Source organism: Sus scrofa, chromosome 12 (genome assembly GCF_000003025.6).
Source record: "Sus scrofa isolate TJ Tabasco breed Duroc chromosome 12, Sscrofa11.1, whole genome shotgun sequence".
NCBI lineage: Eukaryota > Metazoa > Chordata > Mammalia > Artiodactyla > Suidae > Sus > Sus scrofa.
In genome coordinates this window covers 20,579,847-20,716,963 of record NC_010454.4, presented here as the reverse complement: position 1 = coordinate 20,716,963, position 137,117 = coordinate 20,579,847, and the positions used below count along the sequence as shown (strand labels likewise).

At 56.0% G+C, this 137,117-nt stretch overlaps 7 protein-coding genes across 20 annotated transcripts in view; 1 reads left to right on the top strand and 6 right to left on the bottom strand.

The window, feature by feature from the left end:
- ZNF385C (zinc finger protein 385C) overlaps positions 1–28,087 on the bottom strand; it is a 28,732-nt gene extending 645 nt beyond the window's left edge. Inside the window, 12 exon segments of the mRNA XM_021066984.1 lie at positions 1–780; positions 1,294–1,404; positions 1,683–1,765; positions 1,768–1,878; positions 2,219–2,506; positions 5,530–5,695; positions 7,608–7,718; positions 10,297–10,445; positions 12,560–13,352; positions 14,927–15,666; positions 22,281–22,382; positions 23,060–28,087. The exon segment at positions 1–780 is cut by the window's left edge and continues 645 nt beyond it. Coding sequence (XP_020922643.1) covers positions 547–780; positions 1,294–1,404; positions 1,683–1,765; positions 1,768–1,878; positions 2,219–2,506; positions 5,530–5,695; positions 7,608–7,718; positions 10,297–10,445; positions 12,560–13,352; positions 14,927–15,469 — 2,589 coding nt within the window. The 5' untranslated portion in view covers positions 15,470–15,666; positions 22,281–22,382; positions 23,060–28,087 and the 3' untranslated portion in view covers positions 1–546.
- DHX58 (DExH-box helicase 58) lies at positions 60,273–69,266 on the bottom strand. Of its 3 annotated transcripts, none has more exons than XM_005668814.3 (13): positions 69,020–69,259; positions 68,668–68,836; positions 68,258–68,459; positions 67,676–67,866; positions 66,850–66,966; positions 66,318–66,444; positions 65,974–66,165; positions 64,945–65,207; positions 64,297–64,446; positions 64,043–64,204; positions 62,758–62,948; positions 61,078–61,174; positions 60,273–60,830 (listed from the first exon to the last, which is right to left on the bottom strand). In XM_005668814.3, exons 2-13 carry the CDS (start codon positions 68,833–68,835, stop codon positions 60,645–60,647), a joined length of 2,046 nt encoding a protein of 681 aa, XP_005668871.1. In that variant the 5' UTR covers position 68,836; positions 69,020–69,259; the 3' UTR covers positions 60,273–60,644.
- KAT2A (lysine acetyltransferase 2A) lies at positions 69,500–78,471 on the bottom strand. Of its 4 annotated transcripts, none has more exons than XM_013980959.2 (18): positions 78,058–78,471; positions 77,795–77,918; positions 77,334–77,479; positions 77,135–77,224; positions 76,663–76,844; positions 76,389–76,580; positions 75,153–75,259; positions 74,849–74,959; positions 74,624–74,763; positions 74,331–74,539; positions 73,968–74,094; positions 71,570–71,680; positions 71,178–71,381; positions 70,811–70,925; positions 70,681–70,717; positions 70,527–70,590; positions 70,323–70,407; positions 69,500–70,198 (listed from the first exon to the last, which is right to left on the bottom strand). In XM_013980959.2, exons 1-18 carry the CDS (start codon positions 78,394–78,396, stop codon positions 70,005–70,007), a joined length of 2,577 nt encoding a protein of 858 aa, XP_013836413.1. In that variant the 5' UTR covers positions 78,397–78,471; the 3' UTR covers positions 69,500–70,004. The 4 variants fall into 4 exon arrangements, with proteins under 4 accessions (XP_013836413.1, XP_013836414.1, XP_005668887.1 ...); XM_013980960.2 differs by having other exon boundaries at positions 74,624–74,760; XM_005668830.3 differs by having other exon boundaries at positions 71,178–71,321; positions 78,058–78,470.
- HSPB9 (heat shock protein family B (small) member 9) lies at positions 78,569–80,225 on the top strand. The gene has a single exon (XM_003131404.4). It carries the CDS (start codon positions 79,520–79,522, stop codon positions 80,195–80,197), a length of 678 nt encoding a protein of 225 aa, XP_003131452.4. The 5' UTR covers positions 78,569–79,519; the 3' UTR covers positions 80,198–80,225.
- RAB5C (RAB5C, member RAS oncogene family) lies at positions 81,012–102,973 on the bottom strand. Its single transcript, NM_001244254.1, is given in 6 exon segments — positions 81,012–81,931; positions 82,818–82,911; positions 83,997–84,119; positions 84,289–84,440; positions 85,887–86,140; positions 102,849–102,973. Coding segments are annotated over 5 exon segments (651 nt in total). The 5' UTR covers positions 86,053–86,140; positions 102,849–102,973; the 3' UTR covers positions 81,012–81,815.
- On the bottom strand, positions 126,973–128,367 carry HCRT (hypocretin neuropeptide precursor). Of its 2 annotated transcripts, none has more exons than NM_214156.2 (2): positions 128,262–128,367; positions 126,973–127,456 (listed from the first exon to the last, which is right to left on the bottom strand). In NM_214156.2, the coding sequence occupies exons 1-2, from the start codon at positions 128,280–128,282 to the stop codon at positions 127,082–127,084; spliced, it is 396 nt and encodes a 131-aa protein (NP_999321.1). In that variant the 5' UTR covers positions 128,283–128,367; the 3' UTR covers positions 126,973–127,081. The 2 variants fall into 2 exon arrangements, with proteins under 2 accessions (NP_999321.1, XP_020921884.1); XM_021066225.1 differs by lacking the exon at positions 128,262–128,367 and adding an exon at positions 127,917–128,080 and having other exon boundaries at positions 126,976–127,456.
- Positions 128,302–136,027, bottom strand: GHDC (GH3 domain containing). 8 transcript variants are annotated; one of them, XM_021066129.1, is made up of 10 exons: positions 135,870–136,027; positions 135,587–135,675; positions 135,128–135,406; positions 134,707–134,828; positions 133,805–134,306; positions 133,220–133,412; positions 133,035–133,106; positions 132,825–132,958; positions 128,828–128,937; positions 128,302–128,440 (listed from the first exon to the last, which is right to left on the bottom strand). In XM_021066129.1, the coding sequence occupies exons 3-10, from the start codon at positions 135,390–135,392 to the stop codon at positions 128,393–128,395; spliced, it is 1,446 nt and encodes a 481-aa protein (XP_020921788.1). In that variant the 5' UTR covers positions 135,393–135,406; positions 135,587–135,675; positions 135,870–136,027; the 3' UTR covers positions 128,302–128,392. The 8 variants fall into 8 exon arrangements, 7 of the variants coding, with proteins under 7 accessions (XP_020921788.1, XP_020921787.1, XP_020921786.1 ...); XM_021066128.1 differs by having other exon boundaries at positions 128,318–128,435; XM_021066127.1 differs by having other exon boundaries at positions 128,397–128,641.

The following is a 137,117-nucleotide window of genomic DNA, read 5'->3' as shown; positions in this document are numbered from 1 at the left end:
CTGACTCATCCCAGCTTGAGACCCCTTCCCTCACCTCTGTGATTCTCTGGAGAATCCAGTGAGTGGGGAGGGCCTCCCCGCCCAAGACACGGGAATAGAGGTCACGGTCTTGTCCTCGGGCTAGGAGAAGATTCCTTGGGGCGATGGCCACGTGGGTATAGGTCTTGAGTGGGGGAATGAGAGCACCATGGGGCTGGGGCTAGGATTTTGCATAGATCTTTGGGTTTCCCAGTTTGCACCCCATAAGTCAGGATGGAAATGTAGGGTTGCCCAGGACTAGCCCTAGAAGCCTGGGGGGAGGGAGGGTGCAGATGGATGGTCCTTGGGCTCTGGGCAGGTGGGAGGGCGGGCTAGAGTGGAGTCCCCTGTGCAGACTGAGTGAAGGGCAGCAGCTCTTGGCATGACCCCAGCCCTTCCCAGAATGGGCAGGACCCCCAGGCTGTAAAAGGTGGCTTCCTGTGGGGTGTCAGGAACTGAGGCCTCTCAGGAAGAGGAGGAGGGGAAGAGCAACTCCTGGGAGGTCGGCCCCGGGGCTCCCCAGGAGGGCTAATAGGGAGTGAAGACGATGGGTGCCGTGGCTGGGCGAACAGCTCCCGCTGGGGTGCGAAACAGGGCTGGGCCCAGGATGGGGGCGGGGAAGACAGTGGTGGCCGCTGTGGGGGCAGGCCGGAGGGCCAGGGGCCCTGGCAGGGCACAGATGGCCGCTGTGGTGGGGATCGGGCTGGGCAGGAAGCGGGCTGCCAGCGTCTTGGTGAGTTGCTTCTGCAAGGCCAGTTTAGACTGCAGAGAAGAGAGAGGAGTGGACACAGTCTCTGACCCCAGGAAAATCCCCTCCCTTCCCTGGGCCCCACCCTTGGGCTTTCTGCTGCAGGAAAAACGTGACTTTCAGGATTCCAAACCTAAATCCTCCCCCCTTGCCACCCCCAAACATTCATTCTGAAAGGCTTTCTCCACCACCTGTCTTCCTGAGGGGAGGGAGGGGCTCTGAGGATGGAGAGCCGGGGAGGAGGCCGCGGGGCGCGGGGGAGAGATGGTCTCTCGGACATGCACACCCACCCCCTCGCCCTTGCCCCTGAGATTTCCACCCCCGAGCCCACCTCCCTGGAAATTTTCGGGGCAGATCCCAAGAGGCCAAAAACCTAACAACTCCGGTTCTTTCTCTGCCCAGGCAGCCTCGAAGGGGAGGCGGCTTCCTTCCTGCCCCCACTCCCAGCCCCCCAGCTGGCCCTCCCTTCCGGCCTCCCCTCTCCCCTCTGGACCTGGGTGCCAGCTCTGTTGCCTGGAGACAGATACCTTGAGGATACTCACAGCCAGCGCTGCGTGCTTCTGCAGCTTGCTGTGCTGGCTGGAGGGCTTGGGGGGCTTCCCTGCCAGGCGGTCTTTGTGCCTCCTGCTGCTCAGGTGCTGATGGACAGACAGACAGACTGGGAACAAGATGAGGCACCCGAGGCCCCCCAGAACCACCCTACCATCCTCGGCTAACTCACACTGCCTCTGCCGACAAGTCACTCGCCTACTGCGCGTGGCCCTGGGAAGGGGACGTGAGGACCGGCCTGTGCCCTCCCAGAGCCCACTGTCCTAGCCTGGCGCCTCCTCCTCCACCTGCTCCCCTCAGGCTCCCTCCTGGCCTGGCGCTGGGCTCACCCCTGCTCCAACCCCAGCTCCGGCCTCACTTGGCCCACCTGCTTGAGCTGGGTCTCTGAATTGACCTGGAGCTGACAGAGAGCACAGTGGAAAGGGGGGCTGGGCCCCTGTCGGCCCCCCGGGCCCCGGTCACTCTCTTGGCCTTGTGTCCAGCGCCTCCACGGGGCATAGCGCGGCCCCGGCCTCTGTGGGGAACACCTCGCTGACCTTCCACCATCCACCGGTGCTTGGCTCCTGGGGGGTGGGAAAGACGACAGCTTGTCAGCAGCAAAGAGGGGCTGCAGGGACCACCAGGGAGACCCCCTCCAGAAAGGTCAGTGTGGCTGTCCCTTTAGGCCTCCAGACTGTGCTGCATGAGCGCCCCCCTCCGGCCACTCGAGATTCCTCTCTCTCTCCAAAAGGTCCCCCCAGCCGCTCTCCTTTCCCGCCAGGCTCCCCCGAGGGACTCAAAGGCCCACCCAATCAGGCCTGTCACCTAGCCCACGAGCAAAGTGCCCAGAGGCTCTGGCCTGCCCACAGCTGGTGGGGGCATCTCCCTGGGACTCCAGCTGGGGTGGGGGTGGGGCGTGCTGACCTGTGTTGTGAGCCTGAAGCTGGGAGGCGGAGTTCACGGTCACCTTACACGTGGGGCAGTAGAGGCGCCCCTTCTCGCTCCCTCCTTCCCCACTCACACCGCTTCCCACAGCGGCGGCCGCCGGTTCAGGCCCTGGCGCCTCCCTCCCAGGTTCTGGGGAGCAGGGTGGGCAGGAGGAAGAGGAGGAGGCAGCATCCAGGAGGTCTGAGTGGGCCGGCTCCCTGGGTGTGGGTTCCGGACTCAGGGGGGCCTGGAGTTCGGGGCCAGGAGGAGGTGCCGCAGGAACAGCTGGGGAGATGGAAAGCATTGGGTAAAGGGTGTGAGGGCCGAGACGATTTGCAAGACCATGATTTTTCTTCTTTTCTTTTTAGGGCCGCACCCGCAGCATATGGAGGTTCCCCGGCTAGGGGTCGAATAGGAGCTACGACTGTTGGCCTACACCACAGCCACAGCCACAGCCACAGCCACGTGGCATCTAAGCCGCATCTGCAACCTACACCACAGCTCACAGCAATGCCAGATCCCCGACCCACTGAGTGAGGCCAGGGAGCAAACCTGCATCCTCATGGATACTAGTGGGATTTGTCTCCACTGAACCACAATGGGAATTCCCTCAAGACCATGATTTTAAACAAAGACATACTGGGAGTGGCATAATCACTCTGAGTGCAGGCTCCCCACCAAATCACTGGGCAGACTTGCCCCCCTGTGGGCCTCAATTTTCCCACCTGAAATCATAATGTTGGACACACTGTGGTCTCAGAGAGCCCACCCAGCCCTGATAATCTACTGTCATAAGTGAACTGTTAAATAAGTGGAAGTCACCAAAAAGACACATGAGAAGAGTCACAGAGCACGATTCATAGTAGCAGAAAACTGCAGCTATCATCAAATGTTCATCAACAGGAGAAGAGTGCAATGAGTTGGCGGGTCATGCAAAGGAGTAATACATGGCAATGAAAAAGGACAAAGTACAGCTACCCACAACAAAGAAGAAGCCAGATGCGAAACCCGCATATTACATGGAGTTCCCTTCTTGGCTCAGTGGTTAATGAACCTGGCTAGCATCCACGACAATCCGGGTTTAATCCCTGGCTTCGCTCAGTGGATTAAAGATGTGGTGTTGCCGTGAGCTGTGGTGTAGGTTGCAGATGCAGCTCGGATCCCGAGTTGCTATGGCTGTGGTGTAGGCTGGCAGCTATAGCTCCAATTCAACTCCTAGTCTGGGAACTTCCATATGCTGCAGGTGCGGCCCTAAAAAGCAAAAACAAAAAACAAAAAAACCCCTTACATATTATAGATTTTCCTCAAATTATAATGGGGTTACATCCTGATAACCCCACTGTAAGTTGAAAATATCATAAGTTGAAAATGCATTTAAGATAGCTAACTTAGCCTACTGTAAACATGCTCAGAACACCTATATTAGCCTACAGTGGAGCAAAATCACCTAACACAAAGCTTGCTTTATAATAAAGTGTTGAATATCTCATGTCATTTATTGAACACTGCTGAATGTGAAAAACAGATGGGTTACAAGCGCACAGGATGGTTGTGTGTCTGTTGTTTATCCTCCTGGTCATGTGACTGCCACTGCCCAGTATCATAAAAGAGTAGGTACCATATATCACTAGCTCAGAAAAGATCAAAACTCAAAATTGAGGAGTTCCCATGTGGCTCAGTGGGTTAAGGATCTGGCGTTGTCACGGCTGTGGCTCAGATTCAATCCCTGGATCGGGGACTTGCATGTGCCGCCAGCACAGCCAACAAAACCAAGAAACAAAAAGCAACGATGAGATCCTAATGGACCAGGGTGCCCTAGTTCAACGCCTGGTGTCTTTGTGAGAAGAGCATATGAAGACAGAGATGCCGGGGAGACCGTGGTTGAAGGAGGAAGCAGAGCTTGGAACCACGCATCCATAAACCGAGAAACACCAAGGCTCGCCAGCAACCACCAGAAGCTGGAGGAGTGGAATGAAACAGACTCTCCCCATGTGCCGCCAGGAGGAACCAGTCCTGTGGATGCCTTGTTCTCAGCTTCTGACCTCCAGAGCTGTGAGTAAATAGATTTCTCACAAATGACCAGTCTGTGGTCATTTGCTGTCCCCACCCTAGGATGCTAACACAAAGGCAATGACTGGGAAGGGGTCCTAGGAGGGGCTTCTGGGGTACTTGTGACATGTGTCTTCATCTTGGCCGATTGACACAGGAAAATCCATGGAGCTCTATGCCTTTTTTTTTCAGGGCCACACCTGTGGCACATGGAGGTTCCCAGGCTGGGGATCAAATGGGAGCTGTAGCTGTTGGTCTCCACCACAGCCACAGCAACACCGGATCCTTAACCCACTGAGTGAGGCCAGGGATCAAACCCGTGTCCTCATGGATACTAGTCTGGTCCATTACTGCTCAGCCACAGTGGGAACTCCAACCTCTACACTTCTGATATGTGACTTTTTCTGTATGTAAGAAAGCAGAGAGTTCCTGTCGTGGCTCAGCAGCTAACGAAGCTGACTAGCATCCATGAGGATGCAGGTTTGATCCCTGGCCTCGCTCAGTGGGTTATGTATCTGGCATTGCCATCAGCTGTGGTGAGGTCACAGACATGGCTCAGATCCTGTGTTGCTGTGGCTGTGGTGTAGGTCAGAGGCTATAGCTCCAATTCCATCCCTAGCCTGGGAACCTCCATATGCCACCTGGTGTGGCCCTAAAGGACAAAAAAAAAAAAAAAAAAAAAAAAAGGAAGCAGAGTTCCCGTCATGGCTCTTCGGTTAAGGAATCTGAGTAGCATCCATGAGGACACAGGTTCGATCCCTGGCCTTGCTCAGTGGGTTAAGGATCTAGCATTGCCATGAGCTGTGGCGTAGGTCACAGACAAGGCTAGGATCCTGTGTTGCTGTGGCTGTGGTGTAAGCTGGCAGCTACAGCTCCAATTTGACCCCCAGCCTGGGAACCTCCATATGCTGTGGGTGCCGCCCTAAATAAAAGCAAAAAAAAAAAAAAAAAAAAAAAGGAAGCAACACAATAAGGAACCAATACAAGCAAGACCAATAGTAAACAGAAATGGCTCAAACCCTTGTCAGAAAGCAGATTTGGAGTTCCCACTGTGGCACAATGGGATGGTGGCATCTCTGCAGCGTCAGGGTGCAGGTTCAATCCCCAGCCTGGCACAGTGTGTTAAGTTGCAGCTGTGACTCAGATCTGATCCCTGGCTTGGAAAAACCCATATGCCATGGGGGAGCCAAAGAAGAAAAAAGGAAAGAAAGAAAAAGCAGATTTGGAGTGAGGAGTGGGGAGAAAGGTTCAGGACTGACCTTTGCTCCACGGCTCTTCAGGGGCTCCACTGGCTGGAGTTGGGGTTGGGGACACCAGCGTCCCATCCTGGGCCAGGGTTTGTGGCCTCTGCTTGCTCTTGGCGGCTTCGACAGCCTTGAGTTTTCTGGCATGTTTGTGGCCTTTGTAATGTGCTTCGGCCTGGTTCTGGGGAGGGGAGGGCAGAGGGTCACCGTTCATTCACTGAATGCACCTGCCCTATCCTTGAGCTGCGCTGGGCAGGGCAGGCCTGAGGGAGGCAGGGTTCTGGCTGCTCAGGGTGAATCCTTATCTTGTCACCGCCGGTGTGTAGCCCAGAGGTTTACAGAATACATTCTCATACATGAGCTCCCAGGCAAGGAGCCTCTGGCTTCAAATTCTGCCTCAGCCACTTATTAGCTGTGCATCTTTGGGCAAGTCACCTCACTTCTCTGAGCTTTAGTTTGCTCACTCACAAACCCTGATAATAATACTGACTTTAGAGGGTTGTGAGAATTAAAATGAGAACATGAATGACAAAGGCCTGGGACAAACAGTAGGTGCTCAATGAATGTTCGTTACCAGGTTTATAAATAAGCAAGTGGAAAAATAGCAGTCCTCACACTTCAGGGGCTGTGCACCCCAGATCACTCATCCTTTCTTACATTCTTATTCAACAAATAGTTATTGTGGGAGTTCCCATCGTGGCTCAGTGGTTAATGAATCCGACTAGGAACCATGAGGTTGTGGGTTCGATCCCTGGCCTTGCTCAGTGGGTTGAGGATTCCGAGTTGCCGTGAGCTGTGGTGTAGGCTGCAGACACGGCTCGGATCCCGCACTGCTATGGCTCTGGCGTAGGCCGGCGGCTACAGTTCCGATTCGACCCCTAGCCTGGGAACCCCCATATGCTGTGAGAGTGGCCCTAGAAAAGGCAAAAAGACAAAAACAAAAACAAAACAACAACAACAACAACAACCAAAACCCAAATAGTTATTGAGCATTTGCTCTTTGCTGGGGACTGTACTAGGCCTGGCACGAAGAAGATAAAGTTCCTCCTTTGGCATGAAGTCTCTCCATCCAGCTACCACTCGCCTAACTTTTATAACCTCAAAGCCAGGAGGGACCCCCCAAATCTGACCTGGACACTAGGAGTCCCTGCTTGTTGCTTGCAAACGTAGGAAACACAGGCCCCCGTGGCCCCTCCCAGACCCTTTTGCCAGAGTAGGTCTGTTGTTTGTTTCTGTTTTGGTTTGGGGTTTTTTTTGCTTTTTAGGGCCACACTCATGGCATATGGAGGTTCCCAGGCTAGGGGTCGAATCGGAGCTATAGATGCCGGCCCACGACACAGTCACAGCCACAGCCACAGCCATGCCAGATCCAAGCTGCATCTGGGACCTACAGACCAGAGCTCATGGCAACCTCCTGAATGCTAGTTGGGTTCATTACCACTGAGCCACAATGGGAACTCCTAGAGCAGGTCTGCTGAGAGCATCTCCCCAAGCTGCTGTGTTGTCTGGACAGAAGGTAAACCTTCCCTGGGAGGCCAGCATGAGGCCCCTCCACTCTCTCGGGGCAGGCCGGAGTAGAAAGTATGCAGACCATGGGGTCAGCCAGGCCTGGGTTCAAATCCCAGCCCCTCTACTTACCAGCTGTGTGGCCCCAGGCAAGTCCCTTAACCTCTCTGAGGCTCAGTTTCCCCATCTGAAAAGTGGGGATGAGGAGAGCGCCTCTATCTGTCCCCTAGATGTCTTGTGAGACTCAAGAGGATGGGCGTGAACGCATCCTGTGAACTCTCAGGGGTGTTAAGAACTCAGCTCCAGACCAGGAGCTAATGGTGGCCCCTGGGGCTCAGAGTAGGGAAGTGAAGTCTTCCCTCTTGCAGAAGGGTCCAGAACACAGAGGAATCCCCAGGGGATGGGACGGGAAGGGGCAGAGGAATCTTGAGAGAGGAGAGGATGGGACCAGTAAAGGACCAGGAGCGACTGTTCTGCAACGAGGGACAGAAAATACGGACCAGGGTCCCTTTGCCACCCCTATTCCTCCAGGAAAGACCCCAGAAGTCCAGCCCCCTCCCCAGCCTGTTTCCCCTGCTCCCTCTCACCGCTGAGTTGAACCTCAGGTGGCAGATGTTACAGGATATGAAGAGCTTCTTCTTCAGAGGGGAGGGGACCCCGAATGTGTGGCTGATGACAGCTTTCTGGACTGGGTCCATCTGTGAAGGGGGTGGGAGGGCACAAGAACTTTGGGGTCAGCACAGTAAGGCGGGGGGTGGGGGGGCAGTCAGTGCCAAATGCCCCAAACCAAAGACAGTGGAGGAGGGCAGAGGGTGGCCCGTAGGGAGAACGTTCCCGTGCCTGTGGAGTTTAAAAAAAAGCAACAGCCTCTTCCCTGGCTGACTGTCCCTGCCAGCCTAGGCCGGACTGGAGGCAGGGGGATGGCCAGGGTGACCTCCATGGTCTTGAGAAACCAGAGGCTGCTTGTCCCGGCATCTCTGCCGCCCCGCTAGTCCCTCTTGGCCTCATTCGGGAGAATCACCACTATTGGAACAGAGCTGGGGACAGAGAGGAGCAGAGAAGGGAATGTGGAACCTCCTTCCCCGGAACCCAGTCTCGTGCTGGCCCTGTGGGCTGGGGGAGGTAGAGGCTTATCTTACCAGCTCTGCCACTGTCGCAGGGCCTGGGAGGGAGGGGGGAGCCACGGCCCAGGGGCAGTGGGGGGGGCCAGAGGGTTCCTTGAGTAGAAGGGTCATTTCTCTGGAATATTGTGTTTTTTATTTTTTTTTGCTTTTTAGGGCTGCACCCATGACATATGGAGGTTCCCAGGCTAGGGGTTAAATCGGAGCTGCCGCTGCCGGCCTACACCACAGCCGCAGCAACACGGGATCCAAGCTGTGTCTGCAACCTACATCCCAGCTCATAGCAACACCAGATCTTTAACCCACTGAGAGAGGCCAGGGATCAAACCCGAATCCTCACGGATACTAGTCAGGTTCTTATCCTGCTGAGCCACAGTGGGAACTCCAATTGTGTGTTTTTTCTTTCCCTTATTTAATTTTTTTTTCTTCTAGCAAACCACAATTTTATGTTCCCTTTCTTCAGGGGCTAGGTTGTTGGGCCAAAAACAGAAGTTGTCTGGGCTTGCTTGTCAAGAGGAACTTTCCAAACCTTCCTGAGAGAAGAGAACAGAGGCTTTGAGAGAAAAGCATAGTTTCAGAAACTTCCCTGAGAACAGAAAGCACCTGGGGCTGGAGGTTGGGATGGGCCGGGGGTGCTGAGAGCAGGACTTCCGAGGACAATGGCCTGTAGGGCCCCAGGGATGAGGACAATGGCGTGTTGACCCCTTCGTAGGGACTCTGTGCCTAAACAGTCAGCATGTCAGCAAGTGACAGTGGAGATCAAAGACCAGAGGACCCTCCCTAAATGTCTCAGGCTCTTAGGACCTTTGTCCAACCCTGGAGGATGGGAAGGGAAGGCTCCCAAGGGGACCTGGGAGGGAATTTCCCACCGTCTTGTCTGGATGGGGTGGGGCTCGTCATGAGTACATTTCACTTTTCAGAATTTTTACAAAGGGGGACGTACCTCATGGCTCGTGTAGTGAAGTAAAGTTCACGCTTATTACACTTGTCATTCACACACAGACACACGTGGAGTTGCACGTTTCCATGTATACAGACCAGCAGGCAGACACACAGCACATAAGCTTGCAGGCGGTTACAAATCACAGAGATGGAGTTCCTGTCGGGGCGTGGTGGTTAACGAACCCGACTAGTATCCGTGAGGATGCGGGTTCGATCTCTGGCCCCGCTCAGTGGGTTAAGGATCCGGCATTGCCATGAGCTGTGGTGTAGGTCGCAGACACGGCTTGGATCCTGCATTGCTGTGGCTGTGGTGTAGGCTGGCAGTTACAGCTTGGATTCAACCCCTCGCCTGGGAACCTCCATGTGCCGTGGGTGCAGCCTTAAAAAGACAATAAGAAAATAAATAAACAACAAATCACAGAGACAAGCAGAAAGATACAACTCTCATTCTGGCAAATAGCACATAGCCACAGGCAAACTTATAATCACCCCAACCACACAAAAACACACACTCGGGGGGAGTTCCTATTGTAGCACAATGGAAACGAATCCAACTAGTATCCATGAGAATGTGGGTTCAATCTCTGGCTTCGCTCAGTGGATTAGGGACCCCGTGTCGCCGTGAGCTGTGGTGTAGGTCACAGATGCGGCTCGGATCCCTTGTTGCTATGGCTGTGGTGTCAGCCGGCAGCTGCAACTCCGACTCGACCTCCAGCTTGGGAACTTCTATATGCCACAGATGTGGCCCTAAAAAGCAAACACACACACACACAGAGGCCAGACACACACCAAACACTTACACACAAGGACATAAGAAAACTCTCAGACACACAGGCACATATTAATTACACACTAATTACAGACAACTACCAAGGCACGAAGAGTTTACACACACACACACAAACTCACACTCACGAATAACACACAAAGTCCTATAGAGATACACACTAAATCAGAAAGGCCTGCCTCAAGTGCACACACACATACACAGATCATCAGCTGTCCCTGCACAAAAGCCCGAGTGAAACTGCAGCACACAGCAGGCCCTCGGGGCCCAACAGTTGTTGATGGGAGGGGGTGATACCAACCCCCTGGTGGCTCCGTTTGGGGAGCACCTGGTCACTCTGGGGGCTGTTCCTCCTCGTTGTACCCCCCTTCCCAGCCCCCGCCCCAACCTCGGCTGCATGCCCCCACCCGCCAGCCCAGCCCGTACCGTGCTGAAGTTGGGGAAGAGAGTGAGCGGGGCGGCGCCGTTGAAGTGGAAGGCCAGCAAGTGCTTGAAGTCCAGCGGGGGCTGCAGAGGCCTGGTGGGCAGGGGCAGGGAGGCCAGCAGGGGGCTGGGGACGCCGGAGGCCGGGCCTGCTGCAGGAGGAAGAAGGGCAGGGTCTGAAACGAGGGCTCCCTCCTCCCTCTGCAGCCAGAACAAGAGGCTGACGGGCGTCTTGGGTGTGGATGGAGCCAGGCCAGAAGGTCCTGTCTTCCTCTTCACAAAGTAGCACTGGCCAGGCCCATGGCGATTACAGCCCATTTCTATGCTTCTCCTCTCCACAACCGGGGAGAACAGAAGCAGAGAATCCACAGTTCCAGGCTCCCAGCCCAGAAGGATGATGGTCCCTCTCCCCATAGAAGCAGCTGAAGGACCCAAATGAACCCCGAACGGGAGTCAGGCCAAGCCCCTGACACACACACCACCATGGAGACTGCACAATGCACTGGGTTTCCACTTTATTGCAAATTAAACCCAGACCCAGGAGGCCTGGGGAAAGGCCAGCCCCCGCGCCTCTCACTACCTACTGGCTACAGATCCCCAGGTCGTTCACAGCAAGGGCTGACAGCGGTGACAGGAAACCCATTAGAGTCTGAAGGGCTGCATCCCCCAGCTCAGGTCAGGCCCCCTGCCACTTCCCCCAGGAGGCAAAGAGCCCTCCAACATCCCTGGGTCAGGCCTGAGGCTGGACCCTGAGGCAGCCGGTCCAGCACTGTGGTTTTTATAGTCTTTGGTCTCAAGGGTCTGAAGCGAGGGCAGGACAAGTCTAGGAACTTGGAGAGCAACCAGACTTCGAGGAAGAAAAAATGAGAAATAAATTCAGACCATTCGGGACTTTCGGGGACCCTGTCACTGCAACACAAAAGAAGTCCTTTTAGATTTTGTGTGTTAACACTCTGAAAGATGGGATGGATGTATTTTACATTTATAGATACATATGTCTACATACAGGGCCATCTACAGAAAAGCCTCAGGCAGCCTATTGGTGGGGAAGGCACCGCTACCTCCCTTGACCTGTTAGCTTGTGCACAGAGAGGGTGCTGTGCTGTGTGTCCAAAACAAGGACAGTCATCTGCTCTCCAGTCATCTCGGAAGAGGAGAGATGCTGTTAGGAATGGGGCCAACAGGCAGGGGTCCATTCTCCTTTCTTCAACCCCTCAACTGCCGAGACCCAGCCTTCCTCTCTCTAACCAAGACCCCTCAGCTTTTCGAGGGCCAAAACTTGGGCTGCATTCAGAGGGGAAAGGGTGAGATACTCTCCACCAAACTCTGGGAAGGTCAGGAGCGGTATTTAGGGTGCCTCAGACCCTGGCACCTCTGCCCACAGGCCCTAGCTCCCTGACCCAGCCCCTCCTCCACAGCGGTTGGAGTGGGTGCTCAGCCTGGAGCAGAAGCAGCACAGGGAAGGTGAGTGGGAGGCCACAGTTAGCAGGTCAGCCAGGGTGCAGCACGGTCAGGTCCAGCTGGGCCCTTGCCCAGGGCCCCAGGCTGGCTGGACGGAGGAGAGGAGGCCGCCCTCACGGGAGCTGCGAGCCCAGGAGCCCCTCATCCCACCCACTCTCTAGGAACTCCACCGCCAGCGCAAAGTCAAACTCCTGCAGCGGCGGCCCATCCACCGCGATCTTCACCGCGGGGCCGCCCCGGCCTTCTCCAGCCCCGCCTGGGCCCCACCACCGCAGCTCCCGGCTGCGGCCGACCTTGTCCAGGAGGCCCGCGCCCGCCGGCAGCGCTAAGGCCAGGGCGGCGAGGGCGGCGAAGTCGGGGAAGAGCTCGTGCAGTTCTGAGCTCGCACAAGCCAGCTTGGCGCACAGGGCCCGCGGGCCCAGCCTCCCCAGGCTGCATACCACGCGCTTGAACAGCTCGAAGTCGCCCAGCGCCCGCTGGCGCACCACTGCGGGGGCGAAAGCGCGCAGCAGGACCCGCAGCGCCCCCTCGCCGTGCGTGCCCAGCTCCTCGGGGGCCTGTGGGTAGCGGCGGGGGTCGAAGATCGCTGCGAAGGCGGCCACGGCGTCCAGCGAGGACCCAGGGTAGGAGTCCCGCAGCCCCCTCCGCATGGAGTCCAGGAAGGCTCCCCGCAGCCTCTCCAAGCCCTGGACCGCAACCTCCGAGTAGCCGATCAGCTCCACGCCACGGTACGTGCAGTGCCCGTGGCTTGAGTCGGGACTAGAGGAAGCCAGTTCCCGCAGGAAGCCCTGGAGGCGAGCCCCACCTGAGCTGCGCTGTGCTTGGAGCGAGGCTGCGGCTGCCATCACCAGAGGCTGCAGCAAGGCCAAGTCTGGCTCTTCTGCCTGCAGGACAAGGGTGAGCTTCTGCACAGAGGGCAGGGCATCCAGCAGGAGGTGGGTGAAGGCCACGAAGGTGAACTGGCGCAGGGCAAGGGCCAGTGCCCTGGCTGTAGGTGAGGCTGGAGCAGAGGCCTCCAATGTGAGTACCAGGCAAGGCCACGCCTCAGCCACTGCTTCCACCACAGGCAGCAGGGAAGCCCAGGGCACTGGCCGTGGTCCTGCCAAGTCAATAGCTGCAAGGTCCAATGCCGCCCGGAGCTCGGGGACCACGTGGGAAGTGGGGCCACCGTGGAGGCGGAATAGGGCATCCAGTACGCTTTCATATTCACCCAGGTAGGCAGGGGGCTTGGGATCTGTCCGGCCTGGGAGGCAGTGTAGCTCAGTGAGCAGCGGGCAGGCGGCCCGGAGCTGTGGGCCCACACTCCCCAGGCGGTCACTGGAGAGGCTTGAGCTGAGCCAGGCCAGCTTGGATGCACACACGCCAAAAGCCTGCAGGATGTCCAGGAGTTGGCCAGCAGTGGCTTCGCCTTCCTGCAGCTCCACACTGCCCAGGAAGGTGGTGGCAGGCTGGCCATCGCAGGGGGACACTGAAGTGGCGAACAAGGCCAGACTGTGGGACTCGGGCCAGTCCCTGGTCTCATCCAACACCAGCCCCACGTACGGGGATGCCTTCAGGCGCTGGCAGGCCTCTGTGTGCAAGACACTGGCAATGGCCACCTGGGAGAGCCAGGGGGAGAAACGGAGGGAGGACAGAGTTAGGCTTGTCCAGAGAAGGGGAGGCAGGCAGGACAGGGTGACAGAAAGAGCATCGGCCTTGGGGTCAGATAGACTTTAGGGGCCAGTCTTAACTTTGCCATGTACAGACCGTGTGATCTTGGGCAAATGATTTCAGTTTCCTCGGCTCTAAAACCAGGCTAATACCTGTCTCCAATCTCCCTAAAAGGATATTTGTGGGAGTTGCCATTGTGGTGCAGCAGAAATGAATCCAAGTAGTAACCATGAGGGTGTGGATTCGAACCCTGTCCTCGCTCAGTGAGTTAAGGATCCGGTGTTGCCGTGAGCTGTGGTGTAGGTCACAGACGCAGCTTGGATCCCGCATTGCCATGGCTGTGGTGTAGGCCAGCAGCTGTAGCTCCAGTTCAACCCCTAGCCTGGGAACTTCCACATACCTTGGGTACGGGCTTAAAATAAAAATTTTTTTAAAAAAGTATGTTTGTGCTTATAAATATAAACATGCTTTGGGAACCATAAAGATTCTGCAGCATTTTGTCTGAGTGTGTTCCTGTGGCATCGCCCCGGTCTGCCTTATTCCTCGGAATCTCCCTCTGCTCTGCCACTCAGGGATTAACTAAGAGACACATTCACTCCTGACTCCCGACTAGTTACACAGGGCCCCAGCTGGATGCTGTGTGTCTGTCATCTCTCTGCAGGATGAGATTCAACTCCCTGAACCCCTACACTGGCACCAGTAGCTAGGGCAGAGCTGCAGAATGCATACCCTCAGGGGCCATGTGGGTGATACTGAGCTTGAAATGGGCCAGGGATTAAACCAAAGTGAAATCCCCTGTCCTGCTCTCCAACTCCAGCACTCCATGCCCTGACTGCACGGGATCTAGCTTTTCAGTAGAAGTCACAAAGCCACATTTTTATGTGTAATCTCTTGGTGTTTTGTTTTTGTTTTCTCATTTTAGGGCCATACCCTTGGCATATGGAACTTCCCAGGCTAGGGGTTGTATCAGAGCCGCAGTCACCAGCCTACGCCACAGCAACACTGGGTCTGATCCCCATCTATGACCTATACCACAGCTTGAGGCAATCCTGGATCCTTAACCCACTGATCGAGGCCAGGGGTCAAACCCGCATCCTCATGGATACTAGTCAGACTCTTAACCCACTGAGCCACAAGGGGAATTCCCTGTCTCTTTTTTTTTGCTTTTTTTTTTCATACTTGGAGATTAAGTTTTTCAAAGACACCGTGAAAACCACCCAAACACATCTGCGGGCCAATCAAGCCCCCGGGCCACCGATTTGCAACCTCTGGCCTAGGTGGTGAGGGGAGAGGCCCTGAGTCCTCAAGGACAGGGCCTGGTCTGGCCTCTTCACTGTCGTGCACTCAGCAGCTGGCCCAGGGCCTGGCACCCAGTATGCCCTCAGTGACGGCTCTGATGGGCCAAGGTGTGAATGAAGTGCTTTGGCCGCTGCCCCGGGGGCCTGGCATGCTGGTGGTGTGCCCAGACTGCTCCATGTCCTCCCTCCTCCGTCCCTCCCCCACAGCCCTGGCTGCCACGCACCTGCATATCCCTCACCCTCCTGGGGCTGTAGTAATTGCTGTGCTCCGTGCCCAGCAGCGCCTGGCACAGGTTGAACCTCTGCAGCTCGAGCAGGGCAGCGCAGCGGTCGTCCGGCACGTCCTCCTTGGCCATGCAGTACACCGTGGTCAGCACCGCCACTTTGGCGGGGTCCGCTTCCACCTTGACGCCCCTGGGGGTGGGGGTGGCCGCCCGGCCCGGGCAGGCCCCGCCCCCCTCTGCCGGGCCCTCAAAAGGGGGCTGGCCCCGGTTGACGGCCAGAGCCTGGCGGTGGGCTCCCGAGGTCACGTGACGCAGCAGGGCGTGGCGCTGGAAGTTGTCGGTGCCCACGGTGAAGGCGTTCTCCGCTTTGCCATGCTTGTTCCGCACCAGGGCCTGGCGGCACTCGAGGCAAAACATCAGTTTCCGCTCGTAGTCGAAGTCCAGCCAGGTGAACTCCTCTTTCCAGTGCTCGTTGAAGTACCGCTTGCACTTCTTGTTGGAGTTGGAAGCCTCTCCGGCTGGTTTCTTCCCGGGGGGCACCATTCCAGCTCCAGGGGCAGGGCGCTCCCAACCCCCACCCAAGTGCTCTCGCTCCCCAGCCTCCCCCCGCACACCGAGGCCCCTCCCTTGACGAGGGGAATGGGTGGGGAGGCAGGAAGAGGGGCCCCGCCTTCCGGGCTAATGGGGACCATCCATCTAACTTAGCCAGGAAAGTTTATTTCTGCTCTGCCGGTGGGAGACTGGAGATGAAAGAGACAAGGGAGAGGTGTTAGGGGGTCCATTGGGGGTTCATGTGGCCACACAGCACTCCCTGGTCCCTGGGTGGACTGGCCCCAGTGGGGAAGGGCTCCTGGGAATAGGCCATAGAGTGTTATCCAGAGGGGGGTGGTGTGGGAGCCTCAGCCCCTTCTAAGTCTCCCTCTGCCCAGGACAAAGCACTGAATGCTTTGACTGAAGGACTCAGAGCTGGAGAGAGGGGCATCATCTATGCAACCACATTTGATGTGGGTAGGTGGGGGCTGGGTCCTGGAGACAGTGGTTCTCAAGGCTCCTCAATACTCAGGTCGACTAATACTCAGACCTCCTGGCTCCTCACTCAAAGGATGACTGGTGCCATCAGGCCACAGTCATTTATGTCATCAGAAGGAAGTGAGAACCAAGCTGAGCTCCCAGCAGCACAGGACAGAGGGATGGGATTGGTTTTTTCTGGAGCACCCCCCTTCCCAAACACACACAAGAGCACACTCACATACACACACCAGTAGTGCGGGTCTGGGAAGGGCTGCCCAGAAGTGGGGGCTGGGTCCCAGACCCGCTGGCTGCTTTTACCTCCCTCCCTCCCTCTCCACCAGCCCAAGGCACAAGGCAAGGATGAGCAGTTCAGGACCAGAAGGTCATATCCAGCTGATGGCCAAGTCCAGCCAACTCTGCCTCCTAATGGTCTCTCACACCTGAACCCTTATCTCCACGTTTCCTGATACCAGCAGCAGTAACTACCATTCAAGGAGTGTGGCCTGAGTCAGGCCCCACACTAGGTGCTTTGTGGTGGCTCCATCAGGAGATCGGGATTAGACTCGCAAGTACCCTCTGAGGATGGTATGGTCCTTGCTTAGGACCAGAGGGAACGGAAGCTCAGGGCCTTTGACTTGCCCAAGGCTTCCCAAGCAGTAAGTGGCTGAGGCAGAATTAGAACCCAAGTCCTCATGGCCCTACCAGCCACACTGAGACCCTGGTCTGCACCATCTCACCTGGATTATGCAGTGGCCTCTGCCTCTGCAGTCATTCCCCAAAATCCATCCCTCACATAGCAGCCACGGAAGACCACACACAGATCCAGCTATGTCACTCCCTCGCTTCCCGCCCCCTATCAGTGGCGTCCCATAGCCTAAGTCTACACACCTCACCAGGAGCCAGCAAGGCACTCCCTCCCCCACCTCTGGACACCTTCAGAGCTTCCCCCACTCTGGTCTGCTCAACGAAATCCAAAGGCTTACCATGCCCCCCCCATTACTGTTATTTTTGCTCTTGCTCCATCCTCTGTGCCTGGAATTCTCAATCCTCTTTCCCTGGCTATTTCCCATTCTCAGGTATCCCCTCTGCCGCTCTGATCCCCCTTCCCCTCACGTGCACTGGTACCTGTCCTCTAGTCTCCCATAATTCCCTACGCATGAGTCTCCCTATCACGATGTGGTGAATGCCAGAGATGCTCTGTTTGTCTATGCACTTGGTTCCTGGAAGGCCAAGACCACATCTGTTCATTTTTGTACCTTTAAGAGAATGGAGTTGTTTAAAAGAATGGAGTTCCCGTTGTGGCTCAGTGGGTTACAAACCTGACTAGTATCCTTGAGGTTGCGGGTTCAATCCCACTCAGTGGGTTAGGGGTCTGGCATTGCTGTGAGCTGCGGTGTTGGTCCCTGTGCTCTCCATCCAACTGCCTTCCTGGCTTTTCTAAACAGATCTCACCTGGATCCGTCCCTCCCTACAAAGTATTCTTCTCTTGAAGGCTCCCCTGCTCAGGAAATGGCCTATCTTACTAGCCAGGTGCTCTGGCCAGAACCCTGCCAACACACCCCCACACTCTCCTGAAACACACCACCACCATGAGCCCATTGCTCTGAGGCCAACACCAGAATCCCCTTCTTCCTTTCTCTCTCTCTCTTCCTTCCTTCCTTTTTTTGCTTTTTAAGGCCATACCCATGGCATATGGAAGTTCTCAGGCTAGAGGTCAAATCAGAGCTGTAGCTGCTGCCCTACACCACAGCCACAGCAACTCAGGATTCAAGCAGCACCTGCGACCTGCACCACAGCTCACGGCAATGCCGGATCCTTAACCCCACTGAACGAGGCCAGGGATGGAACCCGAATCCTCATGGATCCTAGCTGGGATCATTAACCACGGAGCCACAAGGGAATTCTCCAGAATCCTTTTCAAGATCTGCTGAGTGCCCAGGCACCTGTGACCTCTCTGGGGGCCACTTGTGCATCCCTCCCCTTCTAGCTTTCCCTGGCCTTCTCTCAGTTCCACCGGAGTGCCAGGTTCCCATCCCCAGGACCTTTGCACATGCTGTGCCTTATTCCAGAGTGCTCCCACCCTGGTTCCCAACGCTTTGCCTATTCCACTTCCCCTCTGGTCTTCGTATAACAGTCCCGTCCTCAGGGGAGGCTTCTCTCATCATCCTTTCCCAGCAAGTCCCCTTCTCTTCTGTCACCACCATTTGTTCGATCCTACTCCCCAAAGTTTGCAGATCTGCTTATTTCTGTGCAGTTACTGGCACTCCTGCTGTCCACCCCTCCCCACCCCACTCCCCACAATTTCCCTGAGGGCGGGAAAGGTAATTAACTTGTTCCTATCTGGACCCCAGAGAAGAACCATGCCTGGCGGATGCTCCACAAGATTTGAGGAGTAAACGAGTGAGGAAGCATGAGCTTTCAGGCAGAGAGAGCAAGGGGGGGGAGGGTGCTTAGGCGCTGCTGGGTGGCCAAACAGCTGCCTTTGACATCTTTTCCTCCCAAGATCCCATGATTCTTTGACCTGGTCCAGCCCACCACCCAAAGGATCTTAGAATGGGGAGGAGGTGCAAAGCCAAGGTGATACATTTCTGGAAGTTTGTCAGTCTTTCCTGCACCCAGAAGCCATCCCATTCTGCAGAGGGGTAAAACTACTGAGACCTAGGATGTTTTTGAGAAAAAAAAAAAAAAAAAAAAAAAAAGGCAGGGAGGAGGCATGAGAAGATGGAAATTCTGAAAGTGCACTCTCTGATAGGGTTGCCACATGTGGCAATTTGATATTAATTTAAATTTATTATTAGAGAGTTTCAATTTCCTCTCCTTTTTTCTCCACTCCCACCCCCACCCCCCCAGCATATGGAAGTTCCCAGGCTAGGGGTTGAACCAGAGCTGCAGCTGCCGGCCTACTCCACAGCCACATCAGCGTGGGATCCAAGCCACATCTGTGACCTACACCATGGCTCATGGCAAGGCCAGATCCTTAACCTACTGAGTGAGGCCAGGGATCAAACCTGCATCCTCATGGATGCTAGTTGGATTCTTAACCCGCTGAGCTAAGACAGGAACTCCTAGAGTTTAAAATTTTTAAATTCAGTTCCTCTGTTGCGCTAGCCACATTTCAAGTTCTCAATAACCACGTGTGTCTAGTGGCTGTTCTATCAGACGGCCCAGAGAGAGAACACATACATCATTCCAGAAAGGTCTACTGAACAGCGATGCTCTACAAGGCACAAAAGCCATCGACATTCCCACTTCAACCTGAGGGAACCAGGCTGGGGGGGTGGAAATAAGACATGACTATGTGATCAAGGCTGACCAGGAGGGTGTACCTGTCACAAACTCGGGAGCCTCATACCCCTCCACACCCTGGCCAGCTGGATGGGAGGCAGGACAACTTGAGGGGCCCCTTGGGGCCATTCATATTTTGGTCCCTGGCCCCCCACTCCACCCCTGCACGTAAGCCTCAAACAGAATATTTATTTGGTCCCAGGATGATGGTCCCCAGTCCCCTCTCCAAGCTTGTTTGGGTTCCTTCCTTTTGGGACCTCATTAAAAGGAGTCCACGCTGCCGGGAGAGGAGGGGCGGGCTGCCCCGCCCCTGGCAGCCGGGTGAGATCGGGGCTCCCTGCCCCACACCCCGGCCCATCCTCCTGAGGCCGGGATGCAGAGGACTGGGGAACTTCCTCTGGGGGGCGCGTGGTGGAGGAGCCCTCCGATGGGTCCTTCCTGCCCACCCTCTGCCGCCTCGCCTGCAGGGCCCACAGCCCCCTCGCCACCCCCTGCCCGGCAGCTCCGGGAGGGGGCGCCCCGCCCGGCCGGGAGTTACCGCCCCGCCCGCACACTCACGGAGACTCGGGAGCCACCATCTTGCCCAGTGGACGCTCTGGCCGCGGTCTCCTTGGGCTCCACTGAGCGACAGCAGCCACTAGCGGTAACCGGGGCGAAGAGGCGCCAGCAGCAGCGCGGGCCGGGGGTCGCGGGCGGGGCGGTGGCGCCCCCGCCCACGCCGGGGCTCCGGCAGCCGGGCGCACCTGCCGGCCGCTCTGGCCCTGCGTGCACTTAGCTTAGCCGGGCATCAGTCACACCCTCCCCCGCCACGTGCGCAGCAGCAGGAAGGAATCAGGTTAGACGGCGGGGAAGCAAGGCGGATGGGAGTCATTCATTCATTCATTACAAGGATCCGTGGGTTCTTCGAGGAACTCACAGGTGAGAGCTCGAAGGTGAGAGAAGGGTGGAGCGCTAGGGAGGCTACACGCTGGAAGTCCTCCCGCAAGTGTACCGAAAATGATGAGCAGAATGCTTTGGGATCACAGGGGAGCAGGTGGTTAGCTGAAGGTCATCAGCCTGGAGAGGCAATTATGTTTCATGAACGGCTCAGTGAAGTTTTTACCAGGGAAAGGGCATTCCAGCAGTGGGAATGGCAGAGCCATGGGGAACCATCTCAAGTTCAAAGTTCAGTGCAAGTTCTCATAGGTCAAGGTAGAGTGGAGGTACGGAAGGTTCTACAGTGAATACTGGGGGTTTTGGCTTTGCAGCTTCGTGGGGAATCTTAGGAGAGAGCTGAGCTGGGAAATCAGTGTTTTCATCTAATGAGTTGTTTGTAATGGGGGTGACAGAAATGGGGTGGGTGTAGGGGTGACCTCTGCCTAGAACTCTCAGATGCACAGGAGACCCTCACCCCTGTGTGGGTTCCCTGCAGGAGGAATGTGGGGTTGTGGCACCCCCACCCTCCCAGACCTGGAGGCCCACCATGGAGCTCCAGTAACATTGAACTCTGACGCCTTGGCAGCCCAACACTTAGCCTCAGTTTCCTCACCTGTGAAGTGGGAATTACAGCCAGGAGAGGAGGAAAGGCCAGGGCAGGAATGAGTGTGGGGATCAAATGAGCAGCTGAGTGTGGAGGCCACTTGCAGAGGGGATGCCAGGGCACTTGGTGACCCTGTCTCCCCTTCCAGTCAGCAGAGAGTCACCCAGAAATGCCTTCCAGCTCCTATGTAATTGGGGACACTCCTCACTCACTCAAGGCCTAGGGCACATGTTGAAATCAGGGCCTCCTGGGGGCTGCTAGAAGCTCCCCCCACTCCAGCACCCTTCCCACAGCACTGCTCTGTGCCGCCCACCATCTGCCTCTGACACTCACCGTGAACCCTGGCCCCAGGGCCTCTGGGATGACGCATGAATCACGGCACATGCACACACACGTGGGGCTGCCTGGCTTGTGGGTACACTCAAATGAAGGGAGATACTGCAGCCCCCGCACCTGTCCCAGGATGGCACCCCACCACCTGACAGGTCTAGAATTCTGCACCCCCAAAGGGTCAGGCTATTCTGTTTCAGAGCAGTCCCCCTTCCCCTGGCCAGAGGTCCGCAGCCAGGACCCACAGCTCATTGGTTGGCCGCCTTGAGAAGGTGGGTTGTTGCTCAGATTAAACAGGAACAAACCAGACTGACTGTTGGAGAAGACGCCACCCACAGGGGGTCCAAGCGAGACAGGGGCAGGGGTGCAGGGCAGGTGTCTCATGAAATAACCACCTTGCCTACCACCCACAGGAGAGAATCTGGGGAAACTGCATGCTGCTTTTTTGCCATCACTGGGAAAGACATGCACTAAAGAGCACAGGGACACGCATCCTGAGGTCCACAGGCTCCCACACAGATAGTGACAGGCACAGACGCCAAGGCACACACTTACACACATTTCCCCATGGTGAGTCTGTCTGCACACACCGATGTGTGCACGTACCTAGGTGGTACCCATGCAGAGACAGGTAGATACCCCTGCTGGCCAAGGGCCGGGCACAGAGGCCACGCATGAGCAAGGCGCATGTACACATAGACATGCAAGATCAACAAAGACACACTCAGATCATGTATCTCCAGAGAGACAGACACGCCAGGACATGCGAACCCCTAGATATTCACATACAGACAGTGCAATCCAACAGCCACACAGTGGCAACGGTATCACAAAGAGAGGTGCATATACACAAAGATGCACATACAGAAACACACACACCTCTCATAAAATTAAATGCATCTGACATACATACAAGCTCATGTAGCCAAACCCAGAGTCCCCCTTTGATTCCCACCCACCACGGGTGGAGGTGGGGGCAGATGGTAGAGTCCACCCCGAGGCGGGTGTGTGTGCGCGTGTGTGCACACACCTCGGATAGTAAAGTTGCCATTTCTATCACGAATAAAACCAAAATTCCATGAGGAAAATGGGAGTTGAGGAGGGAGAGAGCCAAAGGCAGGGGATGAGAGGTTGAGCCGAGACCCCAGCTTGCCCACTCCCCAGCAGACTAGGATCCCCCCCCCACCTCCTCCAGCACCTGAAACCCACCTCTGGGCTGGTCAGCATTGTGGAGGCCTTGGTATTCCAGATGCTTCCCCCCAAGCCCAGTCACGAGAGGAACTCTGCTCCCAGTCCCAGGGCCTCCAGCCCCTGTGGAAGGGGACCTCAATCAAAATACTTAAAAGGTAATGATTGTTTTCCTCCAAAAGGACCAAGCAGCCTCTGTGTGGGGAGGTGAGCCAGGAGACCACGGATAAACACATCAGAGTGCGGGGGGGCACCGACGTTGACCCCAGTGCAGTGGCCGGACCTCAGAGGGCGTCCCCTCCCATCTGCCGAGCTCTCTCTCTCCTGTAGCAGTTTACCAAGGGTTTCTTCAGCCCCCTCCCCTGCTCCCGCAGGCAGCCCCTTAGACGCAGTTAAAGGTGTGATTAGATACAAGGCGCCTGTGCTCAGGCGCCTTGTATCTAACCACACGGGTGTATCTAATCACACAGGTGTAGCAGGCTCCTGGGATGCCCGGCCCCAAAGGGCAGCTGCTCCTTTCCTGCAGGGGGGGACCTTCAGCTCCCCAACCATTCCTGCTACTCCTGCCCCACTTTTGCTCCCGGCCAGAGTAGGGGTTCCTCTGCCCATCCTTGGACTTGGGCATAGGTACCAAGAGTCAGCTGCATACTGGAGCCTCTAAACAGACAACTTTGCTGGGTGTGTGTGGGGGGGTCACCAGGAGGAGGACAACGATGGGGCAGGGGAGAGGCCCACCCCCGGCTCTAAGTCCCCCCCGCCCCGACCCCTGCCCCACCGGCTTAGGTATCCTCAGCACTCACCTAAGAGCATTCTCTGTCTTTGGAAGCACCACTGAGCGATGAGCAGAGGAGCGCGGAGTGAGGAGCAAATGAAACCCAGGCAGAGTGACAAGAGGGGAGGGGTGGGGATGCGAGGGACAGGAGGGGAGGGCACGAGGGAGGGACTCCTGCTTCTGCTGGAAAGCCAGGCTCTAGCTCGCCTCACCAGGAAGGAGCTGCCGCTTCCCAGGTTTCCCATCCCAGCCACCAGTGGTAGTCGGTGGCCAGCACCGGGCGCCTCCCTCCCCACAGGGCTGGGGACAGGGGAGGGTGTCAGGGGGCCCAGCGCCTTTTACACTGAAGTGAAGAGTTGACCCTGCTCACAGAGGCCTCCAGGAAGGGAGGTGCTGCCGGCCCCTTCTCTGCCTGCTGACCTCCGAAGCCCTGCCCCGGGCTGGCTGCCGCAGGATTCCCGCTCTCCTGCCCAGTCTTGCTCCTCCTCTGCCCCTCCCCTATCCCTGTACATTTACCTCCTTTGGCTGCAGGGGAAACTGAGGCTCAGAGAGGGGTTACCACTTGGTCCCAGAGTGTTGGCCAGGGTGATGGGGGAAGGGAGCCCAGATGGCTTGCCCCTGGTCATTCAGTACCTGGACCTACTTACCTGGGCAATGCCAGGAAGGGGGCTTCATCGGATCAGCTAGAGCCTCTGACACCCCTACCTGTCTGCCCGCACCCTTCCCTCCCCACCCATCTTTTCTCTCCTTACTTTGTTCCTTCCTCCCTCCCCCTCCTCTTCCTGAAACCTGCTGCTGGCTCTCAACTCACCTGAGCACCTGGTGCCTGGGGGGGGGGATGGAATGTGGGAGAGGAGAGGGCCAACCCACAGCTGGATCCAGTCTTGCATTCCAAGCCCAGGCCCCCATCCTAGCCCCCCACCCCCTCAGCATCCTGTCTCCACCAGACAATAACCTCGTAATCTCTGGAGCAGCCAGTATTGGATCTACAAAGAAGGTCTGGGGAGGGGTTGCCAGTGGTGGCCCCTGAATACAGGTTAGGAAGGGGCTCTAGTGGGGGAAGGACCTGCTGGTGTGGGGAGAGGAAGGAAACTTCAGCCCAGAGCTAATTAACTCCCCACCTCCAGAGACAGACAGAACCTTTGTCTTCTGCGGGGGCAGGGATCTCAGCTAAGCCCCCTAATTCTCCACTCAGACTGCTTGCCTTTCCTAATGCTTCTGGGGGGAGGTGCTGAGGGTCAGGTTCACACCTGTTTTGGGGGGGGTGTGATGACAGTCCAAGGAGACCGAGGGCATGTCCATCACCTGCCACTTAAGAAGAGCAGCAGGATGCCCTGGTTAGACTGCCAGAACTTCTCAACGGCCTTGGGGGAGACAAGGTGAAAAGGCACTCAATGGCCTCAGGAGGAGTTGGGTGGGGGGCACCGAGGAGGAACCAGCAACCCTGGGAGACACTGAAGCCGTGGGGGGACAGGCTGGAGGGCTTCTGGGGCCTCCCGATGAGACTGAAATTAATCCATCTGCAGGGAGTGGGGGGTGCAAAGCTCATCAAGTCAGTGACTCAGGCGTGACCCAAGCTCAAGGTCTTTGATCTCTGCGGCTCAGAAGGCAGCCACAGGCCTCTGCAGTCAAAGACTTGGAGGGGAGACTGGCAGGGGTGGGGGTACTGATTAGATCAGGAGTTGGGGAGGTCTGAAGACACAGGGCAGGGGACAGCCTCCACCTGCCACTCTGATGCCTTCATGTCCTCAAAAGGACAGGGGTGTCTGGTACAGCTGCTGAAACCCATTAGCGTCGACTCCATCTCTGCTTGCCTGTCCCCCTTAGTGTCTACCCTGCACTCCTCACCCAAGGCCCCTCTGGCCATTTGGGTAAGCCAGAGCTTAAGTCACTTCTGAAATCCCCTTCTCTCCCCTCTGGTATCATGTTGCATTGATGAGGGACAAAGGTGGGCTTTGAATTGGGCGGCTGGGTCAGTCCTGCCAAGAGACTGGGGGAGGAACCAGTTGGATGTAGGAGGCTCCCCTTCCTGTCCCTAGCCAGGCCAGGCAGAGCAGGAGACAACTGGCATCTCCCCAGTTTTCAGGTGAGAACACAAAGGCATGGTCGTGAGCACTCGAAGTGCCTGTCCTGGGAGCCGGTCAGGTCGGCCTGCTCTGGACCATCTCTCCTCCCCGTTCCTGAAATATTAAGGCTCAATCTCTCCTATGCTGCTCTCCTCAGCAGCAAGGTGGGGAGGGCATGTGAGAGAGGATTTAGAGTCAGATGCTGGGAGCAGAACTCAGCTGTGTGGCCTTAGGTCTGCGGCTTACACTCTCTGAGCTCCAGAGCCTCAATGGCTAAAGTGAGGGTTGAAGGCCAATCATCTCTGCCCTGGGAGGGCTGGGTGAGAAGGGGATGCTGCGCTGCAAATAGGTCCTCTCCAAGGCGCACGCGCAACTTGGCGCTGGGGGTAGCTCATGGCTCTTTGTGCCCCAAGGTCCAAGGGTCCCCCAAGCCCTGTGATGGAGGCCTGGAAGGAGGCTTGAGGCAGCAAACCTTTCTCTCTGCAAATGTTCAAGAACTACCTAAAATTGTTTAGGGGTGTGTGTGTGTGTGTGTGTATGTGTGTGTGTGTGTGCTGGTTAAGAGGGTTGTTGAGTTCAGCCATATTGGGGCAGAGGCTGCTGGCGCTTGTACACGTGAGTACGTGTGTACACACACACACACACACACACACACTCATGAGAGGAGGGGCAGGGCAGGTGAAAGAGGGCTCCAGACACATTCCTGAAGGCTGAAAGGGCCTGCTGTGGGAGACAGGTGTGGAGGAGTGTGGGCAGGGACAGTGGTGGAAGTATCTGGAAAAGGGGATGGGGAAGGGTGGGGTTCCTGCTGTTTCCCCCATCCTGTGCCCCTTCCTAGATGTGTTCCAGGCTCACTCAGGGTGGGGAGCTGAGCAGGAGGCCTTGGACCCAGGCCCTGGCGAGGAAGCTCACAGCGGGGAGAGCCGCCCCCGCCCCCCTTCTCCCTCCCTCAGACGGCCTCAGGGGTGAGACCCTCCGGAGAAGCTCCCGCCTCACTGCCCCTGACGGCCTGTCACTGTGCAAGGCGCCAGCCCCACAGACCCCTAATCAGAGTGACAGCTCCAGGAGAACTCCCAGAAAGGGAGCCTCGAAGGGGCGTGACCGGGCCGTCCCACCCCCACGCCTTCAGCACCCGCGCAGGGCAGGCGCGCCCCCGCCTGGCTGCCACGGGACTGGCAGCCCACTTGGCCCCGCAGCCTTCAGAAAGTAGGTGTGACCGGCTCTCTTTGCCGAGGCGGGAGCTGCGGAGCTGCACCGGTCAGCGGCGCCCTAAGGGCTCTCGACTGTGGCCCTGTCCCCTCTTCAGCAGGGGCATGGCTGGGGTCCCCACCCCCCATCCCGGGGCAGTGGCTAGCATCCTCTTGCTGTGACCTGCCTCTCCCACCCCCAGCTCTCAGAGCCAAGGAGCCAGGAGAATCCATGGATGTGGGTGGGTGCTGGGGGTCCTGGCCTGAACCAGGTTCAGAAATAATTAGGCTAATGGAACACACGTTCTCCGCTGGAGCCCCAGGATTCCAGGGTTCCCAGAAATCCGAGGATGTTTCATCCATGCTCCAGTCACCGCCATCACTCCCCCGCGCTCCCACAGCGCTGCTCACGCCTTCTAGCAGGTGGTGGGAAAGGTCCGGCCCCCTGGCTGTCTACCACCTGGACTGTGAGCGCTCAGTGCAGAATCCCAGCATCCTGCGCGGGTCCAGTGTATGGCTGGAGGGCAAGGTGATGGATGGACAGATGACTGGTGGGCCAATGACTTCCCAGGTCCTATTTAACAACCCAGAGGGGGGGTACCAGGCATCATGTCTCCTGGTGAACCCCCAAACTACCCAGCATACAGGGGATGAGGATGGTGAGAAGAGGAATGTTGAGTGAAGGGGGCCCCACCCCTCTGGGCAGCCTGTTTCTGGCCATTGGTATCTGGTGTTGTGGTTATTTTTCCCACCCAGCTGCTGTCTCCACACTGGGATGGTGAGTGGGGGGAGAGAAAGGAGGAGGGCTTGTCCCACTGCCCGGAAGGAGGCCCTGAAGAGGCCGAGTGAGAGGGCAGCAGGGGTGAGACGACAGAGTCCTCTGGCCATAGGAATGGCTTTCTGCAGCCACCACTGCCCTCCAGCCCTGTCTGATAATGGAATTGCCCATTGCAACGTCCCCTAAGCTAGCGTCACCCTTGGCACCTCCTGCCCCTTTGGCTCCACATCCCATCAATCACCAAGTCCTGCAGGCTCTGCAACACAAAAGGCCCCAGAATCTCTTTCCTCCATCCCACATAGCCCCCAGGCTTACCGTCCCCTCTCCCCAGACACCTCTAAAAACACTAACTACTCCCGCTCAAAACTCTTCAGTGATGCCTGTCACCTTCAGGACAAAGGCCAGCTGCTTCCAACCACCCCGCCACTTGCCCAGCACAGCCTGCAGCTCCTGGAGATCCAGAGCCTCGGGCCTCGTGCATTTGCTCTAGCTGTGTCCCTGCTTGGGATTCCTTCCCCCTCGCCAATGTCACTTCTCTGAAATGTCACTCTTCTCAAAGGACCCCATAGCCCCCTCTACGAAGCCTGTTATTATCTTGGACAAACTTGTCTGCATGTAGTTATTTAGATTGCTCTTTCCTGACAGGCAGCCATGCTGCCTTTTAAAAACAAATTCCCGGACAAAAGAAAAGATTAAAAAAAAAAAAAATCCCAGACAAATGTTGTACATTCTTGGTTATATCTAGAATCTAAGAAAGCTGAACTCATAGACATAGAGAGTAGAATGGTGGTTGCCAGGGGCTGGCAGTGGAGGAAATGGGGAGATGTTGGTCAAAGGGTATAAATTATACCCTTTAGGTAAATAAGATAAATAAGGTCTAGGGATCTAATGCACAGGATGGTGACTATCATTAGCAATACCGCCTTATATACTTGAAAATTAAGAGAGTAGGAGCTCCCCCTGTGGTGCAGTGGGTTAAGAATCCCACTGCAGGAGTTCTCGTCATGGCACAGCGGAAACGAATCCAACTAGGAACCATGAGGTTGCGTGTTTGATCCCTGGCCTTGATCAGTGGATTAAGGATCCAGCGTTGCTGTGAACTGTGGGGTAGGTCTCAGATGTGGCTCAGATCTGGCATGGCTGTGGCTGTGGCGTAGGCCAGCAGCTATAGCTCTGATAAAACCCCTAGCCTGGGAGTTCCTGTCGTGGCGCAGTGGTTAACGAATCCGACTAGGAACTGTGAGGTTGCGGGTTCGGTCCCTGCCCTTGCTCAGTGGGTTAACGATCCGACGTTGCCATGAGCTGTGGTGTAGGTCGAAGATGCGGCTAGGATCCTGCATTGCTGTGGCTCTGGCGTAGGCTGGCGGCTACAGCTCCGATTAGACCCCTAGCCTGGGAACCTCCATATGCCGCGGGAGCGGCCCAAGAAATAGCAAAAAAAAAAAAAAAAAAAAACCCTAGCCTGGGAATCTCCATATGCCATAGAGGTGGCCCTAAAAAGACCAAAAAAAAAAAAAAAAAAAAAAAGAATCCCACTGCAGCCACTCAGGCTACTGCAGAGGCACAGGTTCAATCCCAGGCCCAACACAGTGGATTAAAGGATCCAGCATTGCCGCAGGTGTGGTGTAGGTCGCAGCTGCAGCTCAGATTGAATACCTGGCCCGAGAACTTCCATATACTGCAGGTGTGGCCATTAAAAAAAAAAGTTAAGACAGTAGATCTTAACTGTTGTCATTACACACACACAAAATCTTAATTATGTGAGGGGATGGAGGTATTAACTAACCTTATTGTGGTAATCATTTCACAATATCTACGTGTATCACATCCTCCCACTATATACCTTAAACTCATATCTGGTATATGTCAGTAATATCTCAATAAAGCACAATAAAGAAGAAAACACAGGAGTTCCTGTCATGGCTCAGTGGTTAATGAACCTGACTAGGAACCATGAGGTTGCAGGTTCGATCCCTGGCCTTGCTCAGTGGGTTAAGGATCCAGGGTTGCCGTGAGCTGTGGTGTAGGTTACAGACACGGCTCGGATCCCGTGTTGCTGTGGCTGTGACGTAGGCCGGCAGCTATAGCTCAGATTCGACCCCTAGCCTGGGAACCTCCATATGCCGCGGGAGCCGCCCAAGAAATGTCAAAAAGACAAAAAAAAAAAAAAAAAGAAGAAGAAGAAAAACTACAAGGACCTACTGTATAGCACAGGGAACTATATTCAATATATTGTAATAACCTATAAGAGAAAAAGAATCTGAAAAAGAAAATATGTGTCATATATAACTGAATTATATATTTTATATAACTGAATCATATATATTATATACATATAGCTGAGTATATATAAAACTAAATCAGTGTGCTGTACACCTGAAATTAACACCCTGTAAATCAACTACACTTCAAGAGAAAAAATAAAGATATGATTTACCCCAAATAGTGGCTTGTGCAGAGTAAGTTGTCTTTAAGGATTTGAGGAATTAACGAATGACTTTCGAACACACACACTCCAGAAACATCCCTACAGTCGACTATGCCCTTATTCGGAGTCACATCCTCGTGTCCAGCCTTGAGGGCTCAGGTGGGAGGTCATACCAGCCATTAGAGCGCTCCCTGCTTTGCTCATACCATGGCCCTTCACCCCTCACCGCTGTCCCAAAGCTCAGTGAACCCCCTGCTTTGAAGCCTTTCATGGTACCCCAGGTAGAATACCCTTTCTCCCCTGTACCCCTGGGGCACCCACAACTCTCATCTACTCTTTTCGAGTCTGTCTCAGCCTAAATGATTCAGTCTCAGGGGCTGGGCGGGTGGGGGGGAGGCGCTGAGGAGTAAGATTGGAACTAATTGGTGTCCAGGCCCCAGCACAGTGCTGGGAACACAGAGGGTGCCCCGGAATACTGGCCAAAACAACAGGCAGCCCTTCAGCGGTCAGAGGGTAGCCCTCTGGCAAAGCTACCGACCTGGGCTGCAGGGTGGGCTTCTGGGGGCCACCCCCAGGAGCCAGGCAGACGATCCGGCCCTTCCCGCCTCCCACGCTGGGCCTGGTTCTGAGCCTGTCTCTCCTGCCCGCCAGCGGCCGATGCTCCTTATCCCTCCCGTGACTGCCATGTGCCTGTCAGCTGGAATCATCCTCATGAATCCATTCACCCACTTCCCCCAGAAATCTGCCTCGCAGCCAACAGGCCCCTTCAGTGCTTGCAGCCAAACCTTTCTGCAGAGCCACCCATGCCAGGGAGAGGCCGAAATCCTGGCCAGGAGTCTGGTGGCCAAAGGGAGAGGGGCTTTCCCTTCTCCCCCTGACCACCTCTCAGCCCTCAGCCGGAAGGCCATGCATCTGGCAGACCCTGGCCTTCAGGGACCTGGGCAGGAGCCCAGGACGCCCTGCAGGTGAGGCCTTTATCTGAAAAGTCTCTGCCAGGGGGCTCCGGGCTGGAGAAATGCCACTTAGGGAGCCTGGTCCCCAAAGACCCCACAGGGGGAGCCCGGACCCTAAAGGACCTCAAGAGGAGGCCTCAGACCTGTAGACCCTTAGAGATCCCCCCCAGAGGGTTGTCCATTTGCAAAACAAAACTTGACAGCATCTGGGGAAGTTCAGACCCTGAGACCCCACTGGGGGTACCCCCAGCCCCACAGACCCCAAAGAGAGGCCACAAACCCAGACCCCCTCTCAAGGGCCCCAACCCAGGTTTGCGGGACCGGCGCCCCTCCGCACTGACCTGGCCCTGCGGGCGTCTTTCCCAGGCTGAGCTGCCGCAGCCGCCTCTGGTGGGCCCGCCCCCCACAGTGCACCTGGGCCTGGGCGGCCGAGTTCAGCTGGATGTTGCACACGTCACAGAGGGTGTATGATGGCCGTTTTCTTTCTCTCTTGGGCTTAGGGGGGTCTGGGGGCCGAGGCGGGCACTCGGCAGCTCCAGATACGGGGGGCTCCTTCTCACCCGGGGGGGATGGGCTCAGTGGCCGCTTCATACCTGAGCAGGTGGGGAGAGAGACAGGTGAACAAAGGCTGGAAGGAGCAAGAGGGCTTCCAGGAGCCAGAGAAGCCCGTGCGCTGTAGCCCAGCTGACACTCCCCCGCCTTCCCAAAGCCGCAACCCAGGGATGAAGAAGGGGGGCTATTCCAGACACTGCAGCATTAAAATGGATATCTGGGAGGGTGTCAGAAATGGCCACACACTGGGGGCCAACACCCATGGACTTGATCATAGAGCAAAGCGCTCAGAGGGAGACTGGGTCCTGGAGACCTGGTGGGCGCTGAGGGAGAGGCAACAGTGAGGCCGGTGGTCACATTTAAGGGGGAGCCAGAGTCCTGTTCCTGGCCTGAGGGCAGGTGCTGACAATCCTGGGCGAGCAGGCCAGTGGCGCCGGCAGCAAGCGCAGGAGCTGCTGGCCAGAGGGGTGAATGCAGAAACCCAACCTTGCTGTGCCCTGAGCCTGGTGACATTCACAAAAGGTGACAGCGTGTGAAGCCATCCTGGCCCTGTCCCATGTGGCTCCAGATGCCCCCTGCTGTTTTGGCCACTCAGGCTATGGCAACAGTTGGCATTTACAGTTAAAACCCGGGCCATGCTGCCTGAGTCACACACCGAGACACACTGACACACACATATACACACACACACCCCATGCCTCCAGGCCCCTCCCCTTCTCCTTTCCAACTCACTTCTCTAAACCTCTTCCACTTCTCTGCCTCTACCTGGTTCTATTCAGCCCAGTGACTGTTCTCAGACTAAACCGTGTTGATTTTTACTTCCTTCCTGAATCTGTGTGCATGCTTCCTGTCTCTGCTTCAGATTGGGAACTTCCTGAGGGCAAGGCCTGTGTCCCCCTCATGAGGACCGAGAATTCCTTTTTTTTTTTTTTTTCTGTCTTTTTAGGGCCACATCCGCAACACATGGAACTTCCCAGGCTAGGCATCCAATTGGAGCTACAGGTGCTGGCCTACACCGCAGCCACAGCCACATGGGATCCGAGCCTCATCTGTGACCTACACCACAGCTCACAGCAACCCCGGATCCTTGACCCATGGAGCAGGGCCAGGGATCGAACCCTCATCCTCATGGATACTAGTTGGGTTTGTTTCTGCTATGCCACAACAGGAACTCCAGAAAATTAATCACTCAAGTTCACAGCCAAGAACCCTGTCTGCAGTCCCTGGACCCCAACCCCTGCTCCTAGTAAGCTGCTTGTCATTTTTGTGGGCAATGGTCCTACAGAATTGGCTGTCATTACATGTGTGGGGACTGTGCAGGAATGGAACATAGGGGCTCAGCTATTAAGAGCACAAGCTCTAGGGAGTTCCCTGGTGGCCTATGGCTTAAGGATCTAGTATTGTCACTGCTGTTGCATGAGCTCGATCCCTGGCCCAGGAATTTCTGCATGCCAGGGTTGTACCCCCCAAAAAAAGCACAAGTTGGGGAGTTCCTATTGTGGCCCAGCAGTAACAATGAACCTGACTAGGATCCATGAAGAGGCGGGTTTGATCCCTGGCCCCCCTCAGTGGGTTAAGGATCTGGCATTGCCGTGAGCTGTGGTGTAGGTCACAGACGTGGCTTGGATCTGGCGTTGCTGAGGTTGTGACATAGGCTGGCAGCTGCAGCTCCCATTCAACCCTTAGCCTGGGAACTTCCATATGTTGTGGGTGCAGCCCTAAAAATAAATACGTAAATAAAGAAATAATTTTTTAAAAAGAGCCTGAGATTTAATATTGACTCACACCTGGTTTTGCATCTCAGCTCTGCTACTTGCTGACTGTGTGACCTGTGTCTCAGTCCCCTCATGTCTGTATCTGTAAAATGGGGATGATAAGGAACAGTTCCCGTGTCATAAGCACACAGTGAGGATTAGACAAGCTGATCTCTGTAAAACACCCCTCAGGGTCCTATAAATATAAATTCAGGGTTTGCCTATGTTTCGCAGCTTGTGAGTGGAGTCACTACGTCTGTCACCCTGTGTGTCTGTCATGGTGTACCTAGGTGACTATGAATGTCCTGGTTACCCTGCCTTTTGTTGAGGTGAGTCTGTGTCACTCGCTCTGTGTGCATGTCACAGTGTAGCTGTGTCATGGTGTGGGTGTCACTGTGCCCAAGTCACGGAACGAGACGGTCACTGAATATCTGAGATGTATTATGGGTTGAATTGTCCCCCCCGCCAAAAAAAGTCATACATTGAAATCCTAATCCCCAGCAATTCAGAATACAAAATACAACTTTATTTGGAAATAGGGTCATTGCAGATGATATAGATAGATAGATATTTTTTTTCTTTTTAGGGCCGCACCCGCAGCATACGGAGGTTCCCAGGCGACGGGTCAAATCCGAGCTACAGCTGCTGGATTGCCACAACCACAGCTATGTGGGATCCAAGCCACATCTGTGACCTACACCACAGCTCACGGCAATGCCAGATCCTTAACCTACTGAGCAGGGCCAGGGATTGAAACTGCAACCTCATGGTTCCTAGTTGGATTCCTTTCTGCTACTCACAACGTGAACTCCCAGATGCTATTATGTAGATTAAGATGAGACCACACTGGAGTAGGGTGGGGCTCTAATCCAATACGTAGGTGCTCTTATAAAAGAGGGAAATTTGGACACAATCATGCACACGGGGAGAACGCCATGGAAGATGAAGGTGAGAAGAGGGCTGCTTCTACAGATCAAGGGAGGCCAAAGATCGCCAGTAAACTACCAGAAGCTAGGAGAAAGGCATGGAACAGACTTCTTCACAGCCCTCGGAAGGAATGCACCCGGGTGACAGCTCAATCTTGGACCTCTAGACTTCAGAACTATGAGACAGTAAACATCTGTTGTTTAGGCCACCTGGTTTGCAGTGTTTTGTTACGGTAGCCCTAGAAAACTAATACACCCTAGAAAACGAATATACCATGAGTCTAACCCTTGTGCAGTCGTAAGGGCCTGGTGATTTGAGGCCCCCTCCCCGCCCCGCCCCGCCCCCCCGCCCACTTCCCGGGATTTGGCTGGGCCGCAGTACCAGAGAGAGCCTCCAGGTGGCGCAGCGAGCCTCTAGAGGGAGGATTCGAGGTGGAACTCAGTACCCCTACCCCCGGGGGGCGGACCTCGCTCCTCCACACTCCTGAGGCAACTAGGCTGCCCCTCTGAGCCATGTCAACTTCATGGGCACCATGGCTACGGTCCAGGGGACAGCTCTGCCCACAGAGGGCACGCGGGAAGGTCACTCCATCACCTTGTGAGGTTGTGCCCCCACTTACCTCTAGATGGAGATGCTCACAGCTATTCTCTTGCCTTTACAAGGAGCAGGAAGAAAGTACCAGATACAGGTGTGTGTGTGGGGGGGGTCCGCCTGGCCAGGAGGAAGAGGCTTCAGGGGAATGAGATTTTTCTGGCCATGCCCAGGAGAGCTGCCTGCCCCACCAGCTAGGGGACAGGGCTATTTTGAAATCTCAGTGAAATTTATGACAGGCAGGCCCAGGACATGGCCCAAGAGAGCAGACAAATATCTGCCAGGGGACTGATTAAACCCCCTGATATATAGCCCCTGGGCTCACAGGGCCCGACTGGATTCCGGGGCTAATTGTGCGCACGCCCGCCTCCCCCTACCCCTCCAGCGGGGCCTGCTGCAGTGTGCCCTGCTTCACCCGGCCTTCCCAGCTGTCCGCTCAGAGCTGTACCCCTCCAGCTCGGCTCCGGCTCCCGGCCAGGAAATATGGAGGGTGGACAATTTGTTAGGGCACACACAGGTGGGTCCAACCCCTGCTGTGAGCATCAGGAGGTCAGCACACCCTGTGCTGGCTCCTATTCAGAACCAGCATGACTCACGCTCTCTGGACCTACATTTGGACAGGACATGCTTTCTTTAACCGAAGTGGAAATTGAGTCCCACAGCAAGGGTGTGAACTTGCTTCAAAGTAGGTGGAAAATCAGCACAAGAGCTGCTTCTGCATTCACGTTAAAGTCCTAGAGCAAGATCGTGACCAGGTGGGGATTATACCAGGAAGGGAGTTTCTGTGTTAGGAAATCTACTATGTTTCAGTATATTAATATATTAAAAGTAAAAAATTCAGGCTAAAAAAGAGCTGCTTCTGGAATCCTCCCTGCTTCTCCTCCACCACCCACCTGCCCAGGCTACCTCTTTTTACAGTTACAACCCTGTTTACTGAGAGCTTACTGAGTGCCAGGTGCTTTACATACAGGCTCGCTTTTAAACTTCACTGTGAGGTGAGCACCATTATTAACCTATTATCTCACTTCATAGATTAAAAAGGAGCATTGAGGGTTTTCATGGCCTGACCTGAACCTACACTTGTCTGACTCTGGCCCAAGTCCCTAACCACTGCTTCTCCCACTTCTCTTTAAAGCCTGCGGAGCCCCGATTGGAACTGCTGGGGGGGGGGGCGCTACAGATGCAGAGAAGGGATCCTGGGGAGGCTTAGGGCTGCCCAGCCCCTATCACTCCCAGATGCCAGGGAGGGAGGTGCCTGGGCAGGAAGACTGGGGGCCAGAGCCAGAGAGGCTGAGGAAGGGATGCGAAGAAAGGGGGAGAATTGAACTTGGGGAAAGACCAGGTGGAAGCAGAGGAGCCTGCACGTACCCAGGGGCCTGTCTGTCTGTCTGTGATTTACGTACAGGGAGGGGCAAAGCTCCCTCTGTTCTCCCCTTTCCTGAGATGGGCTGAGGCTGCAGCAGGGAGGGCGGGGGTTGGACCAGGGAGGGAGCCACCCACGCGAAGGCAGGCTCAGGCCAGCGCTGGAGAGCTGATGGAGGCCAGGGTTACTGTCAGCCTGTCTGCCTGGGTGTCTGTCCAGGTGGAGGCAGAAGGGGTGGGGGTGGAGGAACACTCAGGCAGGGCTCATCTCCACCCCTTCTTGTGGGGCCACAATGGACTTTGGGGTTTCAGTGGAGTCCTCAGGCACCGCAGTAGGGTGGGATTCTCCACCTGCCTATCCTAAGAGGGTTGTTGGGTTTTGTTGTTGTTGTTTTGTCTTTTTAGGGCCACACCCACAGCATATGGAAATTCCCACACTTGGGATCAAATCGGAGCCACAGCAACACCACATCTGAACTGCATCCACAACCTATGCCATAGCTTGAGGCAACGCTGCATCCTTTAACCCACTGAGCGAGGCCAGGGACTGAACCCGCATCCTCATGGATACTAGTCGGGTCCTTAAGTCAGTGAGCCACAACAGGAATGCCATCCTGTTGGATAGGAATCCATCCTGTTGGATAGGAAGACCTCTGGAAGCCTTAAGTGCAGTGACAGCAGGGGGAAGGGGGCCCTCAGAAGAGCTGCTTTGCCAAAGGGTTAGTGGGAGAGGAGGGTTCTAGGCCTGTCCTCAGTCTTTGCAGGGCATGAAGGGTTCCCTCACCAAACCCTTAATGAGCCCAGTTTCACTCTGGTATTTTCCCCCAGGTCTGCCAACATCTACCCTCCTGCCTCCGCCAGCCAGGTCCCAGGCCCTGCCTCCGAGAAGGAGGCCTGGCTGCCTGGCTGACCTCAGGCCAGTCCCTGCCCCTCTGGGCTTCAGTTTCCCTCTTTAAAGAGAGGGGGTTGGGCTAGGCTAACCCCTAGGTCCTCTGCCCGAGTGGTTGCAGTGGCAACACAGAGCAGCTGCCTCTAAGGCTGGGGTAGGGGGAGGTCAAGTTCTATTGTCTGCTTTAGCCACTGGGCAAGAGGTGGGTGGGGATAAAGAAAAAACTGCCCCGTGGGGAGTGTCCATTGCCTTCTGGGCGTGAGAAACATCGCCCACATCAACCCTCAGGACCACCCGAGGAGGCTTTACAGACGAGGAAACGGAGGCTCAGGGTCAAAAAGGGAGGCAGATGAGAGGGCCAGTTCTGTCTCATCCTGTGACGCAGGGGCAGGGGGGGCCATCCCAGTGGCCCCCATCCCCGTCCCTCACAGGGTCACGAGCAGGAGTGTGGATCGTATTTGGAAGAAGAGGCACCTCGTCTGTTCTTGTCCTAAGGGACTGTGAGCCCTCCTGGGCCTGACTGTCCCCTCAATGCCTCCAAGAGGCCACCACGGAGCATTTTGGTCTCTGCTCCCCCTCCCAAGGCTGACACTTTGCAGGGGGCGGAAGGGCAACAACCCACTTCAGTGTGTCACCACCACAGAGCGGCACCATCCCACCCCGCCATCCCGTGACTCAGAGAGCTGGGGTCACCCAGGGTCACATCTAAAGCTCCCCAGAGCAGTCAGTGACTTCCCCCCCCAACCTAGAGGGTGGGATGGCCCCAGTGGGGACAGCCATGCCAACCCCAGCCCACACATCCCTGCTTTGCTGGAGCAGGAGACCTGGGGCTGGGCGACAGCTGGTCCAGGTGCTGCAGGGTGGGGAGGGGGGGGTCCATTGGGCAAACAAAGGCAGCCGTGTCTGTCTTCCCATCTGAAGTGGTGACAGGGGAAGCCTGTCACCTTTCCCTGGGGACTACTGGGTGCTGGGGATTTCAAGAGTGAGCTGGCCAAGAGGTACTGAAAGTCAACTCTCCAGCTCCAAGGAAGGGAGAGAGAGGGCATGGGAGGTGACGGAGTGCCCAGAGATGAGGTCACCATCCCCCACCACCTCTCCTTCCCACTTGCTTCACCCTTATTGGCTGGGGTCCCAGACGGCCTTCTTCCCTCCGGAAGCCCCCAAAGATAAGGGCTGCCTCTCCTGGACCCTGCGACTCCCCTAAAAGACACTCAGGCTACCCTCAGGAAGGAAGTCCTTCTTGCTAGCTAAACTGCATCCCTCCTCACAAGGTCCACAGGCGGCAACACAGCACAGCAGCCTCTAAGGTGGGGATGGGGTGGGGGCGATTAGCCCCAGTATCCCCTGTTCTAGCCTCTGCGGCCAGGCAAAGCCTAGGAACCTGACTTGTTGTGCCCTCACCCCCTGCCCGGGACCCTGGCACAGCTCAGCCTCATCCACTGCCTGCTTTCTCTGCCCAGCTCCCCATAAGACGGAACAGCAGCTCCCCCACACCATGCTCCACATCACTATGACCCCATGATCAGCACTTCCAAGTTGGATGGGGAGCTCCCGGAACTGTTCTGAGAGTTGTGGGTGGAAGACAGAATGCTACCTCCCCCGCAGACCAGGACGGCTCACCTCTGCCGGGTGCAGGGAAAGGAGGCATTCTGCTTGCAGGGGGAGGGGCGGGCAGGATGGCCTCTAATGACTGTGAATAACGCAGAAGGGGCCGGGCTGGCAAGTGTACTCTTTGCACGCCCTCCAGAGATCATGGATCTCTCACCCCTTCCATTCTGTTCTATCTCAGAGGCCGCCAAGGGGGGTTCATTTTTGGAGTCTAAATAACTTAAACCAAGAAGGTAGGTGGAGCCCCCTGTCCGCAGGGAATGGTCCCCTCCTTAGCATGAGAATCTCTTAGTCTCCGCTCAGTGGTCCCCAGCCTCCCCTCCCCTACCGCCTGGGAGCTGGAAGTCCTTCTGGCCATCAGGCTTGTTGTCCCTCTGCCCAACCTCGGTTTCCGGTTCAGTTGCAGGTCCAGTCTCCCACCTTCTCCTAACGCAAGGCGGGGCAGGGGCCTGCCACTGCTGCCACCAGCTCTACAGAGCACCTACACCCCGCCCGCGCGGGCCCCCTCGGGCGCTCAGCCCCAGCGGCGTGTTGGTCCGGGATGGGGGAGCCAGGAGTGCGGTCCCGTGGCCGGCTCCCGCGCCTACCTGAAGGGCGCTCCCGACCGGAGCCGGGCCGCATCCAGCCGCTCGCGGCCACCCGGGGTGATCCGGATTCTCAGCTCCTGGAGGTGCGCGGCGGGTGAGTCCCGGGCCCGCGTGTCCCGGGGCAGCCGCCGCGACTCCGGAGCCCGCCCCTGGGCGGCCCGCGGGGAGCAGGTGCCAGGAGCCGCGCCGCCCAGAGCCGAGTGCAGGCGAGCGGGCTGGGACGGCGGCTGTGCGATGGGGCTCCCCAGGGAAGGAGGTGAGGGGAGACCCGGGGGCTCGCCTAGCGGCAGGGCTGGGCCCATCAATGAGTATCCTCCCTTGTCCTGACCGGCCAGTCCTGCGTGCCCATCGAATTTCGGGGGGGTCTCAGAGCTTGAGGGCGGGGACCCCAAGTGGCCACCTCCTATAGGCCCGCCCTGACCCTTCTCTATCCATTCGTAAGCCAGCCGGTGTTTTCAGCCGAAGCTCAAAGGGAGGAAGGAGGAAACTGAGGAGTCCCTGTCGTGGCTCAGTGGTTAATGAATTCGACTAGGAACCATGAGGTTGTGGCTTTGATCCCTGACCTCGCTCAGTGGGTTAAGGATCCAGCATTGCTGTGAGCTGTGGTGTAGATCACAGAGGCAGCTTAGATCCCACTTGCTGTGGCTTTGGCTTCGGCCGGTGGCTACAGACCCAATTAGACCCATACCCTGGGAACCTCCATATGCTGCAGGTGAGGGCATAGAAAAAGATTGAAAAAAAAAAAAGAAGGAAACTGACGTTCACAAAGCATCTACTGGGTGCTAGGAGGGATCCCGTTCAATCCTCATTAACAGCCCAGACTGGTTTGCTCCCCATTTTACAGACCAGGAAATGAAAGATTGGACACATTAAGAAACTGGCCCAAAGTCAATCAGGAAGTGAGCACCAGATGGGAAACTCCAGGTTGTCCCAAGGTCAGGGGATGAAGCCAGGCCAGTGGGCCTGCTGGGGCAACAGCACTGGTGTGTGTGGCTGTGGGTCATTTCTGATTCTTCCCAGGAAATCAGTGCACCAGGTCTGGTCCCGGACTCACCCGCCACCCACATCTGGGAACCCCCAGGCACAAGACAGGAGCATAAAGCTAATCAGGGAGGGCAGGAGGCAGGGGTCAGTAGCATGATGTCCCAACAGCACCTGCCACCTTCCCATTGCTGGGGAGCCCCAGGGAGGGAGACGGAAATCATGGCTCTTGTATTCCGAGAAGATGCTTCAGTGCTGCTCACCCCACCTCATGCTTCGGGCAGGCTCCGGCTTAAGCAGGCCTTCCAGAAAGCAGGTCCCATCCCACCAGGGGAAGCCCTGGCCATATCTAGGCCTCCTGCTCCTAGCTCTTCTTCTTGGTCCTCACATCCACCAGCTCACTCCTGTCTTGAGGCCTCTGCTGTTCCCTCAGCCTGGAACTCTCCTCTCATGTTCATAAGGCTGTTTCCTTGTTGCTCAGGCCTCAGCTCCAATGTCACCTCCCCAGACCCTGTATCCCAGACCCATTATTCTTTATCCCAGCCCCTGGTTAATTTCCCTCTTAGCTTATCCCCTAAGATGTAATGCTTTTCCCTGGACACTTCCCTGTCTCCCCCATGGGGGCAGGGCCTTTATTTCCCAGGTGGGGGAAGCACCCGCACAAAACTTGGTGCATACCTAATAAATGCTCGATAAAGAATTATTGAATGAATGCATGCATGCATTTACACTGTAAGAGTAAATCCACTTTAAATGGGCAAACTGGAGTTCCCTTGTGGCGGAATGGGTTAAGAATCTGGTGTCACTGCAGTGGCTGGGGTAGCTGCTGTGGCACAGGTTTGACCCCCGGCTCAGGAACTTCCACATGCCACGGGCATGGCCAAAACAAATCCCCCCCAAATGGGTGCATTTTATGGTATATGACTCATAGCTCAATAAAATGGTTCCTCAAAAATCAATCAAGGGGGCAGGGGGGATCTGAGAGTCATGCTACACCCCGTGTACCCTCCCATCCCCCAGCACGCCATTCTCTAACTTGATCTGGTCCCAGCTCTCCCCATCACAGTCCACATCCTGTATCTGTCCTTGGGGGAACTGCACCTGCTCAGGCTGGGAAGGAATCTTAGAGGTCACTCTGTCCCTTGCCCAGTTTGTTCCTGACAAGTTACCCTCTGGCCTCGGCTTGAACATGCTGATGACAGGGCGCTCACGGCTTTGCGAGACAGCCATTCCATTGCTGGACAGCTCTCAAGGATAGAAAGCGCCTCAGCACGGGGACAGCTTTCCCATAATGCCCACGCCTGCATCCCGGATCTGCTCCCCCACAAATAGAAAAAAGCCCACCCCACTTCCTACTGCCAGCTGACCACGGTTGGCAGCTTCCTCCTCGGGGGTCTCTTCTCCCAGTGAAAGAGACTCATTTCTGGAGTTCCCATTGTGGCTCAGCGGGTGAAGATCCCGACTAGTATCCATGAGGATGCAGGTTCAATCCCTGGCCTCACTCAGTGGGTTAAGGACCCAGCGTTCCTGTGAGGTGTGGTGTAGGTCAAAGACGAAGCTCGGATCCTGTGTTGCTGTGGCTGTGGCGTAGGCTGGCAGCTGCAGCTCCGATTCAACCCCTAGCCAAAAAGAGACCCATTTCCCTCAACTCTTCTTCCCCTGACATGGCCACCTCCACCAGGAAGCCCCTCCTACATGCTCCTAGGGCGTCTTGTATGGGACCCTAACACTGTATTTATCACACTGTATTGAACTGTGTCCTCCCAGATCCTGTCCCAGGCCACCCCACTGTGCTGAGTGGGTTAGTTCTGGGCCTTTATTCTGCCCAGTACCACGCATGGTGACCAAGCGACCTAAACTGCCAAACTCAATAAAAATGTGTCTCTGGATGAGTCTCACATCCCTCTCAAATTTATTTCGGCTTTCAACGTCTCCTTAGAACGGAATAAGGGAGAGAATCACTCCCTGCCTCCTCCATCCTGTCCTCTATTAATGCTGCCCTCCCCTTGGCTTTTCTGTACACTTGAGTCAGCTCTATAAAGAGCTGAGGGTCCATGGAGCCTCCCATGTGACATGCTGGCGAGTTCAGCCTCCCCATATAGTCACCCAGTGAGTGAGTTGAACTGCAAGCACCAGGTCTTAAGTTTGGGCTTGCTGGCTCTCCTGTTCTGCCCGGGCTGTTGTCATCATTCAGCAGGATCACAGGTGCCAGCTGAGTGCCACCACAAAGACGTGGCTTCACTTAGATACATGGGGATAACACGCCCCTGAACTTCAACCCTGCACACAGACCAAAACACTGCCATTAGCTGTGGGCCTTCTGTTTTCCAGACCCTTCCCACAGCTTTTATCAATCCATTTTCTCCTCCCAATAACCCTGAACAGTCAATATTCCTCTTCTCACTTTATTGTTATTATAGTTTTTGTTTTTTATGGTTGCACTATGGCATACGGAGGTTCCCAGGCTAGGGGTCAAATCGGAGCTGCAGCTGCTGGCCTACACCACAGCCACAACATTGCCAGATCCAAGCTGCATCTGTGACCTACACCACAGCTCAGGGCAACGCTGGATCCTTAACCCACTGAGCGAGGCCAGGGATTGAACCCACATCTTCATGGATACTAGTCAGTTTCGTTACCACTGAGCCACAGCAGGAACTCCCTCTTCTCACTTTAAAGGTAAGGAAAGGGAGGCTCTGAGGGCTTAGTTTACCTGCCTGAAGTCACACAGCTCCAAAGGGGTGAAGCTGACCTCCATCTGGTTGAGTCCAAACCCTAGACCCCTTTCCTCTATGTCATGCTGCCTTGGAAAGCCTTATCCCAACACACCCAGACTTTCCCCTATAAAGGCGGTGTGAGGAGGAAGAAAACAGAAAACCTCTTCCTAGTCATGAGAGCTGGGGGTGCTGGGGGAGCTGGGCTCCCTTTTCCCACCCACCCTTCCTCATGCAAGGAGGGATTCAGGCCCCTGGTTATTGCCCCCTCCCCCACTCCACCAGAAAATGTCCCTGAGTCTAAATAAAGCCACTGAGTCTCTAGTTGGGCCAGTTTTCTCTCTGCTGCCCAGGCTCATCCCATTATCTCCTCTTCCTCTGTTTTGTCTGTGATGAATCCCCAGCCCGAGCACACTGCCTAGAGCACCAAAGGCAACCAACACCCTTTGCTGGATTTGAGGAGTGAACCAACTCTCCCTGGGGGCACCACGCCCCCCGAAAAAATGGATCGGGTTCCTAGCTCTGGCTGTGTGGGCTGTGGCAAGTTACTTTCCCTCTCTGAGCTTCTGTACAAGGGGGCAATGAAGACATAATAACATGGCAGAGGGTGGTGTGATCATCCCTGCAGGGTGCCTGACAGGATATGAGCCCAACTAAGAATACAGGCATCCTTAATGAGGTATTCTGGCCCCCACTTTAGAGACAGGGCACTGGGGCTCAGAGAGGTGAAGGGACTTACGTAACCCACACTACCAGCTTGGAAGTGGCCCATACAGAACAGGAGCCGGGCGTGTCTGGCCTTAAGGCTGTGCCCTTTTCCCTGTGCCGTGGGGCCTTTCCTGAGTGCTCAGTAAATACAAATCTAGCCACAGAGATACGAACTAGTTCTACTAATCATTCCTGCTAATAAGATCAAGGGCCCCGGCTGGGGCGAAGCCTGTAGCAAAGGGACTCAGGAAACGAATCCAAGACCCCGGCCCAGCCAGCAGCTTCTGTTCTGTTCACAGCCCCACCTAGGGTGGGGGTGCCGAGGAATTCTAGGCCCTTGAGGTCCAGGAAGGCGGGAGGAGCCCCAACCTCAGGTGGGCCCCCTCCATCCCACTCCTCTCTGTTCCCACTGAAAGGGCAGAATCACTAACGGCTTAAATGAGTCCACCAAGATTCCCTCCCCCCCGCATGGGGCCAGCCTCTGGCCTCCTAAAATAGCCCAGAGCCACCATGTGCCCAGGGCGGCTCCCCACTGCTTGCAAATCCCCCTGAAATTAAATCCCCATCCTGCCCCAAGCAGGACGGCACCACCTCCTGCCTCCGCTGGGCTCTATGGCTGGCCAGGCTCCCCCCAGTGGAAACCGGGACAGTTGTCCTTCACTGTGACCGAGACATAAATCCCCAAATAATGAGACAGGCGCTGGGAACACGGAACCAGGCACAGTGCTAATTGGTTTACTTCTGGGCAGGCAAGATGCGGCAACAACAGCATCGGGCCTCGGTTTCCCAGCCAGGAAAATGGGGTGGGGGTCTGATGACCTCCTGGGGCCCTGAGTTTCTGTGCCCTTGGATTGGCCTCACACCCAGACTCATCGAGAGCTCCTTCCTAGAACATGAACTTCTTAGATATAAAAGGGAAGGATCGGGGTCCCCCGGTCCAAAGGGAGGGAGGCCCGAGTCATTGCCTACCATGATCTAGAAACACCTCTTTCTACTCAAATCACAGAACCAAAAGGCTCAGCCCGCCTCGACGACATGCATGAGGATGGGGGTTCGAGGCCTGGAGGGCCCAGCACAGCCTCCCTGCTCCTCATGTGAGGCCAGCAACAGATTCTTGGATCAGCGTGAGGTCCCCCGTTTGCAATAATCAGGATGAGATTATCACATTAAACTTTAAAAGTCTTTGCTCAAAAAGAAGCAGCAGCAGCTGACACCCTCGACTCCCCTGACTTTGCCACCATCACCCTCTGCTGGACCACAGCCAGCTGAGCTCCAGATCCGGCCACACGGAGGCGCCACTGCACTGGCCTGGAGGCAGGGGGATGGGCAGGATGAACTTTCCAGGCCCGGGCTGCTTCTGAGTTGTGATGAGATGGAAGGGAGAAGGGCTGGGGGAGAGGGGCAAGCGTGCGTCTGTGAGAGTAATTTCAGCAGTGGCGGCGGCGGTGGGTGGGACCTCATTAGAAACGGAGGAACCTGGAATCAGGCAGACACACACACACAATCTGCCACTTTCTGACCTGTGCCTGGGAACATGTCCCTTTTCTCCACATCTCAGTTTACTCGTCTGTGAAATGGGAATAACAATACCATAATTAGTAATAACTCCCCGGACCCAAGGCTGACAGCTGAGGAGATTAAATAGGATAACTAATGGAAAATCCCTGCAGGCTGTAAGGAGCCATCGTGATGTGACAGATGACATCCTTGTTTTGTCTGTTTGTTTAGGGCCACACCTGTGGCATATGGAAGTTCCCCAGCCAGGGGTTGAATAGGAGCTGCAGCTGCCAGCCGCAGCCACAGCCACAGCCACTGGGATCTGAGCTTCATCTGCAACCTACACCTCAGCTCATGGCAATGCCAGATCCTTAACCCCATGAGCGAGGCCAGGGATGGAACGCGCATCCTCTTGGATACTAGTGGGGTTCTTAACCTGCTGAGCCACAACAGGAACTCCAGGGATGACATCCTTAGTTGCAGCAGAAAAGACAGTGATGAGACCGTCACACCTCCACACGGTTGCGCAATGGAAACTAACAGGGCAAAAAGAGAGGGGAGACAAAGAGGCCTGGGCAGAACCCCCAAACCTCACTAGTGACACCCTCTCCCAACACAGGGTGCCCAGCCCCGTATCAAAGCCCCACCCCCTCCAGCCCATCCTCTCGCCTCCCGAGGCTGCCAGCTTGTCCCCCGTCTTTCCCAGCTCAGAGCTATATCCAACTTGTGTTTGTTGCCAATACAACAGAAATTATTTCAACCTCCTCACCCAGCCTGGCAAAGCTGCCTGGGCTGTGTAGCACAGGCCGGAGCTGGAGGAGAGGAGGCTGGGAGTTGGGGTGTCCACAGAAGGGGGTGGCTCCCTCCCCAGAATATTCATTGTAACCGCTGCAGTCTGGAAGGCAGTCAGCTTCCTGGGGGGACTGCCCCATGGAAGAGAAGGAAAGACTCAGGGCCCAGGGGTCCTTAACTGGGACCTTGGCTACCTTCCTTCTTCCTTAAAGAGCTGCATTCAGAAGAGGCTGGGAGAGGCCCTGACTACCAGCCAGGATCAACCCTGAGGAAATTAAGATCTTAAAGTCTCCCCACACCCCCGTTCATTTCCTGATGGTTTGAGTTAGTTTGTGCAGCAGAATCCTCCCACCCCACTGGACCCTGAGGTCCTCTCTTTCTCCTCCGTTTAAGTCACTGAGCCCATCCTAACCTCAGAAGGATGGAGGCAGGGGGAGGCTGAAGAGGACCCTGAGAATCCGGGGTCACCTGTGGCAGGAGGGAGGGAAGAGCCTTCAAGCCCCTTGGCTGAGGGAGATGGTGGGGTGGCCAGGGCGCAGCTGCTGACCACATCAAGGAGTCCTCCTCTCAAATCATCCGGTGGATGGAAGCACACGGCCGAGGCAGGCCATGAAGGAGGCCTTTCAAAATGGGCCCAGAGGTTCCAAGAAACGCCCTAGGGATGGGCTGTGTCAACATGCCCCGGGCCCTCCAGGCTGCCAGGCTGCTTCCCACAGCAGGGGCTCCCCAAAGGCTGTGGCTGGGAGGCAGTTTGGGGCCCAGGACAGAGCCTGGGCTCTGGAATTGTCAGAACTTGGGCCTGTCTTTTCACCTCTCTAATCTGTAAAATGGGCCCAATAGTATCTGCCTCATGGGGTTGTTAGGAGGGTTAAGAGATGATACACAGAGTCTGTCTCTCTTTGCGCCTGGCACAGAGTAGGGGCTCCATAAACTCACTCAGTAAACACTGGCTGAACACCTACTCCATGCCAAGCCCTCCATTCTATGCCCCGGGGATCCAGCAGTGAACAAAAGTCCTGAGAGGTCCCACCGGAGCTTGCAATCTAGGGGAATGGTCAGGTCAATAGTGGATAAAGGAGTTCCTGTCGTGGCTCAGCGGTTAACAAATCCAACTACTATCCATGAGGATGTGGGTTCAATCCCTGGCCTCACTCAGTGGGTGGGAGATCCCTCATTGCTGTGAGCTGTGCTGTAGGTCGCAGAGGAGGCTCAGATCTGGCGTGGCTGTGGCTGTGGTGTAGGCCAGCAGCTGTAGCTCCGATGTGACCCCTAGCCTGGGGACTTCCATATGCTGTGGGTGCGGCTCTAAAAAGCAAAATAAATAAATACATAAATAAATTTGTGGATAAATACACAAGGTCAGGGAGGACTAGTGACCAGGGAAGGCCGCTCCGAGGACAAATAGTTCAGCCCAGACTGAGCTGACAGGAGGAACGGGCCTGCTTGAGGCCTCAGCTAAGGCTGCTCACTGGAATCACCTGGGCAGCTTTGAAAATGATGCCGGCCCCTCCCGGGGGATCCTGACGGGATTGGTCCGCGGTGAGGCCTGGGCGCCAAGACTTCTCAGTTCTGCCCAGATGATTCTGATGTGCAGCCAAGGGTAAGAACTCCTTGCCCTGCAGTTTTCCCAAGCGTCTGGCGATGTGAGCATCACCTGGGAGCCTGTCAGGCATCCTGGGCTGGGCCTCATCTCAGAAGTTCAGATTCAAGGGCTACAGGGAGGCTCAGCATCCGCCTTTTTAACAAGCACCTGAACAGACAGGCCTAGAGAGGTCTCTGGAGGACCGAGTTCCAGGTCAGAGCTTGGCACTCAGAGCTCTCAGTGCCCTGTCCCGAGCCACGCCCACATTGGGCCACCTGCTGCTTTGGACCAACTGGACTCACGTCTTTAACCACACCCTGTGAAGCCCCGCCTCCTTTCTCAGTCCATCAAGCTCTGCGCATGCTCCTAGGCTTACCATGCAGCCTGAAAGTCCGCACCCCCGTGGGCTGGAGGCTCCGTCTCCCCAGCACCCTGGATGGGAACCCCCGCCCCATTCTGTTCCATGGCCATGCTTCATGTCCACCCAGACCCTGGGCTTCCACTAGCCACGTGGCTCCAAGCCTGGCACCCTACAGGTATAACTCCTCCTGGCTGAAGGAATCCTAAATCTACCCCAGCCTCTGCTGGGCAAGCTGCTCCCACGTTTGGGCCGAAGGTGGCAGGGTTGTGACCTGCTCCTGGAAATCCCGGCTCCACGCCCATTTCCTGTCCTGGGTCTCTGGTCCCGGGACTCCTCCTGTGGAGTCTGACTTCCCTCCCTCCCACTGCACTCTTGGCCCTGCCCTAGGCGCCAGGCCCTGGGATGGGAGGCGCAGTGATATTCCCCGACGACCGACCAACGACCGATGCAGAGGTGCTCCAGAATCCCCTTTCATTCCTGCCCAAGAGCCAGGTGTCCCCGCCCCGCCCCGTGCTTCAGCTGCCTGGCCTGAGGGATGCTCACCCCTTCCTTTAGGGAAGCAGCAGAGATTTGGGTTCCAGTCCTACCTCTGCCACTTCCCAACTGTGTGACTTTGGCCACCTCTGTGCCACAGTTTCCCCATCTGTAAGATAAGGATAAATAGTAATTCTCTTAGAGGGTTGTTATGGGGATTAAATGAGTCAATATTTTTACAGTGTTTAGCAAACAGGTCCATGGCAATCATTCAGTGTGTGCTAAATCATGTTTAAAAATGGATTCTTGGGGAGTTCCCTGGTGGCCTAGCAGCTAAGGATTTGGTGTCACTGCTATGGCTCGGGTTCGATCCCTGGCCCGGGGAACTTCTGCATGTCCCAGAAAACCCCAGCAGACCATGATTCTAGAAAGGTGATGCTTTAGTCAGTCAACAAAGTGGGTCCTGACATGCTCTCAGTCTGGGAGGCTGGGGGATGGAGGTTCCATTTTACCAGCGAGGAGCTTGAGGATCAAGGAGAGGAAGTGACTTGCCCAGGTGATACTCGAACCTCAGGTCTCTTGCTTCAAAGCCTTCTCTCCCCAAGCACCCCAAGGCCCAGCCCCCTCACTCCTCAGGCACCTGGCCTGGCCTAGGTGGGCTCCGTGCCCCACACCGACAGAGGGCCCTTTGTAACCCTGCCCAGGGTCACACCCAGAGCTTGGAGCCAGGGGCCAGACAAGCGCCTTGTGTCTGGTCTGTTTTGCGGCCAGGCCTACCGTTGCCCTGGCTGTTCTAGCCACGTGCTCTGGGTGGGTGGGTCTGAGGGCTCCCTGCCCACTGCCCGGCCAGCCCCTGATCCCAGCAAGGGCATCCCTGACTCTCTATTACCACATTCAGCCAGGAGACAAACTGGGAGGGAGCCCCAAGGAAAACACCTGTGTTGACAGGCTCCACCCTATGAAAAATTCAAGTAGCCAGACTCTGGGGTGTCTGGGGCCCCAGGGGAAGAGAGGGGCAGGAGCTGAGGGTGCGAGGAATGACATGGGGGTTGCTTTGGGCACTGGCGGGGGGGCATGCTGGGATGGGGAGTGGGATGGTGTGACCCTGCCCTTTCTACCTCCCTAATCTTCCTTCAATCTGTTCACCTTTCTTTACCACCCAGATTGGTGTAACAGCCTCCTCCACAGCCTCCTCCCCAGCCTCCCTGCCTCCACTTCTCCACCTCCCACCCTCCCAGTCCATTCTCCTATTCTTCACATGACAGAGGAGCTTTTTTTTTTTTTTTTTTTTTTTTTTTTTGTGCTGCTCCATGGCATCTAGAGCTCCCAGGCCAGGGATCAGATCCAAGTTGCAGTTGCGACCTATGTCACAGCTGCAGCAATGCCAGATCCTTTAATCCACTGTGCCAGGCTGGGGATCGAACCTGCATCCTGGTGCGGTAGAGATACCACAGATCCCATTGGGCTACAGTGGAAACTCTAGAGGAGTCTTTCTAAAAGGAAAATCTGAGGGAGCTATATTAAATATCCTATGATAAACCATAATGGAAAAGAATATTTTAAAAAAAGTAATGTGCTGGAGTTCCCTTGTGGCTCAGCAGGTTAAGGATCCAGCATTGCCACTGCTGTGGCTTGGGACACTGCTGTGGCATAGGTACAATACCTGGCCCAGGAACTTCCGCATGCTGCTGGTGTGGCCAAAAAAATATTAAAGAAAAAAAATTTTTTTTTTTTTTTAGAGCCATGCTTATGGCATATAGAGGTTCCCAGGCTAGGGGTGGAACCTGAGGTGTAGCCACTGGCCTAAACTACAGCCACAACAACGACAGATCTGGGCTGCATCTGCGACCTACACCACAGCTCGTGGCAATGTAGGATTCTTAACCCTGAGCAAGGCCAGGGATGGAACCTGAGTCCTCATGGATACTAGTCAGATTCGTTTCCACTGAGCCATTACAGGAACGCCTTTAAATTTTTTTTTAAATAAAAAAATTTAAAAAGAATGTATACATATGTATAACCGAATCACTTTGCTATAAGCAGAAATTAACATTGTAAATCAACTATACTTCAATAAAAAAATTTAAAAAAGGGCAAATCAGGAGTTCCCACTGTGGCTCAGCAGTAATGAACCTGACTAGCACCCATGGAGGACTCGGGTTTGATCTCTAGCCCCACTCAGTAGGTTAAGGATCCAGTGCTGCCATGGCTGTGGTGTAGGCCAGCAGCTGTAGCTCCGATGTGACCCCTAGCCTGGGAACTTCCATAGGATGTGGGTTTGGCCCTAAAAAGAAAAAAATATGTAAAAAATTAAAAAAGCAAACCTGAAGGTGTCATTCTTCTGCTTGAAACCTCCAAAGGCTTCCCCCTCACTTCAGGAGAATCCTTTCCCCAGGAAGACCTGGCCCCCACCTGCCTCCCCAGACCCATCCCTGCAACCGTGATCCTGCCCACAGATGAACAGGTACAAACAGCTCTCCACCTCAGAGTGTTACTGGCAGAAGTAACACAGATAACAGCTCGAACCAGATACAGGAAAACTCATTATTGACCAAAGTGCACACCAGAACCCAGCCTTGACCACAGATCTCTTTTCATATTTGAACCTTCCAAAATTGGAGGAGTTGTCGACCCAGTCACACAATGGCAGGGACGAGGGGCAGGAGCCTTTGATCATCGGCGAATTGATCGATGAATCAAATCTTGGCGGCAAAATCTACACAGAACGGATGCTGGTGAAAATCATTTCAGTAAAATTAAAGTAGAATGGGGGGCAAAGAAGGAGGAAAAACGGAAAAATCTGATCAAGGAATTCAATGTGATGAATAGAGTCCAAACTGGAAAACAGGTTCTAAAAAAGTCTTCAGTGTTGGCATGTTTTGGTTGAAAATGTTTGCATTCAAAACATCCTCGGGGTCAAAATGTCCAGGTCGGACTATTCTGTGCCCCTCGGATCTGTTTTCGCAGCCCTCCCTGCCTTGCTTACGGTACCTCAGCCACACTGGGCTCTTTTTCTTCGGAGCACAGCAGGCCCGCCCTCACCTTGGAGGCCCTGAGAACCTGTTCTCTCTGCCGGCAGCGCTCTTTTTGGCTCCTCCCTCTCCTTCTCATGGCAGATGCTGAAACACCCTGAGACGCCTGCCCTCCTTAAGCTGGATGTCCTTGCTGCCTCCTCGTGTGTTCTCTTACTCCCTCCCTTGCTCGGATTCCCAGGGCAGAGCCTAGCAAATATAATACATGGTAGGTGCTCAGTAAAAAAAAAATAAAATTTTTTTTTGGTCTTTGTAGGGCTGCACCTACAGCATATGGAAGTTCCTGGGCTAGCAATCAAATTGGAGTTGCAGCTCCCAATCTACGCCACAGCCACAGCAACGCCAGATCTGAGCCGCATCCATGACCTATGTATGCCGCAGCTCGAGGCAACTCTGGATCCTTAACCCACTGAGTGAGGCAGGGATCGAATGTGCATCCTCGTGGATACTAGTCAGGTTCTTAACCTGCTGAGTCACAATGGGAACTCTTCAATAAATATTGGGGGTTTTTTGCCTTTTTTTGGGGGGGTCGCACTCGTGGCATATGCAGATTCCCAGGCTAGGGGTCAAATCAGAGCTGTAGCCGCTGGCCTACACCACAGCCACAGCAACTCGAGATCTGAGCCGTGTCTGCGACCTACACCACAGCTCACAGCAACACCAGATCCTTAACCCACTGAGCAAGGCCAGGGATTGAACCTGCATCCTCATGGCTGCCAGTCAGATTCTTTAACTGCTAAGCCACAATGGGAACGCCAATAGATATTGTTGAATGAATAAATAAATCCATGTTACAAAGGCCCCTGGGAGAGTAAAGAGACAGGGCAGGAAGACAGTCTTCCACCTCTATTCTCCCCTTACTCGTGACACCAAGTTCCAGAGAAGCTCATGTCAACAGGAAAGAAGAGACATCCCTGCTTCTTTTCTGCCCCTTGCCCAGCTTCCCGAGATCCAAGCCCATGTTCCAACTGGCCAGCCACCCTCTCTCCCCCGACCCGGGCCTGGCTCCTACATTTGGCTGCTGGCCAGGCTATTTGGGGAAACTTCCTGATCCCCCCTCTGGCCTCTCCACCCCCACACCTCATCCTGCAGCCCCGGAATAGCTGTCCCCAGCCGCAACCTCGGGACAATCACATTCCCAATTAGCGCCCAGATGGTTGAAACCATCTCTAAAAGCTTCTCGTGTCCCTCTCCCCTCAGGATGCTGCTAACTAGGACAGCAGATCTCAGAATGAGGTCAGAAGAACGCTACCTGCCCCTACAGCCCCTTCCCACCAGTGACACGGGTGGGGACTGGGAATCTCCATCACAGCCCTGGAGATGGAGGAGGTGTGGGGGAGGGGAGGTGTCGGCAGAGCCAAGAACTGGCTGCAGCTGGGGCTCCTTTCTGCCCACGGAGGAGCTCTGGCTCTGTCCAGGGAGGAGACCTAGCTATAGGGAATGAAGAGACCTGGGTTCGACTCCAGACTCTTCCTGAATGGGGGTTTCATGACCTCTCCAGGTCTCATGCGGCGGGATGCGGCCGTTCTGTACCCAGTAGAGTACCATACCAAATCCAGGGATGGGAAGTGCCTTGGGGTCTCAGGGAGATCATTCTGGGATGGATCCTGGGAGGGGATCTCTCTGCTGACGTCTCTTTCTACCGCTGGCTTAAAGCTCAGCCAGCGAGCTTTCAGACTTCTCTCACATTCTGAAGACCACACCCCACAGGTCCTCTTTGGGAACCTCCAGAGAATCCCAGAGATCCAGTTCCCAACACCTTCTCAGGTATCTCCCCTCCAATAGGTGAGGGATGGGGGCGCTCAGGAGTACGGCTCACAGCTCCCTCTTCTGCCCATCCAGTGGGAGGCGGTCGCTGGCATCAGAGGCAGGAATCATGAGACCTAAGATCAGGAAGGCAGAGCCATCTGGGGCCTGGGCATGTGGAGAGGCTTGGGGGGCCCAGGAGGGTAGGGGGAGCCCCACAGGGCCCCTGGTCTGGGCATCCGAAGTGGGGAAAAAAGGTCCTATGGAGTCAATCTTCACCCCGCCCAAGGAAACTTTAGTCAAATAAACAAACAACCAACACAGCCGCTCCTGTATGAGAAGAAGCCGTGGCAGCAGGAAAAGGGCCTGTGAAGTGGGGGGGCCGGGGGGACGGCAGGGAGGAGGCTGTTTGGACAGGCACCGGGGGCCTGGGGCACTTGGCGGAAATGCTTGGAACAGGGCGGGGAGCGCTCTGGTGGTTTGGGTCAGGACGCTGGGGCCTGGGGTGGGCGAGGTGAGCTTGGCTGCTTGGAGGAAAAACAAAAGTGTCAAATCAGCACACACACAACCCCCCATTGGTGCCTCTTCTGAGGAAGACTCCTAGTCCCCAGCACCTCTCCTTTGGCTCAAGGTCATAGACACGGGGCGGTCTTCCTCGTCGCTCTGAACCCCCAGCCCCTCTCCCGGACTAGGACTCTGGGCCTTGTCTCAGAAGACTCTGAATATTTCAGTCTGGAGACAAAGCCCCCCCGCCCATTCTCAAGGTCTCAACAGAGGAGCTGCGAGAATAGGGGGATGTTTTGTCACCTTCGTCTGCACTCAGAGGCCTGTGGCTGTCCTGTTCCCCCGGGATGCCTCGAGAGAGGGAGACAGAGATGGGAGAGACACGCCCAGAAGTAGAGGCCGAGATGGAGAGAGGAAAGACAAATGGACACAAGAAGAAGAACCAGTGAGATGCCACATGGTCAGGGACATAGAGCTGAGAGCCGGGAGAGAGACTGAAAGTGAGGAGGTGTGTGTGTGTGTGACAGAGAAACACACACAGAAAAAAGAGAGGAAGAGACAGAGACAGATATACAGAGGAAAAGGAAGAGGAATAAGAAAGAAAAAGAGGAGTTCCCATTGTGGCTCAGTGGGTTAACAACCCGACTAGTATCCCTGAGGTTGCAGGTTCAACACCTGGCCCCAATCAGTGGGTTAAGAATCTGGTGTTGTCATGAGCTGTGATGTAGGTCACAGACGTGGCTCAGATCCTGCGTTGCTGCAGCTGTGGTGTAGGCTGGCAGCTGTGGCTCTGATTCGACCCCTAGCCTGGGAACATCCATATGCCATGGGTGTGGCCCTAAAATAGAAAAAAAAAAAAAAAAGGAAGAGAAAGACAAAGAAAAAGAGACTCAGAGGACAGGCAGAGAAGAGAGACAACAAGACAGGCATAGGAGCAGGGGAAGGGCCAGGCAGAGCACACAGGACACAGGGACAGACACACTTACAGGCAGAGAGAGGCTCCCAGAACTACACAGGGATCTGGAGACAGTCCCTGTGAGCCATGGGGGAGCAGAGGGGCTGAATGTCGAGCCTGGTGGGGTGTTCAGGGAGTCCCAGGAGAGCCTGCTGCCTCCTGTCCCCAGGGCTGTACCCTGCAGGCACCTGGCCCCTAGCCACCCCCAAGTAAGCCAAGCCCTGGCCACTGGAGCTGGCGGGTCACCCAAGGTGAATGAAAAGTCACGGATAGGGGAGAGCGTGTGAACCCGTGCTGAGGGCCAAGAGGTTGGCATAGCACGCGTGTCTGTGTGGGGCCGCCAGGGGTCCCCACTCCGGATTGTGCTTGAAGAGCTGATGAGGGGTGCGAGTGTGAGTTAGTGTTGGTGGGTGTGCTTGTCTGGGTGTGTGAGGGTCTGAGTGTGTGTCCCGTTCCAGCAAGCACTGCACAGCTCTAACGAGGCCAGGAAGGCGGGTTTGTTCCTCAAGCAGCCCCATCAGAATCCGGGAGGGAGTCAGAGAGGGCCACCAGAAGCCGTGCATCTCCTCCTCTGAACAGACGGCGTGTCCAGCTGCCCCAGGGCACTCAGCTATGGTCGAGACCAATGTGCCATTCGTTCCCGCCAGGGGTGACACCCACGGCCTGGCCATCTGGGCCCCGTACTCCTCCCCATCCAGAGCCCAAGATCCAGTCTTACAGGGGGACCCACATTATAGACCCCTGGCCCCTTACAGGCTATGGGCCCAGCTCCCTGTGAGAAGAGCAGGTAGAGAGATGGTGGGGTCCGGCCCTGATCTTCTTGCAGTCTGACTTCCATCCCTCTCGCTGCTGCAGCCCCACTGAGCTCCCTCCTTGCTCCTTAGGTCCACTGAGCACCCACACCCTCCCCACGCTCAGGAGATAAGCAGCCTCTCTCCCCCTCATCCCTTCCCTCTTAAGCATCACAGGACATTTTCTAAATGTCCCAATTTTGGCACGGAGAATGAGGTCAGCAGGCCCAAGGGGGGACTGCTTGTCAGTGACAGCTGACAGTCATTTCACCTTGAAACTCCTTCCTGGGCCAGGTGGGCGTATTCTAAGCCCCAGTTTACAGGGATGCTAGTATCCTGGGGGCCAGAGCCAGCAGGACGGGGATTCACCAAATAGTTTCAGTCCCGGACGATGCCAGGCCCACCCCTAACACCTGCAGAGCCTGGAGCAGGAGGAGGACAAACGAGAGCCCATCTACCCATGTCTAAATTTTTAAAAGTTATACATCAAGCTAATAAACTGGAGTTCCCTGGTGACCTAGTGGTTAAGGACTTGGCATTGTCAATTCTATGGAGCGGGTCCAGTTGCTGGCCTGGAAACTTCCATAAGCCATGAGCGAAGCCTAAAAAAAAAAAAACAAACCCAAATATGTTCTATTCTCCCACCTTGACAACCACACTTTCATAATTTACCTGGAAGACCAGCTTCCAGTTTAGATTTCTCTGACTCCTGAGCATTTTGCATAAGAAAAACTCTGTGTAGGGAGACAGCTCCACTCCCTCCCCAGCCCCAGCCAGCAGCCCCCCTTCCTACGGCCAGCTCCCTTCTGCACTGCAACAGACTTATATGCATGGAGGCAGATACCCAGCCTCCTCTCACATCCTGATTCCATCTCTATGCTCTGCAAACAGCATTCCTTAGCCGTCTTTCACTTGTCCCTCGGGTCTAGGGGTGCACACAGCAGAGGCATGATCTGCCCTGAGTCGAACAGGACCAGCCAAGAGGCTGGCGTGGGCTGGGAGCAAGCTGGTGACCTTCCAGGCAGGGACCTCAGGAGTCACAGGTGTGGCCACTGTGGTCCCAAAAGGGGATTCCTGGGCTCATTCCCTTGGCCCTGCTGGCGACTCCTCACCCACGGGGAGAGGGACAGCCAGACGAGGGCTAGAGCAGGGCCCTTGAAACAGCCAGCGAGGGCACGGGCACCCCCTCCCTGGCCCAGGTTTAAGGTTGCTCATTAGACCCAGCCTGCCCTGGCAGCCTCCAGAGCGAGGGCCAAGGACTGGAGGGCAGCTTAGACAATCCCCAAACAGGACTTTCAGTCACTTGCATTATTTATCTTCCTGGAAAAACTGAGAGCAGCTTGACCCCAAGTTGTGGATTTGTGGACATGGGGAGGGCAGGGAGGTGATGACGACAGGCTTTTTTTTTTTTTTTTTTTTTTTTTTCTTTTCTGTTCAGTCTCTAAACCAGTTGGTTCCCCTGAGGCCTAACCTTCCCCAAGTGGGCTCCTGCTCCTGGTGGTCCCTGCCCTGCTAGGACCCCTCTCCTCACCCTGGAGACAAAAACAGGGTGACTAAGAGAGAAGGCCGTGAGGGGCCCTGGGTGGCCCAGTGAGAGTCAGTGAAGATCCGGGACCAGAAGAGGCTGGGGTGGGGGTGGGGGAGTGGTGAAGGCCACTGCTGTCTCTGGCCAAGTTTAAAAAAGAACTTCCAACCCCACCCCTACTCCCCGCAGATCGGCTTTGCTGTCCCACACGCGAGGAGACACTTACACTTGTTGAGCCCTCACCAGGCGCCAGGCACCGTGCTAAGCGCTTGACGTGCATATTCTCATTTAATCCTTGCAGCCATCCTATGAGGTGGGTTCTATAATTATCCCCATTTTACAGGTGGGGAAGTGAACTCCGAGGTGAAGTAACTGGCCCAAGGTCACACAGCAGGTAGAGATGCTAGAACCCAAGTCTAGCTGACCCCCAACCCCCCAGTCTTTCCACTATAGCACGTTGCCTCCCAGAAGCAAGACGCTGGCACAGAAGCAGGCAGGATGAAGGTCAGATATGAGAAAGAACTTCCTGACAGTGATGATGTATGAGGAGGTGAGAGGAGACAATGGAATGGGGAAGCGAACAGACACAGGAAGCTGGCCCACCTGAGTTGGAACTTGGTCTGTCCGTTGGCTTGTGATGATCTCTAGAAGGTCTGTGGGGTCCTGGCTGGATCCAGATGGCAGTGTCCTGACCTGCCTCCATTCTACAACCCGGGGTCCTCTGCTTTACCCCAAAGTGGCAACAAGGCCCAAAGATGGACTTTCCTTTGTGACTCAGGGCTCTAAGCATCACATCTAAGCTGTCAGCCCAGGACCTCCTTTTCCAGGAAGCCTTCCTTGAGGTCCCAGGAGGCGGGACCCTTTTCCTACAGCCCAAATCCCTACACAGAGGGTGCAGATGGATCCTCCCCGTCCCCCACCTGCAATAAGACCCACTTCTGTGACCACTTCCCTCCCCCATCTGGCTCTGGGACATGGGCACAGAAAAGATCTAGTCAGTCTCCAGGCTTTCTGGGTTCCCCAGGCCATCCGGACCAGCCCCGGCTCCCTCATCCCCTTCACCCCCGCACATCTGTATCCAGGGTGTAAATAAATGATGCCGGTTTTCTGGCCCACCAGAGAACCCAGGCTCCAGCTAAGCTATGCAGTGGCTCTTACCTCATTTTCCCACAGAAGCCGCTTGGGTCACCCCATCGCCCCCGAAGGGAGGGGGTGGGTAGGATGCAGCACTGGATGAGGCACCGGGCACGCGGAGTCAATGAGGTTCCTTATCCGGAACCCCGCGGTCACCACCCCCGACCTGCTTTCCTCCAGAAAGCTGCGTGCCTAAGGCCCGGTTCTGTCCTTTCCCGTCCCTCGCAGCCCGCCCCGATATCAAGGGTAGCCAGCTGGACCCTCTAAACTTCTCCACAGAGTTTAGTCCCACCTGCTTGCTATCTGAGCCCAGCATCGGTGCGCAGAGCCAATAGGGGTGTCCTCACTGCCCCGTGGGGTGCCCCAGTTTTGAGACGAGGGGCCAGGACAGGTAGAAGGGGCTGCCTTGTGCTCCTGCGCTGCCCTCGAGGTTCTCCGCTTAGACCAGCCCGCGTCGCAGACTTACCTGCGGGGCAGAGACGAGCCCGCGGCGGCCACCTGCTCTCGCCGCGCTCGCGAGCACAGCGGCTTCGCGCTCGCCGGCGAGGGGGCGGGGCCCAGGGCGGGGGCGGGGCTTGAGGGAGCCGCCGCCGAGCCCCTCCCGGACTCTGGGCCTGGAGGGGCGGGCCGGCTTATTCAGGTGGGCAGAAACGGGGCGGTGGAAGTGGGGGGCAGCATCCGGGCCCCTGGGGAGGCTCTGGAGCTCTGGCTTTTCTGGGGGCTGGGAGTTAGGATGCCTGGGTTCTAAGGACCTCATGAAATGCCCTCCTTCAGGCAGCCTTGCCCAGGTGCCCTGGAAGACCCCTCGCTCGAAGAAGCAAGCCCAGAAACCCTCCTCCTCTGTGGGCCCCCTTCCATCTGCGCTCAAGAAAGCTCTCCTAGCCTGGCAAGGCGGGTGCAAAATAGGACACCCCCTTTAAAGTCAGGGTCTCCCATCCAAGGGCCAGCTGTGTAGGAGCTCAGGCCACTGAGGGGACCATTAGGTGCCCAGGTCATCTTTATCCTCAGTCCATCTCTCTCCCAGCAACGCAGCACACCACCGCCACCACCAACGCCAACTCAGGTCCCTCAGCTGTCACTGTTTAGCCCTGGAATGACTGGCGTCCAGACTCCGTGCGTCCAGCCACATTCAAGGCCATTGAGCTTAGCACCCCTGGGCCCCTGCCCCCCTCCCTCTGCCCCCAGTCGCTAATTTTATTGACCTGTAAAAAGCACGTTGCTGGCAGGGGAGATTACAACTGAGGGTGAAGTGGGGAGCAGATGGGCAGAAGTAGGGGCCCCGGGAGGTGGAGATGGCACAGAAGAGAGAAGAAGGGTGACTCCTGGAGCCAGAGCCAAGAAACACTGGAGATTAGCAGGAAGAGAGGCCCTGGGAGAAGGGGGTACAATCTCTGGGGGAATGGAGGCCAAAAAATCTGCTACTGGAATATCAGCCCTCAGACAAGAGCATACTGAAGAAAGATGCTGGAGTTCCAGTTGTGGCTCAGTGGTAACGAGCCTGACTAGGATCCATGAAGATGCGAGTTCGATCCCTGGCCTCACTCAGTGGGTTAAGGATCAAGGGTTGCTGTAAGCTGTGGTGTAGGTCAGATGTGGCTCAGATCCCGTATTGCTGTGGCTGTGGTGTAGGCCAGCAGCTGTAGCTCCGAGTGGACCCCTAGCCAGGGAACTTCCATATGCCACGAGTGCGACCCTCAAAAGACAGAGAGAAAAAAAAAAAAAAAAATGAAGGCGAAGAAAGATGCTGGGAGAAGGGAGCACGCATTATTTCCCACCTACCCTTAGGCAGGACCAGGGATGCAGCAGGAGGGAAGGAGGTTAGACGGCAGGAAGGACCGCCATCCTGCTCTCATATCTCTGCTCTAGCCCCCTCCCTTCCTCTTGAAGGTGACTCCTGCCTGCTGGGCCTCTTACTACAGAAATAGCCCTTTCCCTGAAGAACCAACCTAGATCTTGCCTTTCTTTTCCTTTCTTTCTTTCTTGTTAAAATGAGAACAGAAGATTTAGGCCTTTACAACTTCTCCCACCCTCATGCCCACTTAAGCTCTACCTGTCAAATCCTAGATCTCAGCCTCTCCCCAGCCCGGGGGAGATGACCCAGGGGTCAAGAGAGGATGGAGAGGGAGGCATTGGGGCTTGAGCCTATTATGGGGTGGAGGGGGCAGGAAGGCCCCACATTCTTGATGGCTCTCAAATTTAGACTTTTGATGCTCTCTTCAAATAAAGGTTACATGTTAGCCATAAAGAGGGGGTGTTAAAAAAAAATCCTTAACATTAGAAATACAGCACAGGAAGAGTTCCCACGGTGGCTCAGCAGAAACGAATCTGACTAGTATACATGAGAATGTGGGTTCAGTCCCTGGTCTTGCTCAGTGGGTTAAGGATCTGGGGTTGCCGTGAGCTGTGGTATAGGTCACAGACGTGGCATGGATCCCACATTGCTGTGGCTGTGGTGCAGGCAGGCAGCTGTAGCTCCGATTAGACCCCTAGCCTGGGAACTTTCATGTGCTGCATGTGTGGCCCTAAAAAAAAACCCCATATACATATATATATATATATATATATATATATATATATATATATTTAAATACATATATAGCACAAACCAGATCAGTAGAGGGGAAAGGGGAGGGGGGAAGGATTACGATGGGAACAAGGACGTTTTGAGGGTGATGTGATGTTCATTATCTTGATTGTGGAAGAGCAGACATGTTAAACTTATCAAATCACACACTTGATGTCAATTATACCTCAACACATCTGTTTTTTAAATGCCACATGTTTTCTACACCAATTTTCCACTTCTTTATTTTTAATCTATAGGGAACCTCAAAAAACAGAAGTGCCCTTGGCAGGAAAGGAATGTCGAGGCCACAGGAACCTGGTGATTCCTGGCACCGTGTCCCGGTTCTCCAGCCGGTCCATATGAAGCTGCGTACATGTGAGGGGGGGCTGGGGACCAGCCATGGCTCTTTGGCTACTTTCTCAGTGTGTAAGCCAGCCTGGGGGCCTGGGGTTCCTCCGTAGCTGGTCAGCGCGCAGACTCCAGCTCAGGAGGCCGGGCTGGACCCAGGTGGCGGCCGCGGAGTCTCCCGCCCCCTGCAGGCTGAGCCGGGCACTGCAGGGACAAGGCGGTCAGTCCAGGGAGAGGTCGGTCAGGCTCTCGGTGCAATACTGCGTGTAATCGAAGTCAGGCACCGGGAAGGGCACGCAGGACCATTTCTTGACCTGGATCCGCCCGTTGGGCGTCTCCAGAAGCACACTGCGGACTTTGAGCACTGGCAGCTTCACGGACTTGTAGATTATCTGCATGCCCCAGCTCTGGAGGTGGGACAGAGATGGCGGAGTCTACACCTCTGTCCTCAGACGGGGCTTCTCGAAAGTTGGGGTCAGAGGAGGCTGGGCCCATGTCTCCCACCTCTGCAGAGAGCTATGTCCCCATCACACTCAGCTTCCTAAGACAGGGGAAGAGCTCCTCTTCTCAGACTGGGAGCTCCTGGGGCAGGGCTGTCTCTGCCACCCCAGTGAGGGCACCCTGAGAGCAAAGGGCCATGGCCCCCCCACTTACCTCCCCACAGTTCCTGCAGCGAATGACACCCCCGGGCCTCCAGTCCTTGAAGACTCTGTCAATGACCACAGGCTCCTGGGAGACGTTGTAGTAGATCCTGGAGAGGAATGGGCGTGGCCGCAGCCCTCAGGGACCCCCATCCCTTCCCCCCAGCCCCCGTCTCATGCCCTCTGCTTGTTCAGCCTCCTCCTTGGCCTTGAGTTGGGTCTTTCTGTTTGTCAAGAGACAGAGACTTCCCAGAGCCAAGAAATCCAGTCTTCATTATACTCTGTATGTGCCGCCTCTAAGGCGCCCCCTTCTGTCCAGGTTCAGGCTTTGGCACTACCCACCTGGATGATTTTTTTTCTTTTTTTTCTTTTTTTTGTCTTTTTGCCATTGCTAGCGCCGCTCCTGCAGCATATGGAGGTTCCCAGGCTAGGGGTCGAATCGGAGCTGTAGCCACCAGCCTACACCACAGCCACAGCAACGTGGGATCCGAGCCGCATCTGTGACCTACACCACAGCTCACAGCAATGCCGGATCCTTAACCCACTGAGTGAGGCCAGGGATCGAACCCGCAACCTTGCGGTTCCTAGTCAGATTCGTTAACCACTGAGCCATGACGGGAACTCCCTGCCTGGATGATTTCAACAGTCTCTCGAAGGTTCTCCCTGCCCCATCCTTCCTCCCATTCCATCCTTCCTCTCAAACTCACGTCATCCTTCCACCAACTGCCAGAGTGATCCTCTAAAAATGTACATCTGACCTTGGCATTCTCTTGCTCCAAACCCATCCAGGACTCCTCACTGCCTGCAGGATAAGGGCTAAACTTTCAGGGCCGACCTTCAAGGTCCTCCACAGGCTGGTCCGTGTTCCTTCGGAATCTCGTCTTTCACCATTGCTTCCGCTCGAGTCAACAGAATTACTCCTGCTGCCTTTCCCCTGCCTGTACTCACCTCACATTCCAACCCCACCCACCCTTCAAGTCCTAATTGAAATGAAAGAACCTGTGTGAAGCTCCTTGGCACAGTGGCCTGGCACACAGTTGGTGCCTAATAAATACTTAGTGAATGAACAGATGGAGCATGGGGGAATGTTACCCTCCAGAGGGCAGAAGATGAGGGGATGGCTCAGGGACAACTAGCCTCTCTCGATGTCTTCCAAGTAGGTAGGACCAGGGGGCCAGTCTGTGGGCCCTCAGCATTTGGCATCCTGAATTCCAGCTCTTGCTCGACCACACAGTGGCTGTGGGAGCTTGGACAAGTCACTTAGCCTCTCTGAGCCTCTGTTTCCTCATCTGTAAAATGGGGTGACAAGACCTGTCTAATCAGACTCTCATGAGAATGCACACTTGGTAGTTGTTCAAATGCTTTTTTTTTTGCATTTTAGGACCCTACCTGCAGCATATGGAAGTTCCCAAGCTAGGGGTTGTCAGAGCTACAGCTGCCAGCCACAGCCACAGCCACACGGGATCTAAGGTGTTTGCAACCTACACTGCAGCTCACGGCTCCTTAACCCACTGAGCAGGACCAGGGATCAAACCTGCATCCTCATGGATACGAGCTGGATTCGTTACCACTGAGCCACAACGGGAACTCCTTAACCTCCCAAACCCTCAACGCAGCATCTGGATGGGAGGGACTCTCCATCCCCCATCATGCCCCTCCCTCCCATCCTGACACCCCCTTCCACAGGTCTCACTTGAAGTTGGGGTTCACGTTGACATGGTGGGCACTCTCCACCTTCCGCAGGTCACTCCCGTAGCCCATGGCCACCATGCAGTTGATGCACAGGAGCTGCACTTGCTCTGCCAGGAACTTCTGCTGCCGACTCTTCTGCTGGGCTGCCCGGGCTGCCCGCTTAACCAAGGCTGCCCGCTGCAGCTCCTGGATCTGGAGTGGGAGGGGACACTGGGCATGGCTGGGGCCCTAGGGCCCTGACCCCAAGAATGCTCCCAGTGGGGCAAAGGGCTCCAAAGACCTCAGATCATTGGCAGCCAGAGGGGCCTTCCTCAACCACCCCTAGAGCTTTTAGGAGCAGCTCTGTGAAAAAAATATGTGGGTGGAAACAACGACGGGAGAGAGGCAAGATTCTTTTTCTTTTTTTTGGCCACACCCCCAGCAAGTGGAAGTTCTCGGGCCAAGAATCCAACCCACGCCACAGCAGTAACCAGAGGCACAGCAGTGACAGTGCCAGGTCATTAAGCCACTGAACCACGAGAGAACTCTGAGGCAACCTCTGTGGATGATTTCATGCAAAGTGGCTTCTTCTAATCTAACATGGGGCATCATTAACAATTAGGAAACAGGGGCTGGAATTCCCATTGTGGCGCAGCGGAAATGAATCTGACTAGGAACCATGAGGTTGCGGGTTTGATCCCTGGCTTTGCTCAGTGGCTTAAGGATCCGGCATCGCCGTGAGCTGTGCTGGAGGTCGCAGATGCAGCTCGGATCCCGAGTTGCTGTGGCTTTGGTGTAGGCCTGCGGCTACAGCTCCAATTAGACCCCTAGCGTGGGAACCTCCATATGCCACGGGAAGTGGCCCTAGAAAAGACAAAAAAAAAAAAAAAAAAAAGGAAACAGGACCATCTTGGACAGGGCTGGACAATAGTGATGCTGCCTTAGGGGAACTGATTTAAGTCCTGGTTCTGGGCTTATTTTGTGGATGTGTTTTTGTTTGTTTTCCCCCTGCCTGGTTCCAGAAGGGCTGTGAGGTGGCTCTCCCAGATACACAAAGTATTTGGTGATGAGGATAAATTCAAAGGCCTGGACAAAGCCTGTTCCCAAGGCATTTCGAACAGCCTCTGCCTTCCTTGGCGGCCCCTCCCCCAGCCTCTACCTTTCCATCTGTTCAACCTTCCCCAGGTGGGCCAGGAGAGCCACCAGAGGAAGGGGGACTGGGGAGTGTACATGTGTGCAGCCCAAGACCTGCCAGGCAGAGCATCCTCGGCCCCCTTCCCCACAGGGCACGCAGGCTGCCCACAGACCTTGGCCTGGTACTCGGCCTGGTCCATCGCCTGCACAGCAGCCACCGCCTGTTCCATCAGACTCTCCAGCGCCTCATTGGTCTGCTCCCGCCGCAGCTCCCGGCTGCCTTGGGCTGCCACAAACGAGTATACGCTTTGACTGGCCCGGGCCCGGCCCCTTGCCTGGGGAAGGAGAAAACAGAGGGGTGAGTGGTGGGGCTGGGGTCCACCCAGCATCCTTTGAGGGCTGTTTTGGGGAGGGATGCTTCGGCTACCTGGACCATGGAGATCTCATTGGTCAGGAGCCCATAGCGCACCACCACGTTGCACTGGGGGATGTCCAGCCCCTCCTCTGCCACGCTCGTGGCCACCAGGAGGTTCAAGGCACCAGTCCGGAACTTCTGGATCACTTCTTGCTGGTCCCTCTGGGGGTGGGGGAGGAGAAAGCGGGTGGGAGATGAGGGGGGTTCAGGCCTACCCTCCTGCCAGCCCAGCCCCTCCTGGTTCAGCCCTTTTACTCACAACCTTGGCCCCTTTCTCTAGGAATCCTGAGTCCCCATCTCTATCTCCAAGTACCCCCAAGACCTTGCTCACCTTCCCAGGTAACCCTCTAACCACTCTCTCCCTTAGGGACCCCTGAGCGTTCCTGCCCTCTACTCCAGGAGCTCTCAGGACCTATTCTCCACCCAGAAGGGACACCAGACCCCCGATTCCCCATTGGGGACATCATTTGTCTCTTTTCCTGCAGGTCCCCAAGCCTCGGTCTCTCTCCTCCCAGAGAGCCCCAGACTGGAGGAAGCTTCAGCACCGGGGACCTAAGGGACTCCTTTCTGCGCCAGCTCTCTGTGCTCTGCCTGGAGACAGTCCGTCCCCATCTCTGTGTCCCCTCCCTCATGCTCAGCTCCTTTTCCCAAAGCCCAGACCTGGGTCATCTGGGTCATCGGGGTGCTCTGGCTGCTGTTCCCAGCCCCAATCAACAGCTGGGCCCTGATGTCCACAGTCTGCAGGCTCGGCTGCTGCTGGAGCCACAGCAGGAGGGAGTGAGCGCTCTGGCGGGTTCGGGTGAAGATGATGCCCCGGGGGCTCTTGGGACCCTTGAACTGCTTCTGCAGGATTTCTTTCAGCACCTCCAGTTTCGGGTTCTCTGGGCCATCAGCTGCCAGGCGGGCCAGCTCATTCTTGTGATCTGCCGGAAAAGCCCCACAACTGAGGCGCAGGACTCAGTCCCGGAGGCGGGCAAGGCAGGGGGTGGGGGTGGGGGGATTACAGGAGCCCTGCGGGGGAGGGAGCTGAGGACACCTGCTCCTGCCCAATTCCCTGAACAGCACCAACAGCACCAAAAGCACATTTAAGGACTCCCTCTGCCCGCCCAGCCCGAAACCAGCCTTACATCCGGGGCCTACAGTGTAGAATCCTTTGCTCCTCCAGCAGCCCCCTTCAACCCAGTTTCCGGGATGGATCTTTTTTTGTTTTGTTTTGTTATTTTTAGGGCCAGACCCACACCTTACAGAGGTTCCCAGGCTAGGGGTCAGATCAGAGCTACAGCTGCCGGCCTACAACCAGAGCCACAGCAACGCCAGATCCGAGCTGCCTCTGTGGCCAAAACTAGAGCTCACGGCAATGCCAGATCCTTAACCCACTGAGCGAGGCCAGGGATCAAAGCCACAACCTCATGGTTCTTATTCGGATTCGTTTCCGCTGCGCCATGATAGGAACTCCTCCAATAAGATTTTTTAAAATAACATTTTTGTCTTTAAAAAAAATCACCTGATTTAGTTTTTTCATCCCTGCAAACCTTCACAAATGAGGGCATAATATCTTTTGTCATATCCACAACCTTGACCTTTGGTTAGAAAATTAGGGCTCGAGTACCCTCCTTGGCACCTTCCCCACCCACATTGGCACCTGTGCCCTGATTGGCCTCTGACTTCTAGGTCAGCTGCAAGCCTCACCATCAAACAGCGCCAGCAGCCAGCGCTCAGCCTGTAGGATCTGGGTCTTGGTGGCGCGCTCCCTGGTGTAGAAATCCCGCAGCGTGGCCAGGGCGTCCACCGCGCGGACTGTGTCGTGGATGAGCAGCGCATCGTTGTAGCGACGCAGGTGAAGCGCATACACCCTCCGCTCCTGGAGCCCCGCCTCAGCCGCTGCCGGAGGGCCGGATTGGCAGAGAATAGGTGGCCACGCCCCTCCAGGGCCCACTCCCACCTAGACCCCGCCCCTGAAAGACTCCACCCAGGCTGACCCAGCCTGGACCACCGCAGCCCCCTTGCCTTCCCCCAGGTCAGCCCCCTCTCACCAGCTTGGCTCAGCTCCACCACTTGCTGCTCGTATGTCTGAGTCCCAAAGTCCCGTCTCAACTCCGGCATCTCCAGATGGCGGTGGATTTTGTCCATGAGCTTCTTCAGCTTGGCCCCAAACGGGTCCTGGACCAGAAGGGAGAGGGTGTGAGGAGATCGCCATACACATCAGGAGAATGGGTACGCAGGGATGTCTAATCCCCATCCAGCCCTGTCACAGCAGACGCCAGGCAGGGTCCGTGCCACAGGAGAGGGCTTAGAGCAGACTCAGCACACAGTGCCCCAGCTTTATGGTTTGCGAAGCACTGTATGGTGTGCCTGGTGTTTTGACAGATGCCCATGGTGGCATCTGAGTCAAACCAAACAGCAGCCTTAGGGTATGGGCTGCATCTGCCCCATTTCACAGAAAACAGAGATGGAGGCTGAGACACAGGCAAATAACCTGAAGCCACAGGTGGAGTCAGAGCTCAACCCCAGGTGCCTTAACTTCACAGCGGACGCCACCCGCGCCATGCCCCCTTCCCCATGTACCTGGGCACGCTGGTGGCAGAGGTCGTACTGTTTGCAGGGCTGCCGGCTGTGCTCCTGCAGCTGGGAGCGGGAGTTCTGGGGTGACATGATGCGCCACGTATCCAGGTTGGCACAGAGCTGGGGCAACAAAGAGGGGTTCACTGGTATGGGGAGGGGGTCCTGTGGGGACAACAGGCAGTGCTTGGGGGCAGGATGGGTCCCACCTGAGGCAGGGCCCTTGTGAGTGAGGATTCATGCATTCACCAAAGAGCTACGGCCCACTCTCTCTGTGCCCAGTGCTACTCTAGTTACTGGGGCTACAGAGCATCTTACACTGGAGTTGGGGAGAGGGATGATAAACAGGTAAGAGAGTAACAGAATGAGAGAGTTGGGGTGGTGTTAACTAGCTCTGAAAAGAATAAAATTGGATGATGTGAAAGAGGGCAGCGCTGCGCAGGGAAGACACTGAAGAGGTGACTTTTCAGTTGTTCCCTGAATGACAAGAAAAGAGCTAAGGAGGTAAAGTGGAGGGTAAGGGCATTCGGGGCCAAAGAAAGGGCAGGTGCAAAGGTCCTGAGATGAGAACCAGTTGGATATGCTCAAGATACAGAGAGAAGGCGGGAGGAGCAGGAGGGAGGGAGGCAGGGGCTGGATCACATGGAACTTTATAAACCCGAAGAGTTGGGAGATCATTCTAAGCGCAACCAGAAGCCTTCTGAGGCTGGCGCTTAGGTGAAGAAGGAGCCCAAACCCTGGCTCAGGAGCCTGAGTAGGGCGGGTGGGCATGGGATAGGGCCAGGCAGGCCAGGGAGGTTTCTGGTGGCAGAGTTCCAGGGGCTGAGCTGACCTGCAGGATGTGGTCAATGGCGCCATCGAGTGTCGAGGCCCTGCCTGTGCCTGGGGAGGCTGTGAGCCCAAGCACCTGCGGCAGTGGCTTCGTCCTCTGGAATTTATGCTTCAGGTACTGGCTCAGGATGATGTTGTAGACGGTGTCTTTGTGTGTGTGGTGACACTCATCCACCACCAGCAGGGAGAAGACTGCAGGAAGGTGGGGGTGGGGGTGGGGTGGGGAGGTTATGACCCGTGTTTGCAAATCCCTTCCTCCCACAAGCTTTGTTTCATGTGGCCCCCAAACTCATGGGAGAATTCCTTCCTCCTTTCACTGCTTGCAGCTGGGCCCAGGGCCAGGCAGCGGCCATTTACCTCCATTTTACAGATTAGTAAACTGAGGCTCAGCTGGGGGAAAGGACTGGCCCAAGATCCTGCATTGTAGACGGGGGTTGGTTTTTAGAAGGTGTCTGCTGCGGTTTCGTGAGCGGGGATCCCTCGTCCCACGAGATGTCCCAAGGCTTTTACTAGAACAGGAGCCCTGGAGTGGGCAGGCAGGGACTTTGGGGGCACACCGTTGCCCGCGGCCCGCGGTCCTCACCGTTGAGCTCCACGTGCTCCTCCTCCTCCTCGCTGGTCAGCGCCTTCTGTAGCAGCTCAGCTGTGCAGATGAGCAGATCATGGCTCCGGGCCAGGTGGCCAAAGCCGGCTCGTGGCCCCATGTCCCCGCTCAGGGTGGTAATGGCCCAGCGTCTGTCCAGCATGCGGCTGAACTCCTCACAATGCTGGGTCACCAGGTGTACCTGGGGGTGGAGAATGAGATGGGGAGAGGAAGCTGGAGCAGGGCCAGGGGCAGGGAAGGCAGGGTGACCCCCAGGACATGGCTCTGGGCTGGAATGGGTGAAAAGACATGTGAGCTTGGAGACGGCCACAGCTGCTCTGGAGTTCTGGAAGATCCTGAGAGGCGCCTGAGGAGTTGAGACCCTGCTGGGGGGCGGGCAGGCCACTTACCCTGTTGACCAGCACAACCACCTTGGCTCCATCCACAGTCTCCAGATGCCTCTTGGCCACATAAGCAGCCGCCCTGGTCTTGCCAGCGCCCGTGGGCAGCCATATGATGATATTCCTGCCCTCCAGAGCGGGCATGATCACCTCCCACTGGTAGGGTCGCAGCTCCATTCTAGGAATGGCAGGGAGCTCAAGACCCCTGGACCCCTCCCAGCCCAGCCTCCCCTCAGCGCCTCTCCCCACTCCCTTTGCCCGGACTCCACCCCCGCCTGAGGGAGGAGAGGGCAGGGCCACGGAGGGACCTACCAGGAACCTTATCTGGGTAGGAGGGGAGGCAGAGGACTAAGGACCACACCTGCTCCCTCAGCGTCTCACTGGCCGCTCTGCGCTCTGCGGGCTTAGCCCAGATGCCGCTGGGCTTGCTGAGAAGGAAATGGAAACTGAAACTGAAGGGAGGAGCTAGCCCAGCAGAGATCAAACTAAGACTCTCCCTTCCCTGCCCCTCCGAAAAAAACTACGAGCTTCAGAAGCAGGGCAGACAGAAAGGCTGCTGCCAGCAAGATACCCTTTCTTCCCTCCCGGGTCCTGTTGGCCCCACCCCCTGGAGAGGGGTCTTCACCGCCCGGCCCCGCCCCGCCCCCGTGAGGGCCGCGGCTGTAACCGATCCCACCCACGTGACGATGCCTGGCCCAGCAGAAGCAAGCAGGGAGACGTGGGGGGCTACGGGCAGGTAGCCATCAGCCCAGGGGTGCGGGGACAGGCGTGAGCCATGCTGGCAGAACGGGCCCTGCCTGCTGAGGCTGGGGATTCCACTGATAAATAATCACACAGAGAAAAAAAAAAAAAGAACTTTATTGTTCCCTCCAAGGGATTAATGCCAAGAAATGAATGGTCCCCATGCCCCCACCCCAGGGGAAAAACAGATCAGTGCAGAATGACGCTCGGCCCCTCCAGTCCAGGTTGAACTTCCAACCCCTGAGGGCCCGTCACTCAAGCGAAAACTGGAAATCCTGCCCTTGAGGAAACAGTGACCTGGGCCAGGCCCGGGCTTCTAAGACGCCATAGCTTAGTGGGGAGACCCGGGCTGGGGGCCACCAGCCACTCTAGAGGGGCTGGGCTCCAGACCCAGAAACCCCTCCCCAAGGTCAGACACAAGGAAGGATGGGACAGAGCTGCAGGCGTGCGGTGCCCCAGGGCCCAGAAAGGCTGCAGGATCGCGGGGTGCAGGGCCCCCGCTGGAGTGTCTCACACCGAGGGGGACCTGGGTAGGGCCACCTCAGGCATCAGATCAGAGCCTGAGACGGAGACTTTACGGGTGGAGGCCACGGTCCAGAGTCAGGCTACTTGTCGATGAGCCCGCCCTCCTTGAGCTTGAAGTAGAAGAACTTCTCCAGGGCGCTGGCGCAGCGGCAGTACTCGCTGTCTGGGGGGTTGTACTCGCGGCAGTTGGCGATGACCCGCTGCAGGTCCGCCACGAAGAGCTTCCGCGTCACGTAGTACCGGCTGCGCAGCCTCTCCGTCATGGTCTTCAGGTCTGGGGCAGCAGGGGACAAGGGCGTGCCTTTCAGAGGCCACATGGCCCAGGACGGAAGGAGCCGGGACGATGCGGGGCGGCGCAGCGAAAAGGGGAGGAAGGGGTTGGACTGGAAGGTCCTCACCGATGGGGAAGCGGATGACCTCGTAGTAGTCTGGGGCCTCCGACTTCTTCACGGGCTCCATGAAGGGCCAGGCACTGGGGTGGGACTGCAAGGAGAGCCAAGCTGGGCCCGGGCCCACGGCGCCCACAACCAGCTGGTGACTGCCCCGCCCCCATCGCAAAGCCAGATATTGGCACAGGGACCCCCAAAAGGGGGTCTGCCCACCTTGATCTGAGCCAGCAGGTTTTTGAGGGTCGTGTAGAGCTGGTCCGGGTCCTTCAGCTCTTTCCTGGGGCGAGAGAGAGGCGAGAGGCGGAGTCTGAGGCTCCTGGTCCCTCCGCCCCCACTCCCTGCTCCTCTCCCTCCGCGCAGCACTCACCCTTTCTCCTTGCCCAGCGGCTTCCAGCCCGTCTCTCCTGCAAAGCAGGGGTGGGGAGAACGCCCCTAAGAATGCCTGTCCCCACCCCCAACAGTGCGCCCCCTCCCCCACCAAGACCCCCGCTGCTCACGAATGCCAGGGACGCTCTCCACAGGGATCTGCCTCACGCCCTCTTTGAAGCAGCTGAGCCCGGGGTAGACCTTCCGGATCTGGGCCTGTTTGCGTTCAATCAGCTTCTTGATGATCTGAGGGAAGGAAGAGTCTGAGGGGCCAACCCCAGCTCCGCAACCACCCTCTCGGGCCACAGTCAGGGCCCCACCACAGACTCCAACAGCCACTCCTCCTACGAGCAAGGATCGCTCCTGGGCCATCCCACTTCACACATGCACATGTGTATGTGCGGTACATGCCCATACCGGTGCTCACTCTCGCGTGCAGGTTCATGAAAAGCCCCATGGAGCGTGCACCTGTGTGAAAGCACGCACACGCGCACACACCTCCTTCTGCTTCTTGATGATGTGGGACAGCTCCGTGTAGGGGATCCGAGGGTTCAGCTCACACTCCATCAGCGTCGCGCCCTCATAGTCCTTGATGTAACCCAGGTAGCGGCTCTTGGGCACCTTGATGTCCTTGGAGAAGCCCTGGAAGGTGGCGAGTTCCCACCGATGCATCAGCAAGGCTTTTCCAACCTGAATCCGCACCTGGGAAGTTTCCCTTGAGAACCCTGCTCCTTCCCGGGGCAGCAGCCAGGGAGGAGAGGCGTGAAGGACGGCTCCGCAGGTGCTGGATGGAGCAGGGGACCCAAGGGACCCCAGTCCACCCACACCAGGGGGCTAGACAGAATGACCCGTCCCCAGGCAGTGGGCACTCGGGGTGAGGCGAGGGTCACCTGCTTTTTGAAGTAGCCAATGGCATACTCGTCGGCGTAGGTGAGGAAGTAGAGGATGTTGTGTTTGATGTGATACTCCTTCAGGTGATTCATCAGGTGAGTCCCATAGCCCTGCGGGGGAGGGAAGCAGGGCTGACAGGGGAGGGGAACAGGGCTGGCGGGGAGGGGGCAGGCCTGCAGCTAGAGACAGGAGGCAGCAGACAGGTTCTTACAGACCTGTTCTCAAGTTAACCCATGAAAGAGCTAAAACACTGAAATTCAGTGGAGCTCCCATCGTGGCGCAGCAGAAACGAATCTGACTAGGAACCATGAGGTTGCGGGTTTTGATCCCTGGCCCTGCTCAGTGAGTTCAGGATCGAGGGTTGCTCTGAGCTGTGGTGTAGGTCACGGATGTGGCTCAGATCCCATATTGCTATGGCTGTGCCATAGGCCGGCGGCTGCAGCTTGGATTAGACCCCTAGCCTGGGAACCTCCATATGCTGAGGGATCAGCCCTAAAAAAGACAATAAGCCAAAAAAAAAAAAAAAAAAAAATCCAAAAAACCCCCTGAAACTCAGCTGTTAGGAAATGTGCCCAAGTCAGGTGACTGGTCACGGGAGGGAGGGCCAGGAGCCAAACCAGGAAGCTGTGGTCCACAGACCACTAGTTCTCAGTCCCTGGGCCTTGGAACTGGGTGGGGGAGGGGGAACTCCACTCATCGCAGCATCTGAACCCCCAGAGACAGTGACTTCTGCACACATCAGGATCAAGGAGGCACCATGCAGACCTGTTCAGATCTGTAAAACTGGACAACTAGGGATCCTACTAGGGGGTCTGTTGTAACAATAAAGGACAGAAACCAGAATTATCACCCACCCAGCTCAGGGCTGTTGTAAAACTTATTAACTCCGCAATGTCAAGTAAAAGTTCTTCTGATGAAGGACATACAGATCCACTCAAAAGTGTTGCTGTAGGAGTTCCCATCATGGTTCAGAGGTTAACGAACCCAACTAGCATCCATGAGGACGGTTCGATCCCTGGCCTCGCTCAGTAAAGGATTTAGCATTGCCGTGAGCTGTGGTGAAAGTTGAAGACTTGGCTTGGATCCTGCATTGCTGCGACTGTGGTGTAGGCCGGCGGCTACAGCTCTGACTGGACCCCTAGCCTGGGAACCTCCATGTGCCATGGGTGCAGCCCCAAAAAAGACAAAAGACAAAAAAAAAAGTGTTACTATAATCTGAAGAGGAGTTCCTGTCGTGGCTCAGTGGTTAATGAATCTGACTAGGAACCATGAGGTTGCAGGTTCGATCCCTGATCCCTGCCCTTGCTCAGTGGGTTAAGGATCCGGCGTTGCCATGAGCTGTGGTATAGGTCACAGACTCAGCTCAGATCCTGTGTTGCTGCAGCTGTGGTGTAGGCCGGTGGGTACAGCTCCGATTTGACCCCTAGCCTGAGAACCTCCATATGTCGTGGGAGTGGCCCGAGAAAAGGCAAAAAAAAATAATAATAAATTAAATAAATCCGAAGAGTTCTTATCACAAAGAAAGAATATTTTTTCTATTCCTTTAATTTTGTATCTATATGAGATGATGGACGTTCACTAAACTTACTGTGGTAATCATTTCAAAACGCATATGACTCAAATCACCATGCTGCACACCCTAAACTCACACAGTCCTATGGGTCAGTTTTACCTCAAAAATACTATGAGGGGAGTTCCCGTCGTGGCGCAGTGGTTAACGAATCCGACTAGAAACCATGAGGTTGCAGGTTCGGTCCCTGCCCTTGTTCAGTGGGTTAACGATCCGGCGTTGCCGTGAGCTGTGGCGTAGGTCGCAGACGCGGCTCGGATCCTGCGTTGCTGTGGTTCTGGCGTAGGCGGGTGGCTACAGCTCCGATTCAACCCCTAGCCTGGGAACCTCCATATGCTGCGGGAGCAGCCCAAGAAATAGCAACAACAACAACAACAACAACAAAATACTATGAGGGAGTTCCCGATGTGGCTCAGTGGGTTAAGAAACAGGCTAGGATCCATGAGGATGAGGGTTTGAACCCTGGCCTCGCTCATTGGGTTAAGGATCTGGCATTGGCACAAGCTGCAGTGTAGGCCGGCAGCTGTAGCTCTGTCCAGCCCCTAGCCTGGGAACTTCTGTATGTCGCAGGTGTGGCCCTAAAAAAAAAAAAAGAAAAGAAAAGAAAAAAGAAAGGAAAAAAAAAACCCAACTAGAAGGAAACAGAAGTGTAACTGATTCTTGGGCTCCATTTGTCAACGGGTGTTTCCTTGATTCCGTCATCAACCACAACTGCCACCTTGTGGGAGGGTGAGGAACTGCCTGGCCATTAAAGGAGGGTGGGATGACGGGATCCAGATGAAGAAGCAGGTGGTGGGATGGAGCTGGGGCCAGGGGCATGGACTCACCTTGACCTGCTCATTTGAGGTGACAGCACAGAAGACAATCTCCGTGAAGCCCTGGGTGGGAAACATGCGGAAGCAGATCCCACCAATGACTCGCCCGTCCTTGATCAAGGCCAGAGTCTTGTGCTTCCTGAAGGGAGAGGTGTCAGGTCACAGGCCCTACCTGACCCCAGATACTCCCCAGGACCCCGCAGCTCTGGAGGCCTGAGCTATACTCAGTGCTGGGAACTAAGGAGCAAAACGTGCCCAGGGTTGGAGAGAGGAGTGTGTGTGTGTCTGCGCGCGTGCGTGCATGCACGAGTGCAGTGGAGAAGCCTAAGCGGAGGTGCCTGGGCATGGCAGCGCTGGGCTCTCCTGGGGACGTACGGGTCAAAGACGAGGCGGGCGATATACTCCTTGGGCATGCGCGGCAGCTGGTGCGAGAAGACATTCTGCAGCCCCACCAGCCACAGCAACACCCGCCGGTTGGCCTTGGGCGTGAGCGAGTTGCCGATGACGTGGAACTCGATGATGCCACGGCGCTCCTCCAGGCGGGCCGTCTCGTCCCGGGCTGCATTGGCCGACAGCAGGCTCGTCTGGGCGCCAGAGGAGGGGCGGTAAGCAGGGGGCTCAGGTGGCGAGGCCCCCTCCCCGACCGGTCAGGAAGCCAGGCGGCCCACCTCGGGCCCCAGCATGGCAGCAGGATCCGTGATAGTGAGCATGACCTCGTTGACCAGCTCCATGGGGATGTCGCCCATCACACGGAGCCGCTTGGCATCCTCCAGGGTCAGGTTCTCGGGGAGCTTCCTCTTCTCGCCTGCTGAGGAGGTTGACAAGGTCTCCCGGGGAGAGCAGAAGTTGGGGGAGGGGGGGACGAGGACGGAGGTCAGGGGTCAAGTACCCACCTGGCATGGGCTCGGCTCCTGCGGAGTCCAGGCTCAAGGAGCTGTTGCCACCCCCACCCATGGTGGGGCTGAAGATGGGGGCGCTGGGAACAACCGCGGCACTGACTGTAGCTGAGACACGAAAAAACCAGAGGATGGAGAGCGAAGGCGCTGGCGCATCTTGCAAAGGGAGGTGGACTCTCCCACCCACGGCCGAGCCCTCCCGTGCTTCCCCACTGCCGCCACGCACAGCCCCTCCTCCACAGAGGCGGGGAGGGCCAAGCCGAGAGCCTGCGGAGCCCGGCCGGCCGCACACGGCACATACCCGGCCGGGGCACCATCTGGGTTCCCTCCGAGGGCGGCATGGTGAAGCCCGACTCCCAGATCGGAGAGTTTGCCCCGTAGATCTCCTCCTCCAGCATGGACAGGAATCTGGCGGGGGAGAGGCACAGTCTGTCCCACAGCTCCATCCTCCAACCAAGGGAGCAGCCTGGGACAGACACTGGAGGGACTGGAGGCTGCCCTCAGGGAACTGGCGCCTAAGAACAGAGACGGCCTCTGCCTTCAGATGAGGAGGCACAGCCCCCTGCAATTTCTGGGAGCCCCTCACTGAAGGGAGGGCAACAGAATGATCCAGATCAGAAAGCAGAGGCCCCGTATGCCCCGGTACACCTCCCAGGGAGATGGGGTCTGAACCGATGCCACCCTGTGCTGTGTGGCCTGGCAGGGCACCCAGTCACTCCGGGCCGCAGTATCAAAGTGTGATTCCACATCTCCTGCCCCTTGTCACTCCTGCCTGGTGGCAGGAGGAGCACAGGAGGGCCTGGATTAGTCGGGAAAGGCTTCTTGAACTGGGTAGCTGCGAGCCAGGTTTAAAATCAAAGGAAGGGAGTTCCTGCCGTGGCTCAGTGGTTAATGAACCCGACTAGTACCCATGAGGACACAGGTTCAATCCCTGGCCCCGCTCAGTGGATTAAGGATCCAGTGTTGCCGTGAGCTGTGGTGCAGGTCGCAGACGCGGCTGGGATCTAGCGTTGCTGTGGCCATGGTGTAGGCCAGTAGCTGCAGACCCCTAGCCTGGGAATTTCCATGTGCCTTGGGTTCGGCCCTAAAAAGACAAAAATAAATACATGAGATCAAGTAAGATAGAATAAAATGAAGGGAAGGTGTGGCAGAAGAGTAAATCTCCCAGGAAGGACTAGTGCAGGGTGGAAGTCGGTTTCACAGGTGTAAGTTCTGGTTTCTTAGAGTGCTGTGGTGAGGATTCTGAGCTGCATCCATGCCCCATGGGAAACAATTAGTCACGTCCATCGGGAGGTGGGTGGGGACAGTATCAGCACCTGGGCCATGCACCTGCCATCCCCAGACCAAGACGTGAAAGGGGAAATAGCTAGCGAGTGGCATCTGGGCCGTGGGTAAGTCGTCAGCCAGAGGCCCAGATCCCAGAAGGCTCATGGAGAGAAAAGAGAGACCAACCCAGGAAGTCTTCCTGGAAAAAGCGGGGGCCACAGGGAGGATGCGAACACGGTGCAAGATCCTGATAGGCCAGAACAAACCTTACTTGGGGAAGTGGGTGAGGATGAGGGTCCTCTTCTCAGGCACCAGCTTGTCCTTCTCCACCCGGAACTTCTCCAGCAGCTGTCGCCGGGTGACGGTGAAGATGGAGCGGAGAAGGCTTCGCCCAAAGACGTGAGTGGTCTCGTACCGGGGGAGGCTGTCGCAGCTCTGGGGCACATGGCAGTAACAGAGCCATCTGTGGTGGTGGTGGGGAGTGGGTTGCTGAGTGAGAGCAGACACCTACAAGCCTCCCCTGCGCCGTCCCTGGCTGGACCTACCTGGTATAATTGACCTTGTAGGTAGCCACGTCCTCGGCCTGAGACCTCTGCCGGAATTGGGCGGGCGTCTCAAGCTTCCAGTAGTTAAGGCAGAGCAGGAACATCTTCGAGAGCTCAAACATCGTCTGCCGCTCCCGGGGAGCCAGGTGACTAAACTTGTACTGCACAAAGTTCAGCACACCCTGAGGAGGTGGGGGCGAGCGGGGGACAAAACAGGGGAGGAGGCGTGAGCCACTGGCAGGGACTTCTGATCCAGAAGTAGGGGGGTGCTTCCTGAGGGCAGAGCGCAAGGCTCTCTGGGGCTCCGGCTCTGGAGGGCCTTCTCTGAGAAATCACACCTCCTCCCACCTTCACACCCACCCTGAAGTTAGCGCAAGGCCTCTTCCTTTCTCTGAACCTGTCCCCTGTCCCCAGCTTGGCTCCCCACTCCTCCATTATACCTCCAACCATCTTACCACCTTCCTTGTCCCACCTGCTCGATATTAGGCTTCTCAAAAGGGGGGCTGCCCAGGGATCCCTCCACCACGGGCCGGGTCATCTGCAGGATGCACTTCCGCAGGAGCTGGAGGAAGAGGAAGAGGGAGGAGTAGAAGTCAGCGGAGCACAGAAAGGCAGACCCCCCCCACCCTCCCTCCTCTGCCCACTCACACTCTTCCTTCAAGGAAGCTCACCTTGAAGAGGTAGAAATAGACCTGCTTGGTGTCCGTGTCCTCCTCCTTATGAACAGACATGAACAGATTCTCCACATCTACCACCATCCCCAGCAGCCGGTTAATCTCATCCTCTGACACATTCTCCAGGTGGGACACGTGGTCAGCTGTAAGGACAAGTGGTGGTTGTGGAAAACTGATAGAAGGGATCGACAGGGCTTCCTGCTCCTCTTCACCACCAGCCAAGACGCATCCTCAGTCCCTCCGACCAGGGTGACCGGCAATGAGACTGCGGGCTCCTGTGTCAGCCCTGGGTGGTCTCTCTTCTGGACTGAGAGATCTCCTTTCTCCTCCCAACCCAATGCCTCCTCAGGAAGCATCTCGGATCTCTCAAAGATGAAGTTGTGTGGCACTTAAGTCATCCTGTCCAAGCAGGACCCAAGACCTCCACCCCCACCCCAGTTCCAAGGGTACTGCCTTACCCAAGGGGTGCTCACAGCTACGGCACAGCTCGCTCAGGTTGGCAGCTGGCTGCTGCAGGTCCATGCGGGGTGCAGTGGGGGGCTTGGGGTTTTTCCAGCCATTGCACTTGCAGGTTTCATTGGCCTGGAGACAGAAGGATCCGTCAATAACCCTGTAACCCCGGGACGAGAAGCGCTCCCCAATCAGAGCTTTGCCCCCTTGCCCACCCGAGCCCTGGGATGCCCCAAGCCCCGCCCCCTCTCGCCCCAGGCCCCGCCCCCACCTTGCAAGCCGAGAAGACCCCTAGCTTCTCAAGCTTCTTGGCGCGCGGCAGCCCCCGGACTTGCGCTTTCCTCTGGCTGGCGCGCTGCTGCTGGCTCAGGCCAGGGCGAGCCGGATCACCCCCGCTCCCGGTACCCCCACTTCCTACCCCGGGCCCCCCAGTCCCTGTGCTCCCGGCTGGGGCTGCAGCTGGGGCGGGGGCTGGTGCCGGAGTGGGAGCCGGAGTCGGGGCCGAAGCAGGGCTGAGAGCAGGAGTCGGAGTTGGGGCGGGGGCTGGGGACTGAAGGGGACGCGGCTGAGCGGCTGGGGCCGGGGTCGAGGCCTGGGAAGGTTCCGCCATGGCCTCCCCCGCTGCGGAGCGCGGCGCGGCGCGGCGCTCCCAGCCCTAGGGCCGCATGGGCAACCGGCGTTCGGTGCGCAGGCGTCGCTACCTTGGAGCATGATGGGAGTTGTAGTCTTTTCACAGCCGCTCTTCGCCTCCAGCTTCCAGACTTTTCTGTCCTCTTTCTTAAATCCGGGACAGCCAAGTGAGGCCCTACCTAGCACCCCAGATGGACTCCTCTAAACTTGTAATCTCTACGGAAGGCTTCCAAGATAGTCTAGATTGCTGTCCTGGTGGGAACAGGGAGAAGCATCCCACAAAGCAGGCTTCTCCGGGGTCTCGCCTCCCAAGCCCGGGAGAGAAGGTGTAGACCTGGAGGGCCTAGAGTCGCTTCGGCTTCTTGCCTCGCTCCCTCCCGTCCCCACACTGACCCTGTCCCGCGTACCTCCGGACGCGGACCTGCAGCTGGGGTGGCGATTAAATAGCAACAATACTATTTCTTGACCTGTGGAGGGGTTACACGAGTGTGTGTTCTCTTTGTGCATTTTTCTGTTTTACTTCAACAAAAAAAGGCTTATCATAAAAGCACTGAGGGCCAGAATAATGGCTGTGGCCCCTCAAAAAACTGCAGAGGTGGGGATGAGGTAGAGGCAGAGGAGGGCCTATGGGTGTGGCTCTCCTCTCACACCGTGGGCACTGGTGCCAGAGCCCAGCTCTGCGCCTGCCACCAGTAGGCCCAGGGTCAGATGAATGAAGGAAACCAGGAAGGTGCGTCCACCTTCCAAACCCTATGTGTCGCAGGATTGTGCATGGTCAGAGATCGGAAGGACATTCCTAGAATGGATGACCCTGTAGTCACACTCTGATGCTCTGTTCAGAGGGCAGGCCCCGCTTGCCCCCAGGCCGGATTCTCGCAAGGGCATGAGCCGGGCGGCTCAATCTCATCTCTGCTCGTGCTGCTGACGGCTCCAGGGTGGGGCTCACAGGCCGCCGGCCTCTTTTGGCCTATCCGTTTGGGTCACAGCCCCGGCAGGCCAGGGCCCTCTGACGGAGTTGGGGAAGGGCCCGAGCAAGGGGCAGGATCCGGGATAAAAGCAGCCGCGGAGGCGTCAGAGCGGTTGCCAACCTGACTCGTGGAGCTATGTGCATAGCTGATCCCAAATTCCGCGGAAGCGAAACTTGCCGGAAGCCAGGGGAGCCCCCTCAACAGAGCAGGCGCCGCGGGAGCGGGAGTGCAGCCGTTCCGGCCCGAGGCCCCCGCTCCCGGGGGCCCCCACGCCCTAGCCGAGCGCTACATTCGGAGCCTCGCGCTCTTCACCAGCAGTTGCTCTCTCGGATGCAGCGGGTCAGTAGCGGTCTCCCCAACGGGAGCCAGTCAGCTTCCCGATGTGCCAGCGTTGCCTTCACTGAACAGAACCAGGTGGCCACCCTGCCAGTGCAGCAGCTCACGGACGATGTGGCAGCTATGCGGGACAACGTCCATGCGGAGGATGGCTTCCAGATGAAGATGTATGCCCATGGCTTCACCCCCGAGGAGCTGGTGGTTCAGGTGGACGGTGGATGCCTGATGGTGACCGGCCAACGGCAACTGGAGGGCTGCAGCCCAGATGGGAGCGGCTTCCGCATGGCACAGAAGGTGCACCAGCAAATGCCACTACCACCAGGCCTGGATCCCGCCGCCATGACCTGCTGCCTGACACCCTCTGGCCAGCTGTGTGTTCGAGGCCAGTGCCGGGCGCTGCCTTGCCCTGAAGCCCAAACAGGACCGGCCCCAAGACTCAGGAGCCGCGGCTCTAAGAAGGGTTCCAAACTAGCCTGACCCAGTAAACAACCGTAGTGAGCAACAGCCTCGGTGTCCACGGTCTTTTCTTGGGATCGGGGTCAGAGGTGGAGCTACAAAGGGAGAGGGAGGCCGAGTGGCGGGCTCCGAGGGTGGCAGGAAAGGCGCCTTAAGATCGTGACCCACCATGCATCAGGCCTCTTGGGGCCTCCGGGGGAGGCGGGCGGGGGAGCGGGCAGTGTTTCACTCGGCTTGGCGCACTGCCTGAACCAGCAGCTCCAGCAGGGGGCAGCAGAGGGCCAGAAGGGTCCAAGCATTACTGATTCCAGAACCAGCAGAGGGCCCCTGAGAGACCAGGGATCAGACGGCGTGGACCTGGTGTGGGGCTGCCGTCTGGGCCATATGACCAGTCCAAGGTTCCAGAGGTCATTGGTGTTCCTTCTTCTTCAGGGGAGAAGATGAGAGGACCCATTCCCTCACCAGCCTAGCAGAGACGAATCAAAGAACCCCAGAGAGGGTGTTTCTGGTGTTCAGAGACCGTTTCCAAATACAGACTGCTCATCGGCCCAATATAATCTGGAGGGGATGGGGAAGAGGGAGATGCGGACCCTCAGCTTCAAACTAGGTGCGACTCAGGCCCAGCTCACTCTTACCCCCTCCACCCCACCAGAGCTGGTTAACAGCTGGCCTCTTTCTCTTGGTTGCCATGACCACCACCATCCCCTCACTTGAGAAGAAGAAAGCTTTTGTTTAATAAGATTTAGAGGTTCATTTTAAATTAACTTCAAGTAAGACAGAAAGGATATGGCCTCATAAAACTCTGCCAGAGAAAGACAAGAAAGACAAGCGGGAGGTCGATCGATCGGCTGACTATATTGACAAGATACTGATTGGTTACATGTTGAAGAAAACATACAATACAAAATACAGAAAAAGTTGGTTCCATCCCCTCCCACTCCCCCCCTTACCCGCCCCCCCCCAATACTCATCATCGTGATTTGGTCAGAACAGGGCTCAGAGCCAGAGGTCAGGGTGACCAAGGACGAGGGGGAAGGGGGCTGTGGGCAATGGGTTCGTGGCTGTCACAATAATGCTGTGGTAATGCTGTGGGTTCTCTCCCAGCTGTGAGTCAGGGGGTGAGGGGGCGCCGCAGCCTGATGACAGCCAGCTGAGGGGAGAGCGGCCCCTCCCTTCCCTAACCCCAGGGCCTGCCCCGCCACCCGGAACCAAGCGCACTCCAAACACAGTAAGGATATGGATGCTCCTGCTGAGCCCGCTAATCAGCAAGAGGGAAAGAAGGGGAACTGCTCCAACCCCCACCTCCCCATACACTAGGGTTGGGGCAACGGGGGCACGTGGCTACTACCGGCAGAGGAAGAGTGGGAGAGCAGTAGAAAGGGCAGGAAGTGGGAAGAGCAGATCATATATATTAAAAAAGTGACTTAAGACTTAAAATTGAATTAGTATTTGTACAGAAAGGTGCAGGTGGAATAACTCACTCCGGCCTATGATCAAAATGATATGGAGAAATTACGGTGGACCCCTCCCTCTGCCCCCCCTAGTGGTGGCCCGAGTCGTTAAGTGCGATTGGTTAGAGTGGATTCCAGTCGGGTCGTTGAGGCGGAGGAGGTGGGGGCAATGGGCAGGCAAGGGGGGCTCAGTTGCTGCAGCACTGGCTCCGGCTGGCGGGGTTGTTCTCCTGGAGGTCCACACCTCGGTTCCGGCCCGGAGCACCAGCTGCATTCTGGGGCTCGTTCTTGGGAAGCTTCTTGGCTGTATGGGAGAGGAGGGGGGAAGGTGCGTGTCTGTAAGGGCACCCTACTGTCCCTCAGGTCCACGTGGGTACCACCCAATCCGTGATAGCCAATATACCGGCAGCTTCGCTTCTATAAGCCTGGCACGCTCTGGGTCTTTCAGGAAACTGAGGCAAAGAGGGGCTACAAAACTTGCTCAGGACCACAGCGCTAACAAGTGGCAGAGATTCAAGGCCACACAGGATGACTCCAGAGCCAAATGAACTTAAAAAGGAAAAAATCCTGGAGTTCCCGTCGTGGCGCAGTGGTTAACGAATCTGACTAGGAACCATGAGGTTGCGGGTTCGGTCCCTGCCCTTGCTCAGTGGGTTAACGATCCAGCGTTGTCGTGAGCTGTGGTGTAGGTTGCAGACGCGGCTCGGATCCTGCGTTGCTGTGGCTCTGGCGTAGGCCTGTGGCTACAGCTCCGATTTGGACCCCTAGCATGGGAACCTCCATATGCCGCGGGAGCGGCCCAAGAAATAGCAAAAAAAAAAAAAAAAAAAAAAAAAAAAAGGAAAAAATCCTAAGAAGCGGATTGGGGATGGAGAGGTAGAATTTTAGGTGGGTGGCACGCTCGGCAGAGGGTCAGGAAGTGAAATGGTGAGACTCTGGCCCAGGCTTGAGACTTCTGGAGGGAACTATCTATATCTTTTTTTTTTTTTTTTTTTTTTTTTTTTACCCACCACCCCCCTGAACTATCTATATCTGAGCGTCAGACGAACAAGAAAACCCCTTCAGCACACTATCAAAAATGGAAAAAGATCTCTTGGTGAACAGACCCCAGATCTGTAGGACCCCACAGACCTACTGTAAAACAGCAGGCAAGTAATATACCCTGCTTGGGGGCGGGGGAGGCATCTTACCTATGGCCATGAAAATTTCATTCACATTCATTGCAGTCTTTGCCGATGTCTCCATGAACAGCAAACTGTTGTCCTCTGCATAGGCTTGTGCTTCCTGATTTGGATGGAGGTGAGAAAGTGGGTGGGAGGCAAACACTGACAGTTGGCAGGGGCTGAAGCCCAGCATAAAAATCCTCCCCAATTACAGTGCCTTCCATCCAACAGAACCATACAGGGGTTTTCAGGCCCAAGGCTCTCTTTCCTGCTCTGAGTTCCCTGTTTCACCTACAGCACCTCTCAGCTCACACAAACTGGCAGATGTTTGACTCAGGTCTCCCTAGGCCCATTCTGCCTTCTTGCTCTTCAAAACCACTAGGCTGGGAAAGACTTCTAGAAAGTTACCCTCAAATACACTTGCACTTTTTTTTTTTTTTTTTTTTTTTGTCTTTTTAGGGCCCCACCCAAGGCATATGGAAGTTACCAGGCTAGGGGTCAAATCGGAGCTGTAGCTGCCAGCCTACGCCACAGCCACAGCAACAACTAGATCTGAGCAGAGTCTGGAACCTACACCACAGGTCATGGCAACGCCGGATCCTTAACCCACTGGGTGAGGCCAGGGACTGAACCCGCATCCTCATGGATACTAGTCGGGTTCGTTACTGCCGAGCCACAACGGGAACTCCTCCACTTGCACTTTTGGATAAAGGTATGTGGATGCTGACTGCAGCACTGTTTCCAGTCTTCTGCTATTACCCACCAACTAGAAGCCTGTTAGGTAGGGACTGGTAAAAAATAAACACAGTTTGTAAAGAAAGGGATCCACACACATGTGCGTATTTCCAGAAAGACAAGAAATTATAGGGAACTTTGGGGAAGGGAGACGGAGTTTCTAGGGTCAGGCCCAAATTTCATTCTGTATATCTTCTAGTACTGTTTATAATTTCCTATGTGCATGTTTCACATTACAAAAAAAGGGTCTTTTTCACTAAGTTTCATTAAAAAGTCAGTTTATAGACAAAAATAAGCTAAAGCTCCTACTATGCACATGCACACATCCTCCACTGCCCAAAAAGAGGAGCAGCGAACAACAATCCCTTTAGGCCTAGGCTCAAGGGAGGGGACGGCAGATAAACCCCCCTGCAGCCTGGGGAAGCGGAGGGGGACCCAGCCCGCCCTCCCTGGGTCCAGTCCGCCCCCCACCTGGAACTCCACGGCTCTCTTGCTGGCCAGGTCCGCCTTGTTGCCCGCGAGGGCGATGACGATGTTGGGGCTGGCCTGTCTCTGTAACTCCTTCACCCAGTTCTTGGCCCGTGCAAACGTGTCCTGGGGAGACAGGGCCAGAGTGTCAACGGGACGGAACGGGCATTCTGCCCAGGGACCCTCACTGGAGAAGCTGGAGCTGCCAGAGGCCCCTCCCCCACCAAACACCAGAGGAAATGTGCCCACGCCCCGCTCAGGAACAAAGGGTGGAGAAGCAAGGGGAAGTCTTTACTGTGTTGGTGATGTCATAGACCACGATGGCAGCCTGGGCGCCCCGGTAGTACATGGGGGCCAGGCTGTGATACCGCTCCTGTCCAGCTGTGTCCCAGATCTCAAACTTGACTGTTGTGTCGTCCAAGCAGACGGTCTGTGTGAGGAAGGCCGCTGCAAGAGGGAAGGCGACGTTACCAGGCAGGAAGGAGCTGGGAAGCCCACATAGCTGCACTGTGCCATCCAAGACTTCTGCTGAGACGGGCACTGAAATCCCCTCACCCGGCGGCCAAAGGAGCTGGCCGAGCATGGCAGGCGGAGCTGGTGCTCCTGTGTATGAGTCCAGCGGGCGAGGGGTTGCACAGGCTCTGCAGACCCATGCCAGGCAAGGCAGAAGGAGGAGGGAAGCCTGCTGGTACTCGAGCCATTTCAGGAGCCCTCTCTGAAGGCCAGTGGCACAGGGCAAAGAGGGAAAGGCCGGGGGAGCCCTGGCTCCACGGGTGAAAGTGGGGGAGGGTGTCCTCCCGCCCCTCAGACAACAGTTCCACCGACACCTCGCTAGGCCGTTTGCTCCAGCCCAGGGCTGTCGCTGGCCTTCCGTCTCCTGAGGACACGCTCCCACACTTGGCTACGCTGGGGAAGCCTGAAGTACAAGCTGGTCTACTGCTCCTCACCACCCCTGCCACCTCCTGGCACGCTGGCGAGCTGCCACCCTCAGCTTTGACCTCAAACCATTCCCGGGTAGCTTGACCTTCAGGGAACACAGTGACCCTATCCTTGGCCTGAGGAGGCAGGGGAACATGTGGCCCTTGAGCACGCCCTTCAGAGGAGGAGGAGGCTCGCTCAGCGCAGGAGCGGCAGGTGGGAGTCCCAGCAGAGGATCCCAGCCAGCTCGGCTCTCCTGGTCCGCCCTGCCCCCGCCTCCCTGAGGGGCCTGGGGCCCCGCCTCACTTCCCCCCTCCAGCTCCTGACACGAGTGCTGAGGAGGCAGCAGAAGACTGCTGACGCAGCCCATTTTGTTTCCAGCTGCCTGGAAACCTCCTACCAACCAAGAGAGTAGAGAAAGGATGACTCAAGCCCAAGGTCAGTCCCAGTCCTCGGGCTTTGTCCTGGCCACTGAGGCAGGAGGCTGGCTCCAGACCCTAAATGCTGACCACTGGGAGATCAAGGACGGGCTCCGAGGGCTAGAAAGGGCCAAGGTCAGTCAGCAACACCAGCCCGCTCTCGAGGCCATTTCCCCATTCTGGGAAGTGGGGCAGGCCGGCCGATATACTCACTGCCTGGCTGCGCTAAGAACCCCTGAGAGCCAGGCCCAGCCTCTCCCGGCCCAGGTCAGTGGAAGGGTGTACCTGGAGCCACACAAATAAATCAAGAGGTGGAGCCAGAAGACGAAGGCAGGTTTCAATGTAGCTAATTCTTACTAGACACTTGCCGGGAGTCTGGCACACAGAGCAGCTGCTAGATTTGATTCGAGGGTCCAGGTCCGGTGAGAGGCTGGCCCCCACCCCCCGACCCCTCTGGGAGTGCTTCGTCTGTGGGCAGTCAGCTTCCTTTCTCCTCATTGCCAAGGCATTTCTTCAGCTTCCCTAAGGCCACCCCAGCTCCCTTGGGCCCACTCACCTCCAATTGTGCTCTCCTGGTACTCGTGGAATTGTCCCTTGACGAAGCGGAGGACGAGGCTGGATTTGCCCACCGCAGACTCCCCCAGCAGGACCAACTTAAACTGACAGATCTTGTTCCCAGCAGCTGGTCCGTTGGGTCGCGCTGCACCTCCCCGACCCGCCATGGCCCGTCCCGCCGTAATGGTACCAGTGAGAGTGGGGGTGGGGTCGGCGCTACGCAAAGAGGCACTTCGTGGGGAGGGGGGCCTCCCACTGCAAGGGAGAAATCAGAAGTGCTGGGTTAGCCCGAAGACTGTCACACAAGAGCCCCTCTCAAAGCCCAGGTCCCTCCCTCTGCCGCCCCGAGGACCTGGCTGACTGCGTCCCCTCCCGGCAAGTCCCTGCAGCCCACCCCCAGAAGTTAGGCCGTGAGCCCTAACTAGGCTGTACCCTGTGTCTCCGCCCGACAACCACCTGACGGTAAAGAGAAAAGCAGTGTCCCAACTTCAGGCTCACAGTTCTGAGCCAACACTGACTTCCCAACACCAAATATGTACATTCACACACAAACACGCACACACAGGAGAGGAACGGGCATATGCCGGCCTGGTGACAGTTAAGTCAACAGGCACCGGGGGTACCAAAAAGTGGCTTGGAAGACATGAGGATCTAGCTCAACGCACAATGAATGGACTTGTGGTCTGGTAGCTGAGATCACAGCCTGCCTCTGGGCAGAGCCAGGGTGGGTGGTGAGGCCAACCGGGGAACAGGGCGTCCTGGCGGCCGGCTCCTCAGACAAGGTGCTTGGCCAGCCTTGTGGGCGCTCAGGGACCAGGGCCGGGCCAGGTGCAAGTTGTGATCCAAAGAGCCGTTTTGTCATGACCTCTCCAGAAGGACAGACCGACTTTCTCAGTCTGAAGATGGACTGTGCGCTAGAATCAAAGCCGCATTTCACTCCCTCATCTTGAGCCTCTTCCCCTAGTTCCCTCACTGCTGATGGGGGGCCAGGAGTCTCACGCACATTAAAAAACCGAACACACACAAGACCAAACACACACTAGAGCCAGCGAGCTCTGCCGGCAGGCAGAACGGCTGCCAATTTTCCCGTTTAAATAGACCTCAGTTCCATTCTCCACTGGCAGAGGGAGAGGGTGATGCCGAGGGGAGAAAAGGGGGAGCCTGGGGAGGGTGGAGACAAACGTGGGTACAAGACCTGCCGCCCCCCCAACCCCCCGGGCAGCTGGGGCCCCAGCCCCACGTCTCAGTCACTCAGTCAGTGATAGCTTTGGAGGGGCAATTTTTTTTTTTTAAGTTTTGGAACTGCAAAGAAGGATGAGGAGCCTATTTCCAGAAGCCTCTAGATAACTTATACTAAAAGGTATCAGACCACACACACAGCATGTCTGACAAACAGGCACTGTGAGCAGGTGTCATGTGCTAAACACTCTATGCAGTGTTTGAACGAAGTTGGTAAGAAAAGGTTTTGATGGGATGGCCCTTCGCAGAACAGAGTCTGTGCAGGAAGGGTGTTTGCAGCAAGCATCGCAGGACAGCCCCGACCTGCCCCCTGAGCGCGGGGAGCACGTTCCCTGACAGTCAAAGGACGGGGGTGGGCTGGGGGATGAATGAGGAGGGTTTTGTGGGAGGCCATGGTCTGTGCTCATGCAAGAAGCAGACACACAAAGGGCCTGCTTTGTGCAACCTCAAATCGTTTCTTCACGTCCAAGTTCTCCCAGCAACTCGTTTAAAAAGTGAGCTTCAGGAAGGGTGATTCACTAACCAGGAACAACAGTTTCCTTTCTGGACGGCACCAAAGGAAAAGAGGTTTGAAGCGGGGGCCACCTCCTCCCCAAGAGTACAAGGAAGGAAGTATGCGGGGGATCTCGATTAGTGACCAAAAAATGCCAATTTTGAAATATGTTATAGTTTAAGATGCTTTCTCTTTTCACCCCAATCAATGATGTTGGCAGGACTCTACAAGACGGCCCCTGAGGTGGGGCCTATGCTTTTGGCTTCTTTGCCACCTTCCTCTCAGTGCTGCAGACAGACAGGGAACTCAGAGAGCGCTCAGCAAATGAAATGATTTCCAGAGACCTCTAACATTTACTGAACAACTGTACAACCATTATGTCTGGTAAGCTTTAAAACCGTCTCCCATTTTCCAGATAAATGGCCTGCCGCTCAGGTGTTAAATGCCCTGCTCAAGGCCGCCCAGCACACGCTGACAGCCTGGACGCCTGCCAGTCTCCCTGCTGGGAGAAGAACTGTGGCGACCACGCCCACACTCTGTTTGGTTTCGGGCCACTGGGTGAATGAGACTCTCTTTTTGTGGCAGTGGCTCTGCGGGCCCAGCAAGGGCTGGCTCTCAGTTGCAGTGATCTCGCAGTCCCTACAAACTCCCGCCAGTGGGAGGAGCCGCCCAGGACCAGCCCAGGCGAAAGCGACAGAGGGAAAGCACAATGGAATTACAGGTTGGTTATCACCACGAATCCACATGACATACAATCTTGGCTGGGCCGCAGAGTGCGGCCAGGGCTCTAGAGAAGGAGGTATGAATGAGCAGGAAGAGGGGAAGAGAAGATGCAGACAGACCCTGATTCCAGGAAAACCACAGTAACTGGGGCTGAGGGCTACGGGGGTGGGAAGTAACCAACACCCACAAGCCAAGAAAAATAGAGGGTAACATCTAAGTCCTGTCCCTAGCAAACCAGTGGGTTTCCAAACTTGCCCAGATGGAATCTTGAAACAAGCCAGAAGGGGAGACAAATGACTTTTATGCAGTAGTTCTCCACCCTGTCTGCACAGCAAATCACCTGGGCAGCCCCTGGAACTTCCGACAAAGGTTTGGAGAAGGGCCTGATGACCGCATTTTTTTAAAGCACTGCAGGTGCTCACCCGGCCCAAACTGGCTGGGGACATGTTCTGCCTGGATGCTGGTCCTGCCTTCCAGAGACACCTGAGCAGGCACACACAGCATTTTTCTTTTAATGGCCTGTTGCCTCGTGGTTTTCCTGGCCCCACTTGGTGATCACATGAGCAGAGGTCCTGATCCTTCCCAGGCAATAGAGCCGGGAGGAAGTTGATTTTTGCCATGAAGGGCACGGGGAGATGAGGGTGTCTAAGGCAGGTCACACCCAGAGCCCCAGGAAGCTTTATGTCCTCCTCTCCCAAACCTGGGAAATCAGAAACGTACCCCCAGCCCGCCCCGGCAGGTAAAGATGAATTCGCGGAGCTGGCCGGCTGTCTAAGGGAGGGAATTCCACTGCGGGAATCCTGCCTCCTGAACCAGCAGCTTGAATTACCCACCATGGGTGCAGTCGAGTGATGGAAAGATGACCCTTTCAGACAAAAATCCAGTTCTCTTTAAGAGCTAAAGTTGTTGTCAAAATTTCTTCTAAGATAAAGAATAGGCCAAAGGAAAAAAAATTTTTAAACCAGTTTCTCCAGCACCATGAAAAACATACGAGTGGGATGAATTTCCTCCTGGATATTTCTCTGAAGCTGCTGACATGGGCAGAGCAATGGCGAGGGCCCCTCTTTGCCGTGACCTCCTCCCCCTTGCTCCAAATCAGAACCTTGGTTTGTTCAGAGGCCAAGAGAACAAGCATCTCTCCCAACCTCATGTCTTCAGGGAAACGCAAGAGAAAGGAAAGACAGGGCAACCTACGCCCTTCCCCACAGGGCACACGGAAAGGCAGAAGAGACCCGGGCTCCTAAACACTCCAGCCCGTGAACAGGCATAACGGGCACATGCGCAGCCCGTTGTGGGCCAAGGCGGAATAGAGGGAGAAAAAGCAAGAGGCTGCTCTTCCTCGCTCTGGACAGGAGTCACCTGGGGCATTTAGAAAATAAGCTTGACCCACCGACTCCTGACTCTCTAGAGGTCGCGTCCAGAAATGAATGTTTTTAAAATAAGTTCCCCAAGTGATCTGAGGCAGCCGACTTAAGCACAAGAGCTGCAGGTGACACAGGAAGGAGGGAAGAAAGCGAGACAGAAAGGCACCCCCTCCCCCCAGATGGGCACGCGGACAGACAACACAAGGTGGGCCAGCGTGGGGGTGGGAACTGGTTCCTGGCCTTACTCAACACCTGGAGCCTTCTCCAAGACACCAGAGGCCACTGGAATGTCCCCTTCCCCCAGCCTCAGCTGGAGGTTTTCACCTTTTTCTAATCCATGAAGTCACCGACTTCACATCCTTTGTCCTTCCTGGTAAAGAGTGAGCAATTCCAGCTGATGGGTGTCTCTCATGCTTCCTGTTTGCTTCAGAGACTTCCTCTAGCCAACAGTCCCAGCACAGCTTGGATAGTGGGCAGATTAGGGAAACCAACCAGATTTTGTGTTGGCCAGAGGCCGCGGTGAGACTCTAGACTCACTCGCTCACTCAAGGTTAGCCTGGGGGGGGGGGGAACGGGGCGGGGAGAGGGGGGTGCGGAGAACCCTGTGACCCCGCCCAGGGCCCCTGGAGGTGGTGACTCTTCAAGCTACACTTTACCCTGGATAAAAGCATTCCTGAATATATGGCACCGTGAGAGTTGAGCAAGAGGACTGCAGGAGCAACTTGCTCGCTTAAAGAGAATTAAATGGAGAGAAGAGGGGGACACAGGAGAGGTATTTAGGTTTAAAGGTAAGGTAGAAGGCATTAAAACGCTCAGATCAGCGGGGGCGATGACTTACTCAGAGACTTAAGAACACAGCTCATCCTCAAAGGGGAAAACCACCACTCGTGGCACCTGGGACCAGAGGGCAGACTCACAGCGGGACTACCCAGGCCTCCAGCTGGCTGCAGACCCAGAGGAAAAGAAGATCTGAAGCAACACAACCTAGAGCCACACGAGGTACCCACACCCTTCCCCAGCACAGCTAGCAGCTCAGGACTTGGGAGCCGAACTGGGTTTTGTTAAAGCCTGGCTCCACCGTTTATTAGCCAAGTGACCTTGGCCACGGCAGACAAGCGACGGCTGTCAGCTTCAGTCCCTTATCTATAAAATGGTCCCACTTGATACCAATCACAGGGGGCTGCTGTAAAGGTAAAATGCACGGCACAGTATCTTCCTGTAGGTGAGGATCTACTGAACGTCAGGGTTATTATACTCGGAGCCGAATTAACTACCTTCGACTCACTGGGTGTCAAAGCGCAAAACTCCTCTTCACAATTACAGAGGAGATGACGGTGAGGGGAGGTGACCTGCGCATGGTCACGGCCAGGTGGTGGCAAAGCCTGAGCCCAGGACTTAGAACTCCCTCCAGCAAGGGTGCCCCAGCAGAGACAGAAAACCCGGAATATTAATAATGTCATTACGTCTAATAAGAATCATTGCGCCACCACCCTCCCTGTATGCTTTAATGAAATATGGCTTTTAACTGGAAAAAAGGCATTTGTATCAAATTAAAAAAAAACCACGCCGCTGGATGGAAAAGTTGTGTATTTTGATTCGGACAGTAGATACATGGATAGCTACAAAGGTAAAAATGCACTTAAGACGTGTAAGCTTCACTATAAGTTATATGGCAATGAAAAGGTTTAAAATGCTACTGGTATAGAATTTTGCACAGAGCGATGAAAAATTAAGCTTGGAAATGATATGATACCAATCTAGCTCCACTGTATATAAAATATTTTCTGCCTTGGTATAAAAAAAATTCAGAGTAAAGACAACCAAAAAGATGATGCCTGAATTAAAAGACCAAGAAAGGACAATGACACCCAAACAAATAAGGGGCAAGATAGCAGGATTCAGCACAAATGTGCTTGCTGCATAAATATTAAGAATATATTTATTGCGAGTTCCCTGAGGAACTCCTTAACCCCTAGAGGGTTAAGGATCCGATGTCACTGCTGTGCGGGTTCCATCCCAGGCCACTGCTGTGGCCTGGGAACTTCTGCATGATGTGGATGGAACCCCCCCCCAAATATATATATTTATTGTTTGTACTTAACTGTGGGCTAAAGAATTTTAAAATTGTCTAAAGCTAAAAAGAGAAGCTGAGTGCTCCTGCTGTGCCGCAACGGGATCAGTGGCATCTTGGGAGTGCTGGGACTCAGGTTCGATCCCCTGCCTAGTACAGCGGGTTGGGGATCTAGCATTGCCACAGCTGTGGCTTGGGTCATGACTGTGGCTCAGATCTGATCCCTGACCCAGGAGCTCTATGTGCCTCGGGGCGGCCAAAAATGAAAAAAAAAAAAGGGAGAGAGAGAGAAAGAGGCTGATACTTCTGTCTTTTCAGTGGGGAGAAAGAAGTTAGGTTGGTTGGTGCTCTGTGCTCCCCAACCAGTCCGGAGAGTGTCTGCAGGGGGAAAAAGGTTTAGGGGAATCAAAGAGACGGGTGTCTTCCCGTGTGACCAGGACTATGGAACTGCCACGCAGATGGCCTGTGTCGCCCTGGGGAGTGTAACAGAGGAAGCTGGGGCCTGGAAGCCAGCAGCTTAAGAGCGCAGGTTGAGATGTGGGGAGAAAGCGGATGGGGTGTCGGGCCAGGGCCTTACTCATCCCACCAGTAAGGAGGGGGCGTGGTGGAGATGGCAGTGGGGGGGCGGTTGCTGCCTTTACACAGCCATGGCCAGATGGCTCCCTTTCCAGGGGGAAGGGAGGGAAACCAGCCCAGAGCAGGGCTCAGGGTAGGCTGGGTCCCCTACCGCTGGATAGGCCCTTGCATCTGTCCCAGCCCACCCGACCCCCCCCTTAACAGGAAGCAGTTTCATTTCACTCCTCCTTCAGTTCTGGGGCTGCGTGTCTAGACTCCTCCCCACAGTGAGGCCTGTGAGGACCAAGTCCACCAAGTCCACCAACACCTGCCCAAGGGGCCGCTGTGCAGGCCACCAAGAGGCTTAAAGCTGGCCTCGGCGGCTAAAACCCCGGCTACACGTGACGGAGTGAGTGGTCCTTCCCCGCCGTCCCAGCTGGACCTGGAGCCGGGCCAGGAGCAGCTAGGACAGAGCGCAGCTGTGCCGGCAGCCCTTTCCCTTGTTGGGAAGGCCTGCTGGGTCGCTCGGCACAGAGGCCAGGCGGAGGAGGGTGGAAGCCACCCTGGAGGGACAAGCCCCCAGGCCCCAGCAAGAGCACCAAGAACTCACTCCCCGATCTCCAGGCTGCTTTCTCAACTCTCCACAACAGATGGGCTCCCGGAGAGGCGGAGAAGCAGAGTCAGCGCTAACTTTCAGGCCGAGGATGGAAACCTCCAGGCCCTCTCTTCCTGTGCCCACAGGGAGGAAGGCTGGGGGGAGGCAGTGGTTATCTACAGGGATCTGCTGACACAGCCTGGCCGGTGTGGCCGCCCACACCCCGTCTGTGCAAGGGCCCCGGGATCCAGGGGGCAGCTCTAAGATTATTCACTGGCCTTGCTGGCCACAGACGAGCTAGGCGCTCGGGTGGCAGGGTCGTGAGGAAGGCCAGATAGACAGGGGTCTGCCTGCAGCCGCACCAGGCGAGGCCGACCTGCCTACTGATTCTAGGAGGCACCAGGGGCCCCTGGCCCTACCACTGGCATTCCTAAGAGATTGTCGCCCTAACAGGGCCTGTGCAGGCCACTTGGCATACCTCAGCCAGCAAGTCTGCTGCAGGCTCTCCGGCCCCACCTAGGATGGCTCCCTAAAAAGCCTCCAGCAAAAGCCCAATTTGAAGTCTGGCACTTTCTGTGGCACAAATCCACACATGTATTTGTGGACTGGAGGGGATGGGGTCAAGGCATTGTGGTGGCTTATGCCACCCTCCACCCCCCAGCACCTTCACCTGCCAGGGCCAGGTGGAATGCAAAAAAGAGAGCCAGCCAAGGCTCGGCTTCCCTTGTCTGACCCACAATTACTCTGTGTTTGATCTGCTCGTGCAGTTGCTATTTGCTTAGCTCTAACTAGGATCTCAACCATGCAGGGCCCAGCCTGCCCTCTGACTTGGGAAGGGCTCTGCAGGGGCCAGGAGCACTGGCCAGCACAGCTGCCGCTTCTGCGGCTGCCCGAGGCCCACAAAGATTCCAAGAAGCACTACTGCAAGTCAGGGTCACCGGCGGCACCTGTTCAGCGAGCGACTCAGCCCAACAACTGACACCTCTCACAAATCTTTCCTGTCTTTACCAAAAAAAAGCAAGCAAGCAAGCAAGCCAGTTTAAGTCACTGCCCTCTTTGTTTAGCCCTCAGCTCCTAAACAGAGAACAGAGGGCAGAGGTCATGTTTCAGAGGAGAGCAAGGGAAAAGCGAATCAGGTATCAGATCTAGAAAACCAAATTCCTCCTGCTCAGACACCACACACACGCTCTGCTCAGAGGCTGCCCAACTAACAAGAATCAAGGTCAAAGTTCCCACTGTGGGATCTGAGGGATGATGGCTGCTCTCAGGAGCTGGGTGCCAAAGAACACTATTTTAGGCTGACTTTTTCGTTCTTAATTTTCACTGAACAAGATGTACAAGGGCACCAAGGGAAGAAATCTGGCAAAGACTGGGTCTCAACGCGTTGCAATGAATGGATCACACTTTTACTTCACGGCCCCAACTTTTCATGACTGTCGTAGGTGGCAAGAGGTTGGAAGGTTTGGGGGCTTGATGGTTAGGAGTGAGAAAGTGCAAGAAACTAAGGGCAGGAGTTCCCGTCGTGGCGCAGCGGTTAACGAATCCGACTAGGAACCATGAGGTTGCGGGTTCGGTCCCTGCCCTTGCTCAGTGGGTTAACGATCCCGCGTTGCTGTGGCTCTGGTGTAGGCTGGCGGCTACAGCTCCGATTCGACCCCTAGCCTGGGAACCTCCATATGCCGCGGGAGCAGCCCAAAGAAATAGCAAAAAAAAAAAAAAGAAAAGAAAAGAAACTAAGGACACTGTTGCAGATGAAAAGGATCATGCTACAAAATCCCCAAAAGCCGACTCTGGGTTTCCCTTTGACAGCTCCTAACATCAAACCTGACACACAGTGCTTCATAAATGTGGTGAACTGAGCCTGCAGTACAGGGACAGCCCAGTTAGGTTTGGCAAGTGAGTGGGGGCAGTTGAAGGCGTCAAGGCACATGCATCTGCCACACAGTTCGTACCCCCTAACAGCCACAGCCCAGCAGAGGACCAAATAGGACCACAGCTCCCCACCAACACAGGACCTCTTTGGCTCCTTCTGCACAGGCGTTAAAAGCACAAGCACTGGTCAGACAAACGTCAAGTCCTGGAGCCACCACTTCCTAGGGTGACTGTGTGTCGTGTCTTGGAACCCATCTCCTCACATGTAAAATAGATCAGCACCACCCATGTCCAGGGCTGCAGGGAAAAGGATGCAAGACGACTCTCCACAGAGGGCCTGGCTTGGAGCAAGCTCTCAGTAAACGTTCAGGGGCGAGGAAGTCCCTATGAGGTGGATGCCTTGATGAACGTTCAGACACCATTTATTCACGCGCTGCTTTTGCTCAGCTTCCCCGGACCCCACGCTTCGGCGCCTCTGTTTGGAGAGGATGCCGAGCAGGACAGCTGCTCTTGTCTGAATGTCTGTGGCCCTCGCCCAAAAGGCTGTGTTGAAATCCTAATCCCCACTGTGATGGTATTTGGAGGTGGGGCCTTTGGGAGATGAGGCCATGAGGGCAGAGCCCTCACGACTGGGATGAGTGCTCTCCTGAGAGAGGCTCCCTTCTCCCTTCCGTCAGGTGAGGACACAGCAAGAAGTTGGCCGTCTGCAAGCCGGAAGATGGCCTCCACCAGGACCCAGCCAGGCTGGCATCCTGATCTTGGACTTGCAACCTCTGGGACGGTGAGAAATAAATGTCCTTGTTTATAGGCCACCCAGACTGTGGGATTTGGGTACAGCAGCTCAAACAGACTAGGACAACTTCCATCAGTGCCCTAGAAAAAGGACCAGCTCACAGCTGATGTCCTGTGTCCTGTCAACAACTATAACCCTGTATTCTCCGGGGACTGGCTTCCAAGGCCACGAGAATGGGGTAGGGAGGACGGCCACCACCCAAAAAAGTCCACGTGGAGTTAAACCCCCCAACTAGGCAAACCATAAATGCTTTAAAAAAAAAAAAAGCCCCACAACAAAAAGCATCTTAAAGCCCAAATGCTGTTCCTTCCATCTCAAAGCCTCTTTCAGGAAAGGGAAGAAGCAGTTCAGTTGTGGAGAGGGGGAGGGGACAGGACTAGGACAGCTGACGAAGACGCCAGAGTTCCTTTTAAAAAACCAGGCTGCAAATGCTAGAGGTTTGGAAATTGGTGTCATTAATCACCACGGCCTTCGGAGCCGCTCAGAGAGCAATGTGATGACTAGGAGAGCAGCCAGGGTTAGGGAGGCCACCCACGCCTCCCCCACGCCTGGGATGCTTCTGACAGAGCCACCTGAAGGGGACACACACGGAGCTATGAATAGAAGGCAAGAGGCTTGTAAACCAACTCCTGCTAAGATCCCAAGTTAGTGTTTCCAGGCGGGCTCAGGTTACACATCTTCAGGGGATGACAGTACAACGGAAGGATTTAAGCTATTCAATGATTCAGGATCACAGCTCAAAGTGACAGCCTGCCTTGAGCCCGCCGGGAGCCACAAACCCTGCACAAAGCCTCCCAAAGAGGAGGTCCATTTCTCATGGGCAGCAAAAGAACACTGGCCCAGACCCCATGCGCTCGCCTACCAGACCCGGAGTCCTGGAAGGTCTGGCTGCAGAACTTAGCACCTGAAATGCAGAACAATCATGTACCTCAGCTTCACAACTGGAGAGTAAACTGCAGAGTAAATACCAAGTCTGACCATTTTTGATTCGGTCAGACAGCAGCAGGCGGGGGTGGGAGAAGCATGGAGAAGCAACAGCCTGCTGCTGGGGTCAGTGCCCAGGATTCTCCCAGGGCACATCTCCCAGCTGAGGCTCCACCTCTCCTACTTCTTGAGGCTTCAGTGACTGTGATTAACCATCAAGAGAAGAAATGACCTGGGCCCAACCACAGAACTCCACACCAACAAACTTGAGAGGAAGCATTTGCTGAAAAGGGAGTAGCCCTGGAGAGCCAGCAGATTTTAGGAGCAGGCAAGAAATATACGAGGTAAGCCTGGAGCATTCTGTAGTACCAAAAAGTAAGCAAGTGCTAACAACAAGGAAAACTAAAAACCCCCAGGAGTTCCTGCTGTGGTGTGACAGGATTGGTGGAGGTGGCATCTCTGGAGCCCTGGGACGCAGGTTTGATCCCCAGCCTGGCACAGTGGGTTAAGGATTCAGTGTTGCCACAGTTGCACCTTAGATCACAACTGTGGCTCCGATCTGATCCCTGGCCCAGGAACTCCATATGCCATGGGGTGGCCAAAACAAACCCCCCCAAACTAAAAACCTCTGAAATGATGGGGTAGGGTGAAGGAAGCTGAAAGAGCTCCCAATGACCAAAGCTGGAACAATCTGAGTAATAAAATAAAGCAGTATTGGACTATAAATTAAAATGTAAAATCAGTGCCCCTGAGTTCACACTGATACAAATAATTGAATAAAGAAATGGAAGAGAACAGACATACCCTTTGCGTACCAAAATTCCAAACGATTCAGGTAGGTCCTCTGCCCTCGAGGGGAGGAGCATAACTCCCCACTCCTAAGTGTGGGCTACAAAGGGGGACCGCCTTTCAAGGCGGACAGCATGAAAAGCGGGAGCCTTGACATGATAATGAGAATGGCCCTTCACTCTGTGGTCTTCCACCCCCAAACCCAGAGCCCCAGTGTAATCACGAGAAACATGTCAGACAAATCCCAATTGAAAGACAGGCTCTAAACTATCTGACCAATATTCCTCAGAACTGTCAAGGTCTTCAAAAAGAAGGAACGTCTAAGAAACCGTCACAGCCCAGACACTGCGTTACATTTAGATGTCGTGTCCTGGATGGGATCCTGGAACAGAAAAAGGACACTAGATAAAAACTAAGGCAATGTGAATACAGTACAGACTTTCGTTAATGATAATGTACCATAGTCGGTTCGTCAATGGGGACAAATGTACAAAGGTAAGATGTCACTCACGGTGCAATCTGGGCATGGGGGCAGACGGTGATAACCCTCCACTACCCCTGCAAGTTTTCTGTTGGCACTGCTTTCCTCAACCCACCCTTACTGAAGACTGAGCCTCGTGCAGATGTGCAAAGGCGAACCCAGGGACCAGAGCTGAATTCACGTCCACTGACCCTTGCCGAGTCCCGGCCCGGGGTCGGTGCTGCCTCACCACAGCGCAACACAGGCACAGCGACCAGGGACATGTGCGCTGCAAAGTGGTCCACAGGCTGTGGCCGGCTAAAACCATGCCCACCCTTGTTGATGACACCCTGCACAGGACATGGCGATCTGGAGGGCTCTAGCCTTAGCAAGTTTAGTTGGTGACCTGTCCCTGCCCCTCTCTCATCTGCACTTTTAACATTCATCCTGTTGATCTCTCTGCTCTCTTATCTACGAGCAACTCTGCGGAGGCTGGACGAAGGAGTGGCCCAGGCTCTGGGATCAGATGTGAATCCCAGGTTCACCACATCTGCACTGTGTGTGTGTGTGTGTGTGTGTGTGTGTGTGTGTTAGAGAAAAAGAGGCTGGCATCTGCTTCAAGAGCAGGTCTGAATGTCTGCCCTTTCCTTTGACCACACAGAGGGGGGGCCTACGATGATGGGTGCCATGGGGGGGGACTGCATGCGGAGATAAAAGAGGACCTGATCTGTGCCCCCACTGGGCTCGTACGCTAGACAAGGAGGCGACAAGGAGCAATGAGTGGAAAGCAGCGCAGGGAAGAGAGAAGCCCTTGGCTTCCTGGGGGGAGGAAAGGCTTCACAGAGGAAGTGTTGTTCCAATGGTGCTTTAAGAAAAAGTTGGGAGATGCCACTCCCTGGCAGGTGAGGGGGAGAAGAACCTTCCAGGCAAAGGGAAGGGCACACAGTCAGCCCAGAGACAGTGCGAGGAGGGATGTGCACCCCCACCACCCCTATTCTGCCACTCAGTATGGAGTCCCCAACATAACCTGGGGATGGAGTGCAGTACCTTCCTCCTGGGGCTGCTGTGAGGATTAAAAGAGAGGGCCTGGCACTCAGTAAGCAAACGTCAAAAAGTTTAGCTTTTATCTGTATTATTGTCCCCACGTATAGCAGACGGGACATTTAATCTTTTATAATACCAACCTATTCATGCAGAGGACTCCTTAAGAAATAGTCCAATTCTTGGAGTTCCCGTCGTGGCTCAGTGGTTAACGAATCTGACTAGCAACCATGAGGTTGCAGGTTCGGTCCCTGGCCTTGCTCAGTGGGTTAAGGATCCGGCGTTGCCGTGAGCTCTGGTGTAGGCCGGCGGCTACAGCTCTGATTAGACCCCGAGCCTGGGAACCTCCATATGCCGTGGGAAGCGGCCCTAGAAAAAGGCAAAAAGACAAAAAAAAAAAAAAGAAAAAGAAAAAAGAAATATTCCAATTCTCTGCCAAGGCTCTTGAAAGCATTATTGCCTGGGTTGAGGGACATCTAGTTTACAAATTCTACCTGAATCAGGGCTTCTCAGAAGCAGCCCTGACTCAAGTCAGGGGGGAGAAAATGCAAAACCCCTGGAATCTGGGAATTGAACCTAAAGCAACCTGCTGCAACCAAAATATTGTCCTCAGGTTTTCTGTGTTAGCTTAAATTCATGCAAACTTCGCATCCCAATCTCTAAGAGATCCAGGATTGTTTTAGTATAAAAATGTTTAATACTGGGTAAGACTGAAGTGTCTAGAAGAGGCAAAGACCTGACCGCATCTGTGGCTCCAAGAACCCAGCAGGAGGAGCACAGTCCTGGCCTTAGTGTTCTTCCTGTAACATGGGACTACAACCCACAACAATTCTGTTTACCATCTCTGAAACAAAACTACATGGGAACCATGCAGCAAACCACCAAGCACCACAGTGAAAACTGGCAGAAACGGTGAATCAGAATCCTAGGGATGAATTACGATGTATCTTCAAAACCCCACCAACCTTGCCAATACCCATCTACCCCGGGCCTGGGAATGGACTGTGTCCTTGTCCTTTGCTTCTAATTCAGCAAGAGATCCTGCACCCCCACTTTACTGGAAAAAAAGAGAGGCTCAGAGAAGTCAAGCAACAAGCCCAAGGCCACGCAACTGGTAAATGACAGAGTCCAGATGACAGCTCAGGCCTGGCTGACTGGAAAGCCTCTCGAGCCTTTCACCCCACCACACCACCTCTCTGTCCACCAGGCAGGGGTCAGAGGAAAAAGGATCCAAGAAGTACTTGCTTGGTGGGGCTGAATTTAAATTCCCGCCCCTGCTCTGTGTTTCCCTGCAAGTTCTAGTGAAAGGGGTCCTGGGTGGAGAGCCACACTCTTCCCAGGCAAGCAGGAGGCAGCATGGGGGTGGGGGAGAGCGGGGGGTTGGGGGGGGTGGGGGGGAGTCAGAGGCTAAGCAGAGGCCAGCTCTGCCAGTTGTCTGCCCCTTCCCCCTGCCCAGAGGGACCCCTGAGTCCACTCACTTTTATTTCATTTTCTAGCCATCACAACTTTCAGGTTCCCAAGAAATTAATGTCACGCAAATGTTAGCAAACGCTTAGGCCCTGAAGAGTACTGACCTGCGCCTCCTAACTGCTGTGGCCCCAGAGGCAGTGGAGGAAGGAGGATGGGGCTGGGGTGGGGAAGAAAACCGAACCAGAGGGGCACCAATGACGAGGAACGCTAAAGGGTCTGCACCTGGGCTGCTGCTTGCTCACCTGCATTCGTTCCACAAACAGACCAAAGGAGGGCCTGCTATAAGGGAAGATGAGGCACATCTAATTCCAAATGCCAAGCCCCGGCTCTACCCTTTTCTAACCGTGTGATTTAAATCAAGCTACGTCAATGCCTTCAGCATCATCTCTAAAGTGGAGACAACTCCCACTATTTCCCCGGACTCTTGTAAGGAACATGTGTGAAAAGAACTTGGCAACTTTAAAATGACATAAAAATTAGCTGTTACCACCTTTCTATAGCCTAAAGGCAGAAAAAGGCCCACCGGTTCTAAGAGGCAAAAGAGAGGAAGGGCATGGGAGGGGAGGGGCTTCTGTCCCCCACACAGTGCCCTGCCCCTCGCTGCCAAGCAGTATCAGATCTCTGCTTGGCCTCTATACTCTCTGGGTGCCTAAAGTGGCTGCCTAACCACCCAGGGCACTGGTGTCTTTCTGTCTCTCTGCAAGGGAGAGCTTTTCCTTCAAAAGCCTACTTCAGAATCAGAGCTGGGAGCCCACATCCAGACAAAGCAGTCGCCTCCAAAGGCTGGCCAGCCTCACCCTGGGTCTCCCAGAGAGATCCAGAAACACAGCCTACTGCCGAGGAGGTATGTCTAGTCGAGACCAATGGCCGGTGAACAGCTGGCCTCTCAGGCCCTGCCCCTTGAGGCACAGGCTGACCAGATTAGAGAAACCAGGCTGACCGCAGAAGTCTCTACCAACCCTCTAAAGAAGTCCACACAGACAGAGAGCTTGTGATCCGACTGTGGACCCTAACAAGGCAGGTTTTTTGGTTATTCCATACAAAGTAAGTGCATCCCAGGCTTAGCTCAAAAGTCTGTAGAAGACACTGGTGATGACTGTCCAGAAGTGGTCCGAAAGATCTCAAGGCAAAACCACCTCAGACCTTGCCATCTCAGGGCAGTAAAGGTGGCCCAGAATACTGAAGAGGTACCGAAATTCCCAAAGACTGTGTGGCCTTCCCTCCCTTCCTCCACTGTAGATAGCAAGGGTCAGTCATGGCCTCAGAGTCAGGCTGCTCTCATTAAGGTACAGTCTCAGGCCTGTACTTTGGCCACATAACAAAGAACCTCCCAGCCTGGTCTGAGACAGCAGCCATTTCACACACCTAAGTTTCAAGCAATGGACAAGGATCAGATGTCAGAACCAGCTGTCTCTAGGAAAAGCTGGGGAGAATCAGCACTTTCGGGTGTGGGAATTCCTTGGGTTACACTAAAAATTAGCACATGAAGAACCCAGAGGTGCCACTGTGATCTCCACCTAATCCTCTGCAATCTACAACTGAGTTGATCAAGTCCAGAAAGGAATGGAAATAGACCCTAGGACTAGAAGTGGCATGACCTGTTGATCAGGGAGGTGAGTGTGTGTTTAGCAGTGGGAAAGAGCCTAGCACTCCTCAATTCCAGACTCCTTATTTTTGGTCTTTTTCCTCCTCTCTAAAGACCAACGGACACCAGTCCCAGGACGAGCAGTCCCTCTGAGGTAGCTTGGAACCACTCGCGTGCTCTGGGAGGACCCGGTTGAGACTCCAGCAAGGGGGGAGGAGAAGGGGAGAGAGATGATAATGAATGGGCAGATCCACTCTGATCTGTGTGATCTGTAGCTAGGATTGAGCAAACCTCAGCTAAATTGTTCAGAGGCAGGAAAAGCGATACACTCAGGGAACGACACAACCAGAGAACACCATAACTAGAGGACGGGGCTGGGGCAGAGGGGAGCAAGCCGAGGAGAAGACAAGGCATTCCTAAAGAGTGACCCTGACTTTAAACTCTGCTAGGATCCTGGGTGGCTGTCTAGCTTGAGGAAAGAGAGGAAGTAAGGAGTTGTGGGAGCGGTCTCACCCAGGACCACCCCCCCCACACCCCGCCCCAGCCTCAGGATATCAAGATAAAATTCCTCTAGGGCTGGAGGGACAACAGTTTTTGTGGGACGGGGTAAAGGAAAACAGCGACAGACAACACTTCTGGCTACCTCTAAAAGAGAAGTCGGACAGGCTCCTTCACACCTGACAAAGATTCCTCCAATTCTAGGAGGAGAGGGAGCGAAACTTAGGGTCTCTCCCTCCCACCACCGGGCTGGACAGGCCAGAGGAGAGCCACAGGGGTTTCCCAAGGGTTACGAAGGGCAAGTAAGGGAAGGAAAGAAGAGCCCCCCCGGCCCCCGCTCTGGCTCGACGCCTGGGGAGCCCCTTAAGAGGGGGCTACGGGTCGGGGGAGGGGTCAGTATCCCCCCAAGCCGGGGCCGGGCGGGAGGAGGGGCTGCCCCGGAGAGGTTTCAACGCGAGCGAGACACTGGGTCCCGGGACAGGCACACTCACGGTGGCTCCGGGGCGGTGGCGTTACTTGAGGCCGGGGCTCGGACAGGCTCCGCTCCTCTCCCCCCGGCGGTGTCCCAGGCTCCGGCCTCCACTTCCGCCTTTCAGCCGCTCCGGATCCGGATCTCCACCTCCGACCCGCCCCTCAATACCCAGGTGACTGACAGGGCGGCGAAGCCAATGGGAGGCACTCTTGGCCGATTCACAGGCGGGGCTGGCGGGGAGCGCGGGAGAGGTGGGAGAGCGCACGCAAGGGACGGCGGGAATTGTAGTGCGTAGCTCCAGGAGGAGCCGCCTGAGACAGGCTTAGGGTGGAGCCCGATGTCGGCTAGGCGGAGCCCGGCCGGGAACTTTTTAAGGGCAGGCCTGCCGATCGCGTCATCGCGGGTTCCAGGCACCCCGAGGGGAGGCGGGTGGCGGAGCGTTGCAAGAGGGTAGGAGGCTGTGTGTGCAGAATTGGGAAAGGAAAAACATGATGTGAATGAATATGCACGTAAGGCCGCGTGGACCAGTCCTGAGCACTCGCTAGACTGGAGGAGCCCGTGTCTGCGCTTTTGGGCCAAGTCAGTTCTGGGAGCCCCACGGGTGGGGACATTTTGATATGGGGAAGATTATGGAAACGCTATAGTAAGGGCTTTCTGGAGACTACTGGGTAAGATCAAAGGGAGAGCCCCTGCCACTGCCCAGCAGTAAACTAGGACCCTCTGCCTTTGGCTCAACCGGAACCGACTCTGCCCCTGTCTCTCCCCACCCTCAACCAGTTCCAGCTCTTGTCTCTTAACTCCAAGCACAGAGCCAGACACTTCCCATCCAGTGAACTGGACCCACTTCTGTTTGCCCCCGCTTTGCCCTTCACATGGATCAGGGCTTTTTTTTTTTTTTTTCCCTGCTCCCCTCAGTATGGATTAGGACCACTTCTGCTCACCCCCAACCCCCCCAACACAGCTCCTCTGCTTCTGCATCTCACCCCCAGAGATACTACTCAGCACCTGAATGGAATACTAGCTCACCCGGAGGCAGCTGTGGGCATTGTTCCTATGACACCAGCCAACACCAAACATACCCTGGAGCCTGAGCTGGAGAATGGACCTTGCAACCTGTCCAGGACAACTTGCCCACACCTGGTTCCATTTGGTCACCAGGGTGCCTCTAACAACGTCCATACCACCAACCCCTTCAGTGATTGTCAGAGAAGTGAAAGCTAAGAAAGAAGAGAGAGCTTAAGAGAGCAAAGGGGATGGGGCAGAGTGGGATTCTTAGTAGGTTCTGGCTGGTGACAGCACTTCTTCCAGACCCTGCTGTTCCTAGCCTGCAACAGGCACAGGATTGGTTAATGCAGAATTAGTGGGGAGTCCTGTGGGTCACCTTGGCAGGGCTGGAGGTGGACTTGAGTCAGGGCTCTGTCCCTCCCACATATCGTGTCTGAGTCTGTGGCTGTGACCAGGTGAGGGGGAGGGTGGGTATGACGGGCCCATAGTGACTCATTACGGTTTCTGCCTCATCCCTGGGGCCCCTGGTGGCGTGAATGTGGTGCCAAGTGGATTGGTTGGCACCTTTGCCCTCCTAGAGACAGCAACAGGGCCCTGGGGTATGGTGGGGGAGTGACTACCTACCGTGTAGGCTCCTCCAAAGCCCTGGGGCGCTCAGACCAACCCCCAGAAACAGCCGGAGCCAACGCTACAAAAATAAAGAGTTTATTTCTATCCAAAAGTGAGCCCAGGGTGTTGAGTGGTAAAGGAGAGCTGGAGACCAAGGGGAGTTGTTGAGAAGTCAGGGCCCTGAGGTGGAAGGGGGAGAACAGGCGTGGCTGAGGTCTGGGGTGGGGTGGGGGGAGGAGTGCTGCTAGGACTGCGTCAAGTTCCTGGCAGCAGAAGAGACCACTTTTAGTGACGGCCTGCAGAGAGACAGAAAGAGATGTTGATAGACCCAAGCCTGGAGGGAGAAATAGACAATACTGGGCCCAGAAAACATGGGGGCAAAGGAGTCTGGGAGCATACCCTAAGACAGGGATTGCAAACTCAGATACCCACAGAGATCACAGAGAGAGTTCAAATGATGCACAAATTATCGTGACATTGTAAATCAACTATCCTTCTTTTTATACTTAAAAAAAGAAAAAGGCCCATTTCAGGCTTCTGATCTGCAAAACTGCAAGATAATAAATTTGTGTTAGGTCAAGCCAAAAAAAAAAGGGGTTCAAATGAGGGTGGGAGTTCCCTTGTGGCACGGCTGTTGTCACTGAGGGGGCTTGGGTCACTGCTGTGGTGCAGGTTCAATACCTAGCATGAACTTCCACATACCATAGGTGTGACCAAAAAAAAAAAAAAAAAAAAAAAAATAGGGAAGTTAACTGGGTATAAGGAGATGATCAAAAAATGTGAGGACTTTTCAAACAAAGAAAAACTAAAAAAGAAAAGAAAAGAAATGTGGGGACCGCAAAGAAGTCAAAGTGCAGATCTCATGCAAAGAGGACAGTGGGCACCCAATGCCAGTGGACTACTGCCAGGCAGTGTGTTGGCCCAGGATTGCCAGGTCTCCCAAATCTGTTTGGGGAAGCCGGGATATTTGGATTTTTATGTTAACTGTTCTGATTTTGATTTTTAATTTTTGTCTTTTTAACGCCGCACCTGCAGCACATGGAGAGTCCCAGGCTAGGGGTAGAATCAGAGCTGCAGCTGCCAGCCACAGCCACAGCCACAGCCACAGCCATGCCAGATCTTTAACCCACTGAGTGAGGCCAGGGATTGAACCCACATTCTCACAGATACTAGTTGGGTTTATTACTGCTGAGCCACGACAGGAACTCCTGAACTGTTCTGATTTTTTCTTTTTTCTTTTTTGGTCTTTTTTTGCTATTTCTTGGGCCGCTTCCACGGCATATGGAGATTCCCAGGCTAGGGGTCTAATCGGAGCCATAGCCACCAGCTTACGCCAGAGCCACAGCAACGCGGGATCCGAGCCGCGTCTGCAACTTACAACACAGCTCACGGCAACGCCGGATCATTAACCCACTGAGCAAGGGCAGGGACCGAACCTGCAACCTCATGGTTCCTAGTCAGATTTGTTAACCATTGCGCCATGACGGGAACTCCTGTTCTGATTTTTAAGGTGACGACTCATTTCTATTTTGAAAAGTAAATTCTGTGAAAGCCAAAGGTTACATGTTTGGGGTCATGAGTTTGTCCCCATGTGGGCCGTGGGCCTGATGGTGGGAGGGCCTAAGAAATAAATCTTGGCTTCCTCAAGTGCCAGCCCGGATCTCAAACCTACCTGTCTTGAGGCAACATTGCTTTCAAGGTCTCCAGCAGAGACCCCGGGGCTGGGACCAAAGACGACCTCAGGTGACCTCAGGTTATCGCTAAACTAATCTCTGCAGTGGAATCTGCAATCCATCCCTCTTGCTGTAGAGACCAAGATCCTGCCTGCTCTTGCCTCGGCCTTCATTTCCCAGGCTAGATCTGGGGCCCTTCCCCTTCCCCCCGCTGCTCCCACTTCTCTACCTGCCTCCAGGTCCTGGGGAGAAAGCCAGACATCTCATCTGCCCATCTCAGTGGGCACCGCGGTCCATCTCATGCCTGCTGGGTTCCACGGCCTCAGGTGGCTCCCCTCACAGAGGAGGATAGAGGAGGGTTTGGAAAAGGGAAAGGGTCAGAAGTGACCAGGTTTTGTTAAAAAGGTCAGAGAATCTAGAACCGACCAGACCAGCTGGTGGCTGCTGACCCGAGGCAGGAGGCCAGGGGGCCCAGCCCCTCCCTGGACAGCGGGCCACAATGCCCACCCCAGCCAGGCTGGGCCCGTGGCCAGGGTCAGTGGAACGTGTCTGACCTGGACCGGAAGCTGTGCCTCATGAGGCGTGAGGTCGGAGGTGAGGCCTCTGGCACTGGGGAGGGTCCCAGAGGGTCAGGCTCTGAGGGGTAGGGGGATGGCATGGAGGGTCTCAGGTCGGAGGGGACACTCCCCATCTCTGCTGTCCCCGCACTGGCTGGGTGGTGGACCTCAGCGAGAGTAGTATCCTGGAGGCTAGGTGGTGGTCCGGACAGACAGGGAGAGATGCATGGAGGCCTCCGTTGAGGGCAGGGAAGGTCTGGGGGCCAAGCTGAGACTGTTGGGTGGCCTGGGGGACCCAGCCTGGCCTGTAGCAGGCCCATCATATGTCGAAGCTCGCGGCTAAGCTGAGACACCTCCTGGTTGAGGCGGGAGATCTGTTGAAAACATATCAAAGTGTCTCCCAGGTGTGACAACCATCACCACCTTCCTAGGTGCACCCCCCTCTACAGTTTACAAAGTTCTTTCACAATCACTCTCTGTTTCTGGCCACCCTGAGAAGAAGACAGGGCAGGGAGTATTTTTGTCTAGATGTCAATACTCCAGCCTCTTTCAAAAAAGGACTTAGGACAGCAGCTATTGCTATTCCACCCCCACCCCAGCAACTTTTACAAAATGTAGGAAAATATGCTCAAAGAGACCACACCGCTGTGACGTGACAGATGCAGGCTTACTCCCAGGGGATACACCACCCAAGCTCAAGTGTCTGCTGTTTTTCAAATTTCAGGGAGTCCAGAATCAACTGAAGGACTTGTCAAAATGCCGATTTCTGGGCCCCAGCCCTAGACATTCCAAACTGGGTGGGGCCCAGGAGTCTGCGTTTTAATACGTTTTAATACGTTCCCCAGGTACTGACAGACGCCGAAGCTGGGGAAGCACACACAGGTCTAGAAGAACTGCAGGCGGAAGCTGGCCCGGTCCTCAACCCTGCAGAACAGGGGCTGGCCCTGCCCCCAACCCCAGGGCCCGCCCCCAGCCCAGGTGCGCCCCCTGGGATGCCCGATGTTTATCAGAAGTCAGGGAAGGCCCATTCCCAAGGGTTGGGCCCGGCTGCGCCTGCAGACGCAGCTCTGAGATCCCAGATCCCTGAAGGGGAGGCCAAGGCCTGGCCTGGGCAAGCAGGATCAGGGCTGTTTCCCACCAGGATTCAGACAGCGGGGTCCGGATCCTCTGGGGCTGAGGACCTCTCAGCCTCACCATCCTCCTCCCACAGGTAGGGGGAGGGGAAGGAAAGGACTAGAACATGTGACTTGGTGAATGGGCAGGTCCCTGCCAGAGTGAATCCTCATTTTCAGATGAGGAAACTGAAGTTCACAGTGGTTGTGGGAGTGGGCCAAGGTCACCCAGCTAAGTGTGGATTTGTGTGTGTGTGGGTGTGTCTTTTTTTAGGGCCATACTCGTGGCATATGGAGGTTCCCAGGCAAAGGGTCAAATCAGAGCTACAGCTGCCAGCCTACACCACAGCCAGAGCAACTCGGGATCCGAGCCGCATCTGTGACCTACACCACAGCTCAGGGCAACACCGGATCCTTAACCCACTGAGTGGGGCCAGGGATTGAACCCTGCATCCTTAAGGATACTGGTCGGGTTCATTAACCACTGAGCCAAGACTGGAAGTCCTAAGTGTGGATATCTGAATTCAGGACTCCGGCTCCAAACTCTTGGAAGTGCACCTCTCTGATCCCAGCCCCAACCCACCTCCTGGTTCAGCCTGCAGACCTTCTCCTTCACCTCCTCGGTCTCCGTAGCCAGTTCCCGGCGGGGTGTTGTTCCTGCAGGCAGAGTAGGGTGGAGGGATGCTGGGTAAATGCAGAGAGTCCACAGCCTGAGCTGGGCCCTTCCTGTCCCGGGGTGGGGGTGGGGGGCAGAGAGCAAGGGGAGGGGAAGCTCTGGGGTCAGGATGACGGGAAACCCAAGCTCCTGGGGCTGGTTTCAGGCCCCTATCGCTTACTTCGCCAGCCCGTCCCCCACACCCCGCCATCCCGGCTCTAGGAGCAGAGCTTCTTTTTGGTATCGAAACACAACTGCTCTTCTGGCCAGACCTCTATGCCTTTCCACAACTGCCTTGCTCTGCCCCTCAAACTCCTACCCATCCTTTCAGACCCACCCACCTCAAGCGCCCCCTCCTCTAGGAGGGAGAGTTAGAGGCTCCCTCCTCTCCTACCCCAGAGTCCTGTTCTTGCCTCAGTTGTGCCACTTAGCACCCTGTTCTGGACTCGTTTATCTGAATACGCAGATGTCTTCCCCCCTCTAGACTGAGAGCTCGCTAAGAGCGCGGGCCAGGGCTGGTTCATCTGTGTGTTCCTAGCACATCATCTGGTAGGTCCTGACTACGTGGGGATGGATGGATGGACGGACGGACGTAGGGGTGGAGGGCAGGCGAAGGGGTGACTGTGAGTCGAAGTCCACTGCTGACCCTTACCCACAGGAGGGGCCTGTGAGCGAGGCCTAGGGTGCTCAGGTCTCCTGCTGAACCGGAACGTAGGGGCTTCTGCCGTGCTGCCAGAGTCCTCAATGCCATCCACTATCCTGGGATGGAGGCAGTGGTCATCAGTCCCACAGGGAGCGGGAAAGGGCCAGAGCAGAGCAGAGCAGGCAGAGGGTGAAAGAGAGCTGGGGAGGAGCAGCCGTCAGAGGGGGTGGGGTGGCAAGCTGTGGTGGATCAGGAAGGGTGGGGTGGGCAGATGGGGGCGGAGACATGGAGGAGCACTGGTCAGAAGGCTGGGGACGGAGCCCAGAGAAGGTTCTGGAAGCCAGCAGGGGTATAGGGAAGGCAGGGGAGGCTGGCATCTCACCGGGGACTGAGGTCCGGAGGTCCAAAGGTTCCCAGTGGGGGAATGAGAAGCTGGGGGGGCTTCCAGGCAGCAGAGCCCCTGGGGGGGCCATGAGGGGAGGGGCTGTGGCCCCGGCCAGCCAGGGCAGGGGAAAGGGACGACGGGGACAGGGAAGGAGAGGAGACAAGGGCTGAGAATGGGGGCAGCTCCTCCCCCAAAAGGCTGACCAGGGAGCCCCGGGGCCGCGCCGGGCTGAGGTTGGGCAGCAGGAGGGGCCGGCGGGGCCTGGGACCACCGCCAGGCTCGGCCCCAGCCTCGGCCTCTGTGACGGATGGCAGGGTCTTGTCTGAGGAGGAGCCCAGGCTTTCCGAGCGGGGCTGTGGGCAGAGGGGGCCGCTGATGTCACAGGACAGTAAACAACAGGCCCCTTCCCTAAGCAACAGCCTTCGCGGGCGGGGGCTGCTCCCCCATCCCCCCTCCCTCTGCCCTGAAGCAGAGCAGCCAGGGAAAGGTGCCCCCACCCCGTGCCACCTCGACCCCACCCAGGAAGGAAGCGTTACCTGCGAGAGGCGAGGGGATCGGGAAAAGCGGCTGAGGCCCTGCAGGGACACATGGGCAGGGTTCGAGCTGACTCCCACCTCCCCACTCCCCTGGGGCCAGCCCGCCCTCCCTCCTAGTCTCGCCCAGCCGTGGTGTGGGGTCTGAGAATGTGGGATTCTGCTGGTGGAACGGAGTCAGAAATACCTCTGACTCTGAGAAATCCTCAATGGCCTGAAGTCTGAAAAGTGGTAAAAGCCCCAGGTTGAGGGTGTAAACTACAGACTTGGCCCAGAGCCTAAACCAAAACAGGCCCAGGAAACATGTGGTGAGAGGAGAAGAGGAAGCCCCAGGGAATGAGGCCGAGTCCGGAGAGGGAGGGAGTTGACAGAGGAGGAGCCCATGAAGGGGACGGACTCCAAAGTGGGGGTCGTTTGAGGAATGTGGGGGCGGAAGGGTGGCCCACGGGAGATGGGGCAGTAGAGTCGGAAGTAGAGGTGGTGAGAGATGGTCCATGGGCTTGGATCACGGCCGATGGAGGAGGGGTCGGGGGTTGGAAGATGCGAAGCACGGAAGGGGCGATGGAAGGGGGTGCCTGGGGTTGAGAGATGAGGTTTTCAGGGCAGAAGGAATGCATGAGGCTCTCCCTGGGGCTGGGGGAGGTCTTCTCTGAAGGAGGAGACCTCAGAGGAGATGGCGGCCATAGGGGGTCTACATACATGGGTGTCAGAGCCCTGGCGCAGGTTGAAGGTGAGGTCCCGGGGCAGGCCAGCCCGGAAGGCAGCCCCATACTCAGGATACAGCCTCAGGACCTCAGCCAGCCCTCGGCTGCTCAGCTGCTGCAGGCCGCAGTAGGTCAGCGCCTTCACATCAGCGCTGGTCTTCAGCACACAGCTTGGGGCTGTGCCTGACCCGGGCTCCTGCCCTGCCTCAGGGATATCTGCCCCAATCAGGTCTCCCTTTCCTGTGGGTACGAGAAGGGGACAGTCAGCTGGGCAGAGGGACCAAGAGGCTATGAGTGGAAGTGAGGGATGGTCAGTGTGTTCGCTGGATGGCTGAAGGGGGGTCAGTCAATAGGACTGGTGGAAATAATCAATGGAGTTGGGAAAAGGTCGGTGGAGAACAACTGCTGAAGGTGAGAGACGGTTCACTGGGGATGTCAGTGAGGCTGGACGAAGGATCAATGGAATTGGATGAACCAGTAAAGAACAGCTAGAGGGGTCAGTTAAAGGGACAAGGCCAGTGGAGTCGAGGGTTGCTGGAGAAGGGTCCGTGAAGTCGGGAGATGGTGCGACGGGAAAGGATCCACTGAGTTGGGGGAGAGTCTTTGGGGGAGAGTTGATGGGGTCAGGGATGGTCAATGGGATTAGGGGAGAGTCTGAGGGGGATGGTGGTGGGGTGCGGGGACCAAGAAAGAGTGCTCAGCCGGGAGCTCTGGATACTCAGTCCCTAGATTCCTGCCACTCTCCAGGCCCCGGGGGAAGGTGCCGGGCCAGGTCGTGGGTGGTGGTGGGATCCTTACCCAGGATGGCCAGCACCATGTTGTCTCGGAGCACCTCAAGCGAGCCAGAGCAGACATAGTAGTGCGCCTGCAGGGCGTCCCCACGGCGCAACAGGTACTCGCCCGGAGCGCAGAACGAGGTCTTGATGTGCAGGGAGAGGGCCCGCAGGCAGCCCCTGCTCGCTGCTCCAAACAGCGGCAGCTGCAGGATCTCCCGATTCAGGTGCATAGCAATGTCAGCTCTCAGCTCGTCTGGGAAGTCACGCAGTAACTGCATAAGGGGCATAGGTCATTCTGGCCACCCCCCTGCAGCTGCTACTTAAGCTCTACCGATGTGCTTTGCTGTCTCCAAGGACAGAGCTCAAGTCACCCATTTGTGACCTTCGGGAAGACTTCTGGGTGTCTGACTTCAGTTTGGCTTGTGTGTCCCAATCCAAGTGCTGGGACAGAGACTAAGTCTTCGCCTCTCTGTCCACTGCCCGTGGCCACACACACTGGTCACTCACACGTGTCCTGGTTACTCAACCCCACATAGGTAAGGACCATCCCTGGTGGGTCAGCCTTCACAAGTCAGGAGACTAAGAGTTCCCATCATGGCTCAGCAAGTTATGAACCTGACTGGTATCCATGAGGACGCAGGTTTGATCCCTGGCCTCGCTCAGTGGGTTAAGGTGAACAGTGGTGTAGGTCACAGAGGCAGCTCAGATCTGGCGTTGCTGTGGCTGTGGTGTAGGCCAGAGGCTACAGCTCCAATTTGACCCCTAGCCTGGGAACCTCCATATGCTGCAGGTTTGGCCCTAAAATGACAAAATAAATAAAGTCAGACTAGAAGTCAGCTCTGTGTAAATTCCTGAGGACTTTGGGCAATCCATTTCCTCTCTCGGGACCTCAGTATTCCCCTCTGGAAAATGCAGGGTTACACTAGAACTTGAATATTACCAGTGACCTCCTGGGGGCCAAACCAATGTTCCTGGTTCCATCCTCATGCCTTGGAACCCCTCGGCCAATCTGGCTTGCCAACCTCTCCCTCTTGCCCCCCTTTCCGCCCCACACCCCTCTTCCTCAGCCTACGCCCTCGGCTCTCCTTCCACTCTCCCTGCATCACAGCAACGGGCTCCATGACACCCCCCTCCCTGTGAGCCCAGAGCCCCACCTCTTCGTCCAGACCTGTATTTTTGGCTCTGGGAAGCCTCCCCCTGATTCCCCACAGGCACCACACCCTCATCATGGTCCAGCCTTGAACTCTCGCTTTCACCCCTAAGACCAATCTGTCTCCTATAATGGCTCCATTCCACCCTTAGGCCAAAGCCAGAAACCTGAGAATCCCTTTGAGCTCCTCTCCTGCATCCCAGCTGATCACCCAGTCCCAAGCCTCCTGCTCTTAGAAATACCTCCTAGATGTGCAGGCCACTCCCCAGCCTAGAAATGGGACAGGATAAAACCTACATCCAAGGCCATCCTTGAGCTGGGCCTGCCACCTCCCCAGCTCCGTCTCTTCACTCTTCCGTCCCTCTCCTCCACAGCGCTCACACACCCTTTCCTGAAGGCTCACCGAACTGCTTTCAGTTCCCTGAACCCACCCGCTCTTTTGCGTCAATATTTCCAGACCTGTGTTCCTATTGCTCTTTCTGCCTGGAATGGCCTTCTGGTAGCAGGCCAATTTCCTTCCCCTTTTTCACGAAGTTCCCTCCTCTGTGCCACCTTCCCTGACTCCTCTAGGCCCAGGCACAATGAGGGCCCCCAGGAACCAACATCCCTCCAGTACAGTCCCATTCATAGTGGAACTATTTGTTTACCTGTCTGCCTCCCTCACCAGACCGGTCCAGCACAGAGGCTGGCCCCAAGCAGGTGCTCGGAAAATGGGTGCGTAAGGGAGCATGGCATGAGCCATAGGTAAAGGAAAAGGGACGTGGATTGGGGGGGGGGGGTGCGTGCCCTTGTGATCAGCACCTCGCCTCCCCACGCTCTAGTTGCTTCCATCCCCGACCCTAGGAGGCGGCGACCCCTTTCCCACCGCACCTCTGGGCGGTGGGGATCCGGAGGCCCCTGCGCACTACCTCGTTGGCGTCTATGCCGCTGTTGACCGCCCACGTGGTCTGGAAGTATTCGAGCATGCGCTGCTTGAGCGGCCGGGGCAGGCGGTGCACGCGGATGAAGTCCTTGAGGTCCTTCATGCGGCTGTGGTAGAGCGAGCGGCGCGAGTACATGCGCTGGATGATGGCCGTCACGTTCCCGAACACCACCGCGTGCATCAGCGCTGCGGGGGCGCAGCGGGCAGTCAGGGGCTGTGCCCCCTCCGTCCTCCTTCCTCCCCTCCCCTCCCCGCGCCCAGATGCTCCCTGCGCTGGACGGGTCTCTGAGTTCCTGGGGAGGGGCAGGAGAGCCAGTGGGCTCCACAGTGCCCACCTGATGTCAGGTGCTGGGTTGGGGCGGAGAATAGAGGGCGGTCCTGAGAAGGGTCAGACCTCATGCACCTCTCAGCGCCCCCCCCCCAATTGGGTCATGAACTTGGGTCTCCCATTCTTTTTGCAAGAGACCCTCCTGGTTGTGGCGTTGCCCCACAGCCGGCATGCAGCCGGTGCTGAGCAAACATCTATGAATGAATACACGAGTGTCTGGCCGTGGGTGCCTTCTCTGGGTCTCGGTTTCCCCATCGGCACGCTGGGCTTGGCACGCCCACCCCAGGGCTTCACAGGCCCGGCCTCACCGCCTATCAGCATCGTGCAGATGGAGAAGATCTTCTCGGCGTCGGTGTTGGCGCACACGTTGCCGAAGCCCACGCTGGTGAGGCTGCTCAGCGTGAAGTAGAGCGCGGCGATGTAGGCGCTGCGCCGCGAGGGGCCGCCCGCAGAGCCGTTGACATAGGGCACCTCCAGCCGCTTGCCCAGCTCGTGCAACCAGCCTGGGGGGTGGAAGGATGCAAGGAGCCCCGGCTGCCGCGTGAGGTGTGGAGAGCGGGGTTCCCCTGAGCTGCCTGCACTTGACCTTAGGCAAGTATTTACAGAAGCAAGGGGGGAGGTTTGCACAGGAAATGTGAGGAGCAGCCTGTGCCTGGGCCTCCCCAAGGTGAAGTGGTTACATTTGCAGTTCAAGGCTACCAGCTCCCTACACTGCTGACTGTTTAGGGCCCCTTCCACTCTCCGATAGTTTACTGAGTGCTGCCTGTGTACAGGGTGCTGGAACTTGACCCAGACATTCTCTCTGCCCTGGTGGAACTTACAGTCTGGAGGGGAAAGAAACATGAAATAAATCATTACAGGTGGAAAGCAGCTATTAAAAAGGGAGTATGTCTTAGGAATCATAACGGGTTAGGGAGAGCCAAGCCAGTTTTGGTGGGGGGGGGCAGGGGGGTATGGTTTCTGAAGGGCTCCCAGAGGACTGAGCATTTTATTTTATTTTTTAAAAACTATTTTTTTTGGCAGAGCCTGAGGCATGCGGAAGTTTCCCGGCCAGGGATTGAACCTGTGCCACAACAGTGACCCAAGCCACAGCAGTGACAATGCCAGGTCCTTAACCCACTGTGCCACTAGGCAACTCTGGGACAGAGCATTTTAGCTGAGACCACAAGGAATAGGACAGTTGCTTAGGTGGAGACAGGAGGGAGGACAAACGGGACAGAAAATTACAGAGAGGAAAAGATGTTTAAGGCCCAAAGTGAGAAAGCAGTACATCCTGGGTGCTGGAAGGAGGCCAGAGTGACAGCAACCTGGGGTCATGGGAGGAACAGAAGCCAGGGCGGGTAGAGAGGGCTGCAGGACCACGTCGGGTGTGGACTGAGAATGGACTTTATTTTGTGGGCAGCGGGGAGCCAGCCACCAGATGGGTCCAGGCAGGGGCAGTGCCCAAAACACCCTCTCCACCTTCAGAGGGCTTTCCATACTGCATTTTGATTGCCCGTCTCAGGTCTTGCTCTCCTGCTAGGCTGTGAGTCCCCCAAGGGCAAAGACCATGTCTTCTAATCAGTATTCCCACGCTTGATCCCAGAAGGAGCTCATGCATGTTTATTGGATAAATGGCGGAATGGGGGTGGGGATAGGGGTACTGGCAGAGGTGTCTGTTTGGAGGTGTCCCTAGAGTAAACAGAGCAGGCAGATGGATGGTCAGTGACAGCTGGGGGGTCAGTGACTCACCGATGTCCCAGAGCAGCGGGTCATTGGCCTCCATCTCCCGGCGCCCGATGACATACCAGACGCAGGCCATCCAGTGGGCAAGGAGTGCAAAGACGGACATGAGCAGCGTGAGCACCACGGCGCTGCACTGTGAGTACCGCTCCAGCTTCTGCAGCAAGCGCAGCAGCCTCAGCAGCCGCACAGTCTTCAGCAGGTGCACCAGAGATGTCTGCAGGAGTGAGCACGGCGGAGGAGGCTGAGCAGGCCCCCCACGTCCCCGGCCAGCGCCCGAGCACCAGATGCCCTGGAGTTAGGGGAAGTTGCCCCAAGAACAGTATCCCTTCCATCCTGAGAAGGGGACCAGGAAATGCAGGGGGGCAAGGATAATGCTAAAACTAATAATGCCTAACGGTAAGTACTGTGTGTATCAGACACTAGGCTAAGTATTTGTAATCCTCACGAAAAGACTTATGCCTGCAGTCCAGTTATCATCATCATTTCCAGTTTGCAGATGAGGAAGACTCAGAGAGGCTGGTGACTTACTGAAGGTCACAGATTAAGGACATGATGGAGCTGGGACTCAAAAAAAAATTTGGGGGGGTGGGCTGTGCCCAAGGTATGCAAAAGTTCTGGGGCCAGGGATCGAACCCAAGCCACAGCAGCAACCTGAGCCACAGCAGTGATAACACCAGATCCTTAACCTGCTGTGCCACCAGGGAACTCCTGGGACTCAAATCTGAGCGGACACCAAAGTCTATTTTGGACTATACCATCTCTTAGCACCGCCACTGGTAAAAGAGCAAATCCTGGTCAAAGGCAGGGGAACAGACAGAATGATCGCTGGCCCCTGCTCAAAGCCCCCAGTGCCCCAGGTACAGGCATCTGTGGACAGGGGAAGGTTTAGGGACCCCTCCCCTTGTGTGTTAGCTGCAGATGGCAGGGTCATACTGAAACGCCGAGGTTAGGAGAGCGGGGATGAGGGTCCTCGGGAGGTCTCAGCCCTTTTGGGGCTTGGTGGGGGTTAATGGAGCCAGGGCTGAGGGTCCTGTACACGTTACCTAGTGTTATTACCATGACTGCTTTCATTTTGCTTTTTTTTTTTTCTTTTTTCTTTTTAGGGCTGTACACACAGCACATGGAAGTTCCCAGACTGGGGGTCAAATCGGAGCCTCGGCTTCTGGCCTATGCCACAGCCATGGCAATACCAGATCTGAGCTGCATCTGTGACCTTCGCTGCAGCTTGTGGCAATGCTGGATCCTTAACCCACTGAGCAAGGCCAGGGATCAGACCATCATCTTCACGGATACTAGTCAGGTCCTTAACTCACTGAGCCACAAGGAAAACTCCTTCACTGTGCTTTGATTAGCCCTCCCAATCTTGGAGATGACGAGGAGATGGGGGCTTGTCTTCTCGCTACTCTGGGCAGGGGCAGCTAGGAGGCCAGGGCTGGGGGCATCGGGCAGCACCTGGGGATCTTGGTAGGATGGCCCTTCACTGTCCTTTCAGGGGCCTCCAGGAGCATCTCCCAAAGCCCTGGCCCGACATAGCTCCTGAGTCACGGCATGCCATTTTCTCTAATTTTAGGCAAAGGAGTTGGAAAGGAGGTGCTCGGGTTCCACCACAGGGACCCGCTCCAGGGCTTAATGCCTGCCCCAGCTCCCAGAGCTCCAAGCTCGAGTTCTCGAGGCTTCCCCCTGTCACCTGCCCCTGGGCCCCACTCCCTTGGGGCCCTCCTCTCCTCCTTGGATCAGAATGTCCCAGGCCTGGCTCCTTCAAGTCCGCACCTCTGCAGGTGCCTGCTGGTCCTCCATCTTTACATCAGTGCATCTCCAGCCCCGGCACTGCGCCTCCTCTGCCCTTGTGCCAGGCCATCCACTCAGGTGCCCTGGTTTCGTGGGAAGCAGGTTGGCACACTGGGAAGAATACTAGACTAGGAGTCTATAGAGACCTGGTTCCAGTCTCCTGCCGGATTTAACTAGCCGCCAATGGGCTGTGGGCCTCTTCTCCTGGCTGTGTAGCCCCTGCTAGCTGTGTGACCTTCAACAAGCCGCTCAACCTCTCGGAGCCTCTGGATCTACCCCTGAGAACGAGGGGTAAGACAGTCTTCCCTGAAGTGTCACTGGGAAGTTCCTTAGTGACAATGTGTAAAGGAACTTAGTAAAATGCTCCTGAAGGTACCAGAAGAGGGGGAACTGTGGGTGGGCATGAGGAGGGTAGGGGGTGGGTTCCCTGGGGTGGGGGGGGGCGGAGCCCTGCTCGGAATGGCCGGAGCCTCAGGGCAGACACACCCACACGCACGTGTGTGGGAGCGTGCACACACGTGTACACAGCCAGGAGAAGAGGCCCACAGCCCGTTGGCGGCTAGTTAAATCCGGCTGCGTGTAGGTGGTTTCCCGCTATAGCTAAGTGTGGCAGAGAGAGGCGCTCACAGGGAAAACTGCTCTCCACCTCCCCACTCAACCACCAAGGGGGTCTGGGGACACAGGGTGGGACTCCCTCTCCTTGGGCCGGAGAAGACCTAGCATCTGCCAGCTGAGTGCAGAGCTGACCGCCTAGGGTGCCTGCGGGCAGTCCCCAAGGAGCTGGGAGGACACAGGTCCCGGGACTCTGTGCCTCCAAACCCACTCCACCCTACAGCCTCTACCTCCTGTCAGGGCTGACTATTCTTCCCTCCCCGCCGCAAGGCTCGCTCCTTATCTCCTGCAGCCAAATCCTAATCCATCGAGGGTCTAGCTCTGTTGTCACCTCCTTTCTCAGGAACCCTTCCCAGACCACCCTCGCCTCTGCCCAGTTGCAGTTCCTTGGCTTCCCGGGTGCTGGCCGGATTGCAGATAATTCTTGCGCATGCGCATGTTCCAGCCTGGCACTCCAAGGTCAGCTAGCTCCAGGCCCAGCCCCCACCCAGCAATACCTGGGCCCCATCTTGCACTCTGTTCACCTCTTCTGTTCCTGCAGTCCCCACCAGCTTAGCCGCCGGGAGGCTGAATCTTTATCTTTTTTCTCTGCAGTGACCATGCCCCACACAGTGCTTTGCAGACAGCTAAATGCTCAGCCGTTGTTTGTTAAATAAAAATGTGAAAAGTGCCACTCGTTTGGCTTCAGACCAATGCCGCCTTGGTAGCCCTAGTTAGCTCTTCATTTGTCTCAGCTTCCTTCAGAAATTGTGAGCTGAGCTTCCTGAGAACACAGACCCTCTCAGATGCTTCTCGGCTTCTAGCGCCAGGCTCTGCCCATTACACGTGCTTGACACATATTTGCAAGTGACTGAGTCTGGCACTGAGGTGGGTCCCTTAATGGGCGATGCAGTGCTGAAGTTGGGCGGCAAGGTGGGACGGGGACCACTCACCACGGTGATGTTGAAGACGTAAAGCAGGTCAAAAGGCAGAGCAGCGATAAGGTCCACAAAGAACCAGGTGGCCAGATAGTGGAGGCCAATGGAACGAGGAGCAGAGACCACCTGGCCAGACTGGGACACATAGGTGGTGCGGAAGTTCAGGATGATATCTGGCGGTGAAAGAAGTTGTTACTAGGGGGCCTTGGCCAAGGGCATGAAGATCAGATTGGAGTTGGAGGCAGGAATGGGGAAGGTGGATTGGGCTTCAGGCTGGTCCTTAGGTAGGAGAGGCCTAAATGCTGAAGGCTGCAGGGGTCAGGGGTTAGGGCTCATGGACCATTAGGACTCAAAGACCCAGAAATGGATGGGCTCTGAATGCCTGGGTGCTTTGGGCCCAGGATGGAGCGCGTCTTGGATGAGTGGGTCCCTCCAGCCCACCCGCCGGGGTGCGTGGGGCCGAGGGTCTAACCCAGGATGAACAGCATCTCCACAGCGATGTCGCTGACGAGGGTGTGTCGAGAAGTGATGGGGGTGTCGTCGTCACCCGAGAAGCAGACATTGTAGGGGACAGTGACCGCAACGTAGAAGGTGGCGAGGAGGATGAGGCCATCCCAGACGGCCTTGGGGACGCTGTAGTGGAGGAGGAGGCAGCGGGACCCCCCCACGGAGGCTACCTTGTATTCAGGCACTGATGGCTTTGTCTCAAACACGTTCTAAGGGGAGAGGGGTGGCAGTTGGGGACACTTGGGGGGAAGAGGAGCCAAGGTTGGGGGAAGGGAGAGGTAAGGAATGGGGACAGCGGGGAGTGGGCTCCACAAGCACAACCCAAGAGGCTAGAGAACGTGCAGGGGAGAGGGTTGGGGTCTGGCACCCGATGCTTCCTTCCTCTGCCCAGCTACTGCTCGGGCTCCCATTTGAATCAATCATGTCTGATGGTGGCTATTTCTCTCTCTCTTTTTTTCTTTTTGGTGGCACCCAAGGCATGTGGAATTTCCCAGGCCAGGGATCAAATCCATGTCACAGTTGTAACCAAAACCACAGCAGTGACAACACCGGATCCTTAGCCCGCTGAGACACGAGGGAATTCCTGTGGTGGGCATTTCTAAGGCTTAACTTCCACCCTGCTTTAGGAGGTGATTATGACAAACCAGGCACATGCCCGGCCTTGAGTGGTCACTAGCTTCTCCCTCAAATTCCTCTTGGGTCCTGGGGGTGCAGTGGGGGGTGAGACTATCTCAAGGGTGAGGGGAGGCTGGCCTGGTGCACCCCCTTTCCTGTAGCCATAACAGACTGCATCGAGGGTTGGAGACTCAATCCTACAGCTATATCAGGGTCCTAGGAGTGGTCCCCAGGTGCCAGGCCCCCAGAGGGGGCTTTCTCCCTGGGAACCACACCTGAGGATTTCACCCCCCATGAGGTAGGTGACGTAGTTGCTACTAGAGCCCCACCCATGTGACATCATCAGAGCAGAGTCCTGTCAATCACAAGGAAGCAAGGGAGATGGGGCTGGAAGGAGATGTGGGAGAACATGGCATAGAGCAGGGAGCTAACTGTACATGAGAAGCGGGCGGACAAAGGAACGAGCAACTGGAGAGATCAGACAGGGAAACAGGGACACCCTAGCAAGCGTGCCTCAGAAGCATGGCTGGGAGATGGTGGGGTAGAAACAGGACCCACATTGGTTTTCGTGCCTCCCTGGCCCCGGCGGCCAAAGTGGCCAGTCAGTCGGTGTAGGACAGCACGGCTCTGCCTCCTGGCGGATCGAAGTCTCGAGCTGGCGCCCCTCCTGCCAAGGGAATTTTCTGTTGGGAAGAAGGGTATGGAGATAAGTGGGGCACATCCCAGGAGGCAGAGCAAGGAGAGGTCTTGTGCGACCTTGGGCAAGGACCTCTGAGCATTCACGCCTTTCCCCCAGACCTGCAGTTACCATGATTACTGTCCGCATGGCCTCCGGGGGCGCCCAGTCCGGGGCCTCCACTCCGAGTGATGTCCTTGAAGGAAAAGAGGAAAAGCACGACCTCCCCCATCTCGTTCTTGATGGGCATCATGTCCAGGAGGCACCAAAAGGCCGAGCCTGTAGGTGTGGAGAGATGGAGGAGGAGGAGGGTGAGCAGCCCTTGGCATCTCTTTCTCTCTCATCCCCTTTGGTTCCCAGGTAGAGTCAAAGGGCTTGGCCAAGGCTTAGAGCTGGAAAGAACCCCAAAGATTATGTCAGCCGTCTCCTTCACCTTCCAGATGGGAGAACCAAGGCCCAGAGAGGGGCAGGGATGAGCAGTGTCACACGATCAGTTTGTGGCAGTGTGGGGACCAGCACTCAGGCTTCCACTGCGCCAAGTGCACTCTGGGTAAGGCCTGGGGTCTGGGCAGGGTTGCAGGCCAGGCCAGGCCCCCTCACCATCCTTTCGGTAGAAGCAGATTTCAGTCCGGTGCTCCTGATGGCCCTCCAGGGCCTTGTGCAGCCTCTGCAGGGCTGGCTCACTGGTCTCTGGACCGTAGAGGAAACGGCAGCTGCAGGTTTTCTGCATGACCTCAGTGCGGCCGTAGCCTGTGAGCTCACAGAAGCCGTCGGAGCAGTAGACGATAGGAAAACCCCGTGGGCCCTGTGCGTTGGCCAGCAGGAAGTTGCTGTCTGTGGGAAGAAGAAGTCAAGGTCAGGTCAAGGCCAGGAGGGGAGCTCAACTTCCAGGTGGGCCGTACCTCCCCCAAGCTGTGGTCAGAGATCCCGGAGCCAGAAGCTTCCCAGGCTTCTATGCGATTCCTGGATCCCCCTTCGGGATATTCTGAAATGAGAGTAAAAAGAGATAGAGCAGAAGGACAAGGACTTAAGAGTGGTCCGGAACAGGGACAGGGACTACTGGGGCATTGAAAAAGGAACCCCAAGTGGTCTTGTGGATGGTTCATCATCCTGCTTTCAATCTGGCGAGCCATTAGCGTAGGAGGCAGTACAAATTGGTGAGTAAAGTCATGGGCTCCAGCACCCCACCTCTACCACTTACTGACTGTGTAACCTTGGGCAAGTTAATGAACTCTTCTGTGCCTCAGCTTCCTTGTCTGCAAAGTGGGGGATAATATATCTTCCTCACATGGTTGGTGTGAGGGTTACATGAGTTACCTAAGAAGAACAAATTCTGGCACATCGTAAGTGTTACACTGAGAAGGTGAAATGATGCCCCACATTTGCTCAGCTTTCAAAGCACATCCATAGTTTCTATCCTATCAGAGAGTGGACAGGGCAGGGATTCTGATGATACCATGCTTATTTTCTTGATAGGAAATGGAAAGGAAGAGATTTATCCAAACTTACAAATCCCCATTGTGGGAGAGGGAGACAGTGATGAGTAGTAGCCTCATCTCCTGCCTTCCAGGAAAGGTTTTCTTTTCAGTCTTCCTTATCTAGTTTCAGGGGGTCTGTCCCAGTGCTCAGAATCTGACAGGCTTAAGCAATGAAGTTGTGGGTCCAGCAATCCCAGCAACAGAACCTGAGCTGGCTCGCTCTAGCTCCAACGGGTAGGAGGCCTCAGGGGGGCTCTGTAGGCAGTCTCAGCTGAGGGAAGGGATCTGAGACACACAGTCCTGGGTGCTAGGAGGGTGAGTGTCTGGAGGTGGAGTGGCTAATGGGGATACTGAAGGTGCTTGGGAGGCGCTAGGCCCTGGGCAAGCAGCCTCCTTCTTCCATCCCAGGCCCGTTGCCTGGGTGATGGGCGCTATGGAAACAAGGGAGGTGTGGGGAGGCGGGTAGGGCCCCGGTGGCTCGGTTTCCGCCCTCGGGTACCGCTTCCCCCACCTTCCAGATCCTGGCCATAGTGTCCAAAGGGGACAAGAAAACATCTCTCATTTCCAAAGTAGGAAAAGGGGATGGCGGGAGAAGAGGCGGGTAAGGAGGGTTGTGGCTGTCCAAGGTGCTGAACCTGGAGCCCAAGCTGGGTGGGAGAGCAGGCAGTTCTCTCGGCCACAGAGACCTCCCCTCTCTCACTGCCTCGTCTCCCTCAGACACAGACTCGCCACACTTGGGGGCGCGTGACCTTAATCCAAAATAGGTCCTGTCGAAGCCGGTTTCTCTCTCTCTCTCTGTTTTTTCCTCTGGTGGAAGGGGATCCTGGAGTCCTCTGGGAGTAGACCCCAGAGCGCCTGGCCACTTCGTCCCACCTCTTGGATATCCATACATGCCCCCGGCAGAGCTCTGCCTGAGAGTGGGCGCTCCCAAGGACTCTTCTCCGATTTGCCGCATACAGAGCCTTTCCTGCATCCAGTCGCACATCCCCAACGCTGGCCCCCCGCACTCTTGGTCCTCTCCCCACCTCTCCTCCCAGGGCACTCCCCGTCCTGTTCCTTTACCGCGGCTTTGGGAGAGAGGAGTTGAGGTAACTCCACTCTCTCCTCGCCTCGGGTGTCACCACATCCAAGCGATCCCCGCCAACGCCAAAGCTGACTTGACCGCTAGCTCGAACCCCAGCCCCAGCCTTCGCCTCACTCACGCGTGCCGTCGAAGCGGGTGGCGATGGTGTCCAGAAAGGTGTTCTGCGGGGCCAGCAACCCCTTCATGACCGGCATGGCCTCGGGACGCGGGTTCGAGGCACGGCCGCAGGGGAGCGTTCAGCGCGGCCAGGCCGGAGGGGGCGCGCTGCCGGCAGGGCCGGGGCGCCCCATGCGCCCGCCTGCCTCCTCCCCTCCCTCACGGCGGCGCCCTCGCCGCCGCCTCTCTGCTCTGAACCCAGCAGCTCTCCGCTGGTCTCGGCGCCGCCTCGGTCCCCCACCACCTCCCCCCGGGCCAGGTTCTTTCCCCCGGGCTCGGCCCGCGCCCGCCACGTGGCCCGCACCGGGAGGGGCAGCCAGCAACACCCTCACCGCTCTCGGCTGCCCTCCTCCGGGTGGGGAGCGGCCCACGCGTGTCTCTCCGGGAGAGAATTTGGGACACGCCCACCTGGAGCTGAAGCCCCGAGAGGTGGGGCGGGGCTTGACGGATGGACACGCCCACCGTCCAGGGTGGCCACGCCCCCACGAGTATTTCCCTGGCGGCTCCTGTGCCTCCGCCCCTCGGGTTTCCCCGCGCGCCGCCCACGCTGGGAAATCGGGTCTGGTTCACAGCGCCACCTGCTGGACGTTGAGATATTTCGCGGCACTCCCTCCCCCGCGTCTCCGTCAGCTCTCTGTGCTCCAGTGTGAGACAGCAAGAGTTGAAGAGGTTAGTTCTGCCCGTGGCGCATCGATGGGAAGGCAGGAAACTCACATTTTATTTTATTATTATTATTATTTTCTTTGTCCTTTCTGGGCCGCACCCGCGGCACGGGGAGCTTCCCAGGCTAGGGGTCCAATCGGAGCTGCAGCCGCCGGCCTACAACCAGGGCCACAGCAACACAGGATCCGAGCTGGGTCTGCAACCCACACCACAGCTCACTGCAACGCCGGATCCTCAACCCCCTAGGCAAGACCAGGGACCGAACCTGCGACCTCATGGTTCCTAGTCGGAGTCCTTAACCACTGAGCCACGACGGAAACTCCAGAAAAACTCACATTTTAGAATGCACTACTTAACCCTCACCTGTGCCTCAGTTTGCATAGCGTGAATTCGGTTTCAAGCTCAGCAGCGTGGATGAAAAGAGATTTGGAATCCACTGAGTTGAACCCCAGCTCTGCCACTTACTAATTGTGTGACTTAGCCTCACGTTCTTCATCTGTAAAATGGAGCTAATAATTTTTACCTCGTGTGCTTGTGAGAGTTTAATAGCATAATGCTCACCCTTGTTGCATGAGTGAGCAGTTGTCTCTATTCTTCCTCTTCCTTTCATCCTGATTTAACCCTCCTTCTCTCTGCTACCATTCAAATAGAAGAGAGGCTAGAGGCAAATTTGGGGCTGAGAAAGATAGCCTCGAGGTGAGCAATCAGTTTGTAAATCTCCAAAGGGGAGATGGTGAACTTTCTTTTCCATCTTCTCCAAAAAGTTTCGTGTAGCAGTAGGAAGGACCCAGGTGCGACCAGACCTGGGACTTTTTTTTTCACAGAAGCAGAAAATTACAAGGGCAGCTAAATGTGGCGGCTTAGGGTGGCTGCTTCCCAAAACAAAACAGCTGAAGCCAGTGACAGGGAAGATGGGCTGGGATGACGGCAGGCCATTGCTTTTCACTCTCACCCCCAGTCTGAGCTGGGCATTATCTGGGATGTTATATTGTTTAAAAGTGCTGTGTCTTTGTATATTTCTGTTTTTGGGCTGTTAGTTTCTTGGTGCTGCTGTAACCAAGTACCACGAGCTGGGTGGCTTAAACAATATAAATTGGTTGTCCAAGATCATGATAACGGCAGGGTTGGGTTCCTTTTGAAGGCTGTGGGGAAATATTTGTTCCATGCCTATTTTCTTTTTCTTTTTTGTCTTTTTTCTTTTTAAGGCCATGCCCAGGGCATATGGAGTTTCCCAGGCTAGGGGTCAAATGGGAGCTGTAGCTGCTGGCCTACACCACAGCCACAGCAACACAGGACCAAACCACGTCTGCAACCTATACCACAGCTCACGGCAATGCCACATCCTTAACCCACTGAGCAAGGCCAGGGATTGAACCCACATCCTCATGGATACTAGTTGGGTTCATTAACCACTGAGCCACAACAGGAATTCCCCATGACTATTTTCTTTCTTTCTTTTTTTTTTTTTTTTGTCTTTTTGCTATTTCTTGGGCCGCTCCCGTGGCATATGGAGATTCCCAGGCTAGGGGTCCAATCGGAGGTGTAGCCACCGGCCTACGCCAGAGCCACAGCAATGCAGGATCCGAGCCGCGTCTGCAACCTACACCACAGCTCAGGGCAACGCCGGATCGTTAACCCACTGAACAAGGTCAGGGATCGAACCTGCAACCTCATGGTTCCTAGTCGGATTGGTTAACCACTGCGCCACGACGGGAACTCCCCCATGACTATTTTCTAACTTCTGCTGGGTTGTGGCAGTCTTGGGCGTTTTCTGGCTTGTAGATGCATCAACCCACCTCTGCTTTCATGTTTACATGGGTTCTCCTTGTGTGTATTTCTGTGTCCAAATACTCCTCTTTTATAAGGACACATCCTATTGGATTAGAAGCCCACACTAATCCAGTATGCTGATTTTTTTTTTTTTCTTTTTTAGGGCCACACACATGGCATATGGAAGTTCCCAGGCTAGGGGTTGAATTGGCACTACAGCTGCCAGCCTATTCCACAGCCACACCAACACAGGATCCAAGACGCACCTGCAACCTCCACCATAGCTCATGGCAATGCTGGATCCCCCACCCACTGAGCGAGGCCGGGGATTGAACCTGCATCCTCATGGATACTAGTCAGCTTCTTAACCCTCTGAGCCACAATGGTAATGCCAGTATGGCTGCATTTTAACTAACTACGTTCACAAGGATTCTGTTTTCAAACAAGGTCACATTCTGAATTGCTGGAGGTTTGGACTTCAAAGTGTGATGGGGGTGGAGGTGAGCACAATTCAACCTGTAACAGGTGTATTAAGCTAAAATTGCAGGAAAACCTTGCCTCATCCGTGCTTAAGAACTTCTCCTGACTCCCTGCTACCTACAGCAGAAAGTACAAAACCCGATGATTTGTGAAGGCCTTCACAATCTGGGCGGCACAAGCCTAACTGCCTCCCCTTCAGCGCCTCACTGCTCCCCCAAACCCTCCACTCCAGGCTGCAGCCCTCTGGAAGATTCGTGTTGAACCTCATATTCCCTGCCTTTCTCGTTCCCAGCCGGACTCTGCTGCTGTGTGCAGGCTTCCTTGCTCTTTCTCTCCTGGGTCTCTCCATAAAGGCCCCGCCACACGGAATGACTAGGAGAGCACCGAGGGACGTGTCTGTCCCCATCCTCCCCTCCAAGCATGCACATGTGCGGTTCTCTCCGCATCCCAGGGCCTTGCTCAGTGAGTTCCCCACGCGAGAATGTTTCTGATTCAAAGACACCCAAGCTGAGGTGCCCCAGCGGGCCTTCCAGGGTTTCCCGCACTCTGTAGTTTGCAAGACTCTCACGCCCCCTGGAGGGCAGGACGCGACCACACAGGGACAGAGAGCAACCATACTAACAGAGGGAGACTTCGTCTTTATTGCCCTTTTTCTGGGGGGCTGACCTCGGGCGGGCAGAGGGGAGAGGGCCGGGCTAGGGTGGGGCCAGGCAGAACCCGAGCAAGGGCTCAGATCCCAGACCGTCCTCCCGGCGCTACAGATGAGGCAGCCGCAGCGAGACACCGGCGCCCCGGGCAGAGGCGCGGCGCTGGCTCTGCGCCTGCGCGGCGGCCCATGGTCAGGATGCCCGCTGCGTGGTTGCCGCTGGCCTGCAGGAGGCGCTGCAGCCGGCCTTGCAGGCCCGGGGGCCCTGGCCGCCGCTTGCCCAGAGTGAGGATGCCGGCCGCGTGATTGCCAGCGCCGTGTAGCAGCTCGTAGAGGCGGCAGGAGCACGTCTTTTGACGGCAGCAGTCGGGCAGTGGCTGCGCCGCCGCCCCGGGCGACAGCACCGCAGGCGGCAGCAACAGTAGCAGAAGCAGCAGCGTCACGGTGGCCCAGGAGACCTAGGGAGGCAGGAGACTGGGTGCTAGGAGTGGTCTCGCCGCGCCTGCATCCAACCACTACGCCCAGGCCCTGCCCAGCTGCATCCGCGTCCCCTCTGGCCTGCACTCTTCCCTGGCTGTCCTTTAGTTTTCCAGCCTTTGCTCAATGCCCTCTGAAGGGCTCTGTTGGAGAGGGGCTCGTATCTGGCTCCTTTATCTGCTCATCTTTCAAGACCCAGCAAAGCATCTCCTCCAGGAAGCCCTTTGAGCAGAATGAAACCCTCTCTCCTCTGGGTACCCTTATTTCCTTGTACCCCCATTAGAGCACTGACCCCTCCACCTGAAAACGGGCATGTCTGAATCTGCCCCCGAAGTCTGTGAAAACTTCACCCAGGCAAACAGAGGCCCTATTTATCCGCCCCTCCTCCCGACAGCGTGCAAATCAAGGACTGGCAGGATCCAGGCTGCTTTGTCCACCTACCCCCTTACAGAAGAAACAACTCATTGCCTTGGACCAGTTTCCTACCCTCTCAGGGAGAGCACTGGGTATTAAATAATCCTGTGCAGGGCTGCTGGGAGGGGGAAATGAGATGACAGGTGCAAATAGCCTCTGATACATGAGAAAAGCTCAATAAACATGAGCTCTTGGGAGGACGGGCACCAGCCACTGTCAGCTGAGGCAGATTTTCAGCCAAGGGTCCATCCCGTTCCCCGCCTCAGAACCCACATGGGAAAAGACCGAGAGCGAGGTAGCTTCAATCTTCCTGCACCAGCCCTCGCGTTGCCCCTGGTCGAATGAGTCACCCCTCTGTCCCTGGGTCTTTACCTTTGCAAAAGGAGGATTCATGGTGTCAGGAGCTCAGAGTGGGGTCTCCAGGAAGGGTGTCGTCTTCCGTGGTCTGAATAGCCAGGAACTTTGAGGCCGTCAACTGCAACCTGCTACCAGGGGCCTGGGCTTTATAGGGTTCTGAGGTGGTGGTGGGGAGATGAGTGCTTGCGTCTACTCTGGGACCAGACAAAGGCAAGTCTAAGATTAGCCTTCTGCAGGGGGGCTGTCTCCAGGCTGGGCCCAAGGAATGACCGCCAAGGCGCTCAGAGGCTGGAGTTGGATCGCTGTGCCCCGGGGTCCCCCCCTTGTCTGTCGGCCTGCTCCCTGGAGATGGGGTGGTCTCCGGGCACTAATGAGGCCACCTTGCACCTAGGAATCTGGAAGGACAAAAGAAGCCTTGGCTAGGGTGCTGGCATGGGACAATGTGTGGAGGGAGCTGCTAATTAGGGGCAGGAAAGGAGGCAGCCGTGAGACTCCGTCTCCCCCAGGGTGGGTGGCCGGGGCGGGGGGGGCAGCCAGGCAGCAGACCTCTCCCCCTTGCTCCTTGTCACTGCCCCTGGTACCTTCAGACTCCAGGACCTTCTTCCTCCATGGAAAAGCCTTCTTAGCTGGCTCTCCCTCCCCTCCAGCTCTCTTCCCTCTGCCTCCTCCACCAACTTCCAAGATGAAAAACCTGGGAAAACAATCCGAGGCTGTGGGAGGAAAGCAGCCAAACCTGGCGTTATCCTCCAGCTGCCCCAGCTTCCTACCTGGTTGGGCTGCCTGGATGGGAGGGCTGGAGTCCCATCTCACCATCCACACAGAGTGAGCCAGCATGGGGTGAGGGACGTGTGCCATCTGTAGGCCAGAACCTCTTTTATCCGGGGCACCATCTGCTGAGCAGCGGTTCTGTGCCAGGCCCTGCTCTGGACACTGGTGTGACAGTGTGCCTAGGACATGGCCCAATTTCCAAGGAGCTCCAAAGTCCAGGAGGGGAGGTGACCTGGCAAAATGATAGCTCAGTGGAGAAAGGACTCTGTAAAAGCCTTGGGTAAAAAGTGGGTTTTGAGGAGTTCCCGTTATGGCTCAGGGGTTAAGAACCTGACTAGTATCCATGAGGATATGGGTTCGATCCCTGGCCTCACTCAGTGAGTTAAGGATCCAGCATTGCCATGAGGTGCGGTGTAGGTCACAGACACAGCTTGGATCCGTCGTTGCTGTGGCTGAGGTGCAGGCCGGCCGCTGCAGCTCCAACTCTACCCCTAGCCTGGGAACTTCCATATGCTGTGGGTGTGGCCGTAAAAAGAAAAAAAAAATTTTTTACAGTAGGTTTTGAGATTATTCTAAGTGAAAAGTCAAACAGAGAAAGACAAATATCATATGATATCACTTATATGTGGAATCTAATAAAAATGACACACACCTTATAGGTAAAACAGAAACAAACTCACAGATTTAGATATCAAACTTCTGGTTACTATAGGGGAAGCCAGGGGGAGGGGGATAACGTATGCACACTACTGTTTCTAAGAGAGATAATTAACGAGGACCTACTGAACAGCATAGGGAAATCTATTCAATAGTCTCTTATAACCTATATGGGAAAAAAGAATGGATGTATGTATATGTATAACTGATTCACTTTGCCGTATACCCAAAACTAATACAACATTGTTAGCCAGCTATAGTCCTATATATATATATATTTTTTTTTTTCTTTTTTTAAACGGCCTCGCCGGCAGCATATGGGCATTCCTGGGCTAGAGGTTGTATTGGAGCTGCAGCTGCCAGCCAATGCCACAGCCACTGCAACACTTTATCCCATCAGCATCTGTGACCTACGCCACAGCTTAGGGCAATACTGGGATCCTTAACCCACTGAGCGAGGCCAGGGATCAAATCCACATCCTCGTAGAGACTACGATGGGCTCTGAACCCACTGAACCACAATGGGAACTCCCGATAAAATGGTTTTTAAAAAGCGAGTTTCCATCAAGGAAGTTTGGGTGAGAAGGCATTCCACAGACGGGACAGTGTGAGCACAGACCTAGAGGTGAGAGACCTAGAGGTGACAGTGCTCAGCTCACATGGGAAGCAGGGTGTGGTCCTCAGGCCGCAGCTTCTCTTTAAAGAGAGAGGTGCCTGGACAGGTTAGTGAAGCCAGGGTGAGTCAAAGGGTCTTAGCAGCTAAGCTGGTGACTGGCTTCGATCCTGTGGGCTCTGGTGGGGCCACAGGAGGAGTTTAACAGGAAGGAGAGGTGGGCTGAGGTGGGGGCCACGTGGATGGGGGCGGAGCACGGAATCCAGAAGTAGTGGATTCCAGAGGCAGAATCCAAGGCTTGCCAGCTGATTGGGATCAGGTGCCAAGTTACTTAGAGGGAGCTGCGTGCCTTTGGGCGAGCCTCACAACCTCGAGAAGCCTCTGTTCCCCACTGGTAAGAGGGACAGTTAGTCCAGATGGTCTCTGGGGCTGCTTCCCGCTGTGACACTTGAAGATTTGCAGTACAGACCTTGCCCGTGGACGTGATCGGTAGGTGTTGGGCCAGCAAAGGGAACTGTGCTAAGTCAGGGCAGGGGAGTTGGGGAGCAGCCCCTCCACTTTTAGGTGAAGCTTGGAATGGGGAGAGAAGTAAGAGGAGGGGGCTCTGTGTCTTCTGGTTGGACCCAGGCTGTCCTATGTGTCCCCGAAGGCACACACACTCGGGGCCTGCCCCAGCCCATAGGGGAGAGCACAGGGAAAGCCCTGGAGTCCAGAGCTGAAGGGGCAGGGGAGCCCAGGCTGCTGCAGGGGCACAGCGATGGGACCACCAGTTTCCCACAAAGCAGACCCAGAGCCAAGAATCTGGGTGCAAGAGTTTTATTTGGGCGGCAATCCTTGAAAGCACATAAAGCAGTGGGGACGGGAGGGACAGGAGGAAGACCAATAAGAACTGTGTTCATGAGAGGGTCACCACCGTGGGCAGCTGGTGGGGACCCTCCGAGAGAGAAGGTACAGAATACACTTCAGGATTGTCCCACGGAGGGACAGGGAACCTGAGGTCTGCCTTCACCAACTCCTGTTCTTGCTGATGGATGTGAACTCCGGGGAGCAGTAACTCCCAACACTTCCCGCCTGCCCAGCGCTCGGGCTGGGAGATGCAGGCGCCATCAGCATGGATTGGAACTCTGGTGTCCTCCGGGGTGGGCCTGGGGGGCTCCGGGCAGGGCGCTGCCAGTGTCTGCTCTACCCCTGAAGTCAACTCTTCAGAACAGGTAAGGCCTCCACAAGGCCCAGTGGCTCTGATGGACAGCTGTCAGGGGACACACAAAGACCCTGGCCAAGGGTCATCCAGAGTGGCTCCAGAGGAACGAGCAAAGCAGCCTGAGAGGGTGGCTGGGGTGGGTGGTGGGCCCCGGCTCAGGACACCACCCTTCTCTGCAGGATCTGGGCCAGCTCCCTGTGTCTGAGGACCCGGGGCATCTCTGGGGGGAAGGGGGAGGAGGGGCGGGGAGCAAGGGCTGCCCGCAGTGCTCTGAAGGCCCCCTGCCCCACCAGGTGGACTTGAGCAGGGCCCACACTGCCCCGGAACCGCAGGGACTTGTAGTGAGCAGAGGCTTCCTGGAGGCAGTGGTCAAGCTGGGAACAGAAACGGCCTGAGTGAGGCTGGTGCGGAGGTGGGTGGCGTGTGGGTGGCGTGTGGGTGGCATGTGGGTGGGGTGCTACAGCTGTGCCCAGGGTGTGTGTGGGTAGGAGTTTCCTGTGTTTACAGATATGTGTTTGGGGGACTCGTGCCTCCCCTCCCGGAGCCCCAGGGAGGTTCTCCTCCCCACCCCCCCTCCCCATCCCTCCTCTGGGCCCATGACACCTGGGGACACACAGAGTAAAGGGGACATGCCGTCCTATCCTGCCTCTGTCTCCTTTACCTTGTCTCGATTTTCCTCTGACAAGTTCCTCAGCCCCTTCAGTGCCACAAACACTTCATAGTGGGGGGCAGAGCCCTCGGAGGAATCTGTAGACAAATTCCCCCATCGTGGACACATGCATTTTTTTTTTTTTTTTTTAAGGGCTGTACCTGTGGCCCACGGAAGTTCCCGGGCCAGGGGTTGAATTGGAGCTACAGCTTCTGGCCTACCCCACAGCCACTGCCACGGGGGACCTGAGCCACATCTGTGTCCTATACCACATCTTACGGCAATGCTGGATCCTTAACTCACTGAGTGAAGCCAGGGATCGAACCCGCATCCTCATGGATGCTAGTCAGGTTCATAACCCGATGGGCTGCAACAGGAACTCCAACACATTCTTTTGTGAAAAGGGGGGCTTCCATAGCCAGCGCCCATTGCCCCCACCTGTTCTTTCCCATCTGAGGTTCATAAGTTGGGAAGAGGAGGTTCCTGGCAGGGAGTAGGGTTGCTGGAAAGGAAATGGGTAGAGACTGCAGCAGGAGGGCTGGGAGTCAGATATGAGGAAGAACTTTCGTTAGGAGCAGCAAAGGAGGCCGAGTCTTTTCTTCTGCCTAGAGGTTTCCCAACAGGAGGGCTATGGGTTGGGGGGGACGGTCAGCCCAAGGATGGGAGGTGGGAGCCAGAGGAGAAGCTTACCCAGGATGCTGCTCTCCACACAGCCATGGTCCAACAGCTTGGCCCCCGGCCACTGCCCCACCGCCCTGCCCAGGGCCTCAGAGAACACGTCCTCGCCAGTGTCTTCTCCTCGGACACTCAGGGTCTGGCCCAGCCTGTGGAGGAGGCAGCTGGAGGCTGAGAAACCCAGGGCACAAGGAGGGCCCCTCAGTGACCCAGGGGGCCACCTACCTGCGGATGAACCTGACGACTGGACACTGATTGTAGGCACCAACCACCTGGACCACGTCACCCAGGCGGCACCTGGTGGAGGGGAAGTGGGGCGAGGTCAGGCCCAAGGGCGCATTAGCTCATGCCCTGGCCCGCGGCAGGGTTCCAGCGGGCCAGGGGGAGGGGGTGGCTGGGCAGGTGATGACCTGGTGAGGCTGGCGTGGTCAGTCAGCACCAACTCGTACTCCTTGCCCTGCTGGGCCTCGGGCAGCAGGACGGTGGGGGCAGCATCTTCTTGGGCTCCTTCCTTCAGTGGGAGCAGCTCAATAAAGGGGGCTCCAGGGGGCAGAAGGTAGAGGCCACGGGGCTGCTTTGGCCACAGACTCAGGCCCACCACCCCTGTGGGGAGCAAGCGGCCTCTGCATCTGATGGTGCCATTGCTTTCTGCTAGGCGACAGCCCCTCACCCTGGACCCCAGGCCCCAATCCTCTGAGCATCATATCCTACTGCCGCCCTTCCACCTCATCCTTTCTGGCTCCCCCAGGCTCGGCCCACTGCCCCCAAGGCCCTAGCTGGGAAGGGACAGTGGTTCTGGAGATGGCGGATCTGGGGGTAAATCCTGGTGTGACGTAAATTTGCATACGTCTCTTAACCTTTATGAGCCTGAGTTTTTTCCCCTGTAACGTGGAGCTCACATTAAAGGAGATGATTCTACAGGGCTCGCTGCGTGGCCGCTAGCTGTGTGGCCTCTGCCCCCTGCCCTCACCTCACTACCCTTGAGTCTTGCTGACCTCCGGAGGCAGCGTAAGCAGGTGAGAAGAAGGCCAACCCTTGGCACCACAAGGCCCCCAGGGCAGTGACGGCCTCGGCCTGGCCTCCTGCATCCAGAGTCACCACCACCTGCAGTTTGGGCCAGAGCCGAAGGGCCAGCCCTCGGGGTCCCTGCTCCAGGGCCTCCCGCAGCTCAGCTGCCCGTCCAGGGAGAGGCGCTCCTGGGTTCCCAGCAGCTATCGCCTCAGCCAGCTCTTCGCCATTGGCCTCCAGGCCCACGAAGACGTCTAGTAGCTCGACCGCTGTCCCGGCTTCCAGGGCCCGCAGCCCTGGGGACCTCAGTGCCTCCAGCAGCAAAGCCCCAGGGTCCTTGGCTCTGGTAGGGCCCACCTGGCCCAGGGCATGCCAAGGCCAGGGGAGGGGGTAGGGCCAAGGGGAGGAAGGGGTCACACGGGCTGTGCCTCCCGGAGCCAGCACTTCTGGATAGGCCTTGTTTAGCGCTACCAGACCCAGCAAGGTGGCCTGGAGAGAGACAAGAGACAGCATTGGCCTTGGACCTGAACCAGACCCTGAGCCCCCACTTCGGTGGATTTTTTTTTTTTCCCTTTTCTTTTTAGGGCCACACCCACGGCATATGGAGATTCTCAGGCTAGGGGTCAAATGGAAGCTAGAGCCCTGGCCTATTCCACAGCCACAGCAATGCCCGATCCAAACTGCATCTGTTCATGGCAACGCTGGATCCTTAACCCACTGAGCTAGGCCAGGGATTGAACCTGAATCCTCATGGATACTGGTCAGGTTCTTAACGCGCTGAGTTAAGTGGGAATTCTGGGTTTGGGTCCCCCCCCCCATCCTGATGGGAGGGTTTGGCTGCAATTAGGGGGGTCTCTGGTGGGGTCGGGCTCCAGCCTTCCCAGTTTACCTGCAGAGAGGCCTCCCCACAGTACTGGTTTGAGGTAGGGGGCAAGACCTGCCCCCTACCCTCTTCCTCCTGGACCTGGCTGGCCTTGGTCAGTGGAAGATGATTCCGGAAGGTGCTTATATCTGTAGCCCCAAAGACATCACAAAATCTTTATGAAGCCACAGAGTTCCCAAGAGTTTCAGGCCAAGACGGGTGACATCCTTGAGGAAGGAACCCGGAATAGGCCTGGGGGATGAGGGGCTACCAGGACCCAGGATGGGAAAATTCTCTTGACCATTCCTTAGCCTGGGTCAGATCTCTGGGTCAGGCCCCTCTGTGTTGGCAGAAGAAGCGGGGAGGGAGGTTTTCAGGTTTTGGAATCTGACTGTCCTATGGGGTTTCTTTCTCTTTGGGCCACCTCCCCACGCCTTGGGAAACACACCTGTGCTCCCCCTGAGGGGACAGCAGGGACCCTGGGCCCGCTGCAGACACCATCTCAGGGCCTGCTGCTGACTCTGGCCTGCGTGCAGCGTGCTCTGCTCCAGCCTCTTCTGCTGCCAGGCAGCTGCCCAGCACAGGACCCTCCATGCTACACGGTGCTGGAGGCAGACAAGCCAGGACAGCCTGGCATCCTGGGAGTGCCACCACCAGAGCATCACCAGTGGAGGCAGTAGCAGCAACAGCAGGAACAGCAGCAGCAGCAGCATCTCTAAGCCGCTCCCTAGGAGGAGGAAGGCCTCCGCATCGAGGGATTGTGAGGAGGAGGCGGGGACCATCCGTTTCCTCCCCCGCCCCTCCCCCTGGGGGGAATCAGTTAAAATGGAGGTTCGAGAAGCCAGGACCCCTGTCAGGCAGGTGAGACGCAGAGGAGAGAACATCAGGGCTCTGGGGCCACACTGACCTGAATCGGGATCCTGGCTCTGCCCCTGGTTAGCTGGCTGGCCCTGGGGATCTCAGCTCGCCGCTCTGAGCTCCGTCCCCTTCCCCTGTCTGTAAGATGGGAGTAATAACACCCTTCAGAAGGTGCAGGGAAGGCATGGCACGGTGCCTGGCACACAGCGGTTGCCTAACCGATGACACGCCTGGTCCATTCCCGAGTGGCTCTGCTTTGTCCAGGACCTACCCTCTCCCAGCATCGTGTCTCCCCCTGAGCCCCGAGCAGTGATTCCATGTCCCACATGCACCTGTCACAGCCCAAATGTGCCTCCGCCAGGCACCCAGGGTCCCCGCAGTGCTCCGTACAGCCTCAGTGCACAGCGGGCCAGAAAGCTGGGGCCACGACTTTAAAGGGCTGGGCCTGGACCGGGAAATCCGGCTGCTGGGCCTGAGGGAGGTGCTGGGAAGGGGGGGAGCTCTTAAAGGGGCAGGTCACCTAAGGACTGCCGGGCTGGGAGCTGGCCCAAGCTGGCAGGTGGAGGGAGGTTAGGGCCAGAGTAGCATGTGAAGGAAGAGGAAGCTGAGTGTGAAAAGACTGCCTCCAATCAGCTTGAGTGGGGAGTGGGGTGCACCCTATCCTGAAGTAGGTTCAAATTTGCTTCATTTTTTTTTTTTTTTTTTTTTGGTCTTTTTAGGGCCGCACTCGTGGCACATGGAGGTTCCCAGGCTAGGGGTCGAATTGGAGCTACAGCTGCTGGCCACAGCCATAGCCACAGCAATGCCAGATCCAAGCCGCATCTGCAACCTACACCACAGCTCACAGCAACACCGGATCCTTAACCCACTGAGCGAGGGCAGGGCTTGAATCTGTGTCCTCATGGATGCTAGTCAGATTCACTTCTGCTGAACCATGACGGGAACTTTCCAAATTTTTTTTTTAATAAACAGACTTTTATTGAGGTATCTCAGCTCCTTTTTTTTTTTTTTTTAAATCAGATTAGTCAGTTTGTAAAGAGGTTAACAATTCCTGTTCATCATAAGCTTCATTGACAAAAGTCTCACTATTCATTAGATTTGAGAACTGTTAAGAAACAGAATTTTTGGAATTCCTACTGTAGCACAATGGGACACAAGTTTGATCGCTGGCCCAACACAGTGGGTTAAAGATTGGGTGTATGCGACAACTGTGGCTTGGATCTGATCCCTGGGCCAGGAATTCCACATGCTGTGGGGCAGCCAAAACAAATGAACAAACTAACAAACAAACAAAACCCAGAATTTTCTCCAATCCAGAATTGCTCTCCAAAAAGGTGGTAGAGAAAGAAAATGCTTTCGTTATTGAATAAGCATTAAATTGGAGTGAGATGCGTCGCAGGCAATCAGCTGAAACTGCAAAGACCAAAAAAACCTCGCTCCCCTTTAAAGCCAGAGCCGGGCAGACGCCACCTGCTAACAGGTGTTCTCAAAATAACTAACTTTACCTGGTAATTGGGGCCACCACCTGGGTTAGCTTATTGGTTTTATCACAATAAACACAAACTTCTCCTATCGTTATG

Excerpts from the sequence above, each read along its gene's own strand:
- DHX58 (XM_005668814.3), bottom strand. The coding sequence starts at position 68,835 with ATGGAGCTGCGACCCTACCAGTGGGAGGTGATCATGCCCGCTCTGGAG. Across the intron at positions 66,445-66,849 it reads TCTGCCACCAGCGTGCCCAG|GACCCGTTTGGGGCCAAGCT; the intron begins GTACATGGGGAA and ends CTTCTGGTCCAG. Across the intron at positions 60,831-61,077 it reads GCTGCAGGAACTGTGGGGAG|AGCTGGGGCATGCAGATAAT; the intron begins GTAAGTGGGGGG and ends TCCCACCTCCAG.
- KAT2A (XM_013980959.2), bottom strand. The coding sequence starts at position 78,396 with ATGGCGGAACCTTCCCAGGCCTCGACCCCGGCCCCAGCCGCTCAGCCG. Across the intron at positions 71,382-71,569 it reads TTGGCTACTTCAAAAAGCAG|GTGCGGATTCAGGTTGGAAA; the intron begins GTGACCCTCGCC and ends GAAACTTCCCAG. Across the intron at positions 70,199-70,322 it reads GGTCATCCGCTTCCCCATCG|ACCTGAAGACCATGACGGAG; the intron begins GTGAGGACCTTC and ends CTGCTGCCCCAG.
- HSPB9 (XM_003131404.4), top strand. The coding sequence starts at position 79,520 with ATGTGCATAGCTGATCCCAAATTCCGCGGAAGCGAAACTTGCCGGAAG.
- HCRT (XM_021066225.1), bottom strand. The coding sequence starts at position 128,054 with ATGTATCAGAGGCTATTTGCACCTGTCATCTCATTTCCCCCTCCCAGC. Across the intron at positions 127,457-127,916 it reads GTTGTTTCTTCTGTAAGGGG|GTCTCCTGGGCCACCGTGAC; the intron begins GTAGGTGGACAA and ends CTGCCTCCCTAG.
- GHDC (XM_005668808.3), bottom strand. The coding sequence starts at position 135,563 with ATGTTCTCTCCTCTGCGTCTCACCTGCCTGACAGGGGTCCTGGCTTCT. Across the intron at positions 134,307-134,706 it reads GTGGGGAGGCCTCTCTGCAG|GCCACCTTGCTGGGTCTGGT; the intron begins GTAAACTGGGAA and ends GTCTCTCTCCAG. Across the intron at positions 132,233-132,824 it reads TGTGGAGAGCAGCATCCTGG|ATTCCTCCGAGGGCTCTGCC; the intron begins GTAAGCTTCTCC and ends ATTTGTCTACAG.